This window comes from Gossypium raimondii, chromosome 10 (assembly GCF_025698545.1).
Source record: "Gossypium raimondii isolate GPD5lz chromosome 10, ASM2569854v1, whole genome shotgun sequence".
Classification (NCBI taxonomy): Eukaryota; Viridiplantae; Streptophyta; class Magnoliopsida; order Malvales; family Malvaceae; genus Gossypium; species Gossypium raimondii.
Window position 1 is genome coordinate 39,400,482 of NC_068574.1, and position 144,179 is coordinate 39,544,660.

Here is a 144,179-nt window from a genome sequence, read left to right on the forward strand (position 1 = left end):
TGCAGTAAAGTTGCGATTTTTATATTGTATTTTAATTTTTGAGTGTTGATCTTTATATCTCTCTTTATTCGTTCGCAAGGATGGAGAGAGAGAAAGAAAGAGAGAGAGAGAAGCGTTCAATAATGACTTATTGAAAGCCCTCATTCCAAGATTCTAGCATACTATCATGAATTGCCTACAACTCAAACTGAAGGACTATCATATTTTACCCAAGTAATGGCAAAACTCAGAGATCTATCATTTGTTACAATCACGTATAACACCCCCAATGAAATCATGGTTGTTCTTTATATCAACCACCCCATTGCAATTAAATTTGGTCCAATCCTTAGGCGACAACCTCCATCTAAGAATCGTGCCATTACAACTAGTTGCACTACTGGTTTTAGTAGAGGATGCCATTAACCATTTAACCCACGATTGCCTTTGACCAATGATATTGGATGAGCAAAATTGACCATCAACAAATATGTAACTTTCCCTTGCTTTCCAAATTCTCCAAGAAATATTTCATAATAAAACAAACCAACTTATATCCTTAACAACAAGCCAAAAGCATTAGCCATATTTTCCACTAGTCAATTAAGAAAGAGAGAAGGAAAAGAACATGTACCGATAAATCATTGACAAGATTTGCTGCCAAACATTAGTTGTAAACAGACATTCCTTGAGGCTATGCAAAATTTACTCCTCTTCACTATTACATATCATCCACAATAGATCTATAGTCATGCCCCTCCAAGGTCATTCTGCATTTGTAAGAACATTACCCTTCCTTAAAAGCCAAAGGAATTGTTTGACACGCTAAGGTCTATTAAATGACTAAATAACCTTCCAATCATTCATTATCTAACCCCACCCATTTTGAATGAGCTACTAGTTGGCACCAGACATAAAAAAAAACTCATCAAATTTAAACCATTGCCAACGACAATAATCCAAGTCTAGCATGTGAACAAGGGGTCGGGTATTAGCCAAAACAAAAGCAGTCTAAAGAGTGGTTTTAGCGACAAATATAACCCAATCCAAATTATCATCACTACTAACCATATCACTAACTAAATAGTTATCATAAATTAAAATCGTGTCAAAAAAATGATCGTGCAAAAGACCTATATATGTGAGTCACCAATGCGACCAAAATCATATAGATTTCCCATTCTGAAGAAACCAACTCAACCTTTGTTTAAAGACCCCCCAAACCTTCACCAATAAGCGCAAAAAATGGGAACAATTCGACCTATATATGCTAACCAGACATCCTTCGCCAAATTTATAGTTTTCTCGCAAAACCTGAGACCAAAACGCATTCTTGTTATGCACCAACAAAAAGCCCATTTTCAATAAGAATGACTAGTTTTCTATTACCATCAAATCCTCCCCAAATGAAGTTTCTAGCTAACTTTTCAATCTCCTTGCACACATGAATTGGCAATAGTGTTGTCTGCATAAAATAAAAATGAATAGCAAGAATAAAATATGTAGTTAAAATCACTCGACTAACCATAGAAAGCAATCTAACATTCCAGCCATTAAGTTTCTTCTTTACTTCCTTAATCATAAACTAAAAAGTTGAGTTAGTGACTCGAGGTGGAATAAAGGAACACCTAAATAGATCCTCAAATCGTCTTTCTGTTGAAAACTCAATCGAATAACAATCTAATCTTGTAAAGTCGATGTCATATTGGGTGAGAAAAATATTTAAGTTTTGGAAGAATTAACCTTCTATCCCAAAAAGTAGCTAAATTGATTAAGTACCTGCTCAACAAGACTCGTCAGAACCATTGTTTCCTTACAAAATAGAATTAATTCATCAACAAAAAAAAAATATGTGAAATTCGAAGCCCATGTCGAGAGAGTCAGATAGGAGCGCATCTCCCCCTAACCTCAAGTTTAATGTTATGACTGTAACGCATAGGTTTGTACAACTGTACACAGTTATTATCAAGTAATAAGTAAGTATCGAGTTATCGTTTCCATAGGGATTGTATTTGTGCTAAGTCACTTAAATTGTAAAATTATATTAACAATTCGGTAAATAAAAACACAATATAGTTGAAAAGTGGTGATTAAGATATATTAAACTAAATGCAATGATCCCTAATGCAAATTATCCTAATTATGCAAACTATATGAATGAAATAGATTTTAGTAAAATTAAACACAATTTGAAACAATTATAACATAAATAAACTAGGACAATTACTTTAATTAAACTCAATTTATTATCAACATGCTTAATAACATTCGGAAAAACATCCCACATCAACTCGATCTTTCATGAGTTTGGAAACCACATTAGGTCCTTTCGGAATCCTTTACTTAGTAAATACACATTTTACTGATCCTTATTTACTAAGGGTTTCTTAGCATTCGTGTGAGGTAACAGGGACGTGTCAGGTTTGAAACAATTTAATCACACAAACCTAAAAACTATGCAGATAACAGAGCTTGGTCAGAGTTATTATGCAACCTCCAATTTAATCGGGTCAGGATCTAAATTGAACATGCACATTTCAATTATGTGTCCATTAGCCGTCGTCTGGTCAGGACCACTCAGCTAATTCAAGTGCATTTCAATCACGTATGAACGAAATACAGACTTGATTTTAATTGAAAACATGATCGATTGAGGCACAAAATTATAAGCATGAATCAAATAAATATTATTTAATCAAAGCAATCATCCTAGCTTAAATAAAATTAAGCTAACATTGTTGTAAACAAGAAAAAAGAACATATAGCAAACATCTTTATATTAAATTAAAGAAAAGGAAGATTAAACCCAATCCAGACTGGCTGTTACCCAAGACTCTGACTGACGAGGCTCCTTCGTTCCTTTGCTGATGGCTCTCCAAGGTGGCCGACCAAGGGTTCTTTCAGAGGCTTAATTGCTAAAATCTCTATGAAGAGATGATGCTAGGCGTGGGAATGGAAAAGGCTAAGAGAATTTGGAGAAAATAGAGAATGATGGATGATGAGAATGGTTTAAATGGACAGGCATGTGTAGCCGAATATTTGGTTAACTTGGCCTCTAACTTGGACGGTTTTGTAATCCAGCAAAGCTATCAGACCTATCCAGAATAAATCAACAAGTTAGAGCACCAAAGAATAAAATTTATTCAATTTACTTAATTAATTAAAACCTAAATTATTAATGAATTATTTTAAAATGAATTATTAAATATAATTTTATATTTTATTATTTAATTTAATCATGCATGGCCAACTTTAAGTCTTAAAAATATAATATATTCAAATTAATATAAAATAAGCCATTTATTGCATGAAAACTATATAATAAAGCATAAAATCACAGTTTAATAATTTTTATGTCCTAATTTCATATTTTCACATATTTCATTAATTTATTAAATAATTACTTAGTTTTAACAACGGATTTAAGTAAAAAGGTGATAAATTACATAGGAAAAATTCTATATATTTTTCCGTTTACACACCCCAAACTTAAATCATTGCTTGTCTCGAGTAATGTTTATGCACAGCAAAAGATCCTGCTAAGGCAAAATTGCTAATTGTGTAAGCAGCATCAATCATTGTCCCATAATCATGCATTAATAACTTCATGCTTATCGATCTTCTTTATTAACAAGTAATTCATATGCAAACATTCTTTAAGATTATACTAAGCTTCAAATTATGCCAATACGAATCATAGTTTGCATGTATGTCACAGCCATAGATAACATTCTTCATTCAACATAATTTCCTATCAATCAAGTAAACAATCACAAGGCTTATTTATGATCTTCATATGTTGAACTAAATACTTTCTCTCCACTAATGTAGGTGACATAATCAGCAAATCAATAGGTCTTTTATAAGGATGTAATAGGGCTTACTTAAAGGTAGGGATTTTAAAACATGGGATATTTCAGTTTTAAATATCTTAACCTTTAACTTTGTCTTGGTTTTCTTGTAATACAATCTTTTTTCTTTAAGTGAACCTTTGGAACACCCCCAAACTTATTTTGAACTCAATCTCATACATTTTTCCTTTTTGAAGACTAGCGAGCTTTTCTTCGCTTTTTTTCTTCTTCTTCTTTTAAGCATGAGCATATATATCTTTATGAAAATTTCCTCAAATGTTTATTCCCAAGACAATTTTAGTTAAGATAGGTGCACAAAATTAGGATAATTTTAAAAAGATGGTAACTGGCTTATAATGTAGGTCCATTGCAAAAATAGGCCTTTAAGCTCAAAATTACAGTTTCAAGGGTCTAATATCATAGAGTTGGCTTGAAAAGGCTCAAACGGTCCAAAGAAATAGTGCCTATATCATTTTAGATTTCTATGTCCCCTAAGATTTCACCTCAAGAAAGTTAATAAGTCAATTCTAAAGATATAAACCTTCATGCATGTCTAATCTCAAAATGAACTAAGTTTTCATGGCAAACATTACTAAATCTAAGAACATACAAGCATTCCATTCTTTATGATAACATACTTTCACCTAGATAAAATCATCATTCATACTTGCATACAAACTATCTCAGTAACAAAAAAAAACTCTAAACATTCATTTATTAAAATATACTTATGAAAGAAATAATTGAAGCATACTTGAAAAAAATTTAAAAGTTTGAGCAATTTATTTGCCTTACCCCCTTTAAAAAGAAGCAATGTCCTCATTGCAAGAACAAAGTAATGAATGAAAACTGAACACTAGGTAAGGTTCTAAAGAAAGAGAGGTGAGTCATTAAGACTGCTTAAATACCAAGTCTTCCCTAATAACCCAATCCTAGACATGTTCATTCCCATTACCACATCACTTAGTCTTATTCTTTCTAAAGAAGTGTTAAGTTTGTTCATGCTTGCTTGTTTTATTCTGCAGAAATTAATCCTAATTACGAAAAAAATTCCTAAATACCTAAAAATAATTAAATAAATAACAGGACAAGAATCCCCTCTTTTATTTTTCTGACTTATTCCCCTTGTCAGCTTTAGCTCCATCTCCGCTTGCATCGTCAGATTCTTCCGTCCATGTCTCAAAGATAGCATCTGGGAACTCAAGAACAAAAGTATTAGAGATATTTTTAAAAGTATTTTGAATTGAGTCATCTCTAATTTTTTTATATTTCCAGTAAGTTTATTGTTGATTGTGCATGAACTTGCACATATCCATCAAAATTGACAACTCTGATTTCCTTGAAGTACTTGCAGAAGTCGGCATAGAAGTTGTATATTTAGGTTCAACACTTAGCTTGACAGGTTCTTCTTCTGGCTCAACCCTTGTTTCAGGAATGTTCGGTTCATTATTAGATTCTTCCTCTTCAGTGTCTGTGACTGAATTAGCTTCAGTTTTAGTTCCATCTATTGACTCCTCTGTATCTGGCTCAGTTGGCTTTTCTTGCTCGCCTTGATTCAGTTCATGCACCCTCTCTACTAATCTTTCAAGATCATAATTTGTAATGTGTCCTTGAACATATCGCCTCTTCAGATTTGCTTGTGTTTTAACACGGGCTTTTAAGCAAAGTGAAGTGATTAATGATGGGAAATAAGCACTTCCTGCCTTCTTTTTAGCACAATCGTGAATCTCCTTAAGGATAATTTTCCCAACATTAATGGACTTTTCTATCAAAATTGCATATAACAAAAGCATCCGTTCCATCTAGATGGTGGAACTATGTGAGATAGGTATAAAACTGTAGTGAACAAAATAAAACCATACCTTTGCTACTCGTTTTAAGTATTCTCTTTAACAAGAATGGCTCTCATACTTTTTTATAATCCATTGGGATCCCGAATTTGTCACAACATCAAGAACTTGTTGAAGAAAATCCCAATTGATATTGTTTCTCATAGGGTAGTACTCATCTTCTTCAACATCGGGTAAATTAAACAAATCATTGATGGACTTAGAAGTAAGAGGTACCTTTTTCTTTCAAACAATGACTTTAGTAGCATTTTGCATAGTTAAACTAGCATAGAATTCTCGAACTAGTTCATCATCAGGAAGTGAACGAGCATCACAAAATTGTTCCACCTGAGAGCATTGATTTTCTTTCTAATCGATATAGGAACAACCATCAAATCATTACTCTTCAAGTCAAAACCTTTTTTCGGCATCATAGGTTGATGCCTAGAGATTGAATCAAGCCTCTCTTTCAATTCTTCATCGATCAAAATTGGGTTTTTAGAAGTAGTCTTTGAAGATCTGGTTCTTTTGCGAGACATGGTATCTTTTCCCGAAAATTCAAAAAAAAATTTTGCACAAAAGAGAAAAGATAAATCGGCAAAGTGGGTAGAACTTACTATGGCAAAAATCTTGTGACAGCAAAAGGGAATTTTGACGAAAAGGGAAGAGAACTAGGGTTTCTTTCGAGATTTGAGGTTAACGGCACAAAATGGAGATTTAGGAATTTTTAGGGTGTAAGCAAATTGCTTTGAGGGATATGAAGATTAATAGAATGGAAACATATTTATATAGGAAAAATTAGGGAAACATGTAGCAAAAAAATTAGCTACATTAGGGTTACTTAAGTGGTAAGCAATGGGTGTGACGGCATGGCATGGATTTTTCCCTCAAACTCAGACTGTATTTTATTAAAAAACTGATTAGTACTTGGGTCAAATTTGACCCCCTTTATTAACATAAAAATTTAAAATTTAAACAGAACAAATGAAAAATAAAAAAATAAGTCTTAATTAGAAAATTTCTTCTTAACAAATTACATTAAATTGTTTCCCAGGAAAGGTTGGAGGGGGTCACAGCGGTCCTGTTTAAGTTCCAATCTCCTTAGACAGAATTAATTAAATGCAATAAGTTAAGAAAATAAGTTCTAATTATTTATTTATTTACAAAAAGAGCTCATGAAAAATTAAAGGTCTGTTAATTTGAGCGAGGATTCAACTCGCTCAACTTCACCATCCCAGTAGTGTTTAAGACGTTGACCATTAACTGTAAATGTACCTCCATAATTGTTGTATAATTCAATAGCTCCATAAGGATAAACTCGGTAGATGGTATAAGGTCCTTTCCATTGGGATTTAAGCTTCCCAGGAAATAACTTCAACATTGAATTAAACAAGAAAACCTTTTGACCCTCTTTAAACTCGCGAGGTTGTATATGACTATCATGTCATCTCTTTGATCTTTCTTTACACATTTTGGCATTCTCATAGGAAAATGACCTTAGCTCTTCCAACTCATCAAGTTGTAACATCCTTCTCTCATCTGCTTGCTTAAGATCAAAATTCAATTGCTTCAAAGCCTAGTGAGCTTTATTCTCCAACTCTAATGACAAATGACATGCCTTTCCAAAGACTAACTGATAAGGAGTCATTCCTAACAGAGTCTTAAATGCTGTTTGATAGGCCCATAATCCACCATCGAGCCTTCAAGACCAATCTTTTCTGCTAAGGCGTACTACATTTTCAAGGATAGCTTTGATTTCACGATTCACTCTTTCAACTTGCCCATTAGACTGGGGGTGATAGGAAGTAGCACTCTTGTGCTTCACATCATATTTGTCAAGCAACCACTTAAGCCATTTGTTAACAAAGTGAGAACCTTCATCACAAATAATAGCTCTTGGTGTCCCAAATCGTGTAAACACATGCTTATGTAGGAATCGCATGACTACCTTAGCATCATTTGTAGGGTATGATTGAGCTTCAACCCACTTGGATACATAGTCCACAGCAACTAAGATGTATTTGTTACCATACGAAGAAGGAAACGGGCCTAAGAAGTCAATGCCTCATACGTCGAATAATTCAATCTCCAAAATGTTTGTCAAGGGCATCTCATTCCTCCTTGATATATTTCAAGTCCTTTGGCATTTATCACAGTTCTTCACATAAGCATAAGTATCTTTAAATAGTGTAGGCCAAAAGAAACTTGCTTGCAAAATCTTTGCTTAGTACGTGAACCACCAAAGTGTCCCTCACTTAGAGATGAATGGCAATGATATAAGATCTCAGCAATCTCTCTTTTAGCTACACACTTTTAGATTATATTATCTGTACATTGTTTAAACAAAAGCAGATCCTCCCAAACATAATATCGACTATCATAAAGGGATTTTTTCCTTTGTTGGTATGTCATTTCTCGAGGAATTATTCCAAATGCAAGATAATTGGAAAAATCAGCAAACCAGGGTATTTCATGAATTTAATTTACCTTAAATAAGTGTTCCTCTGAGAAATTCTAGTTGATAGGCACACATGACTGAGTTACCTCATCTTGCTCCAACCTCGACAAATGATCAGTTATTTGATTTTCGAAACCTTTTCTGTCTTGGATCTCAAGGTCAAATTCTTGGAGTAAAAGTATCCAACGAATTAGCCTTGCTTTTGCATCTTTCTTCGTGAGCAAGTATTTAATGGCCGCATGGTCAGTAAATAATGTAACTTTGGTACCTATAAGATATGAGCGGAATTTGTCAAAAGTAGAAACTATAGCGATGAGTTCCTTTTCGATTACCGTATAATTGCGTTGGGCTCCCGTCAACGTTCTACTTGCATAGTAAATAGGGTGAAACACTTTATTTCTTCTTTTACCCATCACAGCTCCAACGGCATAGTCACTTGCATCGCACATCAACTCAAAAGGTGAGTTTCAATCAGATGTAACGATTATTGGGGCTGAGATTAACCGCTTTTTTAGCTCTTCAAAAGCTTCCAAACATGCTTTGTTGAAATCAAACACTGTATCTTTCTCTATCAACGAAAACAACGGTTTAGAAATTTTCAAGAAATCTTTGATAAACCTTCGATAAAAATCGGCATGACCTAAGAAACTTCTGATTCCTTTCACATTCATTGGGGCCGATAATCTTTCAATTACGTCCACATCTTCTTTATCGACTTCAATTCCTTTTCTTGAGATCTTATGACCTAAGACAATCTCTTCCTTGACCATAAAATGGCATTTTTCCCAATTAAGGACAAGATTCGTCTCTTCACATCTCTTCAGTACCTTAGCCAAATTACTCAAACATATATCATAAATGTTACCAAAAACATAAAAATCATCCATGAAAACCTCAACAAAATTTTCAACCATATCAGTAAATATTACCATCATGCATCGTTGAAAAGTTGCAGGTGCATTGCATAAACCAAAAGGCATTCGCCTAAAAGCAAATGTATTGTATGGACAAGTAAAGGTTGTTTTATGTTGGTCTTCCAGGGCTACAAGTACTTTGTTATATCCCGAATAGCCATCTAAAAAATAATAAAATTTATTACCTGCCAGTCGATCTAACATCTGATCCATAAAAGGAAATGGAAAATGATCCTTTCGAGTGGCTTTGTTCAACTTTCTGTAATCAATACAGATTCTCCAACCGGTAATAGTTCTTGTTGGAATTAACTCGTTACGCTCATTTTCAACAATCGTGATTCCACCTTTCTTTGGCACACACTCCATCGGACTTACCCATAAACTATCTGAAATAGGATATATGATTCCTACATCTAACCATTTGATCACTTCCTTTCTCACAACTTCTTTCATAATAGGATTGAGCCTCCTTTTCCCATCAATTCGAGCTTTTTCACCTTCTTCTAAAATGATTTTATGCATGCAAAAAGAAGGGCTTATACCTCGAATATCAACTATGGTCCAACCAATTACTTTCTTAAATTTCTTTAGAACAGCAATTAGTTGCTCCTCTTGATCTTTCATCTGTTTTGCTAAAATAATCAATGGCAAAGTAGAACAATCACCTAAATAAACATATTTCAAATGGGAAGAAAGTATCTTTAGTTCGAGTTTAGGTGGTTCTTCAATTGACAACTTGGGTTGCACAAATTCTCTAACTTCCAACTCCAACGGTTCAAACCGTGTCGGCTAAATAAAATTTCCCGGATTGGCTTCCATCAAAGCCATATTTTCTTCACCTTCTTCATCCTCTATAGGATCAAGATCTAAGGCTTTCTTCAATGGGTCTTCTTCAAAATTGTTTTCTATAGAAACCAAGGTTTCTATCTCTTCCATAATTGAACATTCCTGTGTCGGATCGGGAAATTTCATCGCTTTAAGAATGTTAAAGGTTATCTGATCATTTTGAACTCGCATGGTGAGTTCTCCTTTCTGCACATCAATTAACGTTCTTCCCGTGGCTAAGAAGGGTCTCCTAAGGATGATCGACACTTCCTTGTCTCCTTCAAAATCTAAGACAATAAAATCAGCAGGAAAAATAAATTTATCGTCTTTTACCAAAACATCATCGATCTTTCCTTCAGGATATGCTAAAGATCGATCCGCTAGCTGAAGCGTCACAGTTGTAGGTCTTACTTCACCTATCCCTAGCATCTTGAAAATAGACTTAGGCACCAAGTTGATACTCGCTCCTAAGTCACACAAAGCTTTACCACAGTAAGATTCACCAATGTTACAGGGTATAGTAAAGCTTCTTGGGTCTTTCAATTTTGGTGGTAATTTGTTCTGCAGGAACGCACTACACTCCTTTGTCAAGGCAACAGTCTCATACTAACTTAGTCGTTTCTTCTTGGACAGTATATCCTTCAAAAACTCCACATAATTTGGCATTTGTTATAAAGCCTCCACCAACGGAATATTAATGTGTAACTGCTTCAGAACATCCAAAATCTTCTTGAATTGCACTTCCTGTTTCTGCTTGTGTTGCTGCAATCTTTGCGGATATGCAAGTGATGTAACTTTCGATTGAACCAGACAACTTTTTTGAGTAGGTAAATCTGCATCCAAAGAAGATATTAAAATATCTGAATTCACTAAGTCAGGGTTTACCTTGTCAGAGTTTGCGGATTTTGATTCCTTTGGTGTAGGAACTCCAACAGCTGGTTGATTCTTCTCAACGAGCTCATCTTCAACACCAATCAATCGAGGTTCTAGAATTTTACCACTTCGCAATGCCACTGCCTTGATATGTTCTTTACCCAAATTTTTTGGATTCTCAGTATAGCTCAGCAAGGTTCCTTATGGTCTATTATGTAGCTCCGTAGCTAACTGACCCATTTGGTTTTCCAAATTTTTCTTTGTTGCTGCTTGGCTTTGGATCAAAGCATCATTCTTTGCCATGTACGCTTTCAACAAGTTCTCCAAACTGTTTGATGCCTCAGCTTGAGGTGGTTTTGGAGCTTGTTGATTAAACCCTTGAGATTGGTTGGGTCTTTGCTGCAATAAGTTGTTGTTTGGTCCATTTCCTTGGTTGCTCCCAGAAAAGTTAGGATGATTACGCCATGAAGGATTGTAGAAGTTAGACTAGGTCCTTGTCCACTCCTATTTTGATATTGGTTCCCTATATAGTACATTGACTCAGGATTTGATGGAAAATTCTCAAAAGAATGACCTTCCCTACAGTACACACAGGAAACTACTTCAAACGAACTTGGTGGCTGAGCTATAGAATTATTAGTACTATTAGCGGTTAATTGTTTTATCATAGAGGAAATAGACGATACCTGAGCTGATAACGAAGTGAGGGCGTCAACTTCATGAACTCCGGATACACGTCTTCCTGAAGTTGTTCAATTTGTTGGCCATTGATAGTTATTACTCGCGATCCTCTCGATGATCTCATAAGCCTCATTATAAGACTTAGAAAAAACCTGCACCATTCGCCGAAGCATCTACCATCAATCTTGTATATGCATTGAAACCATTATAGAATGTCTCCAACTGGATACAATGAGGAATCCTATGATGAGGACACTTACGAAGTAACTCCTTGAATCGCTCCCAAGCCTCATACAAAGACTCGTCATCCAATTGTTGGAAAGTTGTGATCTTGTTCCTTAACTTAGCGTTTTTGCTAGGTGGGAAATACTTAACCAAAAATCTCTTTGCTAATTCTTGCCATGTAGATATGGAACTTGGTGGCAATGAATTTAGTCATGCTCATGCTCAATCTCACAACGAGTATGGAAACAACTTCAACCTCAGTGTGTCTTCAGTCACACCAGCTATCTTGAATGAATCACTCACCTTCGTAAACAATTTGAAGGTGGAGATGTGGATCTTTCGTAGGCATACCATTAAATTGGCCCGCCGTTTGTAGCATTTGAAACATCATTGGTTTCAATTCAAACAGGTTTGCCTCAATATCTAGCCATTTAATTCCTGGGTTTAACTCATTGAAAAGTGGCACAGCATATAGTCTGATGCATCGATCCCTATCATCGGTAATGAGGAAAGGATTTCGTACATGATCGGCTTCATTACCTTGGTCTTGATTCTGATTTCCAAGGTCCATCTCGACTTGTCTTTGAACTGTTCGTTCACGTCTTCTTTGTCTAAAAGTTCACTCAATTTCAGGGTCTTCAGGGAGTAAATCGATAATTCGATCTATGCTCATAAACACCTGAAAAGAAACTCACAAAAATTAAAAAGAATAAGTTAGTAATGGTAGAAATAAATCAAATTAAAAACAAATAATTTCACAAAAAACAAATGACTATGGCAACAGTTGACAATCCCTGGCAACGGTGCCAAAAACATGTAACGCGTAGGTTTGGGCAAGTGTACGCAGTGTTATCAAATAATAAGTAAGTATCGAGTTATCGTCTCCATAAGGATTGTAATTGTGCTAAGTCACTTAATTTGTAAAATTATATTAACAATTTGGTAAATAAAAACACAATATAGTTGGGAAGTGGTGATTAAAATATATTAAACTAAATGCAATGATCCCTAATGCAAATTATCCTAAGTATGCAAACTATATGAATGAAATAGATTTTAGTAAAATTAAACACAATTTGAAACAATTATAACATAAATAAACTAGGACAATTACTTTAATTAAACTTAATTTATTATCAACATGCTTAATAACATTCGGAAAAACATTCCATGGCAACTCGATCTTTCATGAGTTTGGAAACCACATTAGGTTCTTTTGGAATCCTTTACTTAGTAAATACACGTTTTATTGGTCCTTATTTACTAAGGGTTTTTTAGCATTCGTGTGAGGTAACAGGGACATGTCAGGTTTGAAACAATTTAATCCCACAAATCTAAAAACTATACAGATAACAGAGCTTAGTCAAAGTTGTTATGCAACCTCCAATTTAATCAGATCAAGATCTAAATTGAGCATGCACATTTCAATTATGTGTCCATTAGTCGTCGTCTGGTCAGGATCGCTTAGCTAATTCAGGTGCATTTCAATCACGTATGATTGAAATACAGACTTGATTTTAATTGAAAACATGATCGATTGAGGCACAAACATTATAAGCATGAATCAAATAAATATTATTTAATCAAAGCAATCATCCTAGCTTAAATAAAATTAAGCTAACATTTTTGTAAACAAGAACAAAGAACACATAGCAAACATCTTTATATTAAATTAAAGAAAATGAAGATTAAACCGAATTCAGAGTGCCTGTCACCCAAGACTCTGACTGACGAGGCTCCTTCATTCCTTTGCTTTGCTCCTTTTCTAATGGCTCTCTAAGGTGGCCGGCCAAGGGTTCTTTGAGAGGCTTAATTGCTAAAATCTCTATGAAGAGATGATGCTAGGTGTGGGAATAGAAAAGGCTAAGAGAATTTGGAGAAAAGAGAGAATGATGAATGATGACAATGAATGAGGAATGATTGAGGGATGCTTGAGGGATGATGAATGAAGGAATGAGAGGATCTTATTTATAGGTGAGGAAAGGGGGAGTTTGCTAAAAATAGTGGATGTTAACCTCTTCAAATCTCCTCAAATTGTGGCTGGCCATGCTTAGTGGCTTTTAACTTGATTTTTTGCTTGATTTTTAAGAAATCAAGGACCTTGCAAGGACCTTTTGTAATTAAACCGAAGAATGATTTAAATGGATAGCCATGTGTAGCCGAATATTGGGTTGACTTGGTCTCCAACTTGGACGGTTTTGTAAACCAACAAAGCTATCAGACCTATCCATCAACAAGTTAGAGGACCAAAGAATAAAATTTATCCAAATTACTTAATTAATTAAAACCCAAATTATTAATGAAATATTTTAAAATGAATTATTAAATATAATTTTATATTTTATTATTTAATTTAATCATGCATGGCCCACTTTATGTCTTAAAAATTATAATATATTCAAATTAATATAAAATAAGCCATTTATTGCATGAAAACTATATAATAAAACATAAAATCACATTTTAATAATTTTTATGTCCTAATTTCATATTTTCACATATTTCATTAATTTATTAAACAATTACTTAGTTTTATCAATGAATTTAAGTAAAAAGATGATAAATTACATAGGAAAAATCCTATATATTTTTTCGTTTACAATGACAAAGATGCTCCATACAAAGTACAAAAAGATAAGGGGACAAGGGATCACCCTGTCGCACTCCTCTAGAAGGATTAAAACTAGAAGAAAAACATCCATTCAAAAACACTTAAATAGATGGAGAAGAAATACACTTCAAAATAATAGATAGTAAATTCTAAGGGATCTTAGCTTCCCTAAGTGAATCCTCTAAAAAATTCCCAGCAAACTCTATCATATGCCTTCTCAAGGTCAATCTTGATAGCCATCCAACCTGTCTTCTCTTTCCTTATACGCATAAAATGAATCACTTATTAGGGAATTTCTTAGGTTCAAGTCCTACCTAAGTTAGCATACTCTCAAAAACAAGATTTCTTAAAAAAATTCTCTAAGGCACCAAAGTAAGTGAAAGCAAACTCGAAAGACAAAATAAGCTACAAATGAACAAAAAACCACAGAAAAATAGTGCACACCAAGTGTTTGAGTAAATTCTCTCAAAAGTAATATACTACTTTGAAAGTTTACAATTGAGTGATTAAAAATGAGGGGAGAATGCCTCGATTTATAATTGAGCTTTCCCAAATTCAATGATACAGATTTAGTTACATTACGGTCAAGATTTGTGCCTATTATTAAGATGAGAGTCCTAAGGGATGTAAACTCTATACATATTTATTCCTTAGGATTTACATTAATTACCCTGGTAACTTTACTTTTACTGGAATGTTTCATTGGGCTCTCAAGGCTTCAATTAGATGGGCTTCTCTATATGTTCTGTGAGTCGAGTCCGGCCAGTTCAATTAGGTCAAGTGAGCCCCATTTAATCTTTTGACCTCTACGGGAAGTTCTCCGTGCAATGGTCACAGGCTTTGATCTGCGGCCCGTGACATTCTCCCCTACCCATTCTCACAATGCACTTGTCGCGTCCTCTAAGTGGCACTAGTTTGACTCATTTCAGAACGATCTCGATGCCTCGGCTAATTCCCAACTATTCTCTCTATCGGGTAGTTCCACCTCTTAGAACATTTTCCTTGGCTTATGTCTCCATCGTCACCTAACTTGCACTGTATTTTTCTCTTGTACATCACGATCATAGGAGGCCACCACTCTTACTTGCCCCTATTGTGACTGGCCTCAATTGGGATCCTCTTCATCCATAAAAATAGGCTTCAATACTCCTACATTGAACACCAATTTAACCTTCAGTATAGTTGCTAACTCTGGTTTGTAAACCCCTTGGCTTACCCGCTTTATAACTCTGAAAAGGCCCCTGTGTCTTTGCAAAGCCAAAGGTAACTTATAATATAAAAAACTATATATGTATTTGAGATGTACCTCACTCTTAGCATTTACTCTTTCACATTGTCCAGTTTGCATCACCCTTTTTCCCCTAAAGTCTGATGCACAAACCATCTCTCTCATAGGTGGTAGCCCTAATGATAACTCAAGAGGTTTCATATCAGTTTTCACTGGCTTATTCTTTTTCTTTCTGACCTTCTTAGCTTCGACAGATGCACAATTGAACCAAGCCTTTTTGATGCTCTATTTGGCTCATCATCCCCTTCGATGGCAAAAGACACAGACTTCTTTAAACAATCCCTCACCATATGTAGACCATCACAAAAGAAGCATTTCATTAGCTCTTTTGGTCCATTCTAGGGCTTCCACTTCCCATTAGGTAGTTTCTCGTTACCACCATTCTTAACATTGCCACAGTTTCCATTTCCATCTTCCCCATGGTCTCCCCCACCATTGCTCATCTCTTTAGGCTTGGATGACTCAAACATGTCCTTCCTTAAACCAAACTCAACAAAGGATTCTGCCTCAACCATTTCTAAAGTAAGCTCAATGATACCTTGTGTAACACCCCACTTAGACCGTCTAAGACATTGGTTTAGGTAATTGAGTCAATCAATACGATTTTAATAAATCAATCTTAAAAAAATGTTTGGCGGAGTAGTATTTGTAAACCAAAATCAAAGAAAATTTTAAAAGCATATGTTTCAATTGGTCACTTGACGGATTAAAAGAATTAGCGTAAATTTAACTCACATAATTTAGGACTTAGTACATTGGCGTATAGCCACCATTCATTATATACAAACGATTGGACTAAAGAAGTTCAAATCCACTTTTACATGATTCAGAATAAGAAATTAAAACTGTAACCCCCCCAAACTTGGCTTAGACATTATGGCCAAATTTCGGAAGCCACATTAATTTCGTTAAAAAAAACTTCTTGTTATTAAAAACAACTATGTTTAAATCGTTTTTATGAAAACTTAAAATTTATTTCTAAATAATTTAGTATTGTTGTAAAACATTTAATAAAACATGTTTATTTGAATAAATCATTAATTAAATCGAGTATCATCTTAAACATTAAATTAAAGAATTTGCAACATCAATTTTGATTATTACTTAAAATGATTTTGATAAAAATATTTTGCAATTGTCTCTGAAAATACTTAAAAATACTTTAAACTATAAATTTATCTTAAATTAAATAAAACCGTTAAAATTTCTAATTAAGACATTTATAAATTCATTTATTATGCATGCATAGCAATTAATAAATCAAAAGTAAAAATAACCCGTAAACGTTAAAAGTCCAATGTCCAAAACAAACAAACCCAAACAGTTTATAATTTATTTTATTAAAAATTGTATCCAAGAGACTCCTCCATATGCTGCATCCAAGTCCTTCGCACGTGTATTATCTGAAAAGTTTATGAAAACTAAGGGATGAGCTAATGAGTTCAGTATGAATTTTATAATAAATTAAATATAAAAAAGCACATACATAAAATAGAAAATAACCAGCTTTTATGCACATGATTCTGGCAATGCAATTTTGGTAAAACAATTATGCAATTTCTTTTAAAACATCCTACCCATAGCTGCTACACACCAAAAGGAGTTCCCCAAAACTCATCCATCCAAAACACACCAACACATATGTGGACGAAGCCACCAAATTTGTAGACAATCTGCCAAAACATATAGTTGTGGATAAACCACCAACTAAGTCATTCTAGGTTGCTTGGTAATGATGACTCGCCACCCCAGGTTGCCTAGCAACGATGGCTTATCAATATGCAATTAAACTGCCACATCTTCCTCCTTACAATTATCTCAACCCCATGTAATGCATCATGGCATACAAATCTCATTGCAAATCAATAGGCATGATAATCATGCTTTCATGTACATATAAATTTCAATAGACTTGGTGATCCATGCTTTCCAAAATGAACATATAACCATGATTTTTGCACAACATGAGATTAGAAAGAAATTATCAATTCATAACAATATTTATCATATCATATCACTAAAAGCTCAAGTAAGAATATAACTTACCTTATAACCACAAATTCACTCATTTCAAATAACAAAAACATTATGCTTTCATTTGTAAAATAGATCGATAAATTATAGTCAAATCCTTACGTATTTAACTTGTATAAAATGCAAACCTTTTCCAATTTGAATCGTAAATCCCACTAAATCTTGACCACTTCCAATCCAAGAGAATATGAACATTGATTCACACCTAAAGAAACCATACATGTGGTTAGAATTCCCTTATCTCCAATAAAAGAATTTCCCAAATAAAATCATCTACTAACTTCTCAACTTATAAAACTTACTCCTTTATTCCAAGATGAACACTTTTAAAGTTGATAACTTTAGTTGGTGTCGGGATATAGTTTAATGAAAATATTGAGTGAATTGAATTAGTTTTCATGAAAAGAAAAGAAAATAGATGAGATTATCAATAAAAAATTAAAAGAAGAAATACAAGAAACTTGTTACCCAAATATGGACAAATATGTCAAAAGTTGAATAAGTCTCCAAGAGGAACTTTAAAATTTCAAAAATAGAGAAGTATTAAGATCTTTTAAGTGACAATCAAAAGAAATAGAAAAGGAAGAGGAGAAAAACAAATAAAGAAATAGATTTTTGGATTATGGTACTAGAGTGATGATACGATTTTGATGTGGTGGTGGTGTGGTGGTGCTAGGATGGTTGAATGGTGGTGATTAGGTGGTTGTATGGTGGTGATATGGTGGTTGTTCAGTGGTGTTTCAGTTTAAAGTTGGAAAATTAAGCATAAATGAAAGAAAGAAATAAGGAGGAGCAACCATTTTGGGCGGCACAAAGAGAAGGAGAAGGAGGAGAAACGAGAGAAAATTGTTGTGAAAACAAAACAAATGCAAGACTAAAAAGGGGAGGAGTGGACGGTCACCAAGAGTAAACTCCCAACAAAGAATTCATGGAGGGGACAAAAGTGTTATAGAGAATTAAGCACAATTACTCTAGAAGTTTCACCTTTCCAAATTTTAAAATATGGGGTTACAAAACAAAATAAAAATAAGAGTTACATGCTTAAGGTTGGACGATTTTGATGCTATGGATACTTGAACTTGGGTAAATTAGGAGTTACTTAAACTACTTAACCACTAAACCACTTCTTAAGCTTTGTTAAATGCTAACTACATTTATTTTTAAACAAGGCATAACACAAATTAGGATTTTGAAACAAAATTGCTCAAAATAGAAAATGAAGTGAGGGAAATGACTCGAATTCAGATCTTCAAGGACAACTCCACCGCTACTAATTCACTAGACTAAATACTTATTATTATCTAATGCACAAAGATAACTTTTAAAATTTGGGGCGTGACCACTCTTGGTTCACTAACCCCAATTTCTACTAACCTAGTTTTTGGGATGTGACAAAAACCACAGGCCACCCCGACTCAATATACATATTACAATAGAACAAAGAATGGCTCACAAAAGATTCCGTTGGCTTGTTGAGTCCCTTCAAAGTTCGCTTTCTCTATAGGTCCTAAAATGATAAGGGAAACTAAGTAAGTTCATAACGAACTTAGTGAGTTTCGAGGATAAATAATAGAATTTTGAAAATATTTTTCAAGAAGTGAAATTTTAGCTAGGCTTTTACCAAACTTAGTAATACCAACAACTTACACACGAATACACCAATACAGATGTATAAGATCCGTTGACGAATCCTTAACACCTAACAATATAAGGTTCATTGGCAGACACAAGCCATTGCTAAATGCAGTCATCCGTAACTTAAATTTCCATGCAAATGTTAGTCATGCCAATTCACAAAACACAGCAATTTCATACCACAACGAAGTTAGTTCACAAGCGGATACTATACACTGTTAGGCACAAAACGCGCGGATAACCATTCATCTAATCACTATTTATGTGCATTAACTTACGTAACACTTACATGCTTTACATGGACTATTCATGGACCCCTTCCTTACATTAGGTTTTGATCCAAAAATCACTCTAAAAATCATAGTAATGATCAAATGAAAAAATATTTCATATATCCAACCGAACCTCCACAAGTCCTCCTTGTTAATTCGAACACTTACGTGTTCCTCCGCAAAGTCAGGGCATTCTTCATTTGTGGTTTTCATTTACATTCATTGCCGGAGGTAAATATCATTTCATATCATAATCTCCATACATATATTCCATCACATCTCAATAGTTTCCACCATTTCTCCCCTTCCACCATTCAAGATACAGAGCTTGTGCGCCAAGAGTGTCCATTCACAACCATTCATCAATATATTGTTTTTATCATTTTAGCTTAATATCACAAACATGCATTGTAATACCCCAGCTCTTGTGGGTACAAGGTCTAACGTAGTCTTTTAGTAGTATGATTAGTGGAGTGGTATTCGCCCAACTGCCCCTTTCTGGCATGTAGAGTGGGCGGATCCTGTTATGTGTTTAAGATGATGAGGGCTCCATGCAAGGTTGCTATTGTTTGTTGGAATAAATATCTTATCAAGTGAATTAGTATTAAGGGTTGAGTCCATTTCAAAGGTATTGTGCACCTTTTTCTAGTGGAGCTGTGCAAGTTAAGTTACAAGGTAAGCTGGTTAAGAGCTAATCGAACGTGAACCAGGATAGTTAAAGATAAGGGGAAATACTCAATTAGGTTTCTTAGAAGCTGTGTACTTTGATAAGACAATTCAGTAGTGATGTGACATATGTCAAGTTCCAATAAAGACTTGGACTATTTTAATAGGTCTTCAAGTTTGATTAGTGGGAGTCCTCTTCTTCCCTTATTCAAAATAATGAAATCTAAGGCTAGGGGAATCAGAAGTATCCCTTTAAGTTGGATCAGAAACCCTAAATTTATCAGTAATATTTCCATGCCTAGGTAAGCTTTGTGGCTCTAAGTAGATTTGTAAGAGTGAATGGAGAAGTAAGGCCTTGTATGGGGGCTATCTGGGTTTGAAATAATTGTAAAGGTTATTTGTATAGGTTTTAATGGTGATTATCTATTTTATAAGGCAATGTTTGCTACAGTCCTTGATTGAGTGTTGGATCTAAAGTCCATGTAACTATCTAAAGTTGTCAGGTAAGTTCCAAAGCTGACTCATGTGTGTGTATACTCGTTTATTCTAGATACTCCTGTGAAGAATCGTATAAACCATGAACTGAGATTATAAAAGAATAGTATGATGAGTATGTTTATATATGAATGTTGGATTAGACTTGCATGCATAGTTTGTAAGAATCTGACAAGTGTAGAGTATGTGATAAGAAATCTGGAGTCGGAGATATGACTGTAAGAACATGTATGGAATGTGTAATATGAGATGTATGTCAAGTTTGGTGCTAATACATGAAAAGTCTGTTAAGTGTCTGTGTCTATTCACTGCGACGGAGTCTAAAAGGTGTCCATCGAGACTTTAAACACAATCTTTGAAAGGAAACCCCGTGGTCATGCCACCATATTGTGTAAGACCATAGCTAGGCTATATGGCATCATATAGAAAAACCGTACCGTGTAAGACCATAGCTGGTGGGTTATGGCATTCTATGAAAAGAACTAAATGAAGTTTATTACCTAATGGGGTTCTCTGTGCAACCTAGGACGATGATGGGCAAACCTCACAAAATATGAGTCTAGGCGAATCCCTATTGTGAACACACCAGAAAATGGAAGCCTTTATGGCAATCTATGAAATGAAAGCCTTTCTGGTGGTTTAAGGAAGGGAAAGCCCTTGTAGCAAATAAAGAAAGGAATGCCTTCATGGTGCACACAAAAGAATGGCCCTTGTGGCAACCATCTAAGCGAAATGCCTCTGTAGCGGACCCTGAAAAAAAGAACTGGTATTCCTGGCGAACTCTGAAGAGATATTATGTATGGAAGATTGTGAAAGAGTGGTAGGTATAACAAACTCTGAAGGAAAAAACCCTTCTAGCGTACCATATTATACTTTCGATAAGATATTCTAATGAGTTTTCTTTGTGGTGAGCTCCATATGAGTTGTTGGGGCAAATCCTGCATGATCTTATGATAAGAACAGAGAAACTAAAATACGCTAGAGCATGCGGCAAACTCAAAGCATGGGCGAGTTAGACTTGAAGAACAAATCTGAGTAAGGGATACATCTGGTAAACTGAAGAAGGTTATATTTTTCTATAATTATTAGAGGAAAAAAGGGTGTCCTCCAGTAATGATCAAATCATATACTTAAAGAATGTATATTCTACCTATGTACGAAATCATTCATAGATTTTGAAGAAACAATGGCTTAGGGTATGAATGTTAGAATAACAGTATTATGTTTGTATGGGTCTTTGGAATAGGGATGCTTAAGGAATCACTAAAGTGCAGAGTAAAGAAAGTGAGTTATGTATCGAAGATTTGGAGGGTAAGGCATGATCCCAGAATTAGTTGTGACATCTATGGTATGAACAGTGGAACTTTAGGAAGGTATTCACCAGAGACAAGTTGAAGAATAAAGAACAATGAGATGGTTAATTGAATTTCCAGATACAATGTGTAACAACCATTGAGGTAATTGGTACTTATCTCACTAAGTTCTCATGAACTTACTCCTATGTGTTATACTACAAGTAGATTGATTTGGGTCTTCACCAGGAGCGATGATGCCAAGGCTACACCAAAGGAGCGGTGTATCGGGCTACTATGCATACAAAGCAAGTTTGTTGGCATGTTCGAGTTTGAGTTATTTTATACAAGTCTTTTACGTGAAACAATTACAATAGACCAGGATAACAATTCAATCATAGTCGTAAATAAATTATTTGTGTATACCAATTAAATTCCCGTATTATTCACACTTATGTTTTTCTTAGAGAAATTTATAATTAAACGATTGTAATAAAATCTAAATTTGTATAATTGAGTGAGTTACATATGTACTTGAGTAGCAACACCCTAGATTCATATCCTGTTCATCGAATCAGGTTTGGGGCATTAAATGCACGGTTTGATTTTGCTAATACTAGAGAAGCAAAAGCCTGCTAGATGGCGGATCAAGTGAAATAATTCGCCAAGTGATTCTGCCCAAAATCAGTCTAATATTGCTTATCAGATGGACTAACTTACAAGATTACGCCACCGCATCAACCAATCAAAAATATGAATTCTAAGACTTGGGGTGTGACAATTCACCCACCCTTAGAAAATTTTGTCCCCGAAATTTCTTACCTACGAAAAGATAAGGGTATTGCTCTTTCGTAACATTTTTTCTTTCACATGTGGCCTCTTCTACTTTATGATTTCCCCAAAGGACCTTCACCAAAGGAATCCTTTTGTTCCTTAGATCTTTCACTTCCTTATCCAAAACTTGGATAGGTTCTTCTTCATAAGATTGATCCGACTCCACTTCTAAGGTTTCTAGTTACACCACATGGTCCGGATTTGAACAATATTTCCTCAACATCATATTCACAGCTCTGGCAGTAGTGCTAGACGATACACTACAAGTCCCACCTACTCTAAGACCTCATCAGGTCCGATAAATTGCAGACTAAGCTTGCCCTTCAATGCAAAATGGATAACCTTCTTATAGGGTGAGACTAAGAAAAACTTTATTGCCAACCTCATAGGAAACTTCCCTCCTCTTACGATCGTATAAGACTTTTTGCAATCCAGAGCAACCTTTAATTGATTCCTAACAATTAGAACATTTTATTTTGTCTCACGAACTATGTTGGTGCCAACTAGCTTTCTTTCCTAAGCTCCATCCAGCATATTGGACATCTACAATTCCTTCCATACCAAGCCTCAATTGGAGACATGTCGGGGCAGGCATTATGGTTATTGTTGTAGGTGAATTCAACCAATGGCATATATCTTTCCCAGTTCATTTTGAAATCAATCACATAGCTCCTAAGCATGTCTTCTAAGATTTGTATCACTCTCTTAGACTGACCGTCCCTCTGTGGATGAAAGGTTGTGTTGAAACAAATTTTTGTTCCCAAGGATTCTTGTAGCTGCTTCCAAAACCTGGATGTGAACCTCGGATATTGGTTAGATATGATATATGAGGGGATGTCATGTAGGCAAACTATCTATGAGATATAAATCTTCACGGGTCTTTCTGAGGAATAGTTTGTACGAATAGCTATAAAGTGAACCGATTTGATAAGCCTATCCACGATCACCCAAATTTCATTTTTCTTTAACACACTAAGAAGTAAACCAGAAACAAAATTCCATTCAGGAATTTCTGGCAGGTAAAGCTTTCCCGAATGAAACTAGTCCTCCACTTTTACTCTCTGGCAGGTTAGACATTTCGCTATGAACTCAGATATTTCCCTTTTCATCCCCGACCTCAAATATAGAATTTTCAAATCACAATACATCTTGATGCTTCTTGGATGAAAGTGAAAATGGTCCCTAATGAGCCACTTTTATAATTTTCTATCTAATTCATCCCCTTGAGGAATGTACAATCTCCCCATAAATCACAGTTCGCTTCCCTCACCAAGGCAAAAACTTTTCGCATCACTAGACTCTATATGCTACTTAATCTCACCACATATTGTATCCTTTGATTATGGATCCACAATCTGGGAAGGAAAGATAGGTCATACCATCAGTTACACAAGAAGTGATTCGTCATCCGCCAAGCGAACCTGGTGCTCAAAGAAGCCAATGCTACAAAAAAATTTCTACTCAGCACATCCACCACCACGTTTCCTTTTCCTCGCTGGTATTAAATCGTCAAGTCATAGTCCTTTATTAATTCCATCCAATGTCACTATCGTAGGTTCAAATCCTTTTAAGTAAGTAAATACTTTAGACTCTTATGGTATGAGAACATATGACACTTCTCCCTATACAAGTGCTGCCTCCAAATTTTTAGTACAAGCACAACAGTGGCCAATTTTGGATCATGCATTGATAGTTCTTTTTATGCGGTTTAAGTTGACATGACAAATAAGCGATGACATTTCCATGTTGCATAACCAAAACTCACACTTACTAAATTTGGCGAAAATTTGATTCTCTCTAAGAACATTTAATACCACCCACAATTGTTCTGTATGCTTAGCTTCACTCTTGGAGTAAACCAAAATATCATCGATGAAAACAACCACAAATCGAATCAAATAGGGCTAAAAAACCCTATTCACGAAATCCATAACTACCACAAGAGTATTATTCAAGCCAAAAGGCATTAAAAAAAGCTCATAATGCTCGTAACGAGTGTGGAATACGGTCATTGGAACATCGTCGCCCTTAATTTTGTCTTGATAATATCCGGATCGAAGATCGATCTTGGAAAATAGCTTAGCACCTTTCAGTTGATCAAACAAGTCTTTGATCCTTGGTAGTGGGTACTTATTCTTGACGGTTACCTTATTCAACTGACGATAATCTATGCACAATTGGAGTGTCCCATCCTTCTTCTTCACAAATAGTATCGGTGCACCCCGTAAAAAGACACTAGGTTTGATCAAACCCTTATCTAACAACTCTTGAAGTTGAGTCTTCAAATCTCTCACTTCAAGAGGCGTCATTCAATAAGGAGCACATGAAATAAGAGCAATATTGGGTGCGAATTCAATCAAAAACTCCACATCACTATCAAGTATAACACCCGGTAGTTCTTCTAGAAACACATCTGGAATTCACTCGCAACTAGAACTCAATCAATATCCTTCCTTACTATTGTTGAGTCTAGAATGTAAGTCGAGTAGGCATCCTCGCCTCTTAAAATCAATCTTTGATATGTGATAACAAAAATTACATGGTTTCTAATGTCGCATCTTACTCCAGAAATAAGCATTTTGTTTTAGCTACCAATTACAGACCTTTTTCATGGAAATCAATAATCGCATCATGTCTAACAAGCTAACCCAAGCCTAAAATGGCATCAAACTCATGGAAACTCAACAATAACAAATCAGCCAAAAATATATGTTCGCCAACTTCCAGCGGATAGTCCTGAATTACTCTATTAAGAACAATACTATGACCTAGAGGGTTGGTAACCAACACACTTATCTTGGTAGGGACTACTTTGAAACTCTTGGCATCTACAAACTTAGTGCAAATATATGAATGGGTTGAACCCAGATCAATCAATGCATGAATGCCAATGCCAAATAAAGTAAAATTGCCAGTTATCCCATCTAGAGTCTCTGCATCTTCTTTGGCTCACATTACGTAGGCTCTAGATATGGACTTTGAACTAGGACACAACAGTCCTTCTCTAAACTCCATGAGTGGTACGCGAGTTCATGACTATTCATGGAGTATTTGTACTTATTGCTCTATATTTCAACCACCTTTGTTTGGGTAATCTCTCACAAAATGATCAGACGATCTGTAACCATAACATACACCCGCCACTTTACAAGAAGTACCAGCATGACTCTGCCTACAAGTGCTATAAATAAGAGTCTTCGCCTTCTTAGAGCCACCAATGCTTGCCATAGAAATGGCTTGGCGAACACTTTGGTCTCGTTGGAATTCAACAGTCTGAAAAACTCTAAGAGGTGCTTGGGAAAAGCTCTTTACATCTTTAAGCCTCCTAAATCCAGTCACCAAAATAGTGCCTGTTGCCCCACATTTGTTTCTCTCACGATCCTTGACCTTATTCCTTTCACGGACCATCATCTCCATCCTTTGGCCTTTACCATCAAAACAACAAAGTCCCTAATATCTAGCGCAAACAACAACACTCTAAGCTCTTCATTTAAGCCCCATTCGAACCTAAAAAAAGGTCATCATCTATCGATACCATCTCTTAGGTATACTTGCTCAACCTAATGAATTTGCATTCATACTCCAAGACTGTCATCTTCCCTTACCTGAGTTCTAAAAACTCCTTCTTCATTTGCTCAACGAAGAGTCGATTGATGTACTTCTCACAAAATTTATTCAGAAAGAATTCACAGTTCACTTGCTTTTGGGAAGTGATGCTTATCACAATGTGCCACCACTGGTAAGTCTCTTCTTCAAGCAAATAAACAGCACCACAGAGGCTGTCAGATGGGGTACATTGTATTTCTTCCATTACCCTGCAAACTATTGAGAGTCAGTTCTCTGCCACAACAGGATCATTGTCCTTTCCTCCATGGAACTCCTTCGCTTCTCTTTCTAAATATCTTCTACAAGATCTCCTCGAGACAGGTTCACCACTAGAATAGGAGGTGTAGGAGCTACTGGTTCAGCCACTTCAACTGGTCTTTGAGCTGTGAAGGATGGAGTAGCATTTACAAATCAGTCAATAGTAGCTCGAGAATTTGACAACGTCAAGATCAAGATTAACTACAAAACACAACCTCAACATAGGATTTCAATAAGGGACTAGCCAGAAACCTGTAACATGTATATCGAGGCCTGCTACTAAATTTGGTCTTCTGAGAATCGGCTAAATCAAATCTTTGATACCAATAAAACTGTAACACCTTACATCGATGTCTAACCGAAAAATGGTGGTGTTACCAAAAAAACAAAAATCATTTCGTAATGAGCAAGACATTGGTTTTGGTAATTAAGTCAATCAATATGATTTTAATAAATCAATCTTAAAACAACATTTGAGGGAGTAGCATTTTTAAACAAAAACCAAAGAAAATTTTAAAAGCATACGTTTCAATCGGTCACTTAACTGATTAAAAGAATTGAAGCATAAATTGAAGAAAATAATAGTAATTTTAACTTGCATAATTTAGGACTTGGTAAATTGTTTTATAGCCATCATTCATTATACACTGACGGTTAGATTAAAGAAGTTCAAATCCACTTTTGCATGATTCAAAATAAGAAAATAAAACCACAGCCGACCCCGAATTGATATACATGTTACAGCATAACGAAGAATGGCTCACAAAAGAGTTCGTTGGTTGGCTAAGTCCCTTCGAATTCAAATTTCTATATAGGTCTTGAAATGATAAAGGAAACTGAGTAAGTTCAAAACAAACTTGGTGAGTTCCGAGGATAAATAATAGACTTTCGAAAAAAGTTTTCAAGAAGTGAAATTTTAGCTAGGCTATTACAAAACTTAGTAATACCAACAAGTTACACATAGATACACTAAAACAATTGTATAAGATCTGTTGGTGAATCCTTAACACCAAACAATTTAAGGTTTATTAGCGGATACAATTCACCGCTAAATGTAGTCATATGTAACTTAAATTTCCATGCGAATGTTTATAACACCCCTAACCCGTATCTGTCGCCAGAATAGGGTTACGGAGCATTACCGTACAAACGAAACATTTAAACATACATTTCATACATTATCATAAACACTTTATAAAATAATGATTTACCTACATATTGTCCTTTAATCCAGCCCTCGAGGCCCTAGAAATACCTTAGAAATGATTCGGGATTAAATTAGAAATATTTGACAAGTTTAAGAGAAAGTTAGAAATTTAGACTGCGGGGGTCACACAGCCGTGTAGCTAGGTAATGCGGCTCACACAGCTGAGACACACGCCTGTGTCTTAGGCCATGTAACAATTGAAATAGGGACATATGGTCGTGTCCCAGCCCATGTCCTCACCCGTATAACTCACTGAGTTAGGTCATACGGCCAAGCCACACGTCATTGTGCCAGGCTGTATAACTCTCGAAATAGCCATACACGTCCGTGTGTTAGGCCGTGTAACAGTCTAACATGTATGCATTAAAACCTATAGGGGACACATGGCCGTGTCACCTGGCTATGTGTCACACACGACTGAGTCACACACTCGTGTCTCAAGCCGTATGGACATGAATTTGCCAAAAATCAAGTCATTTCCAACACCAAACCATGCATACACCTAAAGGCATTTTGTGCACATAAAAGACATAAAAACCTTACCAAAACATGCATATAATGACCAATTCAATAGCCATAAAATCAGTCAACCAATATGCCATTTCAAGGCACCTCACAAACAATATCAAAACTTAACTACACATGCACATTTGTTCACATTTCCATCATCAAACATAATTCAACTTCTAACAAAACATGCCACAATTATGACCATTAACACTTCCATCACAAAACATGTCATTCAGTCATTCAAAACATGCAACATGATATAGTCACAATGACACAAATCAACAAGGTATCAAATGTACCAATATAGTTAACTTACATAATGTATACATACCAAATCACCCTCAAACCATTTTCAAACATAATAGCCTAGTTCAAATATGAACTAAAACATGTCACAAGTAACCATTTTCTAACTATCATCAACATGCCAAGTGAATTGTATCAACAAGCACTTTAAAGTAATCAACATCACATAACTTGGTAAGGTATCAAAGTATAACAAACCAATATAGCTTTCCAAACCTTACACATACCAAAACATCATTAACACATGCACTATAATACCATTACAATCGTCTTATACATGCCATTATAAATCGTAACCAAATTACTCAAAAACTACCAATTTGTCCACCAGATAGTGTGATAGATCTCCAACAAACTTCCAACCAATTAAGCTTTCGATAATTTGTAAAGTAAAGGAAAATAACTACGTAAAAAATGAATGCTTAGTAAGCTCGTATAAACTTTAAACATAATATTCCATTTCAATAATAAACTTTATAGGATAAATATAAACCTATACCAATGCCATAGGATTTATAAAACTACATAACCATCAACTCACAAATGAGTAAGTCCACCAGCATCACATATATTTTCCATTCTTAACATAATAGGATTTTATAAGACATATTACGCAATCATCAACCTTTTCCTAAGATTATGAACCATTCCATTTACTTACTTTCCATTCCATTCCATTCCAAATACTTAACATAAGCCTAAACAACATTATTAATTCACGAGTTAGTGTATTTATCCATGATATAGGTAAATTTTTCCATAACATAAATAGATTTCTCACATATAAGTACATCATTTAACTCATCAATCCTTTCATATCATCATAGTACATCCCAATTATGAACTTACCGTTTCACTCCCTTTTCTTACTCGTTTCATTTGCATAGTACAAAGAGTAAGCATAAAAATCAACCATAACTACAAGCTTGGCACAAGTCTAAACATCATCATCATTACACAAGTTAGTGCATTTATACATAACTCTTTTGGGATCAATCATATGATAAGTCATTTCATGAGAAAATACATCATTTAATTCATATAACTTTTTCATGAACATAAGTATATTTCCATTGAAGTTTACCATTTCAATCCTTGTCATTATTCATGATATAGTTCATTTGAACACTTACCATTCCTTTCCTTTTTATGCTCGATGAATCACTTAGAATATCAACGGATACTTATGAAAGCTCACACGAAGTGTGCTTAAACATATAATCGCAACCTTTCCTTTACATCGTTACTCACACAAGCTATGAAATGGGTCTGCTCACACGAGCTGTGGGTCAAAATGTAGGCTACACGGTGTTGCTCACATGAGCTGTGGAGTATCTGCAACAAATACAGGGCCTCAGCCATGGGTAGGACATTCAAGACCAGCACCCAAAACATGAAAACCCTAATGACATGTCATTTGTATCCTATGAATTCCTAAGGTTCAACCGGGACTCGATAACCGTCAATTTGTCATAATGTGGATACATTCACATATATATTGATTTATTAACATTAAAAACAACATAATAAACATTTAATTTAATAAACATTATAATGATTACAATTCATACGAACTTACCTGGCTAAATTGCAACAATGACTGAGTGCAGAGGCTATTTGGTAATTTTCTCTTCTCGATTTTACACTTGTTCTTGATCTAAATTAATAATTTCATTCAATTCATTAATTTAGACGGTAAAACCAATTCATTTTTTGCAATTTAATCATTTTTTATTTTTTTACAAAATTACCCTCAATTTTTTAGTTTTTTAATTTAGTCCCTATGTCCTAATCATGCAAATAAACCAATTTTATTGAAAATCCATACCACCGGAATGTTGATAGCATCCATTACAGCCCACATTTGTAACAATTTCACACCAAGTCCTTGAATTATTATTACTTTAGCAATTTAATCCTAAACATTTAAAACATTAAAAATTACTTAACAAAATACTTATAAATAACAAATAATACTTCAAATTCATCATTTAACATCTAAAATCACAAATATTCATCAATGGCAACATTCAAAAATTTTAACAATTTTAAAAATGAAAGTACAAGCTAGCTAGACCTAATTACAACGATTTCAAAAAACATAAAAATTACGAAAAATAGATAATTTAGAGGCTTACATGCAATGGGGCATTGTTAGCCGAAACTCCAAAGCTTCCACGGTGGTTCGGTGATGAACAAAACAAAAATGGAGAAGAAACAATTATGTTTTCTTAATTTTTACTTTTAACATTATTATAATAACTTTTAATATAATATAACATATATAATTTATTAAACCATTATACATATAAACCGTGCACTAACTTAAATAATGGCTAATTTCCATATTAAGCCATCCCATTTAATTAAATACCCAATTGGCGCTAAACACTAATAACAATTATTTTTTGCACTTTTTACGATTTAGTCCTTATTTAATTAACCATTTAAACATCAAAATTTCTTAATGAAACTTTAATACAACCTTAATAGCACTCCATAAATAATTAATAAAATATTCTCAGCTCGGTTTATAGAAACAAGATCCTGATACCTCATTTTCTAAAACCACTTGACTTTAGGGTCATACCACTTGAACCTAATTATTCTCTCAAATAGCATAAATTACTCATTCAACATTTATTTTAGTACCATATTTGGCTCGTAAATATTATTATACAATATTTATGAACTCGCTAATTGGATTTGTGACCTCGAAACCACTATTTTTGACACCACTGAAAAACGGGTTGTTACAATGTTAGTATGCCAGTTCACAAAACACAACAATTTCATACCACAACCAAGTCAGTTCACAAGCGGATACTTTACATTGTTATGCACAAAATGCGCAGATACCCATTCATCTAATCATTATTTACATGCATTAACTTACGTAACACTTGCATGTTTTACATAGACTGTTCACGGACCCCTTCCTTGCGTTAGCTTCTAATCCACAAATTGCTCTAAAGAGAAATAATTTCATATTCACATTAATGATCCAATGAGAAAATATTTCATATATCCAACCGAACCTCCACAAGTCCTTGTTAATTTGAACACTTACGTGTTCCCCCGAAAGGTCGAGCATTCACCATTCGCGATTTGCATTTGCATGCCTTAGTAGAGGTAAATCTCATTAAATATCATAATATTCATACATATCTCCCATCACATATCAGTAATTTCCACCATTTCCCCCTTTGACCATTCCAGATACAGAGTTTGTGCGCCAAGGAAGAGTGTCAATTCACAACAATTCATGAATATATTGTCTTTACCATTTTAGTTCAATATCGTAGACATGCACTATTGATTTTTAATAAACATAATTGCCTTAAAAACAACACTATTATGAAATTAGATGAAATTTAATAGAATCACGAGTGGAAGGAACTCACCAAATATAACCAATATGAGCTTTACCTATTCTACGGGTTCTTTCCCTTTTGTACTAGGGCCTTCTCCCATTTCTTTAGCAGTAGTTGGCTTGAGAAAGTCAGTTACTTATCAAGGTGAAGGATGGTACCTTCTTCACACAGCAAGAATACTCTAGGTTTCTTTTTGAAAGAACAGGGATGAACAGAGAAATGAAAAATAAAGTCATTTTTCGTTAAGCCTTCATCATATTTATATAATAGTTAGCCTATAATCCCATTATAGTGGGTTACCTAATCACCTTACATGCACACATGATTCCACTACTCACACACGGTTCCACTAATCAGACACAGTTCCACTAATCAAACACCATTAACGAGGCTCTATAGGTGTTATGCAAAATGACACGTTCTTTATTAAGAGTTTGACACGTAACTGATACGTGTCCCACCTACCCTGGTTAAAATATAAAACAATTATCTTAACTATAAAAGAACCTACCACTGGCATGTTCATACACGAGAGAATTCGCCAATACAAGAGTTTGCCAATACTAGAGAAGTGAAAGTCCGCTAGATGGCGGATCACAGCGAAATAATTCTTCAATTGATTCCACCCAAAATCGATCTAATTTTCCTGTTAGACGGGCTAACTTATAAGATTACACCACTACATCATCCAATCAAAAATATGGATTCTAAAACTTGGGGTGTGACACTTTGTCAAAGCAACTCTTACTTCGTCCAAGGATTCAACCTGTCTTCAAACTAGTAGAAAGCTTTTTTCTCACTCAAGTCAGAGATTTGATGTATCAACTTATTGAACTCTCAATCATACTCCCGAACAATGCCTTGTTGCATAAACCAACGCAACTTATCCCAAGCCTCTTTTTAGGCATACTACGGTAAAACTACTTTTTCAGCTCATTTTGGAACACCTCCCAAGTCCCAATCGCGGTCCCACCTCGTCTATCATCTGTGGACCTACGACACTGCCATAAGAGAGTTACATTAGTAAAATAGACAACAAAAGTGTTTACCTTAGTGGTATTATCCTTGATGCTTATCGCACGAAAGTATTGTTCAATCCCCGAGATAAAATTGTCCATATCATTACCTAAAGTAGCTTGGGAACATCCATTTTGTGTTTCTTTGGTCCCAAAGCCAACATTTCATTACCTAGAGCAACTTTACAGATAGTGAGCTCCCCCTTAAGCTTCGCCACCTATTCCTTCAAAGTTGTTACCATGGCTTCGAAAGTATCATTCTTCCCTGCCAGCTTCTCGGTCTGATCATCCATGGCAGCATTGAGGGTCTCTCTCATCGTATCCCGACTAGAACTGAGAGTATCCACCACATAGTCCTTAAGCTACACTCTTATCGATTCTAACTCATCGATGTGTCCCTCAACTACCTCTAGTGTTTCCTTCACACCACCCATAAAATTCTTTGAGATTGATCACTCGACCTTCCAAAGTTGATAGCATATCCCTCGATCTACTATTTTTCCTTGAACTATCACGGGTCTCTATTGGAACATTTGTTAATCTCCTCATTTCGTCATCTCAATCGGTGTCTTTGAACATGGCTCGAATACCAACTATCATGGGTCTAAAACTTTAATCTGGCAAATCGAGAGGCTTTAGGGGATATTTTGGGTTTGAATCTTACCTAAGTTAGCCTACTCTCAAAAGATGAGAATTCTTACAGAAATTCTCGAAGGCACCAAAGTAAAGCGGGAGCAAACTCAAAAGATAAAAGAAGCCACGAACGAACAAAAAGCGACAGAAAAGTAGCACAGACCAAGTATGCTATCAAAAGTAACATATTACTTTAAAGGTTTACAATGAGTGATTTCAAATGAAGGGGGAAGGCTTCTATTTATAGTTGAGCTCCCCCAAATTCATCAGTACAAATTAAGTTGCATCGATGGTCAAGATTTGTGCCTATCTATAATATTAGAGTCTTAAGGGATTTAAACTCTATACATCTTTATCCCGTAGGATTTACATTAATTACGCTGATAGCTCTAGTTTTAGTGGAGTGTTTTAGTGGCCCACCAAGGTTTCAAATAGATGAGTTTCTTAATATGTTTCATGAGTCAAGCCAGTTCAATCGAGTCAAATGAGCCCCATTTAATTTATTGACCTCTATAGGACGTTTTGTGCGCAATGGTCACGGGCTTTGGTTCGCGGCCTATGACATTAGAAGTTGGATTGCATTTTGCCCCCGCACTAAAAAAATGAACAAATTAATCCTTGTACATTAGATCAAAGAGCAAATTGGTCGTTTTGTTAAAAACTTCATCTATTTCTAATGTTAAAAACTTCATATATTATTATAAATTACACTATTTTGTAACAATGGAAATGGATGAAATTTTTAACAAAAATTATCAATTTATTCTTTGACCTAATATATAGTGACTAAATTATTTACTTTTATAAAAAATACAATCTAACTTCTAATATAAAAATCTCCATATTAATTTTGTCCTTTCATAATTGTGAAAAATCTACTATACTTAAAAAGCATATTGAACGTGTCAAAAGATTTTCATTTTCATGAAGTAACCGTGTTTTAGGCCAGCGGCTTCCTGGAAAAATAAATAATAAATAAAAACTAAAAAGTCATAATTAAAATAATAAATATATATTTCTTTGGATAAGCAGTCAAGAATAATATTTCGACTTCCATATTTCTTCTCTGATAAGAATCTCTAAAAGAAAATTATTAATAATAACTAAAATTTCCCTTTTAAAAACTTCACAAACCTTTGTATTAAAAACAAAATAAAAACCCTTCACGATCCTTTCTCTATTTCTCGATCCTAACTCCGGGAATTTTTTTTTCCATTTCGTTTTCCGGGAAATAGTTTTCCCGGAAAAGTACGAGCCAAATTGTCTATCGGACCAATCAGAAAAAAAGAAACAGTAGCTTTCTTTTGAATGGGGCAACAACAATCAAAAGACGAGTTGCTATACAATCAAGTCAATTATGGTAACGCAGAAGGGATCAAATCTCTTTTCCGTGAAGGCGCAGGCCTCGAGGTACCAACTAATTAATCTGATTTTTCCCCTTTATTAACCAGTGATTAAATATGGAATTAATCGATCAATTAATCTGATTTTTTTTGGGGGGGCTATGGATTGACAGTGGATGGATAGAGAAGGGAAAACGCCGTTGATATTAGCGTGTTTGAATCCACAGCTTTTTGATGTTGCCAAGACTTTGATCGAACTTGGTTCTAACGTTAACGCTTATCGTCCAGGTTTCCATTCTTTATCGATTTTTATTATTTTCCAAGGGAATTTATTTAATTGTTTTTTCATGAAGTTAAAATTCGAGGGGTTTTTTTTTCAACAAATAAATTTGTGTTTTTAGGGGAAAGGAACCATTCCTAGTAGCAACATATGATTTTGAAGGACCTTTGTTTCTTTCAATTCTCCATTTTGCCTGCTTAAGTTGAAAATTTTGCTGGAAATTTTCTCATGGTCGTTAACCAGATTTCATCAAAGAAATTTAAGGTTTTCAAAGAAAAGAAGCTTTGGAGGCTTTATCGAAATAGATATTGTATTAACTTGGTTCAGTTTTGTGTTTAGGTCGTCATGGGGGGACACCCTTGCACCATGCAGCAAAAAGAGGCCATCTAAATACAGTCAAATTACTTCTTTTTCATGGAGGTTCATGTTTTATCGATTTCTGTTATAGATTACGGGAAAACTAAGTTATTAGTCGTTGCATGATGAATATGTTTTATTTGAAAGTTAAGAGTAGTCTAATAAGCAACTTGTTCGAACTTTCAGCTAATCCGTTGGTGATGAATGATGATTGTCAAACTCCTCTAGATGTTGCTAGGGTGAAAGGAAATGTCAATGTTGTAAGGGCAATTGAGGTATAACGGGAATTTCACTTTCAATATTTATGATTTTATGATCTACTCAGAACTTTTGACTTTTCTTGTAAAACTAAGTGCTTTCTTAAGTGAGATTATTTTGCCTTCTGATGCTGTGCAGGATCATATATGTTTATTCTCTGGTTGGATGCGGGAGTTTTACGGGCCAGGATTTATTGAAATGTTTGTTCCTCAGTTGCTTTCAAGAAAAGTGTGGGTATTATTGTTTAGTGTACCTTTTAATTTCAATTTTCTTTCTCGCGTTTTTTTGGATCACCATAGGCCATAGAAGAATATGCCTAGATGGTTTTTATTCATACAATTCTCAAATAGAATTTTATCTTTTCTAGCGATTTGTTCAGCATCATCATCTTATTAATGTGTTTCTTACAGTTGGGTGGTTGTTCTACCAACTGGTTCCCGAAATAATTCAAAACCTTTCAAGTTGGAGCTGGCCATATATTCTACTTTGCAGGTATCGCAAGTATAACTTATCTCCTTTTTTGGGTCTATAGCAATGCATGTCTAAGGAGGGTGCAAAAAGAGGAGAAATGAGCCAAATATTATGCTCTTCAAGTTCCTCTAAATTAGACTTATGCCTTTGTCAACCTGGATTCTTTCTTGAATGAAGTCGAATAAGAATAAAAACCAACAAGCTTGGCTTAAACTGGCTTGAAATATATTCAAGTTAGCTTCAACTTTCTTAAATGCTTACTTTCAATTGACTACTATTATATTGAATATAAAATACATGGAGCCTGCAAGATGCCTTTGAGATTGTTCAAAGTACTAAGCTTGGTGTGTTATTACTTAACTAAGTGAAGAAAATTTTGAGTAACACTTGGTCTAATGCATTCATGCATTAATGCTATATCTTTGGTTAGTACAAACCAGGATTTGTCAAGGGTCCTTTGGTATATTTTAAACTTGTAACTAGTATTATCTCAACCCAATTGTGGAGTATTAAATCATACTTCAAAATAAATTATAGTTTTAATTCCTTTGTTTTGTACTGTTAAAACTTATATTCTCCTTACATGCTTTTCCATCACTTATTTGGTAATTGGTGAATTATCAGGATGCCCAACCACGTACGGTTATTGCATTGTGGAAAGCTAATTTGGAGGAGCCAAAGCTTGACCAACCTGATCCTTCTGTGGCAATTCTTGATAATTCCAGCAGTAATTTCTCTTGCCAATATATCTAGCTGTCAATCTTTTCTGGCTAAATTATGGAAATTGAAATCGGATTGATTTCTTAGTCGACGTACTTTGATTGATTTTATCTTTATGCATAGTCTCAAGACGAGGGAGGCGAAGACGAACCATTTACACCTCCCGAGAGGCGAGGTGTAAAGCTGGAATAGTTAGGCGTAAGCATGGTAATTTTCAGCCATTTATGATCGTATAGATAAAACCCTGAAATATACTCAAGTTGCATGTAAACTGGATAAAACCAGAGTTCTTTGGTACCGGAAATTTTAGGACATTAAATTACAGCTTCACTGTACTCCAGTTCATTAGACTTTCTTTATATAACTGGGTTTATTTTCCCCTTATGACTACTTTGTTAATAATTAGGTGAACATTGGTTATTTGTTTTGATGTTTGTAATATTACTATGAATAAGTATGTGCATTTATGGATGATAAATGTATATTTTCTATGTTACAATTTACATCAACATGATCTGGTGCTTTTTCAGAAACACGCATTAAACTTGCACCTGGAAATGAAAATGATCGCCAGCAGCTGCAATGGTTTTGTGATGCATGCAAAGGAATTCCACAGGTATCAGTCTCCTTTCATTTACAGATGTTTAATTTATGCTTATTTGCAGACCTTGCGTAACTTATAGTAGACTTTAACAAAAGGAACAATTCTGTTATCATCTCAATGCCATTTCCTCTAATTTTGTTTAAAATAGTCCTATAAATTTCCTAATGGAGATTTTTGGGGTTCCCAGAGAAGTTACTATAGCTTAACAAAGATGTGATTGACACATGATAAGTTCATGTGTTTAATTCTGTTTGCTGGAGAGAGTTGCACATTTCTCAGAAGCAAACCTGGACAAGTGAATAAAATTTTCATTGAAATTACATGACATTCTAACTTTTATACGAGAGGTACGGTTTTGGTTTTTGGGTGGAAGGCTGTTGAGTTGCAGAGTACATGCACAGTAGTAAGTAAAAACATCAGGGTAGTTTAGTTTGTTCATCCACTCAGACTTGTTGAAACATTTTGTTCATGATGCTTTTGAATAATAGATGTCTATGTTTATTTTATGGCATCGGAAATATGCAGGCAAGCGGTCCTGCATTTCTGCATGTTTCTCAGCCTCCAACTGCTCCAGCAGATGCAGAGGATTTAGAATTAGCAATGGCAATTAATGCCTCGATCCAGTCAGCTATAGCAGAGACGCCCAATTTTGAGTTGCATACTGGCAATGAAGCTAGTTCATCCTCCAGTTGGGGTAACTCTGCAAGTACAAGTGCCCATGGTGGCTCAGTAGGGCCAGTGGAGGTTCCCCCTTCAAAAGCAAGTACTAGTGAATGGACAATGACTGAAGCTAGCTCCAGTGGAGACTCAACCGCAGGCACCAATGTCCACAATAGTAATATCTCTTCTGTTCTTATGGGAGTACAAACTGCAGATTCAGTCCCAACAGCTCCACCAGCCATGGACGAGATTGTAGAAGATGGTCCAATCCAATATCCATCAATCGATTCAACTCCTATCAATATGCCTACCTCAGGTGCTGAAAACTTAGCTGCTAATGCTGGTCAAACAAAGGAAGATGGGGGCCCTTCTTCGTGCACGATATGTTTGGATGCTCCATCAGAGGCAGCTTGTGTCCCCTGTGGCCATGTTGCCGGATGTATGTCATGTTTGAACGAGATCAAAGCGAAAAAATGGGGCTGCCCTGTTTGTCGTGCCAAGATCGAGCAGGTTATAAAGCTATATCGTGTTTGATTGAATTTTGCATCTGAAATTTGTATAACCTGTAAATGATTTTCAGTGATTTCTGCGCGTTGAAGAAGTTTATTTCTCTTTATTTGAGCATTGGCGCTGTTAGTTTTTGTAAAATATTTAACATATATCTTTTAAAGAAAATACATTTAATATATAGTTGCAATAAAAGAGTTTGTATTTTCCTAAGTGTATTTCATGATTTGATGATGATTCATGAAACGGTTCATTATTTGCACGAACTTTAAGGCTTTTTAATACAAATAATATTAAAATAATTAATTACGAAATGGGTAGGTAAAAAATTATTTACAAAAATGGCATTTTCAATAGTTCTCATAAGTGTCGCTTGACATATTGGTGGCACTACGTCACTTCTTTCAATTATGAGGTTAAAAAAAATTGGTCACTTCTTTCAATTATGAGGTTAAAAAAAATTGGTGTCGGTCACTGAGTAAGGTGGCATCGGTATATATTTTTGAAAAATACTCTAACAAATATGGGTATTACAGGTTACAAAAAAAATTCTATAGTGCTGTCAGACACCAGTGAGATTTAAATATTATTTGACTTGGTAAAAAAAAGCCTGAAAATTTAAAATGTATATATATGAAAACTGAAAAAAAAATGTTGTAATGCAGAAAAGCAGGGGAGCCCGTGATCGGACCTTGCTTTTTTTGCTCCAGCCTTCTTTCTGCTTTTTCAAGTTTTTTTTCAAGCCTTTTTTCCAGTTTTAAATAATAATAATTTTTTTAATCATCGGCGACATTATTGGTCATTATATGTACCCCAAACCCGACCAAAAATCTGTTAGTTTTGAAGGTTTGCGTTTTGTTGAAGTTTTTTTTGTTGAAATTTGTTTAGTAAAATAGGAGAAAAGAAAAGGAGGAAAATAAAGTTTGAGTTAGTATCGAAGATGGATAACCAATTTTTTATAGACATTCATTTCGATGGAGTAATTTTAGAAACAGTTGTTGGTTGTATATTTGAATCTCGCCAGCAAATAGGAAAAAGGTTTAATACGAATGTGTCTGTCGATGATATGAAAGAAAATATCAGTAAAAAATTATTTGACGTTGTGGGAGAAAGATGTCAAGACTATTCTACAAATTTCCAGATTCGTCAAATCCTATCAAATTTACCGATATGGAACTTTTATTCGATGAAAACGTGGAGACAATGGTCGCACTGTATTGCCCCACAAGGAGGCTGAAACTGAACCGATTCAATTGTTTGCTGAGTTAGCGGATGTGGAGCCTGTTAAAGATGTCACTCCATTAAGTCAACAATATAGAGTTCAAGACCAGTGTACGGAGGTCCCGAAAGTGTTTGTCGATAGGCGATTGTCCATGCGCGGGTTTGACATTGATCTTAATGTTGGATGGGCAGAATAGTACGGTGGTAGAGCAACATCAACATGGGCCAAAAATCCAAACCATGCTTGGATTGCGTATGACAACCATAATCCGAGTCCCTATTTATCGATACATCTAGTCGTGATTGAGATCGATGTAGATGGTGAAGATGAATTCGATAATAATGGTCATTTTGATCATGATGGTGAAGATTTTAGTGACCCTAATGTAGATGAGGTCCCAAATGTTTTCACACAATGACTCTGGGGCCTGAACAATAATTATTGCATATTTGTCATCAAGTGGTATAGCATGAAGGTGTCGGTTGACTACAAAGTCGCTAACTCTAAACCGGCAATATATGTTGGGGAGTGTTGGAGGTTGGTAGAACGGTGCAAGTGGCAAGTACGAGTTGCATTTATCCAGAGGTCCCCACTATGGGAGATCCAAAAATATGTTGGACCTTATACATTCACTTCTGTATGTATGATGCAAGACCATCGCAAACTTCATGCGAAAACAATCTGCAACTGTATCATGCCATTAGTTAACAACATGCCCACCATTCATGTATCGGTCTTGACTGCCAAAATGCAAAAACGGTTCTAGTATCGAGTGTCATACCAAAAGGCATGGTTGGTGTAACACCCAAGACCCGGCCTAGGAGTTATAACCGAATCGGCATGTCACATTGAAGTGTTTTTCGAAAACCATGTTTTCATTGAAAACCCTTCTTGAAATTTCAAACTTTTTGCCATTTAAAACTTGTACAAAACCTCAATTTGCATTTGTTTATTTTCAATCGAGGTTTATTAAAGAAAAGTTGTTACCTTCAAAACCTTATTGTCGCGTAAGCTTAATTTAAACAAATGATTTACGAAAACGTGATTAAAAATTGAGTTGTAGAAACGTAGCGTTTGAAAATAGTTATTGTTTTGGAAAACCGAGTTCTACTTCTAGCAGATAAGAATCACAATCAATAAAATCACGAAGTTAAAATCTAAAAATTTAGAGGCCTTATTACAACCCGAATCAAAATCAAAGTGCTTTAGTAAATGCGCAAAACAGAATAAAACTTGTGCAATTGTGTGTCCCTCTTCGAGTCCCTCGCAGCTCCGAACCGACTAACACTGGGGATTACTTACACAGTTAGACAGAAGGGTGAGGTTATGAAAACTCAGTGTGTATTCCCCTTATTAAAGAAACAAAATCGGTCTAGGCATGAGCCATTAACAGTAACAGTATCAGTATGGGCCTTAGCCTAATACGGTAATGGTGGCAATTGGGCCTTACCCCCCATCAGCCTCGGTTAGGCCTGAGCCCATATCAATTGGCACATATCACAAATATCGAGGCCTAAGCCTAGCTCAATATCAGAATCAGTATATGTAAAGCATAAATACCCATACCAACCCTACACTCCATCTCCTGTCTAACCCTACACTCTTGTGGGGATTTAATCAACCCACCAATCCCTACACTTCTAATGTAGCACCGGTTGCGGCACTAACCAATATTGTAGCAGAGTTGCCAATCACATAATTGGCTAAAAGCCATCGGTGGGTCCACAATTGTCTCATGCGACCCGTGCAACCCTCACATATCAATCACTTCCTCTAATACAAAATTCCAACACCATGCAGTATGTCATGTCATAAATCATACGTGTATGCAGTACGTCATACTCAGTAACAGTCATATATATATCATAAAGCAAAACGGACACACATAACATAAGGCCATAATAGTTAATTTTACCCATCGGGGGTATTTCGATAATTTTACCCATTGGGGTATTTTGGTAATTTTACCTATCAAGGGTATTTCAGTAATTTTACCTATCGGGGGTATTTCGATAATTTTACCCATCGAGGGTATTTTGGTATAGTCAACGACCTTCCGAAGGTCTACAGTTGCCTCGAGTGACACAGATGATCCATTTGGTTGAAACCACGCAATTAGGCTCAAGCCCACTATTCGGCCCAATTGGGCCTACACGCTCGTGTGGCCCGTTTGGCCCAAATCCAATCATGATTATGTGATCTACATATCCCAATACATTTTCTGCTACTTTTCGTAATTTATCTTCGTGTGGGGCCCACAAGCCTATTAGGCCCACACGACCCATTTTGGCCTAACAAGGCTCATAACGGCCCAAGTGTACGAGAACACTCGTAGTGGCCTCTTTGATCTACCACTCTCAGTTGTGGGCTTAGTTTTTCCACACGAGCGATTGCACGCTCGTGAGGCCTCAGATGCCGAAGTTTTGGCTTTTTGGCTTTTGTCGATTCTTAGCGGAGATAGTGTGATTACACATCTGTTGCGAAAATGTGATAAGATCCACGAGAACTCCAAACCTAAATAACCACAATACACCATCAATCATTTAATCAATAGGATTTAGATAACTCATTTCAATACTACTATCCAAAATGATTTAATACTTGCCTTGATCGACAGATGTGGCTTAACCCACTTAGATCGCTGGTTAGGATTGATTACCCATTGCTTACCGACTATCTGCGTTACAAGTGCATTCTTATTAGACATGATTGCCTAAACCCAAAGGTTGATCATACACACAAAACTCCTTGGTAAAAGAAAGTAGTATTCGACCATAAAGTATACAACCAACACACTCTAGATTGAGCACAATAATAGCAACAGGGTTACCTTCAGATGAATGAAGATAGGAACGTTTCGAAATGCTTCAGTATTTCTTGAGTACTCCTTCACTCCTTGTGGAATTCTAGAACTCGAAGAACACAATCGGCAAAAAGAGAGTTGAGAGGAGAAAGAAGTATTCGGCTTTTAGAAAGGTCTAAAGGAACTAGGTTTGAGTGATAAGAGTGAACACAACCACTTACCGACTTATCAGAATCTTTGGAGAAGATCGACGCAAGGATGGCTTAACAGTAGTGATATTCGACTAGCCTAGAATAGGAGATGAACAGAAGACAAAAGAAAGAGAAAGGAAAGGTTCGACCTAGAAGAGAGAAAGTGAACGGAAAAGATGCAAAAAAAGAATGACCTGAATGGTCAGTTTTAGTTTTGGCACTAGAGAAAAAGAAAGAAAAAGAAAAACCCCCAAATGCTAGAGAGAAAATTCGGCACCTATACACTCACTAATTGCCGAAATGCATACTCTAAAGTCCCCCTTAGCTGATTCGGCAACAACCTTCTACAACTCAAACTCCCCTTTTTCCTCCTAAAATCACTCCTCCAATCCTCTCATTGAAATCCTCCATGATCCACTCCTAAAATCACTCATTTGACCCATTCAAATTCTCCAACACAGTTCAAATCTAACACCAACTCTTGCCTCCACATGAGCAAAATAAATAATCCCATTTACATGCAATGAGACTTGAACCTCTGACCTCCTTACCACACCTGTGACGCCACCTCTTTGCCACACTTGTGTTGCCACCTTGCCGTTACACCTCAGACACTTTTTGTGTCATGATTTCACAAAAAATATTTATAAAGCCTTCAAGCTAAGGCCAAGATTCACTTAAGAGCAAAAATAAAAATTTTTGCTAAATCCCAAGTTTGAACTCAGGACTTCTCCAACACTCCCTACTCTTCCTAAATCAGTTAACCACTGAAGCAGACATTCATTTGTGTCATTATCTTGCACACATAAATTTTCATGTGATCCCACGCTCAAGACCTATTTTCATCTGGCTAAACTAAAGCAGACGTTCATTTGTGTCATCTCAAATTTGGGGTGTTATAGTTGGCTAAACAGATGGCTTAGAGAAGTTGTACGGAGATTGGGATATGTCGTACAACAAACTTCAAAGGTGGATAGATTTTTTGCAAGATTACATGCCAAGGACTGTTGTTGACTTGTAGACATTGCCTTCTTACGACCCAAATGACCAACTACAACCAGGGAGAAGAATTTTCCACCGAATGTTCTGGACATTCGATCCATGCGTTTGGGTTTTTCCCCATTACAAGTCACTTGTGCAGGTTGATGGGACCTGGCTATATAAAAAATATACGCAGATCCTCCTTTTTGCAGTTGCACAAGACGGGAACTGAAACGTACTATCGATAACGTTTGACATCATAGAGTTGGAGAACATGGAATTGTGGCAATTTTTCCTGACAAACTTGGGGAGGTATGTTAGACAAGACAATGTTTGCATTATTTCTAATAGATCAAAGGGTTAATTATCGTGATTAACCATTCCGGTGTTCCATGGAGATTCGTCTACTGCATCCGTGACATTGCAGTTAACTTTCATTAGGACTTCAAGAATGCGAATTGACACAAACAAGTCATGAACATGGGTAATTCTCAATTTCATTTTTTATTTTTTCATACATTTACAAACTATGTAATGGAACATAACATGTCTTAACGGAATACATAAGTAGGGTATGAGCTAGAACAACAACGTTTCAGGCAGAGGTTGGTGAAGCTTCAGGGTGATATGAACGGTGAAACCAATTGTGATTTACAGGAATGGTTTAGTAACATAGAGTTGTGGTAATGGGCTCAAAGTTTCAATAACAAATCTCGATATGGTCATATGGCCACTAACCTGGTAGAGATCGTTAACTCCTTCTTGAAGCATACAAAGCCTCTTCCAATTTCATCTATTTTCTCAACTACGTTCTACAGGCTAGCAACCTTGATGCCAAGAATAGAGCTAAAACATGTAAAGCAGATGAATGCGAGACACATGTATGTCAAGGAGGTTAGGAAGGTGATGGTGGTCAACGTCGGGAAAGCAAGGTCAATGTATGTAGAATTATATTCTCGACAATTGGAAACTTTCTAGGTGGCAGAGCCAGTTGGTCACCGACCGGGTACCCTGCCTAGGTCCAATAGAGTTGATCTCTAAAATAGGCGGTGCAACTATAGAAGGTTCTAGAAACTTTGGTACCCGTGTGCGCATGTCATTCCAGCTTATGTTGACGCCTCGATCTATGTCAAACAATATATCAATGAGGTGTACACACTAAAACACATATTTTGCATTTGGAGAAAAAACTTCCCCACCCTGCAGGATGTGTCGACAAGGGAAGTGTCTTCACTAGCTTTTGAGTTGGTCCCCAACTTGGGGCTAAGTAAGAAGCCCAAAGGTCGCCCGCACATCACCCGGATTCATGGTGACATGGACTTGATAAAGATGATCGACCCTAAACATTATGGTCTGTGCAGAACAGTTGGTCATATTCAAAATAATTGTCGGCATTAAAACTACCACCCTGGACAATCGTCACGGTCGAGTGGAATATGAATTTATGTACCTCATGTTCAAATGTATGTTAAATGTTTTTATCAATATATCAAATTTTCCTGTAACACCCCTAGGTTTTATTTCATGAAGTTTTAATGAAACAATCATAGTCTATAAATTTTAGGTTCAATGTTTGAACATTTTAGTAAAAAAAAAATGTATCGATACCCTTTCCATAGTATTGATACTAGGGTCAAAGTATCGATACCTTTTCCTGGTATCGATACCAATTTGAGCTTCGATGTTTGAAAAAATTTAGCAAAAGAACAAAGGTGTCGATACCCTTGCCATAGTATTAATACCAGGGTCATAGTATCGACACCCTTGCCTGGTATCGATACCAATTTAAGCTTCAATGTTTGAAAAAAATTTAGCAAAAAACAAATGTATTGATACAGGTATCGATACCCTTGCCATAGCATTGATACCTTTTCAAATATTAAGGGAAAAATCTTTCCTAAGCATAAAATCTATATATCACTTAAGTCCTTACACAAAACTCAAAATCCAAGCTTAATTTCAATTTCAACAGTCACATTTATAAAAACTATGTTTAAGTATGAAATACAAAAAATTCGCTTCATTGATATGAGTCCAATGTTATCTTGAAGTACTGAAAATATGTTTAAACTGTATCAAAATTTTATAATTTGAATTACAATATTTGTTCATAATTACAAATAATTATGGTTACATGTATCAAAATTGATGGTTGGATAGAGTTGTCTTGTAACATCCTACACCCGACTCAATCGTCGAGTCCGAGCTACAGGATGTCACATTTGTCGCCAACGATCAACTTTATTCAATTTTAAACCGTTGTAAGATTTAATTCAATCAAACACACATTAATCACAATAACCAACCATTTATAGGATTTATACGAGCTCACAAAAGCTCCAAGAACTAATCCAAGGTTAAACACGGACCAAACATCCATCATATGATACCAAATTCAACAAGAGCATTCACTTAAGAACAAACCAAATTAGACTCAACTAGGTACATGCCAACTTAGAATAAAAATAGAATATACAAATGTTGACAAGTTTGAGATTTTTTACTGGATTTTGAAGTTGTAGTTCAAATATCTTGAATTATACTTAACCTGCGCACGAAAAACAAACCATTTATTGAGCTATAGAACTCAGTAGTATTTTTATGATTCAAATAAAAAAATTGCAAGCTAAGAAAATTGTAACATCCAACTAGTATGCCATTCATATCAAATGGCAAACCAATTCATTTAACATTGAAATATAAGTGATCAATTTCATTTTCATGCCAACACCTATCATAAAGCCTTTTTAAAACTCAATACCAATCATGAATCAAACATTTATATCATTAAAACAATAAAAATTAATTCCATGTTCATTCTAAAACAATAAATTCAAGTATCTTTTTGAAGTCGGTCGACTCATTTGTATTCATTTTAGCCTTCCCCAAAGCTCGTTTCCAATTTATTCACACAGAAGTTCATGTATTTCCTTTGTCATGATCCACATATATATGTGTGTACACAATTGATTCCATAGAATTATACTATTTCATTTCGATATCTTTTATCAATTCTCTAACTCATACCAATTTCACATAACTCGTTTATTACCATATTTATTGTCAATCTATTTCATTACATTTTAAGTTTTAATTCCAATTATAATATCACGCCCAATGGAACCATTCATATTTTCACATATCATATCTTGTAATTATTTTCAATTACATATCATACCATGAATTCGATCGTATATGCATACTCATACCACATACACTATTCTTATCACTTGACAATGATTTCATTACAATTCAATCTAATATATATTCACACTCAATTTCGAATCACAATTCAATTCATCATCAACACACAATATCTAATGATAAATGTGTCTTGTGAGTCATCTTAAATATGAACAAATAACTAGTTTGAAATATATCATATTAACATGTCATTTCCCAAATTGAATCGTTGAATTCGCCACAATTTTGTACCAACTTTTCGGATTTATAAATCCAATTACAAATTTCTTTCACATTAACAATTCTTTTCATTATAATTATATTTTTTTTACATATTAAATCCTTATTAACTTGATTGAGGCACAAACGGATACACAAATCTAACCAACACCCCAATTTGGCACCCAGTCCCTCATTAGACAATTTTCGGAGAAATATATTGCGCCCAACGCTCATCAGTATGACCGAATTAACCATTTGGCACCAAGTTCCTCACCGGAATGTCTGAATTAGTTAGTTTGCGCCCAGCACTCATCGGTATAACTAAACTAAAGTTTGTGCCCAGCACTCATTGGAATGTCCGAAGTAAAATGCGCCAAGCGCTCATCGACATATAGTTGAAATAACTACACCCAAGCAGTTAATAGGGTAATCATTTATCCAATTCCTTTACAAGTTCAATTCTCATTCTATTGATCTCAATATTATCAATTTATCACTCATGATATTATTTCATACATAACATAATATACCATCTCAATTCCAAACCAATTTCACTATTTCATTTAGTTTTAATATTTTCACTTTTATTCAATTTAATTCTTTATCTCAATAATCAATCAAATTCACGCTAATATGATTTGATCAGTCATAATCAACTATTAATTCATTTTATAACCCTTCTATTATTTTTCCTCATCCTCCTCCTCTCCATTCCACTTTCTTCATATATAAGTATTTATATAAGAATCTTTAGCCTTCGTATGACACTATTTTATGTAAAATAAATTATTCTTTCACTATTTATACATATACTTTTAACAAATTTGTCTTCTTGAGTAGTAGTTGTTGAAACCAATTTTTTGATAAAACGGGGCCAACTTGGATTTTAAAAATAAAACGAAAATGGAGTCGCCACTAATCCTTTTTGATAAGGTGTGATCGGGCCACCTTGAAAAGTGGTTGTTTTTAATAAACAATTTAGTTTTATTAAAACAACGATTTTGGTCCACGAAATTTAGAAAAACGGGTTTGGGAGTCGATTACGTACGAGGAAGGATTAGCAGCCTTGTAACGCCCAAAAATTGGCACCTAGTTGATTAATTAATGTCTTAATGTCGAAAGTTGAAAACTTTAAAGAGATTTAAAATACGATCTTTTATTGAAATTTTGAAAATTTTTAGGAAACGGGCATATTTCACGTTAATCGAGAAAGAGAATTATATCCAATAAGTTAGGATACAATGTCTTGAATTCCCGATGCGCAAGTGAATGCCAAAAGTTTATTTATTTCAAAGATATTTAGCCATCTCGGATTTTAAAAAGGGATCACGACTAGTAAGTTAAGACGCGATCTTTTTTAATTCTCGAGATTGTTTAAAACTTGAGTTTGAAAAGATTCGTGAATTTAGACTCATTGTGAAAATCGAAACCCCGTAAGTTAAGGACGATCTTCTCGAATCTAAACACGAAATTTGCTTATTCAAAAATCATAATTTATGCATTGAATACAATTAGTGTAACGCGAAATAATAGAAATGAGACAAGGTGTCAATATGGGTAACAAAATAAAAATGAATACGATGGCATAAGCCTAAATAATACGAGCAATAGCAACAAAAATGAAATAAATAAAAAACACAAACCAATAACATACAAGATAATAAGCATGTAAGTGCATAAAAGTAAAACATTCTTTCAAAATAATAATGAAAAAGTAAAAAAGTCAATAAAGAAAATGAATGAAATTATAAAATGTAACAAAGATATATGTTTGTACATATATAAAATTATAAGATATATATATATATATATATATATATATTCAAGTATGCATGTATATTTATGAAAGTTAAAAAAATATGTACATAAATATATATAGACATGTATATAAGTTAAAAATAAGTATGTATATATACATATACATGTATATGCATTAAAATATATTAATATATATGTATATGTATGTAAAAGTGTGCATCATGGAAATATATATATACATATATATATAACAAATAAAAAAATATATACGTATATATATATTATAAAAATGTATATGTATATATATAACAAAACTTGGAATTTAAAAGGTATAAATGAATAAATAATAATAACACAAAATTAATGGTATAATATGATAATGATAATAACATTAAAATAATTAATTAAATAATAAAATAGCTAAAAAATGGACTAAATTGAAATAAAAATGAAAAAAGGGGCGGATTCGAAAATAAATAAAAGGGGAGGACCACATTGAATGTGCGAATAACAAGGAGGGACCAAATGGGCAATAATCCTGTCCCTCCAAAACGCACACCTTCAAGGTGGATCGAATTGAAATCTGAAATAAATTTCAGGGCCAAATTAAAAAACTAAAGGAAAACTGATTGCAAAATAATTAAAAAGCGGAAGGGCTCAATGCGCAAATAGACCCTTCCGCAAAAACACTCGGATCCTGCTAGCAGGTCGGGTCACTGCGCGGGTATAGGCCATTAAATGGTGTCGTTTTGACACCGGAAGGCCTTACCTCAAACGGCGCCATTTTTACTTTTAAAAAATCCAAATTAAACCCTAATCTGAATACTGTTTTGCTATTCTTTAAGCAAATAAAGCAAAAAAATTTAAACCCTAGGCTCTTCTTTTTCTCTCCGCCGCTTTAGAACATAGAAGTCTCTCTTCCCCAACTCCGATTTGGACGGAGTAGAGAAGAGCTTCGATGAAGCGCCAAGGTAAGAACTCTCCCCTCTTTCGGTTTGCAAAAGAAAGAAACAGAGTAAAAAATAATAAAACAAAAAAAATCCCTTAAATGAACTGTTATTCGTCTTCTTTATTCTTTTCCTCCTCTTTATTTCTTTTTTTTATAACAGTAAGTAATACTCACAAACAATCAAAAAAAAAGGAAAAGAAAAAAGAAAATACACACCGAAATAAAAAAACAAATCAAATCCAGAACGTTGTTATTCCTTTCTGATTTTTTAAATTTTTTCTCCCCTATAAATGATACAATTCATGGCCTTTATAGCCAATATTACATTGTTTTTTTATTTATCTTTGTTACTGTTTCTCTGTTGCTACTTTGCGTGTCTATTCTTCTTTGCAGATGACAGTGATGGAGCAAGTGGTGGCAGGTGTACTGTGCCGAGGCTAGAGACTACAGTGAGCGGCTAGGGTTTTTTCTGAAACAGTTTAAGCTTTGGGCCATTTGGGCCATTAGGGTTTTAATTTTTTTTATTTGGGCTTCGGGTAGTTGGGCTTATTTTGTTAGGTTAAATTGTTAATTGATTTGGGTTGTGGTGTTTGGGTTTTGGGCCCCGTGTCAAAATTGGGCTTGTACAGCTGCCCCTCTTTGCTTGTTGTCGTGTAACGAGAACAGAGCAAAGACTAAGAAAGACCAATTTTGCCCAGTCTCGCCATTTCTTGACTTGTTGGTGCTTTTCTTCTTCTGGTAGCATCCTTCCAGTCCACTGTGTCTTGTTGGTTCGATCCGCTCTACTGCACTTCAGAGAGATACAATTTGTAGCTTCAATTCACTCTGCTGCAAATTCAGAGAGATACAACTTGTAGCTTCAATCCACTCTACTGCAACTTCAAAGAGATAAGATTCATGGTTTTAGTCTGCTCCACTGCAACGTCAGGGAGATAAGATTTGTATTTTCAACCTGCTCGACTGCAACTTTAGGGAGATAAGGTTTGTTGTGATAAGATCCGCTATCTACAGCCTGCTCCACTACAACTTTAGGGAGATAAGACTCGTTATGGTAGATTTAATCCAACCTACTGCAACTTTAGAGGTATAGGATTCATCATTTTAATCCGCTCCACTGCAACTTCAGGGAGATAAGATTTGTTATCTACAGTCTGCTCCACTATAACTTTAGGGAGATAAGACTCGTTATGGTAGATTTAATCCAACCTACTGTAACTTCAGAGGTATAGGATTCAACGTTTTAATCTGCTCCACTGCAACTTTAGGGAGATAAGATTAGTAGCTTCAATTTGCTCCGCTATAACTTCAGGGAGATAACATTGGTATCTTCAACCTGCTCCACTGCAACTCCAGGGAGATAAGGTTTGTTATCTACAATATACTCCACTACAACTTTAGTGAGATAAGATCAGTAGCTTCAGTCTGCTCCTCTGTAACTTCAGGGCGATAAGACTCATATCTTCAGTCTACTCCACTGCAACTTCATGGAAATAAGACTTATATCTTCAACTTGCTCCACCACAACTTCAAGGAGATAAGGTTTGCTATCTTCAGTCTGTTCCACTATAACTTCAGGGAGATAAGATTTGATTTGATAAGATCTGCTATCTACAGTCTACTCCACTACAACTTTAGGGAGATAAGACTTGTTATGGTAAATTTAATCCAACCTACTACAACTTCAGAAGTATAGAGTTCATTATTTTGGTTCGCTCCACTACAACTTCTGGGAGATAAGACTCATCGTGGTCTGCTCTACTGCAACTTCAGAGAGATAAGATCTGCTATCTTTAGTCTATTCTACTGCAACCTCAGTGAGATAAGACTTGTAGCTTCAATAAAGTCTGATACAATCTACTCTACTACAACTTTGGAGAGATAAGATCCATCATTTTAATCCGCTTCACTGCAACTTCAGGAAGATAGGACTAGTAACTTCAATAAAGTCTGATACGATCCGCTCTACTGCAACTTCAGAGAGATAAGATCCATCATTTTGACCCGCTCCACTGCAACTTCAGGGAGATAGAACTCATATCTTCAAGTTGCCCCACTGCAACTTCAGAGGGATAAGACTTGTAATTTCAACCTGCTCTACTACAACTTCAGAGAGATAAGATCTGTAATTTATAGCTTCAATCTGTTCCACCGCAGCTTCAGGGAAATAAGATTCGCTATCTTCAGTCTACTCCACTGCAACTTCAGGGAGATAGGATCCATCATTTTAATCCATTCCACTACAACTTCAGGGAGGTAGGATTAGTAACTTCAATCTGCTCCACTACAACTTCAGGGAGATAAGACTTGTATCTTCAACTTGCCCCACTGCAACTTCATGGGGATAAGGTTTGCTATTTGAATCTGCTCTATTGCAACTTCAGAGAGATAAAGTTTGATATGATCTGCTCTAATGCAACTTCAGAAAGATGAGATCTGTTATGGTAGATTTAATCTGTTCCACTACAACTTCAGGGAAATAAGATTTGCTATCTTTAATCTGCTCCACTGCAACTTCAGGGAGATAGAATCCACAATCTTCAACCTACTCTACTGCAAACTCGGAGAGGCAAGGCTGGTCTTTTTGATCTGCTTCACTGCCAGTATAGAAGGATAATATCTGTTATCTTCAGTCTGCTCCGCTGCAAACTCAGGGAGGTGAGGTTGGTGTCTTCGATCTGCTTCGCTGCCGGTACAGGAAGACAAGATATGCTATCTTCTTTAATCCATTCCACTGCAACTTCAGTGGTATAGGATTTGTGGCTTTACGGATTTGTTCTAGGGAACATAACCTGTAGAATCCATTTTATGGGCCTATTTATGCCTAGTGTTTAGGATGACATGATCAGAATGAATCAAATGCTCCTAACTAGATGTATATGAATGATATTTGCATGAATACAAAATGTCATGAGAATGATCCCTCTTTGTTCGAGTTTATTACTCATTGTTCATTAAGGCTTTATTGTCAACACGTCAAAATGCTATCTTACTCGGCTGGTAACACTCATCTCTTACTTAGTCGGATTGCCCCCACTGTAATCTTTAAAGTTCAATCCATTGTAATCTTCAAGGTTAAGTCCACTGTAATTTTGGGACATAAAATTTGAACCATCCTCCTCCCACTATAATTTAGGAGTATAATATCTGGCTCTTTCTCAATCCTCTCCTACTGCAATTCAAGGATACAGGATGCGAATCTTTTTGGCCTTACACCATTCCCAAGGTGTCGTACCAAATGTTTATGCACAATTGTAAAATTTTCTTCTCCGAGAAAACCTCTTCTTATCACTTTGGTGATCATTGCTTGTTTGTTCATTGAAGCTTTGTCACCAACACGACATCTTGTCATTTTGTTCAATTAATGTTTGGACAACAAAATCTGAAACGATAGTCTTAATTTAAACTTTTCCTTCTTAGACATTTCAACCTTTAAACTTGGTGTGTTCTAAACAATAGTCCTGTTTTAGGTTCCTGTATTATTTAGAAGCTTTCAGAGTAATATACAGAACTCCTTTTTCTTAAATATTAACAGCCCATTAATCTTTATTTCAATGGAAAATGCTTGAAAAAGATTATGACAGAGGACAAGATGAAATTTTATTGAGAGCAAAGCTCTAAACAAATAAATTAATTAGGATAGCAAATTTTGCTAAGATTCAAAAATGAATAAGATGAAAAAGATTATCACAATGGACAAGATGAAATTTTATTAAGAGCAAAGCTCGAAATGAATAAATTATCAAGAATAGTAAAAATAAAAGAGGAATTGATTGGGAACACGTATCTTGAAAAAGAATGAAGTATTCCAAGAATAACAAATTCAATATAAATAGTATAAAGACTAGGTGCCCCAGATATCGCAGCTTGAACTTCTCTATACAAACTTTCTGAAGACCATTCTGAGTTTAACATGTGTTTAGGAGATCTACAGTACTTTGTCGATGCTCCAAGATGTCGCCTACCCTTTCCTGTTGTTTCAAGTATAGCAAGATCACCACATGCCCCAATCTGATCAAAATTTGAGCTGCTCTAATCACCTCATGTCCCATTCTGATTAAAATTTGAGCCGCCCCTTTCGAGTTTTCAACTCAAATCCCCTTTGGTCTCAAGGTGCCCTTTGCGGGTTTTCACCTTGGCCTCTCCTTTTTCTTTTTTCTCCTTTTTCTTTTTTCTTCTTTTTCTTTTTTTGACTCAAAGCGCCCTTTGCAGGTTTTCACCTTGGTCTTCTCTTTTTTTCTTTTTCTCCTTTTTTTTTAGGACTCAAGGCGCCCTTTGTGGGTTTTCACCTTAGTTTCTTCCTTTTCAAGTAAAATAATTTTTGACTGAATTTGAATTCACCGGATTGGGCAAGTCTTTGGCATCCACCTCGGTCAATATCAGTGCTTCTCCAGAACAGTCCTTCTTTACAACATAAGGTCCTCCCCAATTTGGCATCCATTTTCCTTTAAAATCCTTTTGTATAAGAAGGATCTTTTTCAACATTAGGTCCCCCTCGTGGAATTCTCTAGGATGAACCTCTTTGTCGTAAGCTCGCATCATTTGACCATGACGGATAGCTTTTAACATTTCATAAACCAATAGGCCAGGTGTTGCCCCGGTAAAGGTCCTGGCAGATGTTTGATGAGCATAGAGGGTGAATGGTAACTTCCTTATACCAATCTTTACAAGTCTTGGTCATCTTTTTCACGATCCTTATACATATACTTTTAACAAAGTTGTCTTCTTGAGTAGTAGTTGTTGACACCAATTTTTTGATAAAACAAGGCCAATTGGATTTTAAAAATAAAACGAAAATGGGAGTCACCACCAATCCTTTTTGATAAGGTGTGATCGGGCCACCTTGAAAAGTGTTTTTATTAATAAACAATTTAGTTTTATTAAAACAACGATTTTGGTCCACGAAATTCAGAAAAATGGGTTCGGGAGTCGATTATGTACGAGGAAGGATTAGCACCCTCGTAACGCCCAAAAATTGGTACCTAGTTGATTAATTAGTGTTTTAATGTCGAAAGTTGAAAAGTTTAAAGAGATTTAAAATACAATCCTTTATTGAAATGTTGAAAATTTTCTAGAAACAGGCATATTTCACATTAATTGAGAAAGAGAATTATATCCAGTAAGTTAGGATACAATTTCTTGAATTCCCGATGAGCAAGTGAATGCCAAAATTTTATTTATTTACAAGATATTTAGCCATCTAGGATTTTAAAAAGGGATCACGAGTAGTAAGTTAAGACGCGATCCTTTTTAATTCCCGAGATCGTTTAAAACTTGAGTTTGAAAAGATTCGTGAATTTAGACTCGTTGTGAAAATCGAAACCCCGTAAGTTAAGGACGATCTTCTCGAATCTAAACACGAAATTTCGCTTATTCAAAAATCATAATTTATGCATTGAATACAATTAGTGTAACACGAAATAATAGAAATGAGACAAGGTGTCAATATGGGTAACAAAATAAAAATGAATACGATGGCATAAGCCTAAATAATACGAGCAATAGCAACAAAATGAAATAAATAAAAATACAAACCAATAACATACAAGATAATAAGCATGTAAGTGCATAAAAGTAAAACATTCTTTCAAAATAATAATGAAAAAGTAAAAAAGTCAATAAAGAAAATGAATGAAATTATAAAATGTAACAAAGATATATGTTTGTACATATATAAAAATTATAAGATATATATATATATATATTCAAGTACGCATGTATATTTATGAAAGTTAAAAAAAATATGTACATAAATATATATAGACATGTATATAAGTTAAAAATAAGTATGTATATATACATATACATGTATATGCATTAAAATATATTAATATATATGTATATGTATGTAAAAGTGTGCATCATGGAAAATATATATATAACAAATAAAAAATATGTACGTATATATATATTATAAAATGTATATGTATATATATAACAAAACTTGGAGTTTAAAAGGTATGAATGAATAAATAATAATAACACAAAATTAATGGTATAATATGATAATGATAATAACATTAAAATAATTGATTAAATAATAAAATAGCTAAAAAATGAACTAAATTGAAATAAAAATGAAAAAAAGGGGCGGATTCGAAAATAAATAAAAGGGGAGGACCACATTGAATGCGCGAATAACAAGGAGGGACCAAATGGGCAATAATCCCGTCCCTCCAAAACGCACAGCTTCAAGGTGGATCGAATTGAAGTCTGAAAGAAATTCCAGGGACAAATTAAAAAACTAAAGGAAACTTTATTCCAAAATAATTAAAAAGCGGAAGGGCTGAATGCGCAAATAGACCCTTCCGCAAAAACATGAGGATCCTACTAGCGGGTCGGGTCACCTCGCGGGTATAGGCCATTAAACGGTGTCATTTTGACACCTGAAGGCCTTACCTCAAACAGCACCGTTTTTACTTTTAAAAAAATCCAAATTAAACCCTAATCTGAATACTGTTTTGCCATTCATTCAGAAAATAAAGCAAAAAAATTAAACCCTAGGCTCCTATTTTTCTCTCTGCCGCTTTGGAACATAGAAGTCTCTCTTCCCCAACTCTGATTTGGACGGAGTAGAGAAGAGCTTCGACAGAGCGCCAAGGTAAGAACTCTCCCCTCTTTCAGTTTGCAAATGAAAGAAACAGAGTAAAAATAATAAAACAAAAAAAAATCCCTTAAATGAACTGTTATTCGTCTTCTTCATTCTTTTCCTCCTCTTTATTTCTTTCTTTTTTTTATAACAGTAAGTAATACTCACAAACAATCAAAAAAAAAAGGAAAAGAAAAAAGAAAATACACATCGAAATAAAAAAACAAATCGAATCCAGAACCTTGTTATTCCTTTCTAATTTTTTTTAATTTTTTCTCCCCCTATAAATGTTACAATTCATGGCCTTTATAGCCAATATTACAATGTTTTTTATTTATTTATCTTTGTTACTGTTTCTCTGTTGCTGCTTTGCGTGTCTGTTCTTCTTTGCAAATGACAGTGATGGAGCAGATGGTGGCAGGCGTACGGCGCCGAGGCTAGAGACTATAGTAAGCGGCTAGGGTTTTTTCTGAAACTGTTTAAGCTTTGGGCCATTTGGGCCATTAGGGTTTAAATTTTTTTGATTTGGGCTTCGGGTAGTTGGACTTATTTTGTTGGGTTAAATTGTTAATTGATTTGAGTTGTGGTGTTTGGGTTTTGGGCCCCGGGTCAAAATTGGGCTTGTACAGTAGTCACTAAATTATTTATATCCAGACCTACAGTATTCAAAATTAAGATCTGCTTTTTGTTTTTCAAACTAGACTTAATGAAATTTTTACCATAAAAATGTCCGAATTTATTGCACAATCGATTAATACAAGTTTTTTTTTTAAACCTCCCATGTTCTGCTTCTAGGCAACTTCATTTCTTCTTCACTAGAAATTAAATATCTTTCAGTACAAGTCTCATATTATGCTGTCGTTTGTTTGCTTTGAAAATAGACTCATTAAGATTTTAGGCATATAAATTTCATCTTCTAAACATTTTTGTATAATTTATAATGATTTTTTCAAAGTTAGAACAAGGTGATGGTGCACTCCCCATATGACAAATGAAATGTATGGGTCTCCAGGTACCACCACTCAACCAAGGCGAATATTAAGTCACCCCTCAACTCAAACATCCAGAGCAATGCCGCTGATCTAAATCTAGTGGCTTCCAAGTATGGCATAATCCGTTCGTTCGGCTGGTAACTTAGAACATGGACACACACTCTCAACACGTGGTACTCACCCTAACAATATTAAATTACCGCATTAGTTAAAACATTTGAATTAAATATAAAATGGCGTGCAACCTTATAAATATACCTGTGAATAATGTAATACCCAATTTTAGCCCGGGCTCACAATAATAAAATAAAGTCTAAGTCCAGTACAAAATTATATCATTTGGCCCGATCGGAATGGTCTATTACTTGAAAAGGTACCATCTACAAGCTTATGGAAACATAATCTTCAAGGATGTGCAATCTTAGATATGATATATGCAATCTTAGATATGATATGCAATCTTAGAAGATGTGATTTTGTAATCTTAGAGATTTAATTTGTAGATACCCTTTAATCTTAGCCGTTGATGTAATTGATCTGTACCGTTGGATTTGGGGAGGCTCAACTATAAATAGAGGCCTCTCCCTTCATTGTAAAAGGAGACGGAAGTTGGGAGTAATAATAATTCTTAAGAGTATTCCCTAAAATTTCTCTTTCTTTTGCGTTTTTATTTTCTTTGACGTGTTCAATAGGGTCCTTTCGACTTCATTTATTTGCGGATTTAGGCCCAGAATTTACGTCAAAGCTCGATTTAGTCTTTTTTATTTATTATTTATTTTTATTAAATTTGATTTTCTTGTTATTAAGTTATTATTATTATTATTACTATATATATATACATACGCATATTGTTTTACAATAATATATATACATACATTTGTTTTTAAAAAAAAACTTTCATAAACACATGCACATATTATATATATATTTTATTATTATTCTATTTGCATAACTTTTATATACATATATATATTTACATTTTATATACATATATTACATAAATGTCACGATAACAAATACAACAATGGCATAGAAATAATATAAACAAATAAATAAACGAAATTAATATATGTAATTATTATTATTTGTTTTTATATATATGTAATTATCTTTTTATAATCTATATATATCTAGATAATTTTTTTATATATGTACATGTATACATTTATATATTTTTCTAATGAATATTTTTATATTTATATATATACATATATATATGTTTTTTATTTTTAAAATGCTTAAATACATACTTATATTTTTAATGCATATTTTATAATTTATATGTATATATTTATATATTTTTCTTTATTGTATTATGTATTTTGTTTGTATAAATTTATAATCCAAAATTTTATATGTAAATCATATGTATGTCTTTTATTCTTCATAATTTCAATGTATATATTTTGTATTTTTGTATTTTTATTTCTTTCATTTGTTTATTGATTTATGTTTTCATTTATATTTTGTTCATTTATTTGATACTTTGCATGTCATGGATTATTGTTTTTTGTATATTAATTTCGTTTATTTATTTGTTTATATAATTTCTATGCCATTGTTGTATTTGTTATCGTGACATTTATACATACTTTCAATATAACATTACATCATCTTTTTACTCGAATTTAAAATGGAAAATTTTCAAAATAGAGATAATACTCGTATTTAGGATTTTCAAGAAAATTGAGCACTAACGTATTGGGTTCCAATTTTCTTTGTTAAATCTAATAATCGAGAATTGCTCTTTAATCAAACAAAATAAAACTTGTCATCGGGAATTTAATATGTTGTGTCCTAACGTATTGGATGTGACACATTGATTTCTCGAGATAAAGATTTTTTTAAAAAAATAAATGAAATATTGAATGTTTGAGATTTTAAGAAATCGTGTCCTAACGTATTGGGCTACGATTTCTTCATAAATTTTGAACAATTAAATATTTTCTTAAATTTTATTACACGAGTTTTTTTGGACTAACCACTACACCAAAACAGGCTTTTAGCGGCGTTCTTAGCGGCGTTTTTAGCGGCGGTTGATACAAAACACCGCTAAAGATCGATCATTAGCAGTGCTTCATGGAAAACGCCGCTGAAAATAAGCATTAGCGGCGATTTCCAGAAAGCGCCGCAAAATACCTAAGCCCAACGACGCCGTTTTTCGAGCTTTCGAGGGATTTAGCGGTGTTTTTAAGAAAGCGCCGCTAATGCTCAGGGCTTTAGTGGCGTTTTTACGAAAGCGCCACAAAAAAACCTAAGCCCAACGACGTCGTTTTCTAAGCTTTCGGGGATTTAGCGGCTTTTTTGGGGAAGCGCCGCTAATGCCTAGGGCTTTAGCGACGATTTTGCGAAAGTGCCACAAAAAAACCTAAGCCCAACGACGCCATTTTCTGAGCTTTCGGGGATTTGGCGGCGCTTTTTATAAAGCGCCACAAAAACCTAATCCCAACGATGTCGTTTTCTGAGCTTTCGGGGATTTAGCAGCATTTTTCGGGAAGCGACGCTAATACCCAAGGCTTTAGCGGCGTTTTTGCTAAAGCGCCACAAAAAAACCTAAGCCCAACGACACCATTTTCTGAGCTTTCGGGGATTTAGCGACGTTTTTAATTAAGCGCCGCTAATGCTCAGGGGCTTTAGCGGTGTTTTTACTAAAGCGCCACAAAAAAACCTAAGCCCGACGACGCCGTTTTCTGAGCTTTCGGGGATTTTGCGACGTTTTTTAAGTAAGCGCCGCTAATGCTCAGGGCTTTAGCAGCGTTTTTGATAAAGCGCCACAAAAAAACCTAAGCCCAACGACACCGTTTTTTGAGTTTTCAGGGATTTAGCGGCGTTTTTTAAGTAAGCGCCGCTAATGCTCAGGCTTTTAGCGGCGTTTTTGGGAAGGCGCCGCAAAAAAACCTAAGCCCAACGACGCCATTTTCTTAGCTTTCGTGGATTTAGTGGCATTTTTAATAAAGTGCCGCTAATGCTCAGTGCTTTAGCGGCATTTTTGAGGATGCGCCGCTAATTCTCAGGGATTTAAAATAATTTAAAATATTTGTTAAAAATAGAAAAATTAAAATACTATTATTTAAAATAATTTTAAAGTTTTTTGGATACATTACTGATTTTTTTAGTTTATATATTAAATAAATATAATCGTAAAAGAGATAGTATTAATTTTAAAATATTGAATTAATTACTATTTAATTTGTTTATTTATGTTAATTAAAAGTCAATTTAATTTTAAATGAATATTTGTTAAAAATGGATTAATTTGAAATAATGACACGTATAAATAAATTGAAATAAAAAACATAGAAAAATATTTGTTAAAAATAGAAAAATTAAAATACTATTATTAAGCCATAATTTTAAAATTTTTGGGTACATGAGTGATTGATTTTTAATTTATATACTAAATAATTTCAAATAGTAAGAGATAAGATAGTATTAATTTTAAAATATTTAATTTAATTATCATTATAGTTTAGGGTTTAATAAATATGGTTTAGGGTATATATATATGGTTAATTTAAGATTTAAGACCGATTTAGGAGTTACAATTTTAAGTTTTATAGATTATGGAATTAAAGATTATGGATTGGGGATTCTGGTTTAAGGGTTAATGTGATTTAAGGTTTATGGGTTAAGGGGTTAGATGTTAAGAGTTAGGGATTTAAGGTTTAGGGATTTAGTGTCAGGTTAGAGTTTAGGGTTTAGATTAATTAGTGTGTTTTAATTATATATTAAATAAGGTTTAGGGGTTATGGATTAGGGGTTAAGGGCTAGGGATTCAGGATTGGGTTTAGGGGTTAGGGATTTGGGGTTTAGGGTTTCAACGGTCAAGTTAGGGTTTAAGTTTAGATTAATTAGTTTGATTACTTTTTATGGTAAATCTGTTCTTATATATTTGTAAAATAGATAATAATAAATTTAATATATTGAAATTTTGACTATAGTTTATATTATTTAAGAGATATATAATAGATAGTTGATCACTTTATGCATGTAGATTGATTGGTTAATTTAGGGTTTAAGGTTTATAATTTGAGATTTGTTAAATGATACAATTAATTAATACTTGTATATTTAAAACATTTAACCCTAAGTACCATTTGATATTTTTGATACGGATCATATAATATATATATAGTTAATTAATTATTTAATTTGTATATATAGGACCAAAATATAAGAAAAAATAAATAAACAAATAAATAAATAGGTAATTAATTATTTAAATTAATTTTTAGGTAATTAATTGTTTAAATAGATAGGTAATTAATTATTTAAATGAATGATACAAAAATAAATAAATAAATAAAATATGTAAGATTTTATGGCGTTTTGATAAAAAAGCATACAAAAATTATTGCATTTAAATCTGACCGTTTGACTTAGGGAATAAGTTTTAGTTGTGGCATTTTTCCGAAAAGCGCCGTAAATAATATTTAAACTTTGCCAAAACAGCGTCGTTTCAGTTGAAGGATGGAATATTTTAGTGGCGTTTTATTATAAACGCCGCAATGATGTATAAAATTTTTTGAAAACGGTGCCGGTTCGATAATATATTAATTGTGGCGTTTTTGGGAAAACGCTAGAATGTTTCCTTATATTTTAATAAAATGGCGCCGTTTCTTTCTGTACTTGAAATTTTAGTGGCGTTTTTAATTCAAACACCGTAAAAGGTAGACATTACCAACGTTTTGATAAAAAATGCCACAAATATTTATTGCATTTACCGATACGGCGTCGTTTCGGCTTAGGGAATAAATTTTAGTTGTGGCATTTTTCCTAAAAGCACTGTAAATAATATTTGAACTTTGCGAAAACAGCGCCGTTTCAGTTGAAGGATGGAATCTTTTAGTGGCGTTTTATTAAAAATGTCGCAAGGATGTATAAAATTTACTGAAAACGACGCCGGTTCGATAATATATTAATTGTGGCGTGTTTGGGAAAACGCCAGAATGTTTCCTTATATTTTTATAAAACGGCGCCGTTTCTTTCTGTACTTGAAATTTTAGTGGCATTTTTAATTAAAACGCCGCAAATGTCGATGCAGTAGCAGCATTTGTTCTCAAAACACCGCAACTCTGACTTAAAATTACGTTAAACGGTGCCGTTTCTTAAGAGGACATTAACTTAATTCTCTGGTGTCGTCCTCCAAATTCAGAAAGAGGGAAATTGAAGAGAGGTTAGCAGAGAAAGAAGTGTCTAAAGGGAAGAAAATTTCAAAGAAAAATACGAAGGAAAAAAAATAGGTTGGAGTCGATCTTCAAACAAGGTGGGCAAAGCTGCGAGATTTTTTGATTAAATAGGTAAGCCATTTCTGGTATTTATCGTGGAACTTTTAGGGTTTTGTTTCAGTCCTAGCTATTTGGGGTATAGGGTTTCGATTAAACTACTTCAACAATGTACTGAAGCATTAGATAAAATCGAAATAAATTTTTAGGGTTTGTTTCTGTGTTGCCTTGATTCCTTGTTGCTGCATTTTCATTTGCTTCCTTAAACCCCAATCCGATCCGATTAAACAATTAGCGACTGACTTGAGTCAAATAGTTGAAATCAGTTATAAGTTTTTAGAATGGTGATCTTCGAAATACTTCTTAATAAATATATTTTATTATAGCTATTACTTGCAGATAAAATAGTTGATTGAAGGAGTCGAAGAAATTATTTTTGAAGTTAAATTGAATATGTATTCGTTTGTTAGTTACTTGCTGTGTTAATATTACTTGCAGTGTTAATATTTTTGAAGAAATTATTTTTTGCAGATAAAATATTACTTGCAGTGTTAATAGGAAATTGTCAATTTTATGTGTTTGTTAGTTACTCGAGAGTTGAGACATTAACCTTGGAACAACTTCTGATTTCTTCACTTCAATTGATTGAATCGTACAATTCAATTATTGAGTGTTACTTTATCAATTCATATTAAGTTGATTGTTGTGATAATTAAAATTGTTACATTGATTTGAATCTAAATGTAGTTAAATAATCCTCTGTTTACTTTTGTTGTATTTTTTCCTGTTTTTTTGGTACTAAGTTAGTTGTGTTTTCTTATTTTTTGCAGAAGTTTGCTTCGAATTTGAGGAAATTTGAGGTATTTATTCCTATGTTTCCTTACATAGTTTTCTTACAAAAACACATCCAAATGTTTAAATTTCTAATTTTGATATATTTTAGCTTAATAGTTTACTTATTATTTTTGAGTATTAAAAGGGAGTTTGAATTAAGCTTTTTGGTTTTGAACCTGTGGGTATCTGTTTACTTATAATTTGTGCATGTAACTTTGCAGCTACCTGATTACATTATTGCAATGTTTAAATTATGATTTGATATGTCTCCACAAACTGTTTACCCAAACAAAAACAATCTACAGAGTTTACTAAATTTCGGATTATGCCAATTCTTAAAGCACTTTATGGTTTTGAGTATTTGAATAAATTATGGGCGATTAGTTTATTTGGTTTAATGTGAAAATTTTATCGATTTTGGCAAAGAAATGAGTTATCAAATTTACTCCTAAATTAATAAACTATCGATGTTAGATGCGATTAAGCGATTGAATGTTACTTAAATACATTACTTACTAAAATTTATGTATATATTAAATTACTTACATAACTTGTTAAAATATATTATGATTTTAAAATAATTATAAATAAGATACATAAAAGTGATATACTTACATCATACATATCTTACATAACCAAAATTTGTATGTACGAGAACTTACATAACTTATTAATATTTATATAAACTTACATAACTATCACATAAACTTATATGTAAACTTACATAATACATTACTTTTAACTTACATAATACATAACTTATAAATTTTTTATATAAACTTACATAATACATTACTTACATATTAACTTACATAAGTTATCTACAAGCTTATATATAAACTTGTATAACTTACATAATAACATAACAACTTACATAATACATAGCATACATAACTTACATAATACAAAACTTACATAACTTAAATATCTTACACAACTTACATAACCTACATAATACATTTAACTTACATAACTTACATAACTTACATAATACAAAACTTACATAACCTAAATATCTTACACAACTTACATAACCTACATAATACATTTAACTTACATAACTTACATAATACATAATAACTTACAACTTACATAACATACATTACTTTGATAACTTACATAACTTACATAATACACAACTTACATAGCTTACTTAATACATAACTTACATAACTTATACACGTACATAACTTACATAATTTACTTATCTATGATTATATATCATATGATATACTTACATAACTCATTTATACTTACCACTGAACAACTTACCCTTGTAATTTCTGGTGAGAATCAGACTTCAAGAAATAAGAAATGGACCGCTCTTGGATGAATTTGTCAAGGGTAAGCGACAGTTATCGAAATGGAGTACAGACTTTTCTAAATTTTGCATTTCAATATGTAAGCCAAGAGAACATGATTCTTTGCCCGTGTAAGAAGTGTGTCAACATAAACTGGCATTATCGTGAAGTTGTATACGAGTATCTAATTGTTGATGGGTTTGTTCGGGGTTATAAACAATGGCATTTTCATGGAGAATGCCCGCCTAGTACTTCCGATGTATCTTATGATAGTACTGCTTACCATCAGTTTGTTAGAGGGGGTGACATGGAAGGGATGTTGCGGGAAGCATTTAATATTCACAATCATGGTTTACATGTTTCCGTTTGCAAAAATCCCTCAATCATGCAAAGATATGAAGAAAATGATAAAAGATTTAGGTCTTGGGTACACCAAAATCCATAGTTGCCCGAATGACTGCATGTTGTATTGGGGCGCTTGGAGAAACCAACAGTGCTGTCATATGTGCGGCCAATCACATTGGATAAATAGACACACAGAAGATGGGGGTTGGTACGTTGTACTCCGTAACATCCCTAGAGACTTTTTTGACATGGGCAGTGGAAGTAGAGATAACATCGACGACAGATCAGAAACTTTGCCCTTTCCAGAACAAAACTTAAACGATAATATCCCTAGTACTAGTGCACAATTTCAATGGGTTCGTCAGGATACGGATGAAGATATTTACGAATAATGATGTAGTAAGATTTTACGATTGTTTAATTATATGTAATATCATAATTTAAATCTCGGTCTTATTATATATTTCAACTATTTTATATCTCTTTATTATTGTTGTAATTAGTTATTAAGTTTTCAACTGTTTTATGTTTATTGCGATAAAATGCCAAGAAGAAAAATTCTAAGGGAAGCATTGTTCAAAATGATCCAAACTCGATGAAACAAATACTCTTGAACAATGAGCAACAATTGGATCTTCAAATGTTCGATTACACGAGGATCCTCTGAAGTTCAAAGTAATTTTACATTTAATTTACATGCGTGTTGACTTATAATTGATTTATTTTTCAAATTCTTATATTATAATATACCATTTGCAGCTGAAAATGGTGGGACGCACAGAGGTCGAGGACGTACGCTACTTACAGATTTATACGAGTTAGATCTAGTCGAGCGTGTCAAGGTATGCAGAAACAGTTTCGGTCAGCCTATTGGATTAGAAGCTCAACTTTTAGCAGGCTACATGGGCATTTTAGCACGAAATGCGAATATGTTGCCTATCAACTACGAGTCATGGCATCAAATGCCCGATAGCAACAAAAACCAAGCCCTCGATAATATTAAGGTAACAAAATGTTAATGTCATCTGTAATGCTTGGGAAATAGTTTCATTTATATTTGCTTTATTAACTTGTGTTTTTTGTAGGCGAAGTTTGCTTTAGAGGTCTCGGATGCTTATGTAAAGAAGGCATTGGGAAAAAGATGGAGAGACCATAAAAGTACTTTGAAGAAATATTATTATAAGACAAAAACAATCTCGATGAGAAATTGCAAAATGTCCCACCGGGTATGCTGAGGTACCAATGGGAAGATGCGGTTAGATTTTGGCATTCGAAGAAAGGCGAGGTATGACGTACTTCCAAACTATTGTAATTATTTTGGTTTATAGTATTTACTATTTACGTACTAAAAAATTCATAACGTAGGATCGTGAACGAGTTGGAAAAAGCAACAAGTAGAAACAAAATTCACTCACACGGTAAGTCGAGAAGTTTTGCATGTGTAGTGAGGCGGAGGTATTTTTAATTTTTAATATTGTCAAATATGTATAACTTTCCATTAAATAATATTTTACTACTATATTGTAGGAGCGGTTGTCCGGTCAAAAGTTGGATGCCTTCAACTTTTGAAATTACTATAGGAAGAAAGATGGATCGATATGACTCGAAGTGGTGAAATTATGGTACGTTTACTTAATACTGATTTGACTTGTTTTAGTTATTTATAGTGTTTATTTTCTAATGGTTTAATTCATTGCTTGTAATCGACTATTGTTATGTTACATTTGTTTTTAATATATATTATGTTCCTAACTATATGATTTATTTATTAGGAAAACTAAAGGATAAAAAAGCGTATCTGAAGCGATTGCTTCTAGTGATAGTTCATTCATCCCGAAGACATTGATAACCGGATTATTACTGAAGTTTTGGGTCCTGAAAGGTATGGTCGGGTTCGATTTCAAGGATCTTTTGTTAGTCCAACCCAATATTTTGGATCCAGCTCGCAACAATACATGGCTTCGGGGAGTCAGGCTCAAGCTGAAGTTTAGAGGTTAAAAGACCAGATGGCTCAGATTCAAGCGACCATATTTGAGGTTCAAAGGAAATATGAAGAACTCCAGCTACAACTTAAAGTAGAGGCGGCAACGAGGGAAGCAGAGGCTGCAGCGAGGGAAGTAGAGGCTACAGCGAGAGAAGCAGAGGCTGCAGGGCGAGAAGCAGCGAGAGAAGCAGAGGTTCAAAAGAAATATGAACAACTCCAGCTACAACTTAAAGCAGATGCGACATCGAGGGAAGCAGAGCAGAGCAAAAAGTATGACGAACTTCAACAGCAGCTTCAAATTATGATGAAGATGTTTCAGCAGTCGCAACTTCCGCCGTCATAGTGTATTGCATAAATATTTTTATCATTTTAACTTTTAACATTTTGTAAAGAAAAGTATGAATTCACTTTTATTTATTGATATTAATATTATTTTATTCGTTTAATTTGAAATATTATATAAATTTATTGTTTTTGTCTGGTTTAGATCTGGTTGCTTTTGATTTGTTGTTACAGGAGGGCTGAAAAATGGAAAATTTTATTTTACAAAAATCCCAAAATTAGTGGCGTTTTTTACAATAGTGCCACTAAAGAACATTACTTTTCGCGGCATTTGTGATGAAAGCGCCGCTAAAGAACATGATCTCTAGCGGCATTTTTTTGAAAGCGCCGCTAAAGAACATGATCTTTAGCGGCATTTTTTTTTGAAGCGCCGCTAAAGAACATGACCTTTAGCGGCATTTTTTTCTGTAAACGCTGCAAACGTTAGCGACGTTGTCGTTAGTGGCATTTTTGGCGGCACTTCCACAAGCGCCGCAAACACCTTTAGGGGCGCTAAAAAGCGCCGCTAAAGGCCTAAAAAACGAGCTAAAAACCTGTTTTTATGTAGTGAACTCATCTTGAAGAGAATAAAATGTTGTGCCCTAACGCATTGGGTGTGATATTTTTTTTTTAAATGAGAAAGTCTTAATAAATAATTTAATTTAACTAAGGATAGTATTTATTAACTCTCGACATTAAGACACGAATTAATCAACTTGGTACCAAATTTTGGGCGTTATGAGGGTGCTAATCCTTCCTCGTACGGAACTGACTCCCGAATCTATTCTTCTAAAACTCGTAGACCAAAGTTATTTTAGGTGATCCAAACTCGTAGACAATTTTTTTACCAACACATTAATCATCATTGTTGTGTGATCGTTTTCTCTAATCAAAGAAGCCATTTTGATATTTGTACAAATAATAAAAATTTTAATCATTAACTAAACAAATAAACACAAATCTCATCTTTAAAACAAAAATATAATGTTAAAAGTTATATGTAAAATTAACAATAATCTAAAATATAAAGGTATATATATTTTAAATAATTATTACAAAAAAAAAACCTTAATAATTATAACTTCTTAAAACTGCAACACAAATTAACTTTCTTCCAAACTTTTATACTAAACACAAAAAAACCTAAAAAAACTCAAACCTTTTTTTTTCTCCCAACAGGTTGTAGATGGGGTAGGGGACCAAACCCCTCTTTATATACTAAGTAATAAAAAAATGCTTGAAAAGGAAAAATAAATAAGTGAAAAAAAGGTTGGAAAGCAAAAAAGCAAGAGAATCCGTGGCTGTCAAATAATATTTAAATCTCATTAGTGTTGCTTGACACATCAGCGATAATATTAATTTTTTTGTAACATGGTATACCCGTATTTCTTCAGGTATTTTTTCAAAAATATATACCGGTGCCGCCTGACAAAGTGGCAGCACAAAAAAAAATTCTTTTTTTTAAACTGATGATGACCTCATGATTGGGGAAGAAAGTGGAGTGGTACCGCCTGTGTATCAAGCAGCACCGACTAGAACTGTTGAAAATGTCTATTTTCATAAATAATTTTTACTTGCTTCATTTTTGTAATTTTTTATTTTTTATATTATTTGAATAAAAAATTCTGAACTTAATAAAAGAAGAACAATTAAGAAAGAACATTATAGAAGAACAAACATGCATGTTCTTGACATTTTTAGGGCCCTAAGCAAAACAATAAAATGGGGTCTTAGATTCTTTAAAAGTTGGAGAAAAATTTTTTTTGAGTCCCTTAAAACTTAAAAGTTGGTAAAAAAAAATTTTGGGCCATTAAAAGCTAAAATTTGTTTTGCCCCTTAAAAGTTGGTAAAAATTCTTTTTTGGACTTTTAAAGTTAAAGTTTTTTTTGGGTCCCTTAAAAATTAAAAAATAATATTTTGGATCCCTTTCAACCTTGATTCTTGAGTGACCACACCTCCATACGACCCCAAAGACGGGCCTGAAAATAAAAATATAAGTAATATTAAAGAAAGAGAGAAAAACAGTCTTTCATGTAAACATAATTTGTAAAGCTTAAATTCAATCTGTCAAAAATTGTTCACTACTTTTGAAACTTTGATGTGTAAGTAGAATTTGATACAATAACATTGAGTGGTGTTTGATAAAAAAACTTAAATACTTAATAGTTTAAATTATAAAAACTATTGAATATTTTCCTAAAACTTAACTAATAAAATTTTTGAAAGTGGTTGATCCAATTTCAATTTCAATAAATTTAGTTTTGGTAGCCAATATTTTAGAAAAGAAGAGTTCGTAATTATTATTAGCTTTTTTTGGATTATTATTAAATTTATTTTAAAATTTAGAATCTGGAATAAGATGTGTTAACTTGATGGTTCACATAATTTGTATGATTACTGTGTCGGCCAGCGCCGTTCTGCCCTCGGAAATTTCACTTGACAGTTTCTTTTATGCCTCCAAGCAACTAATTATCTGTTATTTCTTTACCTCCGTTTATGTAATTCCATGTCACATTGATCATAACTCATGGATTATACTATTGATATTTGTTTTTCTATTTTGATATTTGACTTTTTATTTTATTTAATTTTGATATCTAGAATATTTTTTATTATAACTTTTGGTCAAAAATTAACTGTATTAAAAAGATTAGATGATACACTCGAATAATAAAACCTTGCTACGTGTATGATATTTTTCCCCACCATTAATAATAATATTTATAATAATAATAAATTTTCTCAAGATATTTACTAAAGCAAGTATAATGACTATTTTTTCAGGTTTCGTAAATATATTAAGGAGTAGACACTAGTCATGAGTTTTAAAATTGCATATACCCTATAGTACAATGTCTGCCTTGTAGCACGAAATTAGGGTTTTCTTGTCTGCCGTGTCCCACGAAATTCAAATCTAGGGCTTTGAGTTTTCTGCAGATTAAAGGGGGAAAATTACTAGAAGACAAAGGTGAGTCATGGCCAATGTAGAACTGGTAGATACGGAGCTAGCCAAATCTCAATATCATAGATGAAGAGGAAGATCCCATGGTGGTTTTGGAAGAAAATAAGGCTGATGAAGAGGTATATAATCTTTGTTTGGTGGGGAGAGTTCTTACGGATAGTGTTGTGAACTTCCCATCCTTAAGAAACGCTCTGGCTGATTTATGGCATCCATTGAGAGGGGTATCAATCACAGAATTGGAGAATAAAAGGATCTTATTTAGATTTTACAGTAAGATTGATTTAAAGCGAGTCCTGGATGGAATGCCATGGTTTTTTAACCGTCATCTTATTATTTTCCACAAATTAGCAGGGGGCGAAGATCCAAATTTGATTCCCCTATGGCTCACAGCTTTTTTGGTGCAAGTCCACAACCTGCCAATAGGTGCTACATCTGAGGGAACAGCGCGCTAGCTTGGTGAATTTGTTGGAAAATTTATGGAGTATGACTCAACGTTGGTGACAAGAGGAGGTAGTAAATTCATGAGAATCAGGGTTCTACTTGATGTTCGGATACCTCTTAAAAGGAAAAAACGAATTTGCATTGAGCATAATAAATTTATTTATGTTTTATTCCACTATGAAAGATTGTCACTTTTTTGCTTTATTTGTGAGAGACTTGGTCATGGAGAGAGTTACTGTGAAGTAAGACTAACTTCTGGGAATCAACAAGTGGAGTTTGGATGGGATCTGTCGCTGAGAACAACGCCAAGACGGGGAGGACAAGCCGTGAGCAAATGGCTAAGAGAGGAACCAGAAAAGGATAAATGGAATATGGAGATTGATGGGGAAAGCGGGGTAAGAAGATCCGATGAGGAGGTTAAAAATAGAAACGAGCTCCGAGAAGAAGCACGTTTTTTGGGACGCTTCACACGGAAAATACGGATTATAAACACAAGGGATAGTATTAATTCGAGGCATATGGAAGACAGGGAATTCGAAGAAGAGATGGAAGATTTACCAGTAGAGCTTGTGGATGGAAAAAAGAGACAGAGGATTAATTTAGAAGGGGAGGTTCTGGGTAATATTAAGAACCTAGCAGAAGGAGATGTAGAGAACATTTTATCGGCGGTCACCTCAAAGGTAGCTGACCGGGCGCAATGAAAATCCTAAGTTGGAATGTTCGGGGTTTGGGACAACCACGAACAGTTCGACGTATCAAAAACAAATTGAGACATATCAAGCCTCAGATTTTGTTTCTTATGGAAACAAAGGTCACAAGTAAACGGGTGGAATCAATAAGAAGGCAATGTGGGTTTATAAATGGAATCGATGTGGCGGCAGTAGGCACGAAAGGAGGGTTATCATTAGGGTGGAATGAGGGTTGGAATGTAACTTTGAAAAGTTTCTCGAAATCCCATATTGATGTAGAAATAGAGAATGAAGATGAGATGGGCCCCATGGAGACTCACAGGATTTTACGAATAACCAATTGAGAATTAAAGGAAAAAGTCTTAGGAACTATTAAAAATTCTAAAATGTGATAATAGTAAGCCATGGCTGACTATCAGAGATTTTAATGAAATTCTTTACTCTTTTGAGAAAAAAAGGGGGAAGAATTCGAGAGAAAAGACAGATGGCTGCATTTAGGGAAGCACTTGAATACTGCGATCTACATGACTTGCGGTTCTTTGGACAGTGGTACACATGGAAGAGAGGTCGTCTGGCTGCAAACAATTTTAGGGAAAGACTGGATAGAGGTGTAGCAAATATGGAATGGTGGGATCTTTTTCCAAGATATAAGGTTAACCACTTACAACATAATTTTTCTGATCATTTTCCGGTAGAGGTAGATACACTTGGGGATGGAGGGATGCAATGGGGGGTAAAACAATGGCGTTTTCGTTTTGATGCAAATTGGATTTTGAATGATGAAATTGAGGAGCGGGTAAAACAGGAATGGAACTCCAATAGCTTAGATGTGCTTGAAAAGTTGAAAAAAGTGGGAGTGAATCTGAGTACTTGGGCGAAGAATGAGAAACGAAGGAAAGAACAAAGAATGGAAGTTTTAAATGGAAGATTATCAAATTTAGGTGCTAGCGAAATCAATGATACTGTATTGGAGGAAATTATAGAGATTAAGTTAGAATTGAATCTCGAAGCAGATAAAGAGGAGCTATTCTGGGAAGAAATGGCAAGAGTTAACTGGCTCAGTATGGGAGACAAGAATACGGCATTTTTGCACAAGAATGCAACAAATCGCAGAAGGAAAAATAGCATTAGGGGGCTGGAAAATGAAGCTGGACAATTGATTACTGATGAGTCTGAAATTATGGCTTTGGCAGCTAAGTTCTTCAAAGAATTGTTCGCATCTCAACCTGTAAACAATTGTGATAGATTGTTTGATTCTTTTTTACCATGCATTATAGATGAACATAACAGTATTTAAATGGAGGAATTTAAAGAAGAAGAAGTGGTGAGGGCGATAAAATCCATAGCACCCCTCAAAGCATTAGGACAGGATGGATTCCTAGCAATTTTTTATCAAAAATACTGGCATATTGTTGGAAAGGAAGTTTCAAAATTTTGCTTGGATATTCTTAATGGGAGAAGAAATTTTGAAGAGATAAACAATACAAATATAGTTCTTATCCCCAAGAAGAAATCGCCAAAATCTATGAATAAGTTTCGTCCTATTAGTTTGTGCAATGTAATCTATAAAATTGTCTCAAAAGTCATTGTTTCCCGTTTTTGACAGGTACTGGATTTATGTATTGAGGATACATAAGGTGCGTTTGTACCGGGAAGGCAAATTACAGGCAACATCCTCATAGCATATGAGGTATTGCATTCTTTCAAAAAAAGAAGAGGAATATTGAATAAAAGTTTCGCTTTAAAACTGGATATGAGCAAGGCATATGACAGAGTTGAGTGGAGTTTTTTAGAAAAAATGATGCGTAGTATGGGCTTCTGTGAGGATTGGATTTTACTCATTATGAAATGTATCACTAGTGTAATATACACAGTGGCGATTAATGGGAAGAATGGGGAAGAATTCAGGCCAAAACGAGGATTAAGACAAGGTGATCCATTAAGTCCATACTTATTTCTCATTTTTGCAGAATGATTTTCAAGGCTAATTACGCTCGTAAAAAGGGAAGGGAGGCTTTCAGGAACTAAGGTGGGAAGAGGTAACGTTTCGGTATCACATATGTTCTTTGCAGATGATAGTATACTATTTGGAGAAGCTTTAGCAGAAGGAGCAAATAGCATGAACCGGGTGATTCAAGAGTACGAAAAAGTTTCTGGGCAATTGGTCAATTTTGATAAGTCCCTTATCTTTTTCAGCGGCAATGTGGATTTGATTACACAGGGTCAAGTGGGAAGGATGTTAGGTGTCAGGATTTCTAACAATCCGGAGAAATATTTGCGGCTACCAACTATGGTGGGTCCCCGAAAAAAGCATGCTTTTGTGACTATAAAAGAGAAATGTGTGAAGTTATTGGACAATTGGAAGATGAGATTTTTATCGGCTGGAGGAAAGGAGGTACTTTTAAAATCTATTTTGCAAGCAATTCTGGTTTACGCAATGCAATGTTTTAAGTTACCTATTACATTTTGTCAAGATCTCGAGAATTTAATGTCCAAAATTTGGTGGCGGAATTCTAAAACAAATAAAGGGATTCACTGGTGCAAATGGAAAGATTTATGTATCCCCAAAGCAAAGGGAGGGTTAGGTTTTAAAGATCTGTCAAAGTTTAATTTGGCCCTGTTAGCAAAGCAGGGGTGGAAACTTATTATGCAACCTGATTGTTTGTTAGCACGTGTTATGAAAGCCAAGTATTATCCGAAAGGGGATTTTATGTGTGCGGGTTTAGGAGCCTACCCTTCGTTTACCTGGCGCAGCATTTTGGGAGCTAGATACCTTCTCGAAGAAGGAATGGAATGATGAATCGGTAATGGGGATTCAGTTAACATCTGGAATGATAAATGGCTGCCGGGATCTGGAAATGGTAGAATAGAATGTCAAAATATTGATATTAGGTATACTAAAGTGTTTGATCTAATTAACAAAGAAGAGAATACCTGGAAACAAGAGATTATTCGCACACTGTTCGGAGAGGAGCAATTGCGGCACATAGTTTCAATCCCCTTGGTGAGCAATAGGATACAAGATGTTCCAGTATGATGTGGTGACAACACTGGGGTATACACAGCAAAGAGCGGCTACAGATGGCTTATTCTAGAAGGGGGTACAAGGATAAATAATGAAACTTCTACTACTTTCTTTACAAAGTTTTGGGAGATCAAGATCCCAAGTAAAATATGTATCCTAATATGGAGAATTGCTAATGACTATCTACCTACTTTACATAACCTAAAAGCCCGTTACTTGGTTGTCAACACTGTATGCCCGGTATGTCAAACTGAAGAGGAATCGGTGGATCACCTCTTTAGAGGTTGTTTCTTCACACAACAGGTCTTGAGGGGTTTGGGAGTGGTAGTTACAACATGCAATAGAGAGACCAGTTGGAAGAATTGGTTAGCAAAAGAATTTGAAAATCTGAGCATTGAAGAATGTAAAATTAGAGCTATCACATATTGGGCAATTTGGTATAATCGCAACAAAATTTACCATGATGGTGTACGAGAGTCAGTAGCAGAAGTTGTGGGGTTTATTAAGGCATACTATACAGTTGTACGAGGGAGAGATTAAAGAATTCATGAGATGGTGAAAATTTAGACAATGACACCATTAAAATCAATTTTGACGCTTCATTTAATCATATAACAAATTGTTCTATCTCAGGAATCATAGCACGTAATAAAGAAGGCCTTATAATAGCAGCATGTTCTTACCCATGGAAAAATATCCAAGATCCAGTGATGGCCGAGGCTAGGGCGTGTCTGCAAGCTGTTACTTTGGCTGAAGACATGGGTTTCCTGGATGTATGCATTGAAGGAGATGCACTAACCATAATTCGCAAACTGAGAGCTGCGGATGAAGATAGATCGTGTATCAGCAGTTTGATTAAAGAAATTAAGGAAAGAGGTTGCAGATTTAGAAGACTGAGTTTCAAGCATATACCGAGGGCGGCCAACAGAGCGACTCATGCGATGGCGAAGGACGGAGGGCATTACGAGCATCCTCGAATTTAGATTGAGGAGGCGCCGAATGCAGTGGAGATTCTGGTAAATCAAGAAAGGAGAAATGGTTGTCATAATGGTTAGATAGGAAGGTTGAGTCCGGGCTTGAGGTGATAGTGCGCTCGAAGAACTCGCGAGTAAGAAGAGACTGAGGACTTAGGAAGGTATAGTCTTGGAAGAAAAGAGGTCTCTTGCATGGTTGATACACAGGTTTTATCTTCAGTTAAAGTAGAAGAAAGAAGAAGAAGGGTTACTTAAGATTTTTTTCTTTTCATTTTATTTTTGGCGTTTCAGGTTTCTTAGGCACAACTTTATTTCCAGTTTTGCTTTTTCAAGGCACCGTTTCGGTGGCCTGTCTCTTTGTTTATTTCATTTTGCTGCTTTTAAGACTGTAATCGTCATCATTTCTTCTCATATTTAATTAAATTATTAGTTGATTTCAAAAAAAAAAATTGCATATACCCGAACCCTCAACCACTAATTAAGATAGGAGAGATTCTAATTTAGTTTAAATTTATTTTAAATAATTTTAGGTGCATTTTATTTAATATCTTTAATAAAAGCTAGAGATGGAGTAATTAATCTATTAAAATGGAAGGTAAATTATACAAATAGTCACCCAACTATGCTCATGTTCTTATTTTGGTCACTCAACTTTAAAATTTTCAATTTAGGCACTAACGATTGAATTTATTCTTGTTTTGGTCACTCACAGTTAAAAAGATAACAAAAGTCTTTTTTAAATAGTATAATAACATATTTAGTCCTCAGTACTTATAAATTAAATCAATTTGATCCTAATTCTAAGTAATTTAGTAAATCTAATCCTTTACATTTACAAATACTATCAAGTTGATCCTCAAACTTCCTAACCAAAACTTTCATCTTTTAAAATAATAGCATTCCACACATATAAATTTGTAAAACCTAAAGAAGAAGAAAATTTCTCTCAACTCTTGAGTCGTTTTTCGAGTCAATTCTCATCACTAATAAGTTTATCTTAAAATTTTATTTCATTTTTCATTAGTTTTCTTCTAAATATAATATTATATAACTCTTTGGTTGATTAAACATTAGCTCAAGAAAATGAAAACCTTAAAAAATAATTTAGACTTACTCTTGTTAGCAGTATGGTATTTGAAGTACATGGAAATAGTCATCTAAATTGGACATTAATTCTAGAGTTAAAACAATATGGCTTTGAAAAATTCAATTATTCAATTAATGATTATATAAGAAAAAAGTATGAAAATTTAATTTTCCATAAGAAAAAAGTGAAAGAATTTATTGAATTTCTTTTTGTTACATTGATAATGATTTTTTATTTTATAAACCGATTAGAGATTATTATATGTTCTATTTATTTTAATTTTAAATTCACAATAAGTAATATGTATCACTATTAATTTGATTTAGTGTCAAATCGTTTATCAAATTGATTAAAAACGAAAATTATGCTACTCGAGTGAAAATTTATCTTTTAAAAATATTAAATTATTTATATAAATTTATTATATGTTGTATTTAAAAAATTATTTTCTATTATTTTTAATGGTGTTTATTTAATTTCTAACACTAACTTCTTAACAATATAAACAAAAAGTAATGTACCTAATTGGATAATTTCAACTATAAATAAAACAATTAATAGATGCCGAATGTCTCTGTTTTAAAAGTTGAAAGTTTTGGTTAGTAAGTTTGAGGATCAATTGATAGAATTTGTAATGTGAATAGTTAAATTTATTGAATTATTTAAAATTAGGATAAATTGATAGAATATATAAGTATTGAAAACTAAATGTGGAATCATACCAGTTAGAAAAAAATAATTTAACTGCAATGACCAAAACAGCAAGAAATATAAACCTTAATACCTAAATTGAAAATTTTAGCACAATTTGTATAGTTTACCAAAAATATCTCCTAGCCATAATTATTATTTATTTTAAATTTCTTGGAAGGTGTCACCGCTGATACACAAAGCAAAGGGAGTCTTAATATTTGCAAAGAAAATAAAATAGTATAAAAATTTACAGAAATCAGACGGAAAGAACAGAGAGGGCGTGGTCACTCACTGGCGAGAGAGATCCAAAGGCCAAAAGGAACGCAGAGAACCAGGGGAGCTGCTGCACTCCCAATTCAACAGCAAATCAACTCTTAACCTGCTGCAGGTATTTCTTGATACGTTAAAGATCAACCTGTCTTTTCCCACCTCCAAATCTTTGATAAAATTATGCAAAATGATCTTCATATTTGTGTGAATTTTTTCTCTGATTTTCATTTCCCATGTTTGTTTGTCTGTTCAGGGCACCAATCTCTTTTTGGGCTCTTTTTAATGTATGCAAAACGTCAGTCTTTTGTTTTGGGAAGAACCACAAAATTGAGGAATGTTTCTGGGTTGGATTTATTGATTAATGTCTCAAACTTAAATATCGTTGTTTGGGTGTTTTTAGTTTTTGCATATGCACGACCAATTCCATTTCCTCATTGGACTTGGATGATGGGATTTTTGATGATTGGTGTTTACCTGCTTGATTGCCAAATTGTTTTATTGAGATATAATCCTCCAATGATGTTCCAAATACATGGAAAACTTTGAAAAAAATTAAACATATCCTTGTTGGACATGTCTCATCCGATACACCGGGTTTGAGTAACAGAGCATTGAATTACCAAATTAAATAGCACTACCAAACTAAATTTCTTCATAGCCAAACTCAAGATAGATCCACTTAATCAGTAGTGTACATCAGTACTGTCTTTTGCTCATCAATTTTCAAAACCCTGATGCAGGTAGTATGGCCTTCTAGTGTTTGGTTTTGGATTACTCAGTGACCTGAAAAAATACAATATACATTGTTGTGTATTTGTAAAAACCGACTGCTAGTTAATCATGATAGAAAAAGTTAATTGAATGGTTTGCTGCATTCTGATTTTAATATTTAATATTTTTTTGGCAATTTAATGTTATTTTCTTGTAATAAATTTACTTGCCCCCATAATTTCCCATTTCTGATGAAGCTGCTAGGGAGGAGTATTGTTGTCCTTGAGACCAACCATCAATGAATAAACAGCTATAAAATGCAGTGCTGACTGTCCAGCTAACTTTTAGGGGAACTATTACTTATCTTTGATTATTAGCTTTGTTTATCAATTATTTAAAATTTGGTTACAGGTCAGGGATTAGAGATGGGAAGGAGTAAAACAGAAGTGAATTTTCAAAGGTTACTTGCAGCTGCACCTCAACAAAGGAATCATTCTAAACTCATGCATGTATGTCCACTCATGTTTCAAGTCTAGTTATTAATTATATTATCTGGTGACAATTTTGCTTAAATGCCTTTCATAGACTGATGATTGTATTTCATCCCTGGAGTGTTTTTTTTTTTTTTTTTCATTTTAAATTTGGGAATGATGTAAAGAATTCAACCTTTATTTTCGTCATTTGCAGTATGTTGCGACTTTACGAGAACTTTTAGAACAGTTAGCTGAAGAGAGAACACCTGAAGGTTTACCTAGGTTGATTTTTTCTTCCCTTATTATGCTGTAATTTGATTCAGATGGTACTTGAACTTCTGATTTGTTATGCAACACAATAACATAAGCAAAAAAAAGAAGAAGATAATGTTGTTCTCTGATAACTGATTCCTCTTTACATCTCTTATGCTACATATTTTGTTGTTTTGTTTCCGTGACAGCTTACTGACTTTTCAAATTTATTTTGGTTTTCTTCCCCAGAGTTTCAAGTGCTGTGGTCAATGATTATTCAAAAAAGATTGAGGAAATTGCTTCAGAATTAACTGCCCCACTGGTGTGTTTATATGTTCTTTAAGGATTATCTTATATGTTTCAATGAATAGCTTGGATTTGTAAAAAGGAAATCCAAAAATGATAGGGCAGGACTTATAAATATATAGGCAGTAAAATTCTTTCTTCCATGTTATGCCTTCTGATTATCCACATGCGTGCTTGTAATCGTTAACCATTCTTTTGTCTGGTTAATTTGTAGCCCGAAATTAAGGTATCCCAGGAGCCCATCACAAGAAACTCTTTTAAGCAGAGTCCTAAATCGGATTCAGAAAACCACATGCCTTCCTCTCCAGGATTAAGAAGGAGAGTTGTGTAAGTAAATCTTATGTACTGAGGATGACTGTAGTTCATATTAGCTGTTAAACTTTATTGTAAACTTTGTTTCAATTGCTTGGAGTTATTTAACAGGCCTGCCTCGAACATCAAAGATAGAACTCATGAAATCACTGAGGCTGATGCATCTGTACCTATCAAACTAGATGCGGCTGCAGAAGCACACATACAGAAGCACAGGTATCATTTATTATTTCTATTACCTGCGATACCTTGAGTCAAAATTATGCTTTGTCCTAGACACGGTTAACATTTGTCTTGGAATAAATTATGATATCTCTTTTCTGGAAGGAACTGAAAAATGGTGTTAGTAAATGGCTCATTTCACTATGGTACTTATTATTTCAAAGACATATTAGAGGCAGCCTGAGTTATAAGCTTGAATATATCTCCATGTTCATTTGGGTTTATTTTTCTGTTAATGGCTGTTAACTTATATTCTCCTCCAAAACAGAAAGCTTCAAGAGGATTTAACCGATGAGATGGTTGGATTGGCACAGCAACTTAAAGAGCGTAGTCTCATGATGAGCCGGTCCTTGGAGAACACTGAAAAGGTAAAATCCACTTGTATACTTTTAATTTTTCCATTATTTCTTATTGATTTCTTATTCTTGATACGGCATAATATGTGTCAATTTTACATGTTTTGGAGTATATAAGCTTAGAGTCAAATTACTCTGAAGCTGTTAGGATTGTCCCTGTTCCAGGATTCAAGTCTGGGTTAGGTCACATTGTACTGATTTCTAACTGGTCGGATTACTTTAATTTGGCTTTATAACAAAAGAGGTATTTCTAAGAAATAACTAAGCATTATGACTGGGTTTTAAAGGTAAAAGAGGATGTTGTAATAGCATGTGTTTATATATTTCTCCCCATGTTACCTCTCTGACTTGTTTGGTATAGCATGACATCATTGAAGCAATGTTTTCATATTTAACTCCCATTGGTTATTAGCATCCAAGCTTTAAGAGTATTTGTTTAAGTCTTGACTGCTAAACCTGTATTTGCCAAGTTTATGCTTCTCTGCAATCCATTTTGTTCAACTAATGAGCATTTGCAGTTTCATGTTTTCTAATGCACCGCCAGGCATAAATTTGTAATGTGTGTGTGAGGGAGAATGGTCTTGCTTTTCATGTTTTATTTACAACTGTTGCCGGTCTTATAAACTAATTATGGTGCACTGTAGATACTTGATTCCACCGAGACAGCTATTGAGCAGAGTCTTGCTACCACCGGGCATACTAATGTACGTGCGATGAAGATATATTCCGAAACCTCTAAGACTACATGTTTTCAATGGCTTCTAATGTTGGCCATGATATGTGTTTTCATCATGGTTGTGCTTCTGATTCGTGTAACATAAAATAGTTCTTGAAAATGACTACTCACCTGGGAAGACTCATGAGGTAAATGCTTTTACCTTTTGAAACGATGCCTGCCATGATTAGCGCTTCTTCATTCTATCAATGTGTTATAAGTAGGTTTTACTGGCTATACATTTGTAGAATCGAGGTTTAGTACTGGCAGACGCAACTTTTGTAGTTTGTTGCCGATGATGATTAACGTTCAGTTCTGTATATATTTATCTTTTTCCCATATCATTGTTTGACGATCGTATGAGATCGATAAATTTAGTTGTTTGTCGATGAATGTTTTCTTTGAAGCATAGGTTCCTGGGTTGAAACTAATGTAATTCGTCTTCAGTAGCATTTTGGAGTGAGTCCTGCATTAATGTGATTTCAGTTCAACTAAGGGATAACCGAAATCGCTATTGGTTTCAAGGTTGAAGGAAAAAAAACGTAGTCAAGAATAACTCAGGTATGTGTTCAAAATGGGTATGTTTAAAATTTTATTCTTTTAAAGTTCTTTATGTATTTGGAGGATTATGTATTTATGTACGGATATACATTAGCCATGGGTGTCGGATATAATTTCTTTTTAAAAAAATGAGAGTAAGATATAATTTCTCTTTTTGAAAAAAAAAATGTGAAGTTGAAACTTACATGGATGTGAATTGAACTTTTGTACAATCCATAAATCCCAAAATCGAGGTCAATTGTGATACAGAAAGTGAGTGAAACTGCTAAATTATAAATGTTTGTCTTGTTTGGCATGGTCTTGCTTTTTAAAATTAATAGTTTTACATTTTAAAAATATTTTATATATTGATACTAGAAATATATTTTAAAATTATAAATACAAATATTATATGCACTTTTCATATATGCAAAATTATACCAATCTCATAAACAAAGATGTATGTAATTCAAGGTAACATGACAATTCAAATTTCCAAACTACTAACTATTTATAATATAAAACTGGCTTAAAACCTACGTGAATGTCATTTATTGAAATTAAATGAATTATACAAACATTGTTGTGTTGAGTGTTGCAGTTTGGATGTTGGATCACTTCTTAAGTCTTCGAGATCTGCTAATACCTGTGTACAAAACAAATAAACCATACACTAAGTGATTTCAATGGTATTTTCATGATTCAAGTCATATAATCATTGCATGATTTAGTTTCCACCATTTCAATGTCACCAATCCATGTTATATACCAAATCATACAATGTCAGATTGAACAATTCAATATAAACATGTCATACTATACTTTCTACTAGCAAGAGTATGCTCATTTCCTTTTGGATTCATACCATTCATTTATATCACTATTCATTTTTGTATTGAATCTATTGATTTGCTTATTACTATATCGGCCTACTAGGCTTATCGATTCACAAGGTCTTTTACATGAAATCTCTAATCATATTCACATATAATACCATTTCATAATATCGTTTCAATTTATTATCATTTATGAAGTTATTGCTTTATAAACCCCTAATAACCAGACTCAAACTCAAGACGGATACACGGATCACCCAACCAACACACCAATTTGGAAACTCAGTGCATTATTGGATAAACCGAAGCAAATATACTGGCACACATAGTGCATGAAATGTAACACCCTAACCCATATTTGTTGCTGAATTAGGGTTACGGAACATTACCGAACAAATGAACATTTAAACGTACTTTTCATACATTATAAAGCAATCATTCGCATACATATCGTCCCTAAATCGAGCCCTCAAGGCTTTAAAAATACCTTAGAAATGATTCGGGACTAAATCGGAAACATTTGGAAATTTTAAGAAAAATTCACAAAATTTGACTATAGGGGTCACAAGGTCGTGTGCCTCACATGGCTAAGACACATGTCCGTGTCTCAGGCCGTGTAACCTTCGAACTAGGGACACATGGTCGTGTCCCAGCCTGTGTCTTCACCCATGTAACTCTCTAAGTAGGGTCACACGCCCGTGTGCTAAACCATATAACTCTCGAAATTGCCCTACACGTCCATGTGCTAGGTCGTGTAACTGAATGACTTGCATGCAAAGGAATCTACAAGAGACACACGGTCGTGTCGCCAGGCCGTGTGTCACACACGGCTGAGTCACACGCCCGTGTCTCAGGCCGTGTAAACATAAATTTGCCCAAAATCAAGCCATTTCTAGCACCAAATCATGCATTAACTTATAGGCCTTTTGTGCACATAATCAAGACATCAAAATTCTATCAGAACATAAATATAATGTCCAACTCAAGAGTCCTAATTCAACTAACCAATATGCCATTTAAGGCACCTCACATGCAAACCTCCAAAACTTAAATAAACATGCATATTTGGTCACATTTCCATCATCAAATACTAGTTTAATGTATTTCAAACATACCATAATTTTATCATATTCAAGCTATCACAAAACATACCACATAAGCCATTCCAAAACATGCAACATAAGATAGCACAATGACATAAACCATCAAGGTATCAAGGGTAACAAACAAAGATAACATATACAAGTTTTACAAGCCAATCTACCAACTAAACATTCATTATAATGACATTACAATTCAACTTATACATGCCATTATAACCTTGGCCAAAACATTCAAAAACTACCAATATTTATGATGGATAGTGTGAAAGATCTCTGACGAGCTTCCAAACCGGTCGAGCTTCCAATGATCTATAAAACATAGGAAAGAAAATAGTAAGCATATAATGCTTAGTAAGTTCGTAGAACATAAATCACAACTTACCATTTCATCACATAATAATAAGTACAAACATAATGTAACCCAAACCACAAGCATGGCACAAGCCTAACATCATCATCAATACACAAGTTGTGCATTTATACATAACTCATTTGGATTAACCACATGATAAGCCATTTTCATAAGAAAATACGTCACTTGATTCACACATCCCTTTCATGAGCATATGCATAATTCCATTTGGAAACTTACCATTTCAATCCTTTTTCTTACCTGTTGAACCATCTAGAATATCATCGAATACTTGGGAAATCTCACACTATGTGTGCTTAAACATATAACCGTAACCTTTCCTTTCCTTTACATCGTTGTTCACACAAGCTATGAAATGGGCTTGCTCACACGAGTTATGGGTTGGAATGTGAGCTACATGATGCTGCTCGCACGAGCTGTGGAGAATTCGCAACAAATGCAGGACCTCAGCCATCAGTATGGCATTCAAGGCCAGCACCCAAAACATGAAATCCCTAATGACATGTCATTTGTATCCTAAAAATTCCTAAGCTTCAACTGGGATTCAATATTTGTCAATTCGTCGTAGCATTGATACGTGTATATTTTGATTCATTTACATCAAACAACATAATAAATATTCAATTTAAACAACATTTAAATGATTACAGTTCATACGAACTTACCTTGACGATTAGGGCGTAGAAATGAAATCGAGTTAATCAGAGGCCTTAACTTTTCCCCGATCTAAATCTGTATATGGTCTATCTTGATCTAAATAGACAATTTCAATCCATTTAATACTTCTATTATTCAATTTAGTCCACAACTCATATTTATGAAAAATTACCATTTTACCCTTAACATTCTAGCTTTTCACAATTTAGTTCTTAAGCTCATAAATTGAAATCTAAGAATTTTCATCCCCCATTCAAGCTAACCGATTTCATTAGGGACCTATATCAACCCATATAAACCACCATTTCATAAATTTAACTTGAACTTTTACTAATTTTATGAACAAGTCCCTAAATGTAATTTTCATCAAAAATCACTTTACAAAACTTGTTTATTTATCAACAAGGACTCATAATCTATCATTAAACTTCAATAATCATACAAAATCATGCATGGAATAACCCTCAATTTTTAAAATTTTTACAAATTGATCCCCGGGCTAGCTAGATTAAGCTAAAACGACTTCAAAAACATAAAAATAATTAAAAACGGGCTTAAAAATTATATCATGCAAGTGAAATTCAAAAAAAAGCTTTCTCCCACCTTCAATGGTGTATTCGACCAAGCAAGAAGAAGAAATGAAAAGATGACAACATCATTTAATCTTTTCTTTACTTAATTTTCCTTTTAATTCTTTAATTACCATTTTAGCCTTATTGCTTATTAAAATTTACAACAAAACGTTACCATGAATATCCACTAGCGTTAGAAATGATCCAATTACCATCTAAGTCCACTCACTTTAAAGTTTTACAGCCTTTTGGCCCTTTTAACAAATAAAACTCTACTTTTACACTTTTTACGATTTAGTCCTTTTCACTTAATTAATCATGCAAACATAAAAATTTCTCAATGAAATTTAATACGACCTCACTAACTTCCCATATACATTAAATTAATAATAAAATAATAATTTACTCGTCAAATTTGTAGTCCCGAAACTACTATTTTGATTTCACCGAAAACGGGCTATTACATCATTAGACAAACCAGAGCAAGTACACTAGCACACATAGTGCATCATCGGACTAACCAGAGTAAATATACTAGCACATATAGTGCATATTGACACACAAAGTGCATACTAGCACACGAAGTGAATAAACCCGTGTGCAATCTAATCCTATGACATGCCAACTATATCCAACTCTTCTCGAACAATTAATAGGGTACCAATGATCCAATTAAAAAACATCATATATGCAATACATAATCCCATGCCATTTCCATCATAAATTCATATTATAAAGCATTTATCAATTTATATCATGCTTATTTCTAATATATTCAATTCAGTCCAATTCTCGATATTTAATAACATTCATTACAAATCAATTCATTTGAAAATATAAGCTTACCTCGATAGTTAATCATGCAATCAGCATGCATATGTATATATATAATGATCTCGAATCATAAAAGTACGAACCAAATTTCCCTCTACTCGTTTATCATTCTTGACTTTCCCTTCTTTCACAATAGCCCGACATCGTCTTTAGCTATGTTTGATAATTCAATAACAAAACTAATATTAGTTTACACTCAATTCACATCCAGATACATAATCACTCTTATTTTTCATTTTATTCAATTTATTCCCTATAATCGGAATACACATATTTTTTGATATCTAACACTAGATCAAAATTCGATTTCACATTCTTTCATTAGGGACCCTATACTTTCTATTCATAGCATAATCTCATGACATATTTTCTATTTATTCAATTTAGTCCCTAATGTTACAAAGTTATCTAACAAACTTAATTCAATTACAATCTAAGCTTACTAATTATCAATTCCTTCAAATTAAGCCCCAAATCATCAATTTTTGTCTAATGGTAACTTGCTAAAAACTTAAAAACTGAACAAATTGATACATGGGCTAGCTAAATCAAGCTTCCATGATCATTAATCTATGAAAAAAAAATCATAAATTTAGCTTTGTTACCTTTTTAATTTGCTTGGTCGAATGCAAGCTTTCAAATGAAGTTTTCTCCTTTCCTTTTCTTTCTTTTTGGATGGCAAGGAAGAAGATGAATTGCTTTCCACTTAATTGAACTATTTATATCATGATTAAGCTTTGATTAATTTAGTTAATCATAGTTATTACTTTAATTAATCTTAATTTTATTCTTTAATTATAATTAACCAAACTTAATGGCTAACATCATTACACTCCACTATCTACTATTTAAAATTGGTTAATAAACCATTTTGGTCCTTTAGATAATTGCTATCTAGGTCCTCAAGCATATTCTTAATTAAAACTCAATAGCGATTTAACTTTTACAATTTAGTCTCTGAGCTTTAATTAAGTATTTTCTCGGTTAAATTACTTAATCAATCTTCAATATATTTTCATAATAACTCCAAAAATATTCCCTTTTTATCTTGACGAAATTTATTTATGGAAATGAGGTTCCGAAACCACATTTTAGACACCACTGAAAATCGGATCGTTACATCACTAATTATGGGTAATTAGTATATCAAAATACATGTTTATAATTATATCTAGCAATACATAAAATATTATTAAAATTTAATATCTTAATAAAATATTATTTTATTAAATTAGATTTTGAATTGGGCTTTAACTTTTACAAATTGTATTTTGGTATTGAGCTTAATATCTTTTATTTTGGACTTGATTTGGGATATAAGTAATTTATTTTGAGTTTGGGTATGTATATTATTTGGGTTTGGGTTTAGTATAATACATCTGAGTTTTGGAATAAATATTTTAGAATATGAGTGTTAAGTTTATAAATTTAATAAAAAGATAAAAAGTTATTCAATTGTCAATATAATATAATAATGAACAATAAAAGATATTTTCATTAATTCATATAATATCATAGCATAATAAATTTTACATATAATGAGCACTTTAGTTTTTTTAAAATAACTTTATTATATATAATTTGTGCTTTTTCATAATATCAAAGTAAAATGAATTATTATATTCGAAATTAAAATATTTATAACCTATAAAATTTGAGATTATTTGAACCCGTTAGAGCCCAAATCCAAAAAAAATTGAGTCTAAAAAGGGCCTGACCTTGAGAAAATTCGAGCCAGTAATAGATCTAAGCCTGAGAAAACCCAAGCCCAAACTAATTTGAGCTCAAAAAATTTTGAGTTCAAAGTAAGCTTTACCTAAGCCCACCTAAGCCCGCCCGTTTGCCAGCTCTAGCTGTTATTTCATTAGTCTATATAAACCTTTGTTCAGTCATCAATAAAGGCAAGCATTATTCCAATTATAAACTCACTGGTTCTTTCTTACCACAAGAAGAATTTAATTTCTATCTTTGATTATTTTATTAACTTTGGTTGTGACCTATCATTGGTGTCAAAGGTACGAAAACTAAGGAAAAAAAATTGAAAATTTGGAGGATGGCTAGGACAACTTTAACATGAGTAGGCTGAAACTTGATTTTATTGATAAGTTACGACACTTGGAGGATGCAATATTAAAATTGTTTGAGGCCATGCTTTTTTAGTAATTATGGGACCAACAACACCGACGATTATACCATCCATTACCATAGTAACTAGGAAGAAATTATAAAGGGAGGGAGGCCAATGTTCTATTCCAAATGATCAAAATTGAACTTCCCAAGTATTTTGGAGATGATCCCATTGAATGATTTACCAAAGTAGATCAATTCTTTGAATACCATAACACTTTATCTTTGCAAAAAGTGACGTTAGTCTCATTCTATATGGAAAAATAAGCCAACCAATGGTGACAATGGTTGTGATGAGCTTACTAGGAAGAAGGAAAAGAAGTTACATGGGAAATTTTCATGAAGGAGTTATGGTCACAATTTGGTCCTACAGATTGTGAAGACTTTGATGAATCTTTGTAAAAAATCTGACAACTTGGCTCATTACGAGATTATCAAAGAGAGTTTTAGAGGTTAGGCCATACTATACAAGGATGGAATCAAAAGGCCTTGGTAAGTACATTCACGGGGGGGTTCAAACAAAAACTTATAGATAGGATATGGTTGTTCAAACTGAAACCACTAAAGGCAACTACTAGTTTAGTTTGAATAAGAGATGAGCAAATAACTCAGGAAAAAGTTGCAACCATTTGCTCAACTGCCTTATTCACTTCCAACTCAAAATAAGTCAAGTACTCTAGTGAAGCACATCATATCAGATGAGATGCAAAAATGAAGGATGTAAGTACTTTCTTTCAAATTTGATGATAAATTTACACCTAGTTACTGGTGTAAATGGGCCATAACATTTACAATTAGAAGGCATCGAAAAGTGCTTTAAATGTTAGGATCTAATGCACTTAGTGTAACATTTTCATCTGTATGTACTTGTATTTTTCGAACAAATTGGTTTAATAAAATATTCTTTAGTTTCATTAATATCTTCATATATTGTCCTCAACGATTTTTGCTTGCAAAGCAAAATGAAAGCAAATATTGACTCACTGATTATCTAACGTTTATCTAATACAAAGTTGTATTATATGGTTGAATCATAATACAGACATGTGACTTATATTAGTAGATAATCTAAACAATTCCTTAGTCTAGTCGAGATTGATCAATGATTGAAAGTCTAATATGCTGTCTATCAAGTCCAATTGGGGAGATACCTTGTCTTGGGTATTAGAGTGGATGACTCCTAAAAGATAGAGACATAGATGTGATTGACTGGACTGCAATTAATCCCTTGTATGTTTTGTCGTAATATAGGATTTAATTATTACTATTTAGACTTATTATTGTAAAGATATTTTATATAGATTTATTTCATCCTCCATTGGGTACAATCCTTGGAATACTTCTTGTGTTCCATTGTACACGTATACTATATTACAATTTAACTCGTATACTTACGGACACCGTCGATTTAATCTTATATATTTTTGGTGTGATATTTTACTATAAACGATAACACATTTATAGGCGGTCAAGTTGTTGGTGTTGTTGTCGGGGAGGTTTCAACCTTAAATCTAGGAAACAACTTTACAATTAATAAGATAAGTAGGAACGTTAAAACCTATAGATACAACATTTCTAATTTATATTTATATTTATTTGTTTAATTTGTTTTTAATTTTTCAAGTTATTTATGACCTGAAGCTCCAACACTTCAATCGAGCCATACTCAGATCTAGAGCAACTACTTAGGCGCACTCATCAGTCCATGAACACCGATCCACCAACGGTAATTAATTTACCATGAGAAAATCCATGATTTAAATATCCATGAGAGCGGCAAGCGAATATCTGAGAAGAAGTCCCAATAGATCAAAGAATGTTGCGCGAGTGCGCTTTACCTACAGTCGATGCGGCGTGAGGCAGCATTGAACGACCGACGATTAACGCCAACAATTTTGAGATAAAAGAGACCACCATTTAGATGATCCAAAATGCGTTGAAATTTAAAGGAAACATGGTGGAAGACCTGAACCAACACTTGAAACAGTTCTTGCAATTATGTGACACCTTCAAGTACAACAAGGTATTCGATGATGTCATGCATCTTTGGTTATTCCCGTTCTCTTTGTGTGATAATGCGACCGATTGGTTAGACTCATTAGAGCTAGGTTCCATTACCACATGTAATGATCTAGCGAAAAAATTTCTCTATAAATTTTTCTCGATAAGTAAAACCATTCAGCTTAGGCGAGAAATCTCCAATTTTAAACAATATGAAGGTGAATCCCTTTATGAAGCACGGGAGCACTACAATTCGATGCTAAGAAAGTGCCCACACCATGGATTACAAGCGCGACTCTAAATTTAGATATTTTATAACAATGTTGATGGGCATATCAGATCCAGCCTAGACAGAGCGGACGGATGATCTCTCATGTTCCACACGTACGAACGAGCCTACAAAATCATTGACGAAATGGCTATGAATTCATACATGTGGACCAATGAAAGATTCATGTACAAACCAAATCTTTCATGTTTGGAGACAACTGTCAAGCTGACGAGAATGGAGCCATGTTTTGAGAACCAACCAGAGGAGGCAAGCTACATAGTTAATAGGGGTCGAGATCCCGATTCAAATACTTATAATCTCGATTGGAGGGATCATCCAAGTCTCAAATGGAAAGGTAACCAAGGAGGCACAAATTAAGTGCAAAATTGAAAAAATCGTCATTATCAACCTCCATCATGACAACAAAGAACCGTAGGGAATGACCATGCTACATGTTGTCAACGATTCGATCCATTAGAGGAGGAGATGCAAACAATGAATATGAACATTCAACAAGTCCAAGCTACATGTGGATGACTCCAATCCTGAATGGATAGCGTCCGCAACCAAATGAGTCAGTTAATGATTATGTTTCAAAAGCAAAATGGCCTGAGTCTCCTAGTAACACGAAAAATAGTCCTCGGAGAGATGAGAATGAACATGTAAAGGTGATCGCCTTGCGATCAGGGAAGACACTTGAAAAGCTGAACAAGCCTATTCATGAAGAGGAGGTTCTTGAAGCGGTCGAAAAATCCATGGAGGATGAAGTCGAGCATGATGAAAAGATCAAGAAGATAGTCGAACCAGTGTCTGATCTAGTAACCTCAAATTCGAGCACAATAAAGGTACCATTCCCAACAAGACTAAAGTACAAGCAAAAGAAGGATGAGATAGATTTTATAAATTTTCTCAATTTATTTAAATCCCTCAATGTCAACTTATTCCTCCTTGAACTTATCGATAAAATCCCTAAATATGCCAAGTACCTAAAAGAAATAACGGCACGACATAAGAAAATGAAAAAGGGTGGCGAATTGACATTGATGCCTTATGTAGCATTTTAATCGCTAAAAAGATACCCCTGAAGTTAAAAGATCCAGGTAGTTTTACAATTTCAATAGAGATAGGGGATCGAAATTTCAACAAGGTCCTTTGTGATTTAAAGGCTTGCATAAGTTTAATGCCCTTATTGATCTATAGAAAACTAAGACTTAGGGATCTTAAAAATATATCAATAATGCTACAATTATTTGATAGATCCTTGGTGCACCCAAAATGTTTACTTGAGGATGTACTGGTCAAGGTACGAGGATTATGAGTCCTTGATTTTGAGGAAGATTAGGAAATCCCAATCCTATAGGGTAGACCATTTCAAGCCATGTCTAAATCGACCATCGATCTCGAAAGAAATGAATTAATAATTAATATCAATGGTGAAGTAAAGGTGCTTATATATGGTTGTGATTCCCAAAGTGAGGGATTATTAGGGGAGGAATGTTACGTTTTATTCGATTTAACCCCTAACGACATTGCTTAAAGGTAATTTTTGAGCTGTGCAAATGTAGGTACTTGTAGTGCAAGAGAAAAGGATAAATGGTGAGGTCCCAGAAGGAATGGAATAGATTAGAATGCCAACGATGGTTGAGAGCGACGGATGAAGCCGATGGTGAAGTTTAAGGAATTGTTGGACAAGCCCGGTAGTGCGACATAAATTTTAACCAATCAAATTCCATTAATTTGTAAATATTGTATACTAATTTATTTTTGATTTGTTATATTTAAGACTTAGACTTGTATTTTTATGTTAGAATTAGAAGGACACAGGTTTTCGAGAACAACAGAGGAGCTAGACATTAGTAGGGTGCGTGTATGGACAACCGAGGGCCTTTTACAAGTCTCAGAGAGGCCAAATTGAAGCCATGTAGTTACATAACAATCCCATGGCATGACATAACCCGTTCGAGCCTAAAACTACAGATTTTTGTCGTCGTGTCACCTCATGCCTTATCTATGGCGTACCCCAAAATTAAGCAAAAATAGAGGACAAAGTAGAGTCGTGTTGCGCCATGCACCATTTATGGCGTGACATGTAGGCCATTTTTGGCAACTTTACATTCTTGGTTCAATGTGATCTTCAGAGATATTCACCAAGTTTGCACGACAAGTAAAGCCCAAGATTGGCTTTTTATATGTTGCCGTTAGCAGTAGCTACACCCTCCAAGCCATCTTAACCAACCAAATCACCCTTCATAACCCTTTTCTTTGAGATTCCATGAATTCCTTGTCTTTTATTTGTTTCATAACCTCAAAACCATGCATAGCAACCTTTTTGATAGAGAAATTGTAGCGCATAACCATGCCACCATCTAAGAAAGGGAGCTCGATAATAATGTTTAAGCAGTCCAACGAAAAATCCCTTTTCAAGAACGAAGTTTTGATTCTCTAAGTGCATTGCAAAGTGAGACAGAAGATATGATTCAATTTCATCGATGGGAGAAGTTTTGTACAACCCCGACCAATCCGGTGTACCTTCTGATTGTACATGAATTTTATGCTGTGTTGAAGGAGGGGGATACGAATAGACCAATGGAGGTACCATGGATGCAAATATTAGTCCAGGGGAAGGAAATTTCTATCTTACCTCTCGAGATAGCAAGGTATTATGATGTTCCATTATATCTCTATGGTTTTGCACAACGTACATATTTAATGTATTTTCTGAGAGAAAATATGGAAGACATAATTAATCTCTTGACAGATGGAAATGGTGAGTGTGAATGTCACCTGAGAATAGACTATCCCATATCATTCTCCCAGACGAAGTTAACTTCAAAAGCCCTTATCAACATTTGAATTTTCCTTACGACAGACATGTTTATTGTTGATACGTTCTAGGGAATATTGTTGTATGCAATTTTAACGAAGGAAAGAGTTTGTGTGGGAACATTGATATATCATAGCATGCTCCAATACGCAAGGAAAAATGAAGTGGAATTACTTCCCACACTTATTGACAACCTTATTCTGACAAGCGGAGGTACCGATGGGATGAGCAAGCCGTGTCTTACAACTGATGAAGTTTCCTGATTCAGAAACCTGATTCAGAATGCGCTACCTGATTTGGTATGGATAGTTTGATGGATGCAATAAGCTGGACCAATATTTGAATATTTTGTGAGGAAAAATAAGTTGAAGCTGCTGCAATTCCCAGAAGCTAAGTATGAGGAAAAAACTGAACCAAAAGAGATAAAGGAAGAGAAGGAATTGGAAGAAGAGGAAGATCCAGAAGAAGATTCGGAGGAAGAGCTGGAAGGCAAATCGGGAAAGCAGATAAAGCGTTGGATCTTAATTTCGACTAATTTTAAAGTTAATTTTCAAATTTTGTTATAGTTTGGACCTTGTATTTTATTTATTTTTATTTGGATGTTTTTTATTTTTGGTTTTTATTTTAGTTAGGATTTTAATATTTTATATATGTAGTTGTGCTTAGTTTTCTTAGTAGGAACCCCAAAATTTTGAAGGCACAACAATGTTGAGTAAAAACCAAGAGGACTAATCCCATCAATCATATTGCACGAATCACGCCAATCAGATAACCTCTTTCCTTTATATTTTTATTGCACATTAGGGACGATATGCCGAATAAAGTGTGGGGGTGACTTAGAAAACTTTTAAAATCTTAAAAAAATATTTTATGTTATTTTATTTTGTTTTTCTAGTTTTTTAGTAGCCTTTAAAATTTCATTTTTGCATGTTTTCTATGTGCTTGAGCTTGTAGAAATACAAGTGATTGGTTAGGAGCATGTTAATAGGCTTTTGTAAAAATCTATAAATTTAGTTTGATAATAATTGATTCTAAATTTTCTAATTTTAGACTACTTAGTTCAATTTATTACACTGTGTGTAATGCCACAAAATTCAAGTCTTTAATTTTTGCATGATTTGTCACAAATTGCTTGTTTGCTTCAACGGTTAAGTGATTTGGGTGTGTATGGGAGTGTTTGAGAAGCTTGGGTTCAAGTCTTGGCTTTTGTAGAATTTTTAGTTTTGCTCTTAAATGGATCTGGACATAGGCTGGTAGGCCTTATAAATATTAGTGTTGGTTTTATGTCACAAAATGAGCCTGTGGTCTAGTGGCAAGGTGGCGTGTGAAGTTCCATTAAGGTCTGAGGTTTGAGTCTTGTGCTGCACTGGGGAGTGTTTATTTTTACCACCTGTGCAGTGAGGTGGTAGAGTTTGACTGAAATACTGTGGAATTTGAATGGAGGAGTGAATCATGGAGAGAATAGTGGGATTGTGATTGGGTGGAGTGAATCGATGAGGGATAAGGGAAGGGATTTTAGGAGAAAATCAAGGAGTTGTTTGTGAGGAGTGTTTGCCGTTTGGGGTAATCAAGCTTTGAGAATTCGGTTAGGGGAGGGTTTTTGTGCCGAATTTGATCATTTATCACTTAAGGTTTTCGATTTTGGGTTTTTTTGGAGTTTCTCTCCAGTCTGCTTCGATTTCTGTGAGTTTCGGGTTTCACGCTTTAGTTTTGGTGCCGAATCTGTCAAGTTCTGGAAGTTACTCTCAGGTTTGCTCATTTATTTCATTTTATTCTCTTTACTTCCCTTTTTTTCCTTTTTGTTTGTTGTGGCCGAATTCCCTCTTTGCCAGATCCCTTTTCTCTTCCCTTTTCTCTTCTCCACCGGGACGAATCACTTTTCTCTCCTCTTCTTTTTCTTTGGCCGAATGTCCTTCTCACTCTGTCTTTGATTTCCATCTATTATTATTTTCTTTGTGATCGAGAGCTATTTCTTTTTCCTTATTGATTGTGGTTCAGTCGATTTTCGCCATTCCATTCTCTGGCAATTCAAATTCCTTTAGGAGGGAAGGAATATTCAAGTGTTTCCAAGTCTTCGAAACCTTCCTCTTTTCTCTCGATCTAAGGTAGGTTTGTGGGCTAGCATTCTTGGTGTAGGCCGAATGCTCGCTGTATTTTTGTAAGTTATCTTGATTAAACAAGTTTGTTTAATAAATCCATTTACAATGCAGATATCCGTCAAGAAGATTTTTCTCAACCTTCGTCAATGGTATAAGTGGGCTAAGCCATTTTTGTTAGTCGAGGCATGTATTAGTTTAATGTTGGTTAAGCATGTAAGAGAAGGAGATTAGCACTATGGTTTAGCGACTAATGGAAAACGTGTTTGAATGCAGATTTTGGGTGTTCGTGGATCTAGGTGCATCTTCACAATCAGGTGTGTAATCACCCATTACAACCATAGATCGACGAAAAGTCGAAAAGCTGTAGACACGGTGTTTGAGACCACATGGGCGTGCGATCGCTTGAGTGGTAAGCCTAACTTGCGAGTCGTGGCAAATAACCGAAATACCCTCGAAGGGTAAAATGAATGAAATACCCTCGAAGGGTAAAATGACTGAAATACTCTCGAAGGGTAAAATGATCGAAATACCCTCGAAGGGTAAAATGATCGAAATACCCTTAAAGGGTAAAATAACCAAAATACCCTCGAAAGGGTAAATGACCGAAATACCCTCGAAGGGTAAAATGACCGAAATACCCCCATAGGGTAAAATGACTATTATACCCTTAGGAGTCGGAATGTATGTATGATTGATTTGTTCTATGATATATATATGACTGTTACTGAGTATGACCTATTGCATACATGTATGATTTATGACATGACATATAGCATGGGTTGGGATTCTGATATAGGGGAAGTATACTATACTGGTTGCTTTGCCACATATACTGTTACTGGCAGCTTCGCTGCGATACTATTACTGCCAGCACTGCTGCGATATTGGTGTGTTGGCTGGGTGGGTTGATTTTATCCCCATATGGTGTGTTGGTGGTACGGAGTGGTGTGTTGATTGGATTGGGTTGGGTTGCATTACTGCATTGTAGTGTTACTGTGTTAGGCTAAGGCCCACACTGTTACTGAAATGGGCTAAGGCTTATATTACATTGTTACTGCTTAGGGCTCAGGCCCAGACTGTTACTGCATGTCGTATATTAATTGACTGATAGGAGATTACACACTGAGTTTCGTAAACTCACCCTCTCCTTTAACTGTGCAGGTAATCCTCAACCTTAGGCAATTCGGTGCTGCGAGGGACTTGACCACACAATTGCTGCTGTTCATATTTGCTTTTATTTTAAATCAAATCATAAGTTAGGTTTTGTTTTTGTAATAAGGCCTTTAAGATGGTTTAAAATTTTAATTGGGTTTTTGCTTACATATTTTAAACTACTAGTTTAGAAGAAGACGAGTTTGTTTTTTTTTTTAAATAATTACTATTTTTAAAGACACGAGCTTTAAACAATGGAATTTAAAAGGCTTCTGCGATTTTAGACCAACTTGTTAAATCAATATCGGATAAACAAGACAAACGTTTTGACTAGTTGATTTGTTAATTAATACTATTAAAGGGGTTTATTTTTTTAACTTAGAAACAAATTTTTACCAACGAGTATAATTTTTCGAAAGACACTTCAATGTGGCACACCAGATTCGACCATAACATCTAGGCCAGGTTTGGAGTGTTACACTGTGAATAGATTTAAGATGTTAAGTATACCACATGATAAACATGTATATAAATAGCATCATGTTTAATTGAATTATAGGTTTTAGAAATTGACAGACTTGACCGATTTGAATCCATGTATTGAATTACCTAGTGACGACCTAAGGTATTATTTGGTAGAAAAGTTTTTGAGCAAAAATACTATCCTGTAAATATTTTCCCTTGTACCTATTTTGATGTCTGAATCTATTCTCTTGATGAATCAGAAATGAAACCATAAGACTAAATAAATAATTTATTTGATCCTTTAATTTCTTGGTCCTTGCACGAATTTAGACGCCTGACCATTGATATTGAGGGATTAGGTAGATACATCATGGTGGTTTCAAAAGAAAAAAAAGAATGAACTAATGAATTGTATGGTATAGTGAGTATAAGATTTTGAGCTTGTATAAAAATAAGGTGAAATGCCAATCGAGAAAATCTCGATGAAAAAAAAAAGCAAAGTGAGTTGGAAAAATAACACACTCACATTTGTTTGAAAAAAATAATAAATATTACAAGCTCGGATGTACTCATGAATACTATATGATGTCTTAGGGCCAGTTCTTCATTGCTTAAAAAAAGCACTTCTGACTCCAAAAGCACTTTTGAAAGAAAAGTCATGAAGAACAAGTCGCTTTTATTGAAATTTTAGCTTTTCAGAAGTGCTTTTCAAAAGCACTTCTGAAAAGGAGCTGAAAAGGAGAAGCTAAAAATTTTAGCTTTTCCTCTCCCAAAAGCACTTTTGGTGCTTAATTACTTTTTCACCCCTCCAATAACATAGTATTTTTCCTTTTTTTCTTGGTGTTTAAAATTACAATTGTGTTAAAATCATTAGTTAAAAATAAAAAATATTTTTAAAATACTAATTACAAATATTTAAATATTTAAAATATAGTTTATATATTCTAATCAAATTTTATAAATAATTAATATTTATTGCTTAAAATATTTACAATTTATATTTTATATATTAAAATATTAACAACAAGTTATAATAAATTTTTTATATTATTACTATAATATAATAATATTAACTAATTTAAATATTATTTAAATGCATATTTGTTACTTGATAATAACATGTCTAAAATGGACATTTTATTTCTCAAAAGCACTTTTTGATAGCAATGCTAAACACTCAAATTTTAAACCAAACTTTTCAAAAGCACTTCTCAAAAGCACTTTTCCACAGCACTTTTCAAAAGCAATGAAGATCTGGCCCTTAGTAAATGGAAAGATAAGTATGGTGAGGGAAGTGGATAAAATGTGGTGAGCTATATGGATACTCGAGGTAGTATCAGGGACTATACAATGTGCCAAACTACTTTTGTGCTTAGCTATTTTGTCGAGCCTATTCTTGAAATCTGAGCCAACCTAAGTAGTAGAATGTTACAAGCCAAAAAGTCCTATGTGACTTAGGTGGTAATTTATATGTATGAAATTGTGCTAAGAATTGATATTTTTACCACATATATTCATTTGAACATAATTGTATATTTATATATATTTGTTTTGATGGAAACTTATACTTAATATTCTTTTATTTGTTTGCTTTGTAATTCATTGAACTAGCCCTTCTGATTTTAGAAATTGTAGGTCAATTGCATATCACTCTAGAGTTATATGTTTATTTACATTATCTTGTTAACATATTTCTATCCAATTTCTTGTATTAAGCTAGCTCAAGTACATTTTCTTCTCTTGCATATTTATTTCCCATTTTTAGTTTAGTTTATTTTTGGTTTTTATTTTGCTTTCATTTATTTTGCTTGAGGACAAACAAAGACTTAAGTGTGGGGGTATTTGACCTTTCGTCAAATGGAGTAGTAATTTCGGTCTATTTCCGTACTTAAGGAGCTTGGTTTATACGTAATTTAGTATTTTATATCATGTTTTCAATATTTATTATTAAAAGTTAGTAAAATACGTGTTTTTAATAGAATTTGTGAGTGTTGTGACCTATTAGGTCGACATGAGCCTTAGGTAGTTCTAATTTGTGTAATTGAGTGTGTAGGATGATGATTTATATGCCTAATTGACATAGGAGCAAAGGATGTGTAAAGCACAAGCTTCCCAAGTCGTTAAAACATGAATAGAACCAAAGAAGGTGTGGATCACATGTAGTGTCATGCCATGCAAGGACTATGACGCAACATAGGGCCGATGTGCTACCTAAGTCTTTTGGGGCTATTTTTGTCCCTACAATCGACTTAATACAAAGACCTAGGATGTGCCGAAGACCTAATTCAGTTTGCCAACACTTCTATAAATAAGACCTTAGGGGTTTGATGTAACCATGTCATCTTAGACATCTTTAGAAACCCTTATAGTTTCGAAGTAGGATTAAACTTAGTTTTCTTTCGGTTTTCTTAAACAACTTTTTTCTTTCCTCTTGGAATCGATTTTGAACAAAGAGTTATTTTATAATATTGAATTATTTCAATTAATTTCTTTTGCAAGCGATGTTATTTGTTATTCTGATAGAGAGATGTATACTCCTTTCTTCAATCAAAATCAATCCAAGATTATTCTAATCTCTTTTCTCTTTCATTTCAGTCGTGTTATTTACATATTTTATTCAATTGAGATTAATATTATGAATTACATAAGTGACTAAATCCCATAGAGGAGATTAATTAGTGGATGAGAATGTGATTAATAGAGAATTTAGGGTTTCTCGAAATGATTAGTTGGTATAGATTACGTGTTCCTAAATCCTAGGCTTGACAACCCTAGGAAGTAATCATAGGTTAAATGAGATTGGGAGATAAGTTTAGCCGAGTAAATTATAGTTTATCTTGGTTGAAAAAGTGAAGTCGAGAGATAAACGAGTATTAACTAATCGATTAATCAGTTAGAGACCGAGAGGTAATAATTGGTAGCTAATCCACCCTAAAATCCTAATCTGAAGTTAATTACAAAATCTGAAATGAGTTAATCTTCTTGATTGGTTTTATAAATTTAGCCGTTTGTTTATTTTATTTATTTAATTTCTCTTATTAATCCCTTTTATAACTTATCGTAATATATGATTTAATTATTACTATTTTGACTTATTATTGTAAAGAGATTTTCTACAGATTTATTCCATCCTTTCATAGGTACGACCCTTGGAATACTTTCTAGGTTCCGTTGTACACATATACTATAATGCAATTTGACTCGTATACTTACGGACACTATCAATTTAATCTTATATATTTTTAGTGTGATATTTTAACTATAAATGATAACACGTTTATAGGCGGTTAAACATCGGGGTTTAGAGTTGTGACATGAGCATGTAATTTTATAACTGGAAACTTTGAAGTTCCGTGTCATGACACTATGATATGGTGTCGTGACATGGACTTATTTTTAGCACCCCTAGAGTTTCAAAGTTTTGTGTCATAACACCGAGGTTCGGTGTCACGACACGACCTTTATTTTCCTAAAATTTGTATTTTCGGGCATGCTTGACTCTTCTGTTTACTCCTAACTCCAAAATCCTGTCTCGAGTAGCCACACTTTGGCTTCCTAAGGCCGTAATCCTATCCTAATTAAAATCACTAAACCTAAATAAAAGTTTCAAAATATGACAAAACTTAAATGTACATTAATTAAAAACATGGATAAAAGATTCAATGATTAATTTTATGTGTGGCTACTGGATTCATTCGATATCCCATGAATTTCTTTCATCAAATTCTTGTTCCATTGTCACTCGTTGCAATCCGTCCAGCATATGCCCTTCCATTCGGGGTCTTTCCATTTATCTCATTCCTTTAACCCATTCATTCCTGGACACATTAAATGACAACCATACCTCCAATCAAGGTTGTTAGGATGATATAAGATATTGCATAACAATTCTCCCCTAATTGATTTCCTACTTCCTCATTTTAGGAATCATGGCCACATTTGAACACCTCTATCTCACTATCGATTTTCATAGTTAATTCATTCTTTTCAAGACCGATATTTGATCTAGAGGTGGCCAAAAATGGCCTACCCAACAATATGAGAATTTCTTGATCTTCCTCGAAGTCCAGGACAACAAAATCAACTGGTATAATTAACCGGCTGCACGTGTATTAAAACATTGAATTTATAAAAATATTTCTACGGTCCTTCAGTTTTATTGCAAGTGTATAGTGTTAGTTGTAATATTTATAGTGTTACACTGGAATCCCAAAGTATTCCAAGGATCGAACCCAAAAGAAGAGGCGATTGATCAATGATTAACATACACAATAGAGTCTAAGTGGCTACTAGTACCATTTTATAGTACGACAATTCATAAAAGAGATTTTGCAAGAAAATTAAATATTCCACTCCAAGGACTAAATTGCAAGAAATGTAAACTATCGGGACTATCCAACAAATCACTAATAGAGGCTGACTGACTTTGATGTGGTTCACCAAATTGCGGGTTAGGGACGTAAATTGCTTAACTTACTAAATGACTCCATTTTATCTCTCGATCTCAACTCATTGACTTAGATGAATTACGTTTGGTTTATCTTTCTATCTCGCCTACTAATCTAAGACTAATGAATAGGTGCGCGACAAGATTACCTCTCAGTTTCACTTTATCTTGATACCCCTTTAGGGGTGTCACTACCTAAGTTCTTATTTCTATTCAAATTGGTCCATTTTGTTACGATTTAGTCCATTATCCAAATAGTTTAGTTTATTCAAATCTCCATCAACCAACCTCCTTAAAGGTTTAGTTAATAATGCTCAAAGTGAAAAAAATAAACATAAAAATGAAAAACAAGGCAGTCATGAAAGTAAAGTCTAAGAAAAGTATAAAAGTTAAGATTTTTATGCAAGAAAACTTAAATAGCATAGCTTAAATAGCATGAAACCAAAAGCATTTAACAAGAAAATCTAAAGAAAGAATCATAGAAGGAACAAGCTTTAATAGAGTTAAAGTAAAATAAACTGAAATACATTAAACTAAAACTTAAAAAGTCTTGAAAGAAAAGTACAGGGACTGAAATGCAAATAAACCTTGGCTACAGTGTTAACCAACATCAAGAACAACAAGAACAAGCAGTAAATGCAGAAAATAAAGTCTAATCTAAGGTAGAAGAAGAGAAAAACTAAAAGCCCTAGAAAAGTGCAGAAAAAACTAAAGAAAACCTAGAGAAAACTAAACTTAAAACTAAGCTAGAATGTGTCTCTCTCATCCTCAAAAAGTTTTGGCTATTTTGAAGGGCGTTTTGATGACTTTCGATGCCAAAAATGCCCCTACATGAGCCTTGTATGATTGGTGGACCGGGTAGACAAAAGTTTCCCTTTTGGTCCAAGGTTGTCCTTCTAACGAAGGTGATATCACGATACCCAGAGGAGGATATCGCAATATTTTGGGCAGTGTTGAACTTGGGGTCTTCCTTAAAATGTGGATATTTCGATACCCAAAGAAGATATCACGATACCACTGAAGGGTCTCTTTGGTCTTCTACACTGTCGGAGGTAACACGATTCCAGGGGTTGGATATCGTAATACCCTTGCCCTAGATGTCATTCTCATTCATTTTTGACCTCTGACACGTCCCTACAGTAGTCAAACACATGTTAGGCCTCCAAATGGCACTATTAGCCAATTTGGGTAAAAAATGAGGCAAAAGGGAGATATTTTCACTTATTACCTGAAAATATTGAAATAACAAAAATAACAAAATTCTACGCTAAAAACTCTAATTTGCTCGAGAAAAAAACTTCTTAAGTGTGTCAGAAAAGCTTAATTTGCCACCTCGATTTGTGGCAGATGAATAATAAAACCCCTCACTTTAACTAATACGTCCTCAAGTACACCTTTGGGGCGTACTAGGGACCTACTGACTAAGTGCAATGTTATCGATGCATTTTTTAACTCCCTCAATCTGAGTTTTAGGTATGTAAGTAGAGGCATCAAATTAATACTAGCCCTTAAATCACAAAGGGCCTTATTAAAATGTTTGTCCCCTATCTCGACAGGAATTGTAAAACTACTCGGATCTTTTAATTTTGGGGGTATTTTTCAGGGAATTATCACACTGTAGGAAGCGTCAATATTAATTTTGTAAAAATGCCAAAAATGACTAAATTACATAAAATAAAATTTTTTACTATCTACATTAATAAATTGAATGAAATTATTAGTTTAGATCAATATCGAGTGGAAAATTGAGGAGAATGGAAAATTACCAAAAAGCCCCTGTACTTTGACATTTTTGCGATTTGGCCAGGTAAGTTTGTACGGTTAGAATTTAATGTCTATATGAAATGTTAAGTAGATTAGCATGGTACAACTTATATATTTATTTTGAATTGTTGATAATTAATGGTAATTTGAGATATAATATTGAATTTGATGCTTGGTTTAGATTGAACGTGGGATAGAGTACAATCGTGATTTGGTGTCTTACAGGGGTTTGGAGTGGAGATAGTATTGGAGGGAGATATTTGTATATTACCCGAATAAACCGAGGTTTAACATTTGTTGTGAACTCTCGTGTTATACTCTGTAGTTGGTGTGTTTTGGTTGGACCAGCTCTTATGAGCTTCTGTTTGGCGTGTTTCGGTTGAATCAAATCTTATGAGCTTCTATTTGGTGTGTTTCAGTTGGATAAACTCTTATGAGCATCTGTCTAGCGTGTTTTAGGTGGACCAGCTCTAATTAGCTTTTGTTTGGTGTGTTTTGGTTGGATCAGCTCTTATGAGCTTTTGTTTGGCGTGTTTCGGGTGGATCAGCTCTTATGAGCTTCTGTTTGGCGTGTTTCAGTTGGATCAGCTCTTATGAGCTTCTGTTTCGCATGTTTTGGGTGGATCAGCTTTTATGAGCTTTTGTTTCGCATGTTTCGGTTGGATCAGCTCTTATAAGCTTCTATTTGGCATATTTTGATTAGATCAGCACTTATGAGCTTTTGCTCGGCGTGTTTCGGTTGGATTAGTTGTTATGAGCTTTTATCTGGTGTGTTCGGTTGATTTGACGATGTACTCTTATCCGTAAGTCGTTCTCTAAATAGAAAATCTCAGTAAGGCAATCTGTTTAATTAATTTGAAAGATTTGTTATTTATTGAATATTGATCTGAACATAGATAAATTCATCTGACTGTAAATCTCAGTAAGGTAACTTATTTATTGATTTTGATGGAATTGCCATATATTTAAGCTTAAATTGAATGTTTCAAATCTCCGGTTGAGATTGTGGATGACAGGAACACATATGGTTACTTTTTGTGTTTATACTTTGTACTATGTGTAATCACTGAATTTTGTCCGGCTCGGGTCTCGTGTTTTAATTTTTTATTTCTAAAATTACGGGTTTGCATAATTTGAGCTCGAAGTATTTTTTGGATCAATGGATTCAGGGTTTGGGCAAGTCTCATATGGGCCCAATGATTGGGCTTGTTGTGATTGGATAATTGGGCTTATACCAATCTAATTTTGGAATTGTTTGGGCTTTAGCCCATTAGTGTTTTTAGTTTTTATGTTATATTAATTTTTTTAAAAAAAGAAAAAAGAATATAAGAATAAAAAAAGGAAAAAAAAATATACAAGAATACTATTTATATTTTGGCCCCTCACTTTTTCTAAAATTACATTTTGGCCCCCACTTTTTTCTGAAAATACATTTTGGCCCCTTTTTTTTCTAAAATTACATTTTAGCCCTTGGAGCTTTGCATCCTCTACAATCCAATCCTTTTGGCGCGTCAGACTGTCCCCTAGCAACAGCTAGTCGTACTTCGCGTCCCTACCCTCAGCTATTTCTGGCGGCCGGCCTAGACTTATGATGGCCTTTGTCCCTCCATTTCTACCTAAAAACAGAGAGGGAGATAGGGGGATCAGCATAAAAGAAGATTTTTGGGATCAGCAAAAAAAAAAAGGGAAGGAAAAAAAACAAAAAGCATCCGAAAAAGAAATGAGGAAAATCTTTACCTTCCAGTCGCCACAGCCATTTACCTATACCACCACCGCGACCGCCCATCACCCCCATTGTCTCACCACTCCTAACACACCCATCATCCCTACCTACAATCACCGACTATCGGCCTTTCTAACCATTTTTCTCTATCACCTCAGGCCCCTCTCTCGGGGATCACTAGTGGCCCTCCATCACCGATCATCATTCTCTCCCTCCCTCAATCGAAATTGGGCCTCTAAAAATCAACCATCTCAGTACCACCGTACCAGTACCCTCCATCACCTCACCATTCGGGCACCACCATCATTGCCCCACTCATCACCTCCACTCAACACCCCAAACCTAGCAAAACCAAATAACCCAAAATCAATAACAAAAAAAAAGAGAAGCAAAAAAATAGAAAGGAAAGTCAAAGGACTTATCAGTTCGAGTTCAGGTTTGGAACTCTAGATCTTTGTTCGACGATCCTAACGGTGGTAAGACGAACCATGACACGATGTATCACATACGAAGATCGGTGGTGATCTGATGGTGTAAAAGGGAGATCAAAGAAAGAAAGACATCGAAGCTTTGGCCTTTTGTTTCATCAAATTTGGGTTAGATTCTTGGAAAACTAACTGACCATTTGAAGAGAGATGGTGGAGAGGAGTGTTCTGATGGTGCCTAATCGGAGCTCCGACAGCTGTAAATAGCGGCAAGTGAGTTGAAAAGATGCTAGGGTAGAGGAAAGAGTTAAAGAAGAAAAAGGAAGAAAATAAAAAAAAGAAGAAAGAAAAAAGAAAGAAAAAGGAAGAGAAATAATCAGGTCCGACTCGACCCGCTTCACCGACCCAAACCGAGTCAGACCCAATAGCGGCCCAACCCAGCAGACCCAACAACAGCAGTAGCCCAATCCAGTCAGCCCAACAATAGTAGACCAACCTAGTAGACCCAACAGCAGCAGCAAGCCCAACTCGATTAGCGTCAAAGAAGAGACCCACTCCAACCGCAATTTCAATCCAGACGACCCGCTAGCATGAGTCAAGTGAAAAAAAAAGAAAGAAAGGAGGCCCGATTTGCATCGGTTCAAGTCCATAACCTTGGGCTTTTGGTAAAATTTTAATCCATTTTAAATTTACTCCATGTATTTAAAAGACATCCCATTTTAATTAAATTGGCATTTTTAAGTAGCTTTTTTGAAATATTATTATGTTTACTTCATTTACAATTTTAAATTTAAATAATTTCAATACCTAAGGCAACGAACCGATTTAGCATTAAGTCATTGATTTCACTGATATGTTGGATAGATATAATTGATTTTTTTTAAATACTGAAACGCCTTCTAAAAATGAAAAATTGAAAAATTCTCTCATTAAAAGAATAAAATCTTTATTTTTACTCGTAAATCATCGAAATTTCATTTTAAAACATATATAATACAATAATATGTAATTTATGAAAATTCTCATTTTTCAATCGGATCATGATTAAATATTAAATTGAACTCGTATTTTTTAAAATTAAGACAACGCGCGCTTAATGAGATACCGATTTTGGGCATCACGAGGTGCTAATACCTTCCTCGTGCGTAACCGACTCCTGAACTCTAATTTTCTCTGGATTTTGACGCAGACCTAAGATCTACTCTTTGTAAAGGAATTTTAGAAAATAATTGTTCTTTTAAAAAGAGAATTTAATAATTGTCTGATCACACCTAGAAAAAGGATCGGTGGCGACTCATCTTCTTTAAAAAAAATTGAGACTTTTTTTCCAAATTTTCAATAATCGTCAAGATAAGATTTCCTTTTGTAAAAACCTCGACTAGCGCTCACGAAAATTTTTGGTCACTTCAGCCGGCGACTCCACAGGAGACATTAATAGAGAGTCAAGTCTGATATTAAACGCATGTTGTCAAAATTTTAAATTCCTTGTTCAAATTAACGTTTAATCATGGTTCCTAAGTTTCGTTTTTGAAAAATCATGCATCTACATCATGTTGTAAATATTTTTCTAACTTGTTTTACCTTTTTTCTTTTCAGCTCTAGATCTTACGATTTGAGTTTTTTTTAGTAAAAAAAACCAAATAAAAAAGAAAAGAAGGTTTGTGAGTTTCTCCCCACACACCGTGCACTTACATTCTTGCATAACATGAGCTCTCCACCCGAGCTTCATCCATTTAAGTGGGCGTAAATGCTACGCCTTTGTGAGTTAACTCGTCCCTCCGCACAAGCTAGTGAAATGCTTCTGGGTTATATATGACTTATGCTTCTGTGAGCTAACTTGTCCCTCCGCATAGGCATAAGTAAATATAATCCCTCGAATTGAGCTCACGAGCCTATGATGGGTGATGACCGAGGCTCTGTACTAGCCTTAGTAGGTGAAAGTATGGACAATTCGTGTACCTTTCTAGAATCAAAACCACATGTAGTGAACCATAAGAGCCACCCAATTAGAGCCATACTGAACCTCCGTCCATTTAATAGTCGCCAAATAAGCACATAGTAGAAATGTCTTTTACCTTTTATTTCTTTTACATTTACACTTTTTTGTAAGGGTATCAGGTCCGTTTAATAATATTGGATTGGGTAGATTATCTGATGAGTATGTGGGGTGAAAATGTGGGTCAGTTTCTCTAAAATGCATGATTAAATAGCTTTATTTGTTAGACTTACCATAGTTTTTCCCTTCATTTATATTGGTTGCAATTACTAACTAAGTTTATTTGTCCTCATTTTGTTTCTCATTGTACATCATAGGCATTCTATTAGTAAAGTGTTGATTAGAGATTGGTTGCCAAAAAAGGGTTTGTGATGGATGAGTCAATTATGCAAGTAACTGAGAGAAATGCAATAGTTCAAGATGGTCTTTGAGGACTTAAAAAGCAAAAGGGATAGTTTAAAGGAATGATATATCTCCAATCTTATCGGGCATGTGACCTCGAATGCTCGTCAGAATGACCTCAAACACTTGACTAGGATCTAGAAACAGTGGGACTCAGATACTAGAGGCATCCTCACTGAAAAGTATGGGGATATAGCTCACTTGATAGCAATCAATGTGGACGAGCAGTTGATTCAAGCCATGGTTCGATTCTGGGACCCAACCTACCAGTGTTTCACTTTCAATTAGGAAGACATGACTCCAACCATAGAGGAGTATGCCGCCCTACTTCGCATTGACAATGTACAACTCAACAAGATATATGTGAAGGAGCCTAAACCGATGACCTTCAAGAAAAAGCTAATGAAGTTGACAGGGATGACTAATACATGGGCCGAAAAACAAATAAGGAAGAATAATGAAGTCAGTTGTGTTCCGAGGTTTTCTCTTGAAGAGTTAGTTCAAAATCATCAAGATATTTTGAAGAGAGTAGATCTGTTTGCTTTGGCCATTTATAGACTAATCATCTTCCCAAAGGTTCTTGGGCACATAGAAGTTGCGGTAGTGGATTTTTTCAAAAAGTTGAGGCAAGGAATCAACCCCGTCCCGACTATCTTGGTGGAGACTTTTAGATCTCTAAGTAGTTGTAGGAGGAAAGGGGAAGGGTGTTTTATCGAATGCGCTCAGTCACTTAATGCCTATATTTTTAGTCACTTTTGGAAAGTGGAGCACCTTCCAATATGTTTTCAAAGACATTCACTCCGTTGGCAGCGTACGTTGAAAAAGATTGGCCAAAGGAGGTCACTGAACAGCACTGGGTCTCAGTTTTTAAGAACCTCCGTGCTGAAGATATAACTTGGAGAGCACCTTGGATCCGTACTTCTATCCTGTTATACAAGTGTGGAAACCAAGATTGGGTGTCTTTACTAGGATTGTGGAGAGGAGTTGGATATGCTCTGTTGATGGTTCAAAGACAGTTTGCTTCACAACAGTTCATACTAGCTACCGGTGGATTGGCACAATCTGAATTTGCCTTTACGGGTGAGGGTTATATGAAAAAGGTCTGAGATACTGCAAATTCTTGGAGGGAAATCTACCTAATGGAGTTAGCTTTCTATGCTGATACTATCACTCTTGATTATGACATATGGAGACAATGACGAGGGATGAATCAACTAACCCTACCGAATGATTATGCTTTCCAGAATCTGTTCTCAGAAGAAGTGTCGTCGGAGCTAGAGACGGCAAGACATCAATTTGAATGTGAAAAAGCCAAGCTGTTACGATATATTAGTTCTTTTCAGGAGAAAAGCTACGAGTTGAAGATTGATGTTTAAATTGAAAAATCCAGAACCGAGAAAGTCTAAAAAGAAGCTGAGATCATGATAAAAGACTTAAGGGATCTTTATTTGGAAAATAAGAAATTACGAGGCACTATAAGAAATAGTGGACTAGAAAAATCATCGGAAAAATGGAAGGAAGAAATAAGCAACATCAAAGGTGGGATAAAGTTCTAGAAAAGGAAAGCGAAGAAGGAAGAGGAAAAAGCTGTACGTGCTATGATAGAGTTAAGGAAGAAAAATGTTGAATATGAAACCGTGTCTGCAGAATTAATGACCAGTCAGTCTGAGCGTCAAGAGCTGAAAGGAAAGATATGAAATTTAGAAAATACATTGCAAGCTCATTAGCAACATTTGGATGACCTCCTAAAAGCCCTAGAAGAGAAGAATGGTCAGCATGATAGAAACATTCATGCCTACGAAATAGCTCTCCAAGAAAATGATATGCATATCGGCAGTTCGGTCAATGAAATTCACAAGGCGGCTGTGCAAATAGTTTAATTATCAGAAGAAACAGAAGCTCTCAGTTGGGAATTCCCTCCAAGTCAAAGATCGAGTATGCCGGATTTCTTAGAACGTGTAAGGAAACAATGTGACATGGCTAGGATATTTGTGTAACTATTAAATCAAAGATGGCAAAATGTTTTGTAATAGACTCTTTTGATAAATGAAACGCCCAAGTATGGGGCTATATTGAAATCAACACCTATTTTTTTGCATATTTACGCATGACTAACATTCATTAGTTACTCATTCATTAATTCATTGCACGTACATATCACCCTAATCATTTACTAAGGCTAAAACTGTATATGAGGGAGATGATGAAAGCCTTGGTCAAAGGAAAGGGATCTATGCAGAGCCCCGATATCATAGAGCCCCAGTCAAGAGCTAATAATAATCAAGATCCACTTTATCCCCTAGGATTCACTCCACCTCACGCCCATGCAATACAAAGAGGATATCCCCAAGGGGAACCTACAGTCTTGGAGCAACATCCTGCACCACCTACTCATCTAAGGCAAGGGATATTTGTATTGAACCTTGGGGCTAATCCTTCAGATCAATTGTTCCAGATCTGGATGATCCTGTAGAAATAGCAAGGTTGAAAATTGATGATCATAATGCTCAAGATAAGTATAGGATCATGGAAGAAAGACTGAAGGTAATAGAAGGTACTGAAGTCTTCTCTGCGTTGAGTGCCAAAGAGCTCAGTTTGGTGCTCGATCTGGTTCTACCCCCGAAATTTAAGGCGCCAGGTTTTGAAAAATATGATGGGACAAGATGTTCAAAAGTGCATCTTATCATGTTTTGCCGGAAGATGACTGGCTACGTGAATGAGGATAAATTTCTAATACACTACTTCCAAGACAATTTGGTCGGATTAGCTCTTTGATGGTATAATCATCTCAGTAGAGAAAGGATCAAATTATGGAAAGACTTAGCATCAACATTTTGTGAGCAATACAAGCATGTATCAGATATGGTACCTGATCGACTAACTTTACAGATGATGGAAAAGAAGTCGATAGAGACTTTTAAATAATATGCACAAAGATAAAGAGATATCTTGGCTCAAGTAGAACCCCTATTAACTAAAACTGAGATAATAGTCCTCTTCATCAACACTCTAAAAATGCTGTTTTACGATAAGTTGGTAGGAAGCGCCACGAAAGACTTTGCAGACATTATAATATCCGGGGAGCTTATAGTAAACGTCATCAAGAGTGGAAGGATGGAAGGCCCTGAGATTTCAAAAAGGGCAGTACCCATAAGGAAAAAGGAGAATGCAACCCATATGGTTGGAACCGATATCCACTATACCTCCAATCCGTACCCAGCCCAATCATGACTCGTCATCACCCACCTTCAAACTTCTACTTTTCTCCCCAAGGTCCATACTATCAAGCACCTCCTCATTACCCCGTCTACGCCATGAATAACCAAAGACCGTTCATCGTGTTCCCACCAAACTTCCATGGCATCGAAGGGCATGACATCCAATCTTGTGAAGAATTCAGAACACTACTTCAGGACATGATGGATAACAAGGAGGTCAAGATCTTTGATAGAATGGAGGAGGCCGAGGAAGGGGAATATGCATCTCTGATAATCAACCATTAGCTATCCCTTATAGTGCTGATCGACCTTTGGTGATTTATTACGATGCGAAGAAGGAGGAAGTTATACCAAATGTGATAATTGAAGTGCCATATCCTTTCCCTTACAAGGACAACAAGGTGGTACCATGGAAATATGATGTCAATATTTTTGTACCTGAATGTGAAAAGTTAAAGGCTACGAATGAAGGTGTTAGTGGAGTATGACACTTTACTCGCAACGGGAGGTGTTATTTTCCTGAGATGGTTGAACCAAAGAGGAAAGCTGCTGACTTGAGCCAGAAAGGAAAAGCACCGATGCATGAGGATGAGGTCGATGTTGAAATACCGTCTGAGCAAAAAGTTAAAAGACCTGTGAATGAGGAGGAAGCACATGAGTTCTTAAAGTTCATTAAGCATAGTGAATATAGCATTGTGGAACAATTAAACAAGCAGGAGGAGCAAATCTCGGTACTATCTCTATTATTGAACTTAGAGCCACATCGAAACGCCTTGCTAAAAGTGTTAAATCAAGCTTATGTGGCGAGCAACATATCCGTAGAAAAGCTCGATAGATGGGTAAATAACCTGAATGCAGATAATTTCATATCTTTTAGTGATGATGAAATACCACTGAATGGTAGGGGCTCTATAAAAGCATTACACATCACAACCAGTTGCAAGGGTTACATAGTACCGAATGTGCTCATTGACAATGGATCTGCACTCAATGTCATGCCTTTGGCCACACTTTCTAGGATGCCAATTGATATGTCTTATCTAAGGCCTTATCACTCTACAGTAAGGGAATTTGATGGGACACGATGAGAGGTTATGGGAAAGATCCAAATTCCTCTAGAGGTGGGCCCATATGCATATGATATCGAGTTTTAAGTCATAGACATCATGCCTTCATACAATTGCCTTTTAGGAAGGCCTTAGATTCATTCTGCTAGGGTAGTTCCTTCATCTCTCCGTCAAAAAGTGAAGTTTATCATGGATAGTCACTTGATTACTATCCCTGGTGAGGAAGACATCGTCGCATCTATCTCTGTTGATGCACCCTACATCGAAGTAAGTAATGATGCTGTGGAATGTTCCTTTCGTTCCTTTGAATTTATCAATGCCACGTTTATTGCCAAAAGGAATAAGATTCCCACACCCAAGTTTTCAAGGAATACTAAGATGGGAATTAGCTGACTGTGGGAAAAATGAGATCGAGCAAAGAAAGGTTTGGGAAGATATCAGCAAGGGATAGCTAGTGCTTTAAAACCAATGCACCACAGGGCTTGATGCAGTTTAGGGTTTGAACCAGATTTATGTCAGAGAAGAAAACAATTGCAAAAAAATCAAGAAAGAAGAATCGCAAGAACCTAAGGTCGAGAATTGGAATGGTTGCTAATGACGTATCCTCCTTTGTCAGAGACCTTTACATCTGCGGGAATGATGTACCCAGGGCAAGACAATTCGCGGAGCACTTTTTTATTAATTGAAAAGGGTCTTTAGAATATCAATATAAATGTTGTTGACAACGAGGGTGATGCAATTAAGGATGTTTTAAGTATACGCCCTTGTCCTCCAAGATATGTATTGAACAATTGGACTACTGTGGACCTCCTTGTAGTTTTTAAGTCCTCTCTAGAGTAATGCCAAATGTTAATTCTCCATTTTTTGTATGTCCCTAAGTAGTAGAGTTCCATTTGTACGAGCTTATGTTTGCTTTTTATCATTTGAATGAACATTAATGAAGATGCATATTGTCATGATCTTTTCATTTCCATTAGCTTCGTAATTATTCCCTCTCTTCAAAGCCTTTCCCTATATGTATCTCACATCATTCCATAAAATTGTGTTTGTTGATTCCAATACTTTGATGCTCCTCTATAGTTTTATTTTTCCATTCACATTTCAGGTGCTCGGATATCAATGGCATGAACAATCCTGTTACAGATCCTAAAATTGATTTCGAAAAGGCTATTTGTTTAGGAGAATTCGAACCCGAGGAAAATGCTGAGGATTGTGTCTCGTCTCTTGACTTACTAAGAATGGTAGAACAAGAAGAGAAATAGATCCTACCCCATCAAGAATCTGTTGAGATAGTGAACTTGGGAAATGAAGAAAAGAAACAAGAAGTGAAGATTGGGACTTCTATTTCAGAGAACGCCAAATAGAATTTGATCGTCTTGCTCCGTGAGTACAAAGATGTATTTGCCTGGTCTTATCAGGACATGCCAAGGTTGAACGCGAATATTGTGGTCCATAGGCTTCCACTGAAACCTGAATGCAAAACTATTCAGTAGAAGCTATGAAGGATGAGACCTGAAATGTTGTTAAGGATAAAAGAAGAAGTTAAGAAACAATTTGATTCTGGCTTCTTACAAGTCTCTAAATATCCAGAATGGGTAGCTAACATAGTCCTGGTACCGAAGAAAGACTACAAGGTGTGGATGTGTATGGATTATCGCGATCTGAATCGAGCAAGCCTTAAGGATAATTTTCATTTGTCACACATTGATACGTTGGTGGATAATACAGTAAAAAAATTCATTTTTTTCTTTCATGGATGGTTTCTCGGGTTATAATCAGATAAAGATGGCTCTCGAGGATATGGAGAAAACCTTATTCAGAACAATGTAGGGAATGTTCTGCTATAAGGTGATGCCGTTCAGATTAAAGAATGGTAGGGCAACATATCAGAGAGCCATGGTGATGTTGTTCCATGACATGATGCACAAAGAAATAGAAGTTTATGTCGATGATATGATTGCCAAATCCCGAGAAGAAAAAGAGCATGTTGGGAATCTCAGGAAGTTGTTCGAAAAATTAAGAAAATTCCAGTTGGAGCTTAACCCAGCCAAGTGTACGTTTGGGGCTACCTTAGGAAAGCTGCTAGGTTTCATTATCAGCGAGAGAGGTACTGAGGTTGATCCAGATAAGATAAAAGCCATACAAGAATTGCCACCTTCGCGCACACAAAAAGAAGTCAGATAATTTTTAGGAAGGTTGAATTACATTGCTTGATTCATTGCTCAACTTACCAACAAGTGTGACCCAATTTTTTGACTCCTTCGAAAACATAACCTGGGGAATGGAACGAGGAGTGCCAAATAACCTTCGACAAGATAAAATAGTATTTGTCTAGTCCCCCGGTGCTAGTACCACCGATCCCTATAAAACCTTTAATATTATATCTGATCGTGTTCGAAAACTCAATGGGTTGCGTACTGGGGCAACATGATGAGTCAAGGAAAAGAGAAAAGACGATTTACTACCTCAGCAAAAAGTTCACAGAGTATGAGGCAAAGTACCCGTCAATTGAAAATTTATGTTGCGCATTGGTTTGGGTAGTTCGGAGGCTCAGACAATACATATTGTATCATACGACATGGTTAGTTTCAAAACTAAACCCAATAAAGTACATGATGGAATCACCTGCACTCTCAGGGAGAATGACACAATGACAGATCCTATTGTCTGAGTATAACATAACGTATGTGAGCCAAAAGTCAATAAAGGGAAGCGCAATAGCTGACTTCTTGGCAAGTCGATCAATGGAGGAGTACGAGTCTTTGAGATTTGATTTTCTAGATGAAGACTTGATGCACATTTATGAAAAGGATGGTGAACCACCAAAAGAGAAACCATGGAAGTTGAGCTTTGATGGTGCATCGAACGCATTGGGGCACAGGATAGGAGCAGTCTTAGTGTCACCGGAATGGAACCGTTACCCACTCACTGCCAAATTGAATTTCTTTTGTACCAATAATATAGCGGAATATGAAGCTTGCATCATGGGACCTCGTGCAGCTATCAAATAGAAAATCAAAAGTTTAAAGGTGTACAGGGACTCAGCATTAGTAATTTATCAAATCCGTGGAGGTCGGGAAGCGAGGGATTCAAAATTAGTCAAATATCGCGATCTCGTTGCAGAACTGGTCAAAGAATTCAAAGGAGTAACTTTTAACTACTTCCCATGAGAAAAAAACCAATTGGCTTACGCATTGGCCACCTTGGCTTCAATATTCAAAGCAAACAGAGAAACTGGAATAATGCCTCTCCAAATGAGCATATTTGAGGCCTCCGCACATTGTTTTAGCATTAAGAAAGAGTGAGATGGACGACCATGGTTCCATGATATCTTGTAGTATATCAAGAATCAAAGGTATCCCGAGCAAACAAACGAGAATGACAAAAGGACAATCAGGAGAATGGCGATTGGATTTGTTCTTGATGGGGATATTCTATACAAAAGAGGAAAAGATCAAATGCTCCTAAGATGCGTGGACGCTGTTGAAGCCAGAAAAATACTAGAAAATATCCATGAAAGAATTTGTGGAACGCATGCCAATGGTTTCACAATTGCTAAGCAGATTATGAAACTTGGTTATTATGGCTGACGATAGACAGGGACTGCATTAGTTACGCATGAAAGTGTCACAAGTGTCAAATTTACGGCGATAAAATTCATGCAGCCCTTTCGCCTCTTCATGTCATGACTTCTTCATGGCCTTTTTCTATGTGGGGCATGGAAGTTATAGGGTCAATTTCCCCGAAGGCCTCTAATGGGCATCAATTCATCTTTGTTGTTATAGATTACTTCACAAAATGGGTAGATGTCGCTTCGTTTGCTAACGTGACAAAGACCGCAGTATGCAGGTTTCTAAAAAAGGAGATTATATGCCAATATGGTTTGCCTGAAAAAATCATTTTAGATAATGCTTTGAATTTGAACAACAAGATGATTAAATAAGTGTGTGAGCAATTTCAGATAAAGCATCATAACTCCTCACCCTATCACTTGAAAATGAACAGAGCAGTAGAAGTGACTAACAAAAACATTAAGAGAATTATCGGAAAGATGACTAAGACATATAAAGATTGGCACGAGAAGCTACCATTCACTTTGTACACATACCGCACCTCTATGCGGACATCTACGGGAGCAACTCCTTTCTCTCTGGTCTACAGAATGAAAGCTGTTCTGCCCATCGAAGTTGAGATCACATACCTACGCATCTTGATGGAATCAAAACTAGAAGAATCAAAATGGATTTAAGCTAGATATGATCAGCTAAACCTTATTGAAGAAAAACGCTTGAAGGCAATTTTTCATGGATAGATGTACCAGAAGAGAATGATCACGGCTCATGACAAAAATGTGCGGCCAAGAGAATTCCGTAAAGGAGAGCTTGTACTAAGAAAGATCTTCTCAATACAAAAAGAATTTCGAGGAAAATGGACACTAAATTGGAAAGGACCGTACGTTGTAAAAAAGGCCTAATCCAGTGAACTAAGATGCTGTGAAGAAATATTATGCCTAAAAAAAACCCAATCAAATCAAATCAAAATGAAAACCTAAAAAGGACATCTTGATAAACAAAAAGGATTAAGATGAAAACCTGAAAAGGTGTCCTAACGAAGTAGGTTCGGACTTAAGGAGCAAGATGACTAGAACGGGGAGTCGAATGACGAAGTTACAACATTTGAATCATTCTCAGAAGCTCGAAATCTTCTACACAAGAAGCCATGCTCGAAAAGATCCTTGATGAAGAAATGTGGAGAAGTTCATGCGTTGGATATCTAGGGCATTCATGGCCATTAAATTTGTTTCTTTTCTTTGTGACACTTTCTTTATTGAACTATTCCTTGTCAATTTTCTTTTTCTGTTGCTTTTGAAATAAAATATGAATGTGAGGTATTTCCTTCATGTCTACTTTGCCATTTTCAAGCATCTCATGTTTGGTTTATTTAAATGATAAAGAGTAAAATGACATACTCTAAACAAAAGGAATGTTGAGCATTACCCGGATGAGAATTTGATAAGTACAAGGGCCTCGAAGCAAGAACAAAGTTCAACAGGGGGCAAGAGGGTGATGTACAAAAAAATGTGGGTTACTCACAAAACTTGAGGAGAGTACAAAACTTGAGAGAAAATTCAAGGGTTGAGGAAATAATAGAGAAGAATATGGGCCCTCACAAAAAAAAAGGGCATCTAGGTGAGTGCGAAAAACAGCCCAAGTGCACGACATGATCATGTAGGCATAAACGCATTTAGGACTAATACGTGCATATCATGATAACATCATACATGACATATATAGGTATCCCAGTAGAACAAGGGATTTTGGGTGGTAGCTGCACTGAATCAGTGAAAAAATAAGGCTTTTGAGATTCACCTGATGATCTTTTTCGAAACTCTTATTCTTTCAAGAATCATTTCCTTTTTCATTTTTCAAAAATCAACTATAATCTGAGAAGTGAATTGAGCCTCGGGTCACACGTCGAGGTATTTTTTAATTTCTATTTTTCAAAGATCAACTCATGATCTGAGAGGTGAGTGGAGCTTTGGGTTGCATGCCGAGGTATTTTAAATTTCAGTCTTTTATTTGTTTTCAAAACTCTAGTTCTGCCCAAATCCATTTTAGTTTTTTTATTGCTCACTGAGGTATTTTAATTTCCAATTCGTTGTCAAGTGGATGTTTTTTCGAAGTAATCGTTACTTTTAAAAATTGCACCATGAGTCAAGTTCCTTTTTCAAAAAAAAGAGAGAAAAATCGAACAATCGAACAAAATTTAGTGCTTTTAAGTCTTTACTCTATCCCTATTTTTTGGATCAATGGATTTAGTGTTTAGGCTTGTCTCATATGGGCCCAATGATTGGGCTTGTTGTGATTAGATAATTGGGCTTATACCAATCTAATTTTGGACTTGTTTGGGCTTTAGCCCATAAGTGTTTTTAGTTTTTATGTTATATTAACTTTTTTTCAAAAAAGAAAAAAAGAATATAAGAATAATAAAAAAAAGAAAAGGAAAATTAGAAAAAATATACAAGAATACTATTTACATTTTGGCCCCTTAATTTTTCTAAAACTACGTTTTAGCCTTAAGAGCTTTGCGTCCTCTACAATCCAGTCCTTCTGGAGCGTCAGACTGTCCCCTAGCAGCAGCCAGTCGTACTTCGCACCCCCACCCTCAGCTATTTTCGGTGGCCGGCCTAGGATCATGATGGCCCTTGTCCCTCCATTTCTACCTAAAAAGAGAGAGGTATAAGGGGGATCTGCATAAAAGAAGGTTTTTAGGAGCAGCAAAAAAAAATTGAAGGAAAAAAAGCAGAAAGCTTATGAAAAAGAAAAGAGGAAAATCTTTCTTTACCTTCCAATCGCCACAAACATTTCCCTGGACCACCACCGCGACTGCCCATCACCCCCACTGCCTCACCACTCCCAACATACCCATCATCCCTACCTACAATCACCGACTCTCGGCCTTTCTCCATTTTTCTCCATCACCTCTGGCCCCTCTCTCGGGGATCACCAATGGCCCTCCATCACCGATAATCATTCTCTCCCTCCCTCAACCGAAACTGAGCCTCTAAAAATCAACCATCTCAGTACCACTGTAGTAGTACCCTGCATCACCTCACCATTCGGGCACCACCATCATTGCCCCACTCATCACCTCCACTCAACATCCCAAACCTAGCAAAACCAAATAACCGAAAGCAGTAACCGAAACCAAATAACCCAAAATAGAAAGGAAGTCAAATGACTTATTTGTTCGAGTTCGGGTTTGTAACTCTAGATCTCTGTTTGACAATCCCAATGGTGGTAAGACGAACCACGACACGATGTACCACATACGTAGACCGATGTTGACCTGACGGTGTAAAAGGAAGATCGAAGAAAGAAAAAGATCGAAGCTTTGGCCTTTTGTTTCATCAAATTTGGGTCAAATTCTTGGAAAAATAACCGACTATTTGAAGAGAGATGGTGGAGAGGAGTGTTTTGGTGGTTTTCGGTCGAAGCTCTGACAGCTGTAAACAGTAGTAAGTGAATTGAAAAGAGGCTAGGGTATAGGAAAGAGATAAAGAAGAAAAAAGAAGAAAAAGGAAGAGAAATAGTCGGGTCCGACCCGACCCGCTTCACCAACCCATACCACCGTCCGACCCGACCCGAATTGAGTCAGACCCAGCAGCAGCCTAACCCAGCAGCAGTAGTAGCCTAATCGAGTCAACCTAACAGCAAGATGCCAACCCAGCAGATCCAACAACAGTAGCAAGCCCAATCCAGTCAGCCCGTCCAGTAGCAGACCCACTCCAGTCCCAACCCAATCCAGACAGCCTGTCCAGGAGTAGCCCGAAGTGAAAAAAAAAGAGAGAAAAGAGGCCAGATTTGCATCGGTTCAGGTCCATAACCTTGGGCTTTTGGTAAAACTTAATCCATTTTAAATTTAGTCCATGTATTTAAAAGACATCCCATTTTAATTAAATTGGCATTTTTTAGTAGCCTTTTTGAAATATTATTATGTTTACTTCATTTACAATTTTAAATTTAAATAATTTAAATACCTAAGTCAACGAACCAATTTAGAATTAAGTCATTGATTTCACAGCTATGTTGGGTAGATATCATTGATTTTTGTTAAATACGGAACGCGCTTCTAAAAATTGAAAATTTGAAAAATTGTCTCATTAAAAAATAAAATTTTTATTTTTACTCGTAAATCATCGAAATTTCATTTTAAAATATATATAATACAATAATATGTAATTTATCAAAATTATCATTTTTAATCGGATCATGATCAAATATTAAATTGAACTCGTATTTTTGAAAATTAAGACAATGCGCGCTTAACTAGATATCGATTTTGGGCATCACAGGGGTGCTAATACCTTCCTCGTGCGTAACCGACTCCCGAACTCTATTTTTCTCTAGATTTTGATGCAGACCTAAGGTCGACTCTTTGTAAAGGAATTTTAGAAAATAAGTTTTCTTTTAAAAAGAGAATTTAATAGGTGTCCGATCACACCTAGAAAAAGGATCGGTGGCAACTCCTCTTCTTTAAACAAAATTGAGAGTTTTTCCAAATTTTCAATAATCGTCAAGATAAGATTTCCTTTCGTAACAAACTCGACTAGCACTCGCAAAAATTTTTGTTCACTTCACTATGCAAATGAAAAGATGTAATTTCTTATGAAATTATTTATCATATACTTGATCCCAAAAGAGTTGTGTATAAATGTACTAACTTGTGTATTGATGATGATGATTAGGCTTGTATCAAGCTTGTGGTTATGGTTGATGTTTATGTTTATGTCTTGTGTTATGCAAATGGAATAGGTGAGAAAAGGTAATGAAATGGTAAGTTCACAATTGAAATGTAATGTGATAAGATAAAAGGATTGATGAATTAAAGGACTTACCTATATGTGAGAAATTTACTTATACTAAAGGTGAATTTACCTATGTCATGAATAATCATACTAATTTATGAATTGATAATGTAATTAAGCTTATGCTAAGTAAATGGAGCGAAAAGTAACTAAGTGGAATGATTCATCATTTTAAGAAAAGATTGATGATTATGTAGTAGAACTTATAAGATCTTATTATGTTATGAATAGAAAGTATAAGTGAGTTGATAGTTTTACAGTTTGATAAATCTTGTGGCATTGGTAAAGCTTTACATTTGTCGTATAAATTTCATATATAAGATGAAATGTTATGTTTAATATTCATACGAGCTTACTAAACATTCATTGCTTAAATAGTTATTTTCCTTTACTTTACAAATTATCGAAAGCTTGGTCGGGTTGGAAGCTTGTCGGAGATCTATCACACTATCCAGTGATTATATCAGTAGTTTTTGATGTCTTGGTCAAAGTTATAATGGCATGTATAAGTGGACTTGTGTTTGATGAACTAGTTGTTATATTTGGCTTGTAAATATGGTAATATGGTTGGTGTGCTTTTGGCATTTGATGCCTTGATGGTTGGTGTTTTTATTACCAAATTCATGCATGGGTTAAATGGCCAAAATGGTATGTGTTGGCATGGTTGAAATGTGGTCAATTAGGTTATGTGTTGATATGGAATTTAGTTAAGGTTGTTTGGATGAAACATGATCATTTTGATGCAAATGTAAGTATGAATGCTTGGTTGTGATTGAGGTGCCTAAATGGCAATGGACTTATGGTTAATTGACATGGTCTTAGTATGCATATTTTTGGCATGTTTTGGTGCTTTGATCATAGGTTCATTTGGCGTGTTGGTACTTGTTGAAATTGGGTGAAAGAAAATGCTTGATTTTGGCCTATTTCTTGTCCACACGGCTTAAGACACGGGCGTGTGTCCCCTGTAGGTTGTTAATGGTTGCTTTTCAAAAGTTGCACGGCCTAGCACATGATCTGGCACACGAGATTGCGTGAGGTCATTTCGAGAGTTACATGGCCTGGGACATAGGTGTGTGGCTTGGTCGTGTGACCCAAGTTAGTGAATTACATAGGCACGAACACGGGCTGGGACACGACTGTGTGTTCCTATTTCAAATGTTACAAGGCTTGAGACACGGACATGTGTCTTAACCGTGTAAGCCACATGGTCGTGTGACCCCTGCAGTTTAAATTTTTCTAACTTTTTCCTAAACTTTCTAAATGTTTTCGATTTAGTCCTGGAGTGTTTCTATTGTATTTTATGGCCTCGAGGGCTCGATTAAGGGACATTATGAATGTATTTGAATGAAATTAGAATATTTATTGCATTGATATATGAATTGAATGGTTTATTGTTTCGTTTGTTCGATAATGCTTCATAACCCTGTTCCAGCGATGGATTTGGGTTAGAGGTGTTACAACTACAATCCGGTTAGGATTTAATAATTAATTCAATTGCATCCCTACATTTATAATGCATGAATAACATGCCATGATTTTATCTGAATGAATAAGAAACTGAGGCACAGAACATTAAAAACATGTCATGAATAATTTAAATCAAGAATTTGTAATCATTCTAGCCTAAACAAAACTAAGTCATTATTATAAAATCAAAAGCAATAGAATAAATTGCGATCATGTTTTTCAACTAGAACAAAAATAAAGAGTAAAGGGAAAGAAAAACTCTAGTTATAATCTGGTGATTCTCCATGATACTAGTCGTGGTTATCTCTTCCTTCCTTCTCCTTTTGCTCTGATACAAATTAATCCTCAGGTGGCCTACCTTGAGAGCTTTTCACTCTAGAATTTCTCACTCAATTTTCTTTGAAATGAAGAGAGAATGAAAAAATGAAAGAATAAGAGAAATGAAATGCTTGGATGAAGAATGATCGAGTCATGAATAATGATAATGAATGGCAATTGAGGGCCTATTTATACATTTGAGGGATAGCTAAAAATAGCATGTGGTGGCCTTGATTTTCTCTCCTCATGTGGATGGTCCTTGACTGTAGGAAAATGGGTTGAAGACTTTGCTAATTGTAGTAAATTGTGTGCATGTTGCATGGGAATGGTTGCTTAATGCATGGGAGGGAGTTTAGACGGTTTTGAATGGGTTATGGAGAATTTGGGCAGTTGAATTGGGCATGAATTAGATGGATTTTTGGCCTCCCTTGGACACATGGACTCCTTCTCCCTTGGATGGATGCTTTGGGCCTCCTTTTTTGCTTGAAGTTGTCCAATTGTAGCAACCCAGTTAAGAATTGGGTCAAGTGAATTTTGAGGGTCCAAAAATAATATTGTTGGACATCCATTGCTGAATATTTAGCAACCCAATTAATTTCTCCTTTATCTACAAAAATTCTAAAGCTTTTGGGTTTCAACTGGTGAGCTTCAAGTCCAAATTTTCTTTTGGCACACAAAACTACTCCAATTTTGCAAAAATGACTAAAATTAAGTAAAACTAACATAAAATTGAATAAAAATATTTTTTCATGATAATTTTATTGAACTAACAAAATTTTAATAAAATTCACAAAATTCATTATCATTTACTTGAAATTCACAAGCATTACTAGCTAAAAAGTGTTGTAGATAACTCTATATTGTAGAGTTATCAATCGACACAAGCTTAGGCGCATTCAGATTTCACTTGTTGAATGTCAAACCTCATCAATTGCATCTCTCCTTCAATTCGATCTAGTCTTGGACCACAACTAACATGGTCATTTCCCATAGGTCTTTCTTGAGAGCTCTGCAGATACGAGGGCTAATATGGAGGATTTAGTCTATTTTGCATCGGGTTACCACCCCTTTGGTTGCCTCCCCACTTCAAATTGGGATGTTCCTTCCTACCGAGGTTATAAGTATTCAAATAGGGATTTCCATCCCTATTGCCCAAGTAGTTTACCTCCTTCAATTGGCTATTAGAGTACGACACATAACTTCAAGCAGGATCATTCATGGAAGGCTTGAGAGTGGTCTCTAAGCGTTGTATCTATTCCAATATTTGTTGGTATTTATCATCCTCTTTGACTGCTTTAGCGATCAATGACTTCAGATTGTATAAGAATCGCTTGTTGGCCACATATACGAGTTCATAGCCATGTCCTCGATTGATAGGATTACTCGTAAATGTTATTCATGAAAGCCCCACCGGATGCACTTTCTACTCCGACTCTCAAGCTACCATCCAACCTATTGTAAAATATTTGTAGTTGCAACCACTCTTGCATTCCATGGTGTGGAAACCTCCTTAGCAGTGACTTAAAATGTTCTCAAGCCTCATATAGGTTCTCACCCTTAATTTGCTTGAAATTGGCGATATCGTGCCTTAACTGGATGGTTATGCTAGTAAGAAAGAATTTATGCAAAATCTTTCCTGCTAATTTTTCCCATGTAGTAATGGAACGAGGATATTGTGAATCAAGCCAATCATACGCGTTGTCACACAATTAAAAGGGAAACAACCGAAGAAGAATAGCATCATCGGTGACCTCGTTATACTTAAATGTATCACAAAGTTGAAGGAACAATTTTAAGTGCGATTAGGGTCTTCTATCATGTTTCCTTGGTACTATTGGCGTTAATCACCAGCCTCTCAATGTTGCCTCGTACCGTGTCCAAAGTGGGTAGCACATATTTACGCAACGTTCTTTCTTATCGAGCCATCAGTGGTTCTCTTCAGAGTTGTACTAGTGGTTCGAGTGGTTCATCAAACAATGGGTTTTCTCAAGGTAAATTAGCTACCATGGGTGGATGTTTTTGCATTTGTTGATGGGTTCATCTTAGAAATCTCTCCAGTTTAAGATTTGGCTCGATTGGAATGGTTCCACTTCAAGTCATCCATTGTAATTAGAGAAATTAAAATAAAATTAACAACTTAAAATCAAATCAACTAAAAAATAAATAAGAATAAAATTCGTAATTTTCCTATTTATCCCATTAGTTTTTAGATAATAAAATTTTAATTTAATGTCGAAGCCTCCCTAACAACGATTCAAACAACTTGACTGTTGCTGTAACACCCCAAACCTGGCCTAAACATTAGGGCCAAATGTGGTGATGTCACATTGTAACACCTCTTACCCGTATTCAACGCTGGAATAGGGTACGAGGCATTACCAGAATAAATACACTTATAGACATATTAAACCGAGTTACAAAATTTCGTCCAAATTAAAAACTTTTAAATTATTATCTTTGAGTCGCTAATTAGGATATACGAGGCCCAATACCTACCCATTCATATGCTCAATATATTCGTTAAATCAATCAAATATTGAAGAACCCCCTTTATGTCAGAATCAATATTAATAACAATTATAAATCTTTTCATGTTAATTTCATATATCACTTACCGAACTTCGAATGTTAATTTACAAATATGTAATTCACTAACACATTCGGTATACACAATGTTTAATTGATGAAATCATTTAATTGAGCTAAATTTCATGTTCATTCCAAATTTTCTTCTAAATCCATAAATGCTTTCACTTACCATTTACCTAATCAATTTCTTGAACCAAGCTATCACACAACAATAATACATCACCTCTGCTTCATGAATTCAATATTCGATTCTTATCACCATTAAATCCATGTCATTTGAATACTTAAAGTTTATTTAAGGATATATTATTACGTTTCATATACCAAGCATATGTCAAAATTACGAATACGCAATCAATTCATTTGTCATTTATTTGACTAGCAAATTAACCTCAAAATTTATAACATTCCATTACTTAAGATATGCCATAAAACACTCCTTTAACATAAACTAGCACCATGGCCGAATTTTTATTATGCTATTTATTACCCTTTTTTCGAATCACATGGCAAAATATTACAAATATGTATATATTTGAATACTATAATTATGCATCAACTTACCAACATGAGTTAATTCATGAGTCACTCATGACAACACTTCATGCCAAATATACCACACACATATGCTATGAAACTTTTTTTTCTCTCATAAGCTTACCATGACCAGTAATGCACCAATATAAACATCACTCCTATTTCAACGTTTATCGATTATAATCAGGCATATAACCAATTATACACAATTCATATATATACCTTATTGTCCTCCTCCTCTCCATCTCACATCCTTTATGTATATAACATGCTCAAATAGCATTATACATAATTTCACTATTCACTTATATTTAAATTCAAAGCTGTCTATTTGAGTCAGAGTCACTAAATTATTTTTATCAGGAGCTAAAAAGCTCTAAATTAAGATCTGTTAATTTTACCTGAAACTAGATTCACATATCTTCTCACCATAAAATTTTCAAAATTTTTAGCTCAGCCAATAAGTACAGTTTATTCTTTAATATTTCCCCTGTTTCACTACTCGACAATCCTGACCTCTCTTCACTAAAAATTAATTACCTCACCATACAAAATTCGAATGGTACTTACGTTTATTTCAATTAAAAATAGTTAAGGGTTCTAACCATATAAATTTTAGCCCATAATTATTTTTTTACAATTTTTAACAATTTTTCAAATTCAGAAAAAAGGATTCCAAACTCATTCTAACCCTATCTCACTAGACTTAAAATATCTCAAAATATATAAGTCTTTTCTTTCTCTGTTTCTTTTATGTAAAAATAGACTCATTAAGATTTCATTTCATCTCTTATTCACTCTCTAATTAGATTTATACCATTTATGGTGATTTTTCAAAGTCACACAACTGTTTCTGTCCAAAACTATTTTGTTGCTAATTCTACTATTTCATAATTTCACTTTTTCACTTTCGATCACTATTCAATTCAATTCCACACATATATTCATCATTCAATTACACTTAATCGTTACATGATCTCATTTATTTTCACTTAGTCAATTTCCCGTTGAACACTCGGAATATACACGAATACGTAGAGAATTAGCACATGAGTGCCACACTGATATGTAGTCGAAGCTACCACTGAAATGTAGCCGAAGCTACCACTGATCAATAACACCGAAATGTCCACGGCCTGCTCACACAAGTCGTCGGTGTATCGCAACACATGCTAGATCACCCAACACCCGGGACTCACTGTAACACTGTAACACTGGTCTCTAGTGACATGTCACTTGTATCCACTTCTATTCCTAAGTTCAACTGGGAGTTTACACTTAACACTTTATTTTAAACACTTTATCACTTGAATAATTCATGAACAATTTTCCTTTTGCATTCAATATTAATTCAAATATCAAATATAATTCACAATTTATAAAAATATATTGCTATTATTTACACGTAACTGACTTTGGTGCAACAATATAAAAATTTAGCAATTTAGTCTTTAATCTTTTCTTTTCTCCGATAAAGGTCAATTCCACTTCTTTCTTGATTTATAATAACACATTTGACTTATTTAATACTCACATTTATCAAAACAGTCCTTGACTCAAACTTTGGTAATTTTGCCCCAAAGATCGTAAATTAAAATTCATCCCTTATTCTTATGTATTATGACATGCTGAACATTTTTCCCTTCTATAGCAACATCAAATTCTTGCTCTAACATGCACTTATGAACAATAATAATTTTTACCGATTATGTCGTTTCACTTGTTTTCACTGAAAATCGCTTAGCAAAAATTGTTTAACACAATTTCAAGCTTCATATTCTACCATAAAACATCAAAATAAACACATTTCACCTATGGGTATTTTTCCAAATATAAACCCTAGGTTAAATTATTGTTAGAAGAAGCTAAATTAAGCTACCGAGATTTCAAAAATGTAAAGAACATTAAAAAACGAGGCTTGGAATCACTTACTATAGAGCTTGGAAGCTTGAAAACCCTAACCATGGCTTCCCCCTCGCTATTTTCATTCATCATGGAGAAGATGGACAAATTTTTGGCTATTTTGGCCTTTTTAATTATTTTAATTACTAAATGACCAAAATGCCCCCAACTTAAAAATATCCTATTCCACTTATCTCTTGTCCATTTTTGTCCAACAAGTTAACCAATGTTCTAATTACAATTTAAGGACCTCCAATTTAAAATTTCATAACAATTGGACACTTCTAACATGTAGAACTCAACATTTGCACTTTTTACAATTTAGTCCTTTTGGCTAAATTGAGTGCCCAAATGTCGAAATTTTTGAAAGAAATTTTCACGAAATCATTCTGTGGAATTGTAGACCATAAAAATATAATAAAAATAAATTTTTCCTCATCAAATTTTTGGTCCCGAAATCACTGTTCCGACTAGGCCTAATATCGGGTTGTTACTATTGCCAAATGTGTGAACTTCTGGAGTAGAAATACTGCAACAAAAATATATCAAATAAAGTAACGGTGTCCATAAGTATACGGGTTAAATTGTATAGTAAAGTGTTACGACGAAACATTTCGAGAAGTATTCTGAGGATCTTACTCAAGGGAGGTTGAATTAAATTAAAATTCGCTTCTCTACACTAACAGGGCTAAATAGTAATAAACCTAAAATTATAGTACGAAAAGCCTAATTGAAATTAAGTAACAAAAATAACATAAATTAAATAAAACTAAAGAAGACAATTTAACAATCGAAATTAACTCAATTAATTAAGCAAAAGATTCACTCACGTCAATGTTATACTTAACTTGAATTGGGTTTTAGAGAATTAGCTATTAACTAACTAGTTATTACCTTTTGCCTCTAACTAATTAATTAATCTACCAATAATCACTTATATTTTGACCTCGTTTATCCTAAATTACTTCCTAGGGTTTAATCATACATAATTTAAGCCAACTAACTAAAAACAAACCCTAATTCTTCTATTAATTATTCTCACATCTGATTGTTAATCTCCCTATGGAAATTAGCCACTTAAAGATCTAGATGCAATTTTCCCTAATTTTATATTCAACATGCAAAGCAAATAATTAAATAAAACAAGGGAATAAATAAATTGATCTATTTTGATATCGTTCCATGCGCAAAAGCCGAAGTTCCTTTGACAATTGTAAAGATAATGTTTGATTGCAATTGAAAACTGAAAAGAAATGAATAAAAACTCAATAAATTAAAGCTCGGATCCAAATCGAATCCAAGTTAAAAAAATGGGAAAATTTTTATTTTGAAATAAATGACTAAATTGAAAGAAAAATAAATTGAAAATAAAATCCAAAAATCTAGTCAAAACGACTCACTTGGCCAAGTCCTTTGAACTAAGGCTAAACATGAATATTTATAGCCAAATGTTTTGCCCTAACTAGGTCAATTAGAAGCCCTAAAACTGAATAAGATATGTTGTGCAGAAGAAAACACCCTTGATTTATTTTTGCATTCTGTCGCTCTGATGTCGCGACACCACAGGATCGGTGTCGCAACAATGTACTTCGTGGGTAACTTCCTTGGCTTCGAAGTGTGGTGTTGTGACACCAGATGCCAGTGCCGAGACGTTGTCATCACCTTTTGCAATCTTATCCTGAAAATAGTGTCCTAAATAATAAATTAACATGTAGGTCCTTCTCTAGGCTCATATTGGCCCGTTAGGTCATTCCAAAGCCAAAATATGCGTAAAAATTCTTATTTTACTAAAATTAAATATAAACTACTAAAAATGAAATACGTAAAAAAATAATCTCAAACTACTAGAAAAACAAGCTCGTTAAGCACCAAAAAGACTCTAATTTGCCACAACGAATTGTGGTAGATCAAGGAAGCTTTGACAAGTTATGATGAAGAATATGGTGTGCCTAGATATTCAACCCAACAAGAATTGGATTTAAACATGGATGATAATGTATACCGGGATTTGTATGAGCAACAGAGGATCAATGAAAGATCACGATGGTCGAATGGAGCCTCAACGAACCAATGGAGTCATGATCGAAGATGTGGATACTACGAATATTCATTTGAATTTCCTCTAGAGATGGATGAATATCAATCTTTCCACCTCAGTCTAGAATTCCAAGCAAAATTAGAGGAAGTCCAAGAACAATCAAACCAGTTAAAGACACACAAATATCCAACCAAGCTCTCTAGTAAATTGCCTGAGACAGCTTCATGCAAAGCAACCACGTCAACCTACACTGAGGATGTGGTGGAAATAAAAGAACCGCTGGCACAAATATTGGAAATGACAAAATCACTAAAACAACAAATGGAGGCGCGAAATTTTTTGGAAGAGGCCAGACATGATGCTCCCAACTCTGATAACAAGAATCACTATATCGTCGTCAACCACTCTAAATTAGATGTTAATAGTCAGCAATGATTTGGAATCGAAGATCATGAGGAGACATTGAATATAGTCGAAGGCATCACTGATCCAATTAACATAGAGGTAGACGTAGTCGTAGATGTAGATGTAGAAGTAGATCTAACCACTAACATGGAGCTTAACCAGATTTTAATTAAAAGTGTAGACGAGCCAATACACATTCTGGCCAAAATCAAAGAGGTGCTAACTAAAGAAATCGATGACTTTGTCTCATTCTCGTTCAATGATGAAGGTGAAGCTCGGGTTAACAGAGCCTCACGTGACATGGAGGTGAAGTGGCATAAGGTAATAATACCCCAAAAATAATTTAAGGTTGGCTCAAATTCAACACCAAATGGCTCGTAATGTGCATGTCGCGACAGTTGAAAGTAAGACGATATCATTAGAATCAACCAAAATTGCTGGTTTAGATACATCGACATTGGAACAAGTGATAGATCAAAGTGTCAAGGACCAGCTAAAAGTTTTTCTTTGGGAGTGATACAGATCATCCCAACTCCAAAAAGGGCTTCTCTTTTACAATTTAGTTTTTTTTTTATTTCTTTACTTTTATTTAGTTTATTTTAAGTCCTTAATTATGTGCGATATTTATTTATTTTTTCACAGTAGTTGAAGAGCTCGTGAGGTGGAAAAATCAAAGAATTGAAGAAATCGAAATGTTGCACGAAAAAGCTCAAAAAAAATTTGACATGTTGCGACGAGAAAACTTGAAGATGCAATACAACTGTAGCGTGTCGCGACACGTCATGACGAAACGACCTGGGAGCATAAAATTTATCACACTATCGTGATGAGGAGTGGATCACATCGTGATGAGTTGACTGCTATCCAACGTCCCGATGCCCGAACCGTCCAGTCAACCCATGTGATTTTCTTTTCTTCTTTCCCACCATTCTCTGCCCTCCACAAACTCAACAAATCTAGTTTTATTTAAGTTTATTTAGATATAATATTTTATTTCTCTTGTTCCTATAAGTACTTTTCTGTCCTCTTGGAGCACAAAAATCCCAATGTCGATACAACAGCAAGAATTCTACCTTTTCAAGGAAGTTTTCTTGTTTGCACTCTACTTTTTTCACATTGAGGGTGATGTATGTTCTAAAGTGTAGGGTAAGTACATAGAATTTAATTTTTTAGTTTGTGTGTTTTATTTATTTAATATTAAAAAATGGTTTTCTTTCTATGTAGGAACTCCGCACTTTAGACGACACTACATATTCATGTTGAACCAGAAAAGGGAGAGACCCTACTAACCTTACAAACCGTTCAAGACAAAATGGGTAATCTTGTCTCTTATTCATTTTTGGGTGCACATTGGGGAAAATGTGCGAAATAAAGTGTGGGGGTGACAAAATTTTTTTAATTTTTCGTTATTTTTTCTTAGTTTTAGTTTGATTTTTAGTAGTGAACTTTTTATTGTTATGCGTTTTATTTGTCCTTGAGCTTGTAGAAATACAAGTGACTGGTTAGGAGCATGTAAATAAGTTGTTTGTTTAAATTGTAGATTTAGCTTGAGCATAAACGATTTTAGATTGTTTGCATTTAGACTAGTTAGTTCAATTTGTTAAACTCTGAATAGAGAATATTAGTTGAATGTACCAAATGATAAAGGTATATATGGAACGACAAAAATGTGCAAGTGTACACAAATGCAACAAATAATAAAGTGACAAGTAAATGTCGAGTTGTCGTACCCACAAGGACTGTAAAAAGGAATATTTATGAAATTAATGTTAAAACACTTTGGTGATGGAAAATATTTTGGTTTAAAGATGACTAAAAACTAAGGGTTAAAAACTAAGTAAAAAAAAATTTAAAAATAGAAAGGTTCTAATGCACAATTTCAAATAAGGTTTAATCAAGATGATATAATTGTGTTGGATTAATTACATTCCTTTAACTTAGAATTATTAAACTTATGTTTATACTGCTACGAACAAATTCACGGCAACTTGGTAATTTGCTAACTACTGCTCATACATACTTATTAAATTAATCAATCTCTTGAACATTTTTCAATGTCAATCCAAGTGATTAATCAATATTCTCAAGCATATAAAAGATCAGGTGAGGTAACAGAGTATTTCTACCTTGAAACAATTTAATCACAATAATCTTGCAAGTTATGCAATGCATATGTATCGCCAAATACAATGCTAAATTAACTTCAGCTACCTTAGAAGAATAAACATGCACTGATTAAGTATTACGTCTATTAATTACAAGTTCAATATGATTTAATAATTAATTCATTAGTTATCTAACAATTAATATTGCAAGAATAACTTAGGCATGATTTTACTTAATCAAGCATCTTACTGAGGCCTATAACAGCACAAACACAATTTCAATAATTCAAGCAGCCAAAATATAATCAACCTTACACAGATTAAATTCAAGCAAGATTGATTAAAATAACCATTTAAATAGCATAAATATTCATGTTTGTCAAAACAATAGCGAAATTTAAAGAGATAGGAAACAAGAAGAAAATTCGGTGTTTCTCCGTGGCTTGACTGATTTCTACGTTCTTCAGTCTCCATTGTCCTTGGCTATCAAGGCAGCTTATGAACACTATAATTGGTGCTCAACAATGGCTGATGAGGACCTCTTTCCCAAGAGAAGAAACCGGCACTTGAACAAAAGGAAAAATGGGAAGGAAAAGTTGAGAGAAAGTGAGTGAGGAGAAGAGAGAATGAGAGTGTGAGGGATGAGTTGAATGATCAGAAAGGGGTGGCTTTTATAACTGATTGTGTCTGCTAAAAATATCAAATTCCATCAGCCAAAGAGACCCCCCTTGGCTGGCCACACACATGGAAAGGTTGAAAGTTCTTCAAGGGCTTCTTTGCAAGCTTATTTAGTCAGCTAAAATGCTGATTTGGGTCAGCATATGGACAGTTCTGGGCAACCCAATTGGTGGGTGGTTCGGTTCACGAGATTCGGTTCAACCAATGCGGTTCAACTGGGCCTTTTTTTCCATAATTAATTAATAAAAATTTATTTAGCCCAAATTAAATTGGGAATAAATTAAAATTAATTATATTATGAATTAACACACATTTTTGGACCATCTTAGGCTGGAAATAAATTTTCCTCGATGCTTCAAATTGCTTATCAGTTTTATTCTTCAAGCATTGTCTGCTGAGCCAATTTTCACCCTTTGTGCAAATCTGTTGAAAATAGTCAAAATTAATCAAAATTAACTACAAAATTAATTAAAATTCATCATGTTCATATTTTTAACATAATTTAATTATTTTAAAATTTTTAATTATTTTTTACAAGAATTTAACCAAAATAGCAAGATTTCAAGTTAAAAAGGGCATGTAAAAACACATAAATTTTCGTGTTTCCAATATACGAGTATGCATATATGTTTTTTGAATTCTAGGTTGTTTAAATTCGAATGATCAACTATTGAATCCATGGTTATTGAAACGGTATAGTCTAATAAGTATAAAATCATTATCAGTATGTGCCTAAAAATAAAATTAATGAGCAAACAAAAGCACTGTAAGGGTTAAAAGCAAAGCGAGTACGATAAAAGCATAGAAGAGATAAAAGCCAAGAGAGTGAGAGTGATTACAGTTAATCAAATTGAAAATATGAGAAATTGCGAAATCTCACTCATATTGGCACAAATACTTGTGAATTTCTTGTACTTATAAATATTGTATTAGGTTTCAAAGCATGAATAAAAGAAACTGAGTAATTTGAATTCGAAATGCATGTATTCTTCAACAGTAAAGGCTATACTTGTGCAGATCCTTTGATGAAGCGATATGTTTGACTTACTTTGACTTGTTTGCTTTGTAATATATTGAACTAGCATGTTTAAATGTAAAAATTTTAAGTCGTATAAACATTTAGATAGAATTACTTGTTTAGCAAATTTTCCTATTGTCATCGCTCTGACCCAATCTAGTGCATGAAGCATGCTCAAGTAATTTAGTTATATTGCGTGTTTATCTTTTCTTTGTTTCTTTTTTTATTTTTGTCTTGTTTGCTCTAAGACAAGCAACAAATTAAGGGTGGGAGAGTTTGATCTGTCACAATACGTTCTGGAAAATTAGACTATTTTCAGCACTTAATAAGCTTGATTTCAAGTCATTTTATGTTACTTTGTTTCGTTTTCTATTTTAGTAGCTTAGACATAATTATTAGCAAAATAAGTATTTTTACACACTTTTTAGTGTTTCGAAGACTCGTGAGGGAAACTCGAGCCTCAAAAATGACTAATAGGCTATTTGAGTGTGCAATGTGCCATTTTAAGCTAAAAAACACAAAGGACGACAGCCATGTCGTGACACAGGCATCCAGTGTCTCGAAACTGAAGATTGGAGAGAAAAAACAAAATCCTGGAATGAAATAGGATTCGTGTCATGACACCCAATTTTGGATGTCACAACACTGGGTTTCGATGTTGCAACATTGAGACATCGGCTTCTACACGGCCAAAAAATCTTACGCATGACAACTGTAATTTTTAGGGCAATTAAGGGTCTTTTTCCAACCTAAAACCCTAATCGACATTATAATTGAAAGGGCACTTTAGTCTTTTGGATTTTACCTAGTTTTTACATATATAACTCTCATTATAACCTTATTAGAGGAGGAGTCGACCTAGAGAATCACCCTAGGGAGCTGTCGAACCATATTTCATAATTTTATTTTCAGTTTTCTTTAGTCTCTATTTTAATCTTTCTTATGTTCACATAATTGGAACTTTTCTATTCTGATGTGAAGACGATGGCGAGTGGACATTATTCCAGAATCGTGTTTCAATTATTTATTAATGAGCATTCTCTTTTCCTTTATTCTTTTTTATTCTGTTATTTATATTTGGTTAACTTGATCAATTAATGTTTATATGAATATTGGGATAAGATCTTGTGCATATTTTATATCTTGCATGTTTTGACTATGGAACTAATTTATTGATTAAGTAATTATTTATCTAAAATTGGGTGTTTATTTAAGAGTACTTAGTACATTAAGGAGTGACGCCTCTAATAGAATATCTATACAGATGAGACTGAGAGGTATCTTGTCAAGTATAACTTGTACCGACCGGTGAGACAGAAAGAGTATCCATATGCCTAGGAAGAGACCGAAAAGGTGACGTAGGTGATAATCCTTAGTAAAGATGAGACTGTAACACCCAATACCCAACCCGATTTAATGAATCCGAATATAGGATATCACAATACTTACATACTTAACAAAAATTTTCAACTAGCGAAAACCTTACTAGATGTACTTTTTATTTATTTAATTTTTTTTCGAAGTTGAAAGATTTGAATGAAACATTTATCATTTGTAATAGACTCTTAAAAACAATATAAAGCATTACAAATTAAATCTTTGATAAGACATACATATTCATGGTGTAACTCCCAAATCCGGCCTAGACGTTATGGCTAAATTTCAGAACCCACATTAATTCTGGCAAAAAAAATTCTAATTAAAACAATTATGTTTAAATTGCTCTTTTGAAAACTTAGAATTATTTCAAAATAATTTATTATCATTGAAAAAATTTAGTAATACATGAATATTTTGGGAAAATTCTCTTAATAAACCGAATTATCGCTTTTAATCTTTTTAAAATGAAATTTGCAATATTAATTTTAAAACGTTACTTACAACAATCTAAATGTAAATAATTTATAGCAGACTTAAAAGTACTCAGGAAACTTTATGTTTGAATTTATTTAAAATCAAGTAAAACCATTTAAGTTCTAAAAATAATAACTAAAACGTTTAAAAGTTCATTGATTATCCATGCATAACAGTTATTGTATCAAAATTTTAAATAGCCAAAAATAGTCCAAAGTCTAAGCACAAACCCAAAGAGTTTATAAAGTATTTTATTAAAATTAAATCCAAGAGACTCCTCCAAATGTTGCATCCAAGTCCTACACACAGGTACTATCTGAAAAGTCTATGAATACTAAAAGAGTGAGCTAATAAGCTCAGTATGAGTTTTATATCAAGATGAATATCAAATATCACTTAAAACATATCAAAGTTATTTTCAAACACATATTAATCAAATATGAAAACTTTTATGCACATGATAATGTCAATGCAAATTTTTCATAAGAATGATTATGCATAATTTTTCAAAACATCCTACCTGTAACCGCTATACACCAAAAGAAGTACCCTAGAACTCATCCATCCATAACACACCAGCACATATGTGGACAAAACCACCAAATTTGCAAATAAGCTATCGAAACACATTTGAGGATAAACCACAAATATTTTCATATTATTAAATTGCCACATCTTCCTCCTTATAAATTGTCCCAACACAATGTAAGGCATCATGGCATGCAATCTCATTTACAAAACAATAGGCATGTTAAACATGCTTTCATGTACAAATCAATATCAATAGTCACGGTAATCCATGCTTACAACATGATCATGTAGCCCTGATATCACACAACATGAGATTAGTATGAAATCACATAGTAATAACACATATTATATCATATCGATAAGATTTATGTAAAAATAACTTACCTTAAATCCACATGATCACTCACATGATATTTTGTTATGTCTTATATTTGTAAAAATAATTTGTTAATCATAATCAAAATCATCACATATTGAACTTGAATAAAAGACACCTTAATCTTGTCCAAAACATGAATCCTAATCCAAACTCGAATACTTCAGTTCCAAACAAGTCAAGACAAAATTAATACCCTTCAAACCTCTTCCACCAAAATTCCAACTTGAATTCACACAAAAATTATGTCTCCCAAATCAAACCTTAAAAATTACACCCTTACTCCAAAGATAAAAAAGAGCTATGACTGATGATGATCTATTTGATTTTGAGGATCTAATCATTGCAGGAAAATTAAGAATAGAATAAATGGAATTATCATAAGAAAAACAATAGGATGTGAAGAATTGAAAATTAAAGATAAAAGAATAAAAATACTTTGTTTACCAGTAATTTTCAAGGATGACAAATGATGAAGAACACCCCAAAATGATTTTAGGATTTGGTAATATGAAGAAATAAAGTAGGGAAAAGAATTAAATTTATAAGAATTATGTTGTTTAAAAAAATGAATGAAAAAGAAAGTATTGGTGATATTCAAATGAAGAAAGAGCTATAAAAGAAAACAATTTTGAGGTGGTGCAAGTGTCACGAGCCGTAGTTCAAATCCTGTGACCATCGCACCAAATGTATCCCATGGAGGTCTATCATTGACATAGGGATCATTTAACTCACGAGAGTTGGCCCATTTAAAGAGTTGTTGGAGAAGCCTAGGTGGTCCAATGATGAAGATATGGCAACATAGGCTACCTTGGTAAATAGGGAAACTAATATCAGAAGATTGAGGGGAATCATATCTTTTAAAATTAGATTGAATTTGATTATGTAAATTGATTATGCAATCTTGTAAATCCCTAGATTTAAGGGATAGACTAATCTCGCCCGTCGATGTAACTTGATCTAGACCGTCGGTTTTGAGGGAGTTCAAGTATAAATAGAGAGCCTCCCCTCACTTGTAACTCACTTCATTCTGTCATTGTTTCTTGTATTTTTTGAGAGAAAGTAATGTAGTTGAGAGCATTTACTCAAACACCTCTCATGCATAGTTTTTCGTGGCTTTCTATTGTCTTTAGCTTTCTTTTGGTATAATTGCTTCCACTATATAAATTGGTGCATTGGAGGAATTCTAAAGGAATCCTCACTTGTTGTGGTTAAGCTGACTTAGGTGAGTTTGGAACGAATGGATCGCCTAAGGCCACATGGAATGCGAGACAAAATTTCTAGCCCCATGACAAGTAGTATTCAAACTATTAGTTGTAAAGGCACTGTTGGGATGTCGAAAGAAGATTGGATCAAAAGTGGGCCAGAATACCAATCCTTTTGAAGGATATGTTGTCAGCAGTAGAGGAATGAGTGGTCAAACTCGAGGAGTCCGTGGTAGACATAAAGGACTTTGTGAAGGAGTGTCTCAATTCCAATGTGGATCAGGTACGCAAAATGTTAAATTCACATAGGAATAAGGTGACAAGAGGAATGATGCTCTCGAGGGCATGGTGATGGCTTTAATGGAGGAAACAATGGCCACGAAAAAGGCTTTAAGCATGAGAATAGAAGAGCTCGAGGGAGAGCTTACCATGTGTCGAGCAACTGTGGGGAATAGAGTGGTGAGTGTAGTAGTGACTACAGCGGTGAGTGCAGCTCTCAATTACGAGGATGTCCCGAAGTCGAAAGAGTTTACAGGGACAAGGTTTGCATGCGATGCGATAATTTTTTTTGTGGAAGATGGAAAACATATTTAGTGCCAAAGGCATCATGATGATGCGGTTAAGGTAAATACTGCTTCAATGTTTCTTACTGATATTGTGCTTTTATGGTGGCTAAGCAGGTCCACAGATAAAAGGCAAAGGCAAGAGTTCCAATGTGAGTTGAAAGGACCATTTTATCCAGAATGTACCGAGGAAGAAGCTCAAGAAAGGTTATGATGGCTAATGCAACGGGGCACAATGGGAAAGTATGTTTGTCAGTTTAGGGAACTCATGCTCCAAATTTTAGATGTGATCGAGAAATAAGCATTACGTGTCTTCAAGAATGGATTAAAGCCGTGGGTTAGTGTAACGCCCCAAAATTTTAATGTTGGGTATTGTGAATGTGTGACACAAAATATTTGTCTACTTTAGTGGTTATGTGTTCTGGGTGTGTTTGGGAGGTCCCAAGTTCAAGCCAAGACTTGGGAAAATTTTGGTATTTTTATGAATAAGCCCTATCTTTGGTCAGTAGGCTTTTAAGTAAAAGTTGGCAAATAATTAACAGAATGGCGCTGCTGGTCTGGTGGATATGTGGAGTGTTGGTGTGAATGAGACCCTGTGTTCAAATCTTTGTGTGGGCATTATTTTTGCTCGTGCTTCCAGGAGAGTTTGAGATGGACTAAAAATCTGAGTAGTGGATTTAGTGGGAAGTTTGATGGAGAGAAATAAGGGATTGCGGTGGTTATCAAATATCCTGTTCATCTTTTTTTTTCTTTTTTTTTTACTTTCCCCAAAATTCCTCACCCACTTGTCATTTTTCTCTTCATTACTACCGAATTTCTGCTATCTTTCACCCTTCATCTTCCTGATTTTCTTTTCCCACTCTGCCTCGTGTCACTCCACGTTTCTCTGCGATCGTTCGGTAAGTTTTAGATAAGTGATTTGTCTCTGTTTTTTAACTTTCTTCTAAAGTGTTTTGTTTATGCCAATTAGGGGAGGATTCAAGAGCTAGTAATAACCAATCGGAGTCTTAGTTTGTGTGGGAATTACTGTTCAACGGTTTAAGGTAAGGTTTAGTCGCTTATGGGTTAAAACCTCGATACGAGTTCGATTTGGGATCACATTATGTGAGATTAAATTAGTTTTATTTGTTAAATTATAGGCTTTGGAGTGCTCGGGGACTGTTTTAGCATCAAACAAAACCAGGTGTGTACCCAAAACGTAGAAAATAGGATTTGGCAAAAAGCCAAATTTGTTTGTTGTTTGGACAGCAGCAGTAGGCTAACTTTGAAAAATCCCCATAAATTGTGGAAATCGAATTAGAGAACGAAAAAAATATGGAATTAAATCTTATTGAGTCTAGTTCCTCATAGAAAAAACGGTGTGAGTAATGGAACTATAAATTGTGAGATATAATAATTTTTGTGAGATAAGGTCAGAATGAATTCAGGTTCCCCTATTTTGGCTTTGGAAAGTCATAAAAAAATTGGAGAAAAATAATTAGGGGCTAAAATTTACATGTTTAACTTATGAATAAGTCTATTTTCAATAGAAACAAATGGTAACATCATCCAAATTTTGTACTAAGAGATAATTAATTTTTAGTAAAAAAAGGTCGAAGCTGTCAAACAGAAAAATAGGGGTAAGATTGAAGATTTTACTGTACTTATTGGCTAAACCAAAAATTCTTAAAATTTTATGGTAGAAAGGTACTTGAGCCTAGTTTCAAAGACATCAAGCGAACCTTAATTTGGAATTCTGTAGCTCATGATATAAATAATTTAGTAACAGTGACTCAAGTAGACAACTTTGAAGGAACATATAAGTAAATAGTGAAAACATATATGAATATTTAGCTAGCACGGGTTACATTGAAAATGGACCACGCGGCCAAGGCCAATTGGGGCCGAGTGGGCCACCGACCGTGTGGGCCCATTTTCACTAAATTGATTGCTAAGGTTGCACGGGTCGCCCAAGTCGACTGTGAACCTATTATAGGGTCGGTAAGCATCACTTAGACCCCTAATTGTACGAACTGACTGTTTGATTTATATATGTGTTGAGCATGATGATAGTATGCTTGTATACTGAACTGGTTATATGTACCGATGTCCTGAGATAGCATGTCATTACTTGTATGTTGCATTGCATGGGGTTGGGTTAATTATATTTGGAGGAAGTGTACTGAAATGCTCTTAAGCCTAACATACTGACAGCTCAACTGCAAATTACTATTTTGTGCTGCATTCGGTACTACTTGGAGTGTAAGGATGGGTGGGTTGATTTGATCCCCACGTAGAGTGTAGGGTTGGATGGAGATGGTGTGTAGAGGCTGGTTGGGTAGGACTTTGTTACTGAATATTGCATGACTCATCGACATCTTGTGATGGGCTAAGGCCCTCTTGCATATTTGATCTTTGTCTTGAGAGGGCTAAGGCCCAAACTGTTACTGATATTGAAAAAGGGCTTAGACCCAGGACTGCTTTAACTGTGCCCTGTGATTTGCTATTGTTTGTTTTCTGTGGGATTACACACTGATTTTTCGTAAACTCGCCCCTTTTGTTTAAATGTGCACAGAAAATCCCCAGATCTAGATGGATCAGTGCGGTGGAGGACTTGGCGGTGACCACGGTTTTGGACTTTCATGGTTTTTAACCCATATTTACAATATTTGGTTTTATTTATATTCTATTTTTACTGGCTAAGTTTTTGGGTTGTAATTAGACTTTGGTTTTGGGTTTTAATTATCTTTACCTTATGGATTACAACTGCTAGTAGTAGGAAACCTTGGTTTTCGAAAGAAACAAATGATTTTATTAAACATACGATTGTTTAATCTGTTTTAAAAGCTTCCGCAAGCGACTAACGTTTTGAAACTATCGATTAACTTAGCAACACAATTTTGGAACTAATAAGATATTAAGATAAGGAATTCAATGGGAATGGTTTTAACACGATAACACAATTTTGAAACACCCTATCACGTGACATCGCTAGATCCGGCCATAACGTCTGGGCCGGGTTTGGGGTGTTACATTTAGATAGGAAGTGGAATAAGGGGGTGTCCAAGAGTTGTCGAAAGCCATGACACTTACGGATCCTGTGGTCAAGCTTGGTCTAGGGAAAGATAAGCTTGAGTCTTCCATGTTTGAGGAAAGGGGTGTACATGAAGGAAATCAAAAGATGATAATGGTGGTGGAAACAGTAACGATGGTGGTAATTGAAAACAAAGAGTTGTGAAGAAGAAACCCAACAAAAAGAGGGGCAAATTGAAATGTTTTCTTTGCGATGATCCACATATGTTGAAGAAATGTTTGAAGAAATCCATGCTTTCTAAAAAGGAGAAACTGAAAGGTAAGGCCCTAAGACTTGGTTTGAGTGCAAGGGGTGTCGAATCCAATTAGGCTAAAAGCAAGAAGAAGCCAGTGGAGTGTTTATTGGGTCATGGTTCGCCTAGGTTGCTGAAGTGCCCGAAGAAGTCTATCATCAAAGGCGGCAATGGGGCAAACAAGGAGCCCAAGAAGCTTGGTTCAAGTAAAAGAAATGTCGAAGCCATGAGGGCAAAGAGGAGCAAAAAGAAGCGAGTAAAGTGTTTCTTGTGTCATGGTCCGTATGAGTTGTGAAACTATCCAAAACAAGCCTTGGTAAAAAAAAGGTCACATCGGAGCTTGTTGAGTCATTGGAGGGGCTTCCACCTAAAGAAGAGGTAAGTTTGTCATCAGATTTAGGGGAAAAAGTCACGATGAAAACATTGAAGTTGGGACTAATGAGGTTTAATTCGAGTAAACCAATAGAGTTGACCGAGTTGGCCGAGTTGTCGATGAGTCTTCCACCCATAGAAGAAGTGAGTTTGGCATCAGACTTAGAGGAAAAAGTAGCGATGCAAACTTTGAAGCTAGGATCAATGAGGCTCACTTCTATTAACACATCAGAGGAGCTACCACCTATGGGAGAGGTGGGTTGTGCATCAAACTTCAGGAAAGTGGTGATGTAAGTTGGACAGTTGACCTGAGTAAATGTTGCGATAAAGGTACATTCTGAACACTTTGGTAGTGTTTTGCATCCTATTTAGCTTGACAAGAATGTAGAGGCCCTTTTAAAGTTTTGAAGAAAGGAGGTCGATGGACTGTCAGTAATTCGAAGCCAAGTGGTGTGAATCAAGAGGATTCTATTCAAAGTGAGTTAGAATGTGGGCAAGAGAAAGATGTAACTTCTTGCCACTGAGATTTACAAATGAGTGGGACGATTCGAGTTAAGAGGCAAAAAAGCTGAGGCAAAAGTTTTGAAAAAAGAAAAAGCTAAGGCGTCGTGATGAGACCGAAGCAAATCAAGTCAGTGCCATTTCGAAAGCACAATGAGGGCGTTGCGAGAATGGTGGAGGAGAATGTCATAGGTCATAATTTAAAGCCCGTTACCATCACACAAAATGTATCCCATGAAGGTCATTGACATGGGGATCATTTATCCCACGAAAGTTGGCCCGGTTTAAAGAGCTGTTGGAGAAGCCTATTAGATTGAAGCCTGGGTGACCCAATGATGAAGATATGGCAACATAGGCTACATTGGTAAATAGGAAAACTAATATTATAAGATTGATGATAATCATATCTTATAATATTAGATTGAATTTGATTATGTAAATTGATTATGTAATCTTGTAAATCCCTAGATTTGAGGGATAGGTTAATCCCGCTCGTCGATGTAATTTGATCTAGACCGTTGGTTTTGAGAGAGCTCAACTATAAATAGAGAGCCTCCCCTCACTTGTAACCCACTTCATTCTTTTATTGTTTCTTGTATTCTTTGAGAGAAAGTAATACAGTTGAGAGAATTTACTCAAACACCTCTTATGCATGGTTTTCTGTGGCTTTCTATTGTCTTTAGCTTTCTTTTGGCATAATTGCTTCTGCTATATAAATTAGTGCCTTGATGGAATTCTAAAGGAATCCTCAGTTGTGGTGGTTAGGCTAACTTAGGCGAGTTTGGAACGAACAAATCGCCTAAGGTCGAACGGAATACGAGATGAAAGTTCTAGCCCCGTGACACAATGGTGGTGATAGGTGGTGCTATGGTGGTAGTATGGTGGTGCTTTGGTGGAGAAGTGGTAGTTTGGTAGTGGTAGCATCAAATTATTTAAACAAAATAAGGTAAAGTAAAGAAAATGGCAAGGAGGAGCAACCAAAAGGGGCAGCACAAGGTGGTGATCAATGAGGAGAAAAGAAAGAAGAAGTGGATGAAAAATTCAAAGAAAATGAGTGAATGGGAGAGAAAGATGGAAGGCACAACCATAAATCTCCAACATTACATTCAAGTTGGAGAGAAAAGATCTTAGAAAAATTATATCACTTAAGTATGGAAGTTACACCTTTGAATTTTGAATAAAAAAGTTGTAAAACAATTGAAAATAGGAGTTACGTGCACAAATATGGACGGTTTTGCATGGAATGAATAGCCATCTTTGATCAAATATTTAGTAAAAGATGATAGCATGGAGACTTGAACTTGGTTCACTTAGGAGTTACCTAAGGTACTTAACCACTATGTCTTTTCACAAGTTTTATTAAATGCTAACGACATTTATTTTTAAACAAGGCAAAACACAAACTAGGATTTTAAAGCAAAATTGCTCAAAATAGAAAATGATATAAGGGAAAGGACGCAAAATCAAATCTTTAAGAAAAAATCTACTACTACTTAACCACTAGACTAAATACTTATTATTATCTAACGCACAAAGATAACTTTTGAAAATCGAGGCGTGACCACTCTTAGTTTACAAACCCTAATTTCTACTAACCTAGTTTTTTGGATGCGACACGTGGTGTATAATACTATTCACCATCTAAAAACATATTCCCAAAATTTCCCCTATGTATGCATAACAGCGCACTACGATCAACTACCTTGGCACATTCCTCACTTGGTCCCTTCTCGCGAATTGGATCAACTCAAGAACCAGCAATACAAATAAACACCTATAAGTTCAATGGAACTTAGTGAGTCTCAACCACTTTTACCTTTAAACAATGATGTTGAATCCCTTGACTTAATAATTTTGGACTTCCTTTCAGATTTTGGAGGGCACATTTCTAATT

General features: G+C 34.6%; 3 protein-coding genes, 1 long non-coding RNA gene and 2 other non-coding genes across 10 annotated transcripts; 3 read left to right on the forward strand and 3 right to left on the reverse strand.

Annotated features, from left to right (window-relative positions):
* Positions 1 to 11,648: 11,648 nt before the first annotated feature.
* On the forward strand, positions 11,649 to 11,755 carry LOC128034173 (small nucleolar RNA R71). Its single transcript, XR_008190305.1, has one exon. It is a non-coding gene; the product is annotated as a small nucleolar RNA R71 (small nucleolar RNA).
* A 22,971-nt stretch (positions 11,756 to 34,726) lies between these two features.
* Positions 34,727 to 39,085, forward strand: LOC105777296 (putative E3 ubiquitin-protein ligase XBAT35). Of its 2 annotated transcripts, XM_012600480.2 has the most exons (10): positions 34,727 to 35,082; positions 35,189 to 35,303; positions 35,635 to 35,715; positions 35,839 to 35,927; positions 36,049 to 36,140; positions 36,321 to 36,402; positions 37,006 to 37,108; positions 37,225 to 37,308; positions 37,632 to 37,717; positions 38,231 to 39,085. In XM_012600480.2, the coding sequence occupies exons 1-10, from the start codon at positions 34,981 to 34,983 to the stop codon at positions 38,897 to 38,899; spliced, it is 1,503 nt and encodes a 500-aa protein (XP_012455934.1). In that variant the 5' UTR covers positions 34,727 to 34,980; the 3' UTR covers positions 38,900 to 39,085. The 2 variants fall into 2 exon arrangements, with proteins under 2 accessions (XP_012455934.1, XP_012455936.1); XM_012600482.2 differs by lacking the exon at positions 37,225 to 37,308.
* A 29,778-nt stretch (positions 39,086 to 68,863) lies between these two features.
* On the reverse strand, positions 68,864 to 76,249 carry LOC128033763 (uncharacterized). 2 transcript variants are annotated; one of them, XR_008189799.1, is made up of 4 exons: positions 75,799 to 76,249; positions 74,796 to 75,705; positions 74,596 to 74,713; positions 68,864 to 69,748 (listed from the first exon to the last, which is right to left on the reverse strand). It is a non-coding gene; the product is annotated as an uncharacterized LOC128033763 (long non-coding RNA). The 2 variants fall into 2 exon arrangements; XR_008189798.1 differs by lacking the exon at positions 68,864 to 69,748 and adding an exon at positions 70,079 to 70,700.
* A 1,573-nt stretch (positions 76,250 to 77,822) lies between these two features.
* LOC105777925 (hypothetical protein) lies at positions 77,823 to 81,813 on the forward strand. Of its 3 annotated transcripts, none has more exons than XM_012601447.2 (9): positions 77,823 to 78,028; positions 79,033 to 79,130; positions 79,309 to 79,376; positions 79,596 to 79,668; positions 79,867 to 79,979; positions 80,076 to 80,180; positions 80,455 to 80,554; positions 81,187 to 81,406; positions 81,670 to 81,813. In XM_012601447.2, exons 2-8 carry the CDS (start codon positions 79,047 to 79,049, stop codon positions 81,361 to 81,363), a joined length of 720 nt encoding a protein of 239 aa, XP_012456901.1. In that variant the 5' UTR covers positions 77,823 to 78,028; positions 79,033 to 79,046; the 3' UTR covers positions 81,364 to 81,406; positions 81,670 to 81,813. The 3 variants fall into 3 exon arrangements, with proteins under 3 accessions (XP_012456901.1, XP_012456902.1, XP_052478861.1); XM_012601448.2 differs by having other exon boundaries at positions 81,705 to 81,813; XM_052622901.1 differs by lacking the exon at positions 81,670 to 81,813 and having other exon boundaries at positions 81,187 to 81,596.
* Positions 81,814 to 90,479: 8,666 nt separating this feature from the next.
* Positions 90,480 to 90,585, reverse strand: LOC128034241 (small nucleolar RNA R71). Its single transcript, XR_008190371.1, has one exon. It is a non-coding gene; the product is annotated as a small nucleolar RNA R71 (small nucleolar RNA).
* Positions 90,586 to 118,137: 27,552 nt separating this feature from the next.
* On the reverse strand, positions 118,138 to 119,191 carry LOC105778687 (uncharacterized). The gene is made up of 2 exons (XM_012602436.2): positions 118,499 to 119,191; positions 118,138 to 118,403 (listed from the first exon to the last, which is right to left on the reverse strand). The coding sequence occupies exons 1-2, from the start codon at positions 118,620 to 118,622 to the stop codon at positions 118,183 to 118,185; spliced, it is 345 nt and encodes a 114-aa protein (XP_012457890.1). The 5' UTR covers positions 118,623 to 119,191; the 3' UTR covers positions 118,138 to 118,182.
* Positions 119,192 to 144,179: the final 24,988 nt, after the last annotated feature.

Excerpts from the sequence above, each read along its gene's own strand:
- LOC105777296 (XM_012600480.2), top strand. The coding sequence starts at position 34,981 with ATGGGGCAACAACAATCAAAAGACGAGTTGCTATACAATCAAGTCAAT. Across the intron at positions 35,083-35,188 it reads GTGAAGGCGCAGGCCTCGAG|TGGATGGATAGAGAAGGGAA; the intron begins GTACCAACTAAT and ends ATGGATTGACAG. Across the intron at positions 37,109-37,224 it reads AATTCTTGATAATTCCAGCA|TCTCAAGACGAGGGAGGCGA; the intron begins GTAATTTCTCTT and ends CTTTATGCATAG.
- LOC105778687 (XM_012602436.2), bottom strand. The coding sequence starts at position 118,622 with ATGGAGAAAGGCCGAGAGTCGGTGATTGTAGGTAGGGATGATGGGTAT. Across the intron at positions 118,404-118,498 it reads ATGTTTGTGGCGATTGGAAG|ATCCCCCTTATACCTCTCTC; the intron begins GTAAAGAAAGAT and ends TCTTTTATGCAG.
- LOC105777925 (XM_012601447.2), top strand. The coding sequence starts at position 79,047 with ATGGGAAGGAGTAAAACAGAAGTGAATTTTCAAAGGTTACTTGCAGCT. Across the intron at positions 79,377-79,595 it reads ACACCTGAAGGTTTACCTAG|AGTTTCAAGTGCTGTGGTCA; the intron begins GTTGATTTTTTC and ends TTTCTTCCCCAG. Across the intron at positions 80,181-80,454 it reads GCACACATACAGAAGCACAG|AAAGCTTCAAGAGGATTTAA; the intron begins GTATCATTTATT and ends CCTCCAAAACAG.